Consider the following 144179-nt stretch of genomic DNA (forward strand, 5'->3'; position numbering starts at 1 on the left):
TTTCTTTGCTGGACAGACCTACCATCCTTCCATTCCCTTCTCATCAGGCACTAGGTGTTTGTGAATTCTGATAACTAGAAAAATTGGGATGATCCTAATCCCCGAGCTAGAATTCGAGAAGCAGATAAGAAAGGTAATAAAATCAAATCACGCTCAACTGAGTGCTTAGAAAAAAAAGACACCTTTGTTGCAGGATTCTAAAAATAGTTCCCAATGCTGTCCTTCACCTTCACAATTATTTTCGTCTTCCGTTCTAAATCTGAATGGCACAGAGCAGCAGAATTTATACATTAAGTTCATAAGGGAACAGACAGCTCATTAATTCTTAACATTGGTGGGATTTGACTGTTCGCTGTCATATGCTCCATTCCGAAATATATCCGGCCCGCTTTTCTGAGATGATTAAGATGCCGTATTGATAACCTGAGGGCTATTAACAACACAGTGCCCTTCTTGTGTGAGACAAGGTTGCAGCCCCCACCACGGGAGGGTGTGGGCGACATCCACACTAATCATCTCAGCTTCATTCGTTCACAAGTTCGTTTATTCAAACATGTAAGACTTTCCTAGGTGCCTGGCAAGAGGAAAAGTCTTTGCCTTCCAGGAGAGAGACAAATAAATATTTAATATAATGACAATATTACAAAGCAAAATAAAGCCAAGTAAGAGAATAGAGTGTGTGTGTGTGTTGCTGGCGGGGGTGGGGAGACGGGGGGGGGGTGGTGATAATTTAGGTCTGGTAGTTAGAGAAGGTGTCTTGGGGAAGTGGCATTTAGGTGTGGGAAGCAGCCATGGAAATAACTACATGGGGCTGAGCAGCAAGGACAAAGACCTCAAGACGGGAGAGAATCCACCGGAGAGCCAGCAAAGCCTTGAGGTCAGCTGAATGCATTGCTAGGGGCGGGGGGAGATCTGAGGAGGCTGGGGGCCAGCTCAGGGAGGGCCCGTGGGTCATTGGGAAGACTTAGCATTTTATTCACTGTGAAGCTATTGTCAAGGTGGCCCTAAGGCAGGGGGAAGCTAGTGAGGCTTCTGCTCTACCGCTCTTTCCCCCGTGCCAATTCACTACAGACCCTCCCGGTCCCCGAGCCCAGCAGTGACCACTTCAGTTCCCAGCAGACTGGGAGCAGTGAGGGATTCCGGGGAGAGTCACTGGGTCCTGGTCACTATGGTGGTCAGGTCCACTGTCTTGGAGGTTTTATAATTCAGATGCGCTGCTCTGGCATCCTGGGTCTATTGGAAACATATGAGATTTTTTAGAATTTAAATTCAATTAATTAACCTATAATGTATTATTGGTTTCAGAGGTAGAGGTCAGTGATTCATCAGTCTTATATAACACCCAGTGCTCATTACATCACGTGCCTTCCTTGATGCCCATCCCCCAGTTACCCCATCCCCCCCCACGTCCCCTCCAGCAACCCTCAGTTTGTTTCCCATGGTTACGAGTCTCTTATGGTTTATCTCCCTCTCTGATTTCATCTTATTTTTTTCTCTCTTCCCCTATGATCCTCTGTTTTGTTTCTTAAATTCCACGTATGAGTGAGATCATATGATAATCGTCTTTCTTTGATTGACTTATTTTGCTTAGTGTAATACCCTGTAGTTCCACTCACGTCATTGCAAATGGCAAGATTTCATTTTCTTGATGGCTGAGTAGTATTCCATCGTATATATACCATATCATCTTTCTCCATTCATCTGTTATGGACATCTGGGCTCTTTCCATAGTTGGGCCACTGTGGACATTGCTGCTATAAACACTGAGGGGCAGGTGCCCCTTTGGTTCACTACATTTGTGTCTTTGGGGTAAATACCCAGTAGTGCAATTGCTGGGTCATAGGGTAGCTCCATTTTCAACTCTTTGAGGCACCTCCATACTGTTTTCCAGAGTGGCTGCACCAGTTTGCATTCCCACCAACAGTTTAAGAGGGTTCTCCTTTCTCTGCATCCTCGATAACTTCTGTTGTTTCCTGACTTGTTAATTTTAGCCATTCTGACTGGTGTGAGGTGGTGTCTCACTGTGGTTTGGATTTGTATTTCCCTGATGCCAAGTGACGTTGAGCACTTGTTCATGCTTTGGCCATTTGGGTGTCTTCTTTGGAGAAACGTCTGTTCGTGTCTTCTACCTATTGATGATTGGATTATTTGTTCTTTGGGTGTTGAATTTGATAACTTCTTTATAGATTTTGGATACCAGTCCTTTATCTGAGAGGACATTCGCAAATATCTTCTCCCATTCTGTCGGTTGCTTATCAGTTTTGTCGACTGTGGAAACAGATGAGACTTTTAGGGAAAGCAGACTTTATTTCTGCTACACCACCACCTCACATAACCCTCAACTATTATGTGGTGATAATTCCTTCTGAGGCCCCCTGTAGACCATGTGAACAATACATATTCTGTCCAACCCTAGAGAACCATGCTGAGTTTTAGAGGCGGTTAGATAACTTGACAAGGTCACATCGTGTCTTAATTCAGGCTGTTCTACCAAAGTACCATCCACTAGGTGGCTTACAGACAGACATTTCTTTCTTATAGTTCTGGAGGCTGGAAGTCTGGGACCAGAGTGCCAGCAGGGTCAGGTTCTGGTGAGACCCTCTTCTGGGTTGCAGACTGCCAACTTCCCATTGTGTCCTCATGGGGCAGATATCAGAGAAGCAAACTCTCTCTGACTCTTATAAGGACACTAATCCCATTCATGAGGGCCCCACTGGTGACCTCCTCTACTCCTAATTACCTTCCGAAGCCCATCTCCTGGTACCATCATATTGAGGGGCAGGATTTCAACATGAATTTGGGGGGGATGCAAACATTCAATCAATGGCACATGATTATTGAGTGGTGGTAGGATTTAAATTCAGATCCAGTTGGCTGGAAGGGCTGTTTTTACTATCTATCACACTGGCTAATGCTTCCTGAGTACTTCATTCATCACAACATTAAACATCTGCTGTGTTTGGAGCTGTACTGGGCACGCACTAGGGATGTAGACACAGATAAGGGGCGGTTCCTGCCCTCAAGCGTCTTAGAAACGAGTGGGGTGGCTGGAACCTATACTGCGCCTCCAAGAATGGAGTGAGATCACACAGACACCTCCGCCGCGAACACGCACACCATTTTGGACTTTCTGAGATGGAGATTTGTCTTCTTCTTCTCATTAAAGAAACTTGCCAGCTGCCAGGCAGGCTGTGCCAGACATGAATAGCACCTGTTGACCCATTTATCATGGGTTGACATTGGCACTACCTGTTCACACTTGGACTTCACTTTAATTTGGATCCTAAATTGACACTTTAAAAAGTCTTCAGAGAGTGGGGCGCCTGGGTGGCTCAGTCGAATAAGCGTCTGGCTCTTGATTTCGGCTCAGGTTGTGAGATCGAGCCCCGTGCTGGGCTCTGCACTCAGCGGGCAGTCTGCTTGAGAGTCTCTCTCCCTCTCCCTCTGCTTCTCCCTGCCACTGAAATAAATAAATAAATCTTAAAAAAAAAAAAATCCTCAGACAGATCCCGGCCTGTGATGCAGGGCTCACTGACACATGGTCAGTGTAGAAGCCCGCCTGCCACGCAGCGGCAACGCACCTGAGAGCAGCAGGAATCGCCGAGTCTTGGAGTGAGTGCTCACAGACTCATCAGAGCCTGGCGTGGGACTCACGCAGGCGCGGGGAACGACTACCGCTCAGGTGAACAGGGAGTGCTGTCAAAAACTTCCAGAGGACTTTCTAGAGAAGGCGTGAAACTTCCAGTGATATCTTAATTCAGCTCAGGAAAATAAGAATTGTCGATTTAAACACATAGGTAAGTACATCAATATTCTTCATATGCCTCAAAATGATCTCAGTTATAACAGAGCCTAAGAGAATATTCTCAACAACAGTTCCTTGGCTGTTTTCCTTTGGAAGAGTCATCACAATTTGTAATTATTTTGTCTTTGTCTTTCTTCCAGAATGAGGTGATCTTTTCATTGTGGTTTCCCCAGCAACGGGCAAAATGCCTAAGGCACGTGCAGAGGAAGAATCTGGAGGGGCCGGAGGAAGCAGTCCATGGCTAGGATGCTGTGGCCAAAATGATTTGGAACTGTCTTTCTTCAGTGTCTGGGAGAAGCTTAGACTCAAAAGCTTTACTGTGATGCTGAAAAAGATAAATGCTATGTAGTTGTCTAAGTAAATATATGTTACTGTTGGTTTTTTAAAGAAGTTTTATGAACAGGGGATGCCTGGACAGTGCAGTTGGTTAAGTGGCTGACTCTCGATTTCAGCTCAGGTCATGATATCTGGGTTGTGGGTTCAAGCCCCATATTGGGCTCCATGCTCAGGAGGAGTCAGCTTATCCCTCTTCCTCCCCTTTTCCCTTCCCCCTGCTCTCTCTCTCTCTCGAAAATAAATAAATAAAATCTTAAAAAAAACTTTTTATGAATATATTTTTTTCTGAAAAAAATTTTATTAAATTTACAGATACTATTTGGTGTTAACTTTTATGACTTGGTGGTGTCTTTACTGAATGGCATCCCCAGAATGAAGGAAATGGTGTAAATAAGTAAAAGCCCTTCAAATATTCCAAAGCTTTAAATCAGACATTTTAATATCTGGGGATCTTTTTGAGTGACTCTCCCAACGTTCTAATCCATTAATGGAAAACCCTCACTAGATAATGGGTATTTTCCAAATAATATAAACCACACGGGTGTCACTTGTGGGCAAATTCTCACCTGGTTGGAAAGGAAGCAGCCGGCGTGATTCGAATACATGCAGCCGCTAATTGCGCTGAGAGGAGCTGGTCTGAGGGGCTGCTGGGGGGGGCTGCATGGAGAGCTCTACGGGCCAGCATCAGCTTGGGGGCAGGAGGGCCCATTCCTACGGAGGCCCGGCTTCCCTCGGGCAGGTCAGGTCACGTACCCTCTCTGGGGTGCAGCTTCAGCTGTAGAACGGGGAGGATGGCTGCCAATATCTAGACATGGGGGGGAAAGCACGTCTGGCCTCGCTCAGGTGTGCTCGGCGCTGGGCACGCGTCCTCGTTCGTGCGGGCCGGGGTTCACACAGCAGACTGGGGCGCTTACAGACCATCAGCACTTACCGCTCGCGGGTCTGGAGGCTGGCGGAGTCCACAGTCGAGGCACCAGCAGATGCGGTGTCTGGTGAGCGTCTGCTTCCTGACAGACGGCCGTCTTCTCGCGGTCTACGTGCCAGAACGGAAGAGCTAGCCCCCTGGGGTGTCTTGCACGGGGCGGTCATCTTGATCACAGGGGCTGTCCCTCCTGACGGCATCAGCTCCCAAAGGCCCGACCTCCACGTACCATCTCACTGGGCATTAGGCTTCAACCTAGGAGTCTGGCAGGGGTGGGGGTGGGGAGAGGAGGACACGCACATTGAGACCATGGCCCTGTCCGCACCTGACTCCCTTCCAGGACACCTGAACCAACGGCAAACGGCTTCGGGGATTTGGAAGGCTGGTGAGAGCACCACTTCTATAACTCAGATCAGAAGAAACACTGCTGTCTCTGGAAAGTGCCTTTCCTCTGGTGCTTTTCTTGCCCCATGGTTCACTTCTAATCCTTTTATCCGAACTTCGTGCTTTTTCCTAATCTTTCCCTGCCTCTGCTTCTTCAGAAACCTCATTGCAAATCCCACCACAGGTCCAGGGACACAGTCGGTGCTCACTTGGGTGTGGGGCAGAGAGGTTGCTGAATTCCTTGACCCCATTTCATAAAAAGCCACACTTAAATCATGCATTAATTTCGGTATCGTGGTAAATTTAAACCATGCTGTTAAAGGGGCGCCTGGCTGGCGCAGTTGGTTGAGCATCTGACTCAGGGGTGTGAGATCGAGCCCCACATCAGGCTTCCACTCAGCAGGGAGTCTGGTTGAGATTCTCTCTCCCTCTGCCCCTCCCCCACTGTGCGCACACGTGTGTGCACATGCTCTTTCTGTCAAATAAACATTCAAAAAAAAAAACACTCTGTAAAAAATATAAAGTTCTTTCTCAAACAAATCTCCAAACACTGGGGACCCATCTAGAAGACCCAAAATAATATTTTGCTGTATTAAATCCAGATAAGGAAGGTCTCGATTTCACACTTTTAAGTATTCATCTTCGGGGCTTCTTTTCTCAAGAAGTGTTGAGATATACAGGGAAGGTCTTACAGAGCCAAACACTATTCTTTGTATTATATCCTGTGTGTTCAAAGCCTCACGTGAGAGGTGTATAGCAGGTCCATTCTGCCTTATGTCAATGTCCTGGGAAGGCAAAGGAGCTATAAGCAAATTTGGCTGTCGGAATCCTACTTTGGAATCACACAATGTTCAAGATGGAAGGGACTAGAACTCTCCTACAACCCCCTCATTTATAGATGAGAGACCCAGCAAATCGTGACGTGTCCTACCAGAATCACATGCCAGCTAGTGCTCTAACAGATAATATTTGTTTTTGAGTGACTACTTAGGATTAGACAATTTTCCTATATAATATCATTTTGTGACTCCACTAAATTTAAATGTCCAACTCATCCACTTTTTAAAGAAATTTGAGTTCCCTTCCCATTAACTAAGCTTCAACCAAGGATAACTTAGTGCAAATAATTTGTGTTGAATAGACTTAAAATCTGATACAAAATCAGTCAACATGCACCTTCTTCCTTGTTTACTTACCCGCGTGGTCTTTCACCCTGGATAATACGTGACTATTCCTGTAAGCTCTGCGTCAGACGCCTCGTATCTCATCTCTGCATTTCATCTCAGCCAGCTGTGCTAAGCAGCTCTCTTCACAGCGCGGGAAACGGGAGTTCAGGAGAGTGAGGTAACTTGCTTGCAATCCCGCACTACATGGCAAAGCCGGGACTCTAACGCAGCTGCCCTGCTGCTTCCAAACATACACAGACCCTTCTAGCACAGGCAAGAGTGCCTCCCGCGCTCTAAGACATGTGTCCTACTGCACCCAGTTCCAAAAAACGAGTGGGATTTGGGGTGAAGCTTGGGGCCACCACATTTCCCTCTTCCCAATCCCTCAGGAAAGGTTAAGATTTGGATCCTGTCTGCTCTCTTGTAAGGCATCGCATGACTTCTGGCCTTGGTCTTCTCATCTGTTTTACCCAGTGGCCCAAGAGTAGATGGCCAGAGCTCCAAATGAACCCATGAGCAGGCAGGAGGGGCTCTGACAACGCCTGGTCACGTAGCCTTACAAAGGACTGCCAACCAGAGCACTTCATGAGGGGTAACAGGAGGGCATGAGGTTGTGGGAACCTGGTTTTGATGATTTCCTGCAAATAGGTACCTGTTGCACTGGGAACACTGTCCAGGGGAGGGTGTACGAATTGCTGGAAAGTGCTAGCTTGGCTGAAACATCATCATATTCTTCAGTCACGGGAAACCCACATTCTGCTTATTTGAACATAGAACGACAGTGTAATATGTGTTGACATAATCACTTCAGAAATTGTTGACAAGCCAACATGCATCCCGCCTGTGATCCGTTCCTTTAGATGTCCCAAGTTTTCAGACTTCAAATGCTAGTTCTTTGGCTAGATGGAATTTTCACAGGGGTGAAGTCCCCCTTTGAATCTGGCCAACAGCCTGCCATCGGTTTCTAACTAACAGGTGAGTCCCAAGTTTCCTTACAAGCACTTGGGTCCCTCCTCGGTGCTGCTGGTAAGGGAGAGCAGGAGGAGGGCATGTGGGCAGGAGGCATAGCTAGGGATAATCCTTAAAAGGCATAATTACTACCTCCCCCTGGGAACTCTCAGCCACATTCTACACATTTCATCAATGGGAAAACCCAAATTTCACCCTCTTCCCACTTCACCTTTTTTAAAAAATAAGCACTTTCTCACACACAGCCAACGGTTCGGTGAGACATGTCATCTCACCGATGTCAGCCACGGGCTCCTGCAGTTTCTTACAGCTGCAACAGTCTCCCCGACGACCCTCAGTTACCACCTCCCGAAATCTCGATGGTCTGCGAAGGCTCAGATGAAGCCCTCACCCTCACAGGGCTCTTTTCGGTCACCCTGCTAGAAGAATTCTCTTTCTGTAGCCTGCTACCGTAGTTGGATACGCCCACCTCATGGAACTCACCAGAGCACCCTAAGAAATCATCTGTGTGTGTGTTTGATCCCAATCTAATAAAGGCTCCTTTAGGAACTGAAGCCTTATCACACAGATCCCTGTATACCAAGCACTCTCCCAGTGAGCCAGCTAACATTCTACAGAGGTCTGGTCAACCCACAAGCAAGAATGGGCAACGGGGGGGTAGTAAGTACTGTTCACGAGAGTCCAGATGATCTGAGAAAGGGGACAACCCCGACAACCATGTGATTGGTTCTCTGTCATCACTACATCGTCAGGTAGTGCGTTCTACCCTGCTTGTTCCTACAAAGTCCCCCACAGAGCCTCGGCCATCTGCCAAAACCTCAGACCACAGGCCGAGTCAGGACAGCATACAAAAATGATAGCAAAAAGTGGTCCCGGGGAAACTTTCTCCCTTTGGGTGAGTGCCATCCCTATGCTGGAAAACAGAGGAAATGAAGCTTGTAAAAATGTCAAAGATGACAAAAAAAGAGCTTTAAATTGGTGTCTAGAATGAGAACTAGTGGCTGATGGTGCAGTGCTATGAAAACAGAGAGCATACAATTAAGGCACTACCATCTTGGTCCTATTTTCTCCAAAGAGGACAGGATCTTCCAAATTAAGTGTGCGGAGAAACGTCTGCTTAGTACTTCAGGTCTAAGACTGATGTGGGGATAGTGGGAGACACCGGTTTCAAAGAAGTTCCCATGGCAGAACTGTGGAGAAACCATGAACAGAGGACCAGATCCTGAGAAGCACTGCCCTACCTTCCCAAGGGAAAATAAACTAGCTTCTAGAAATTCCAGAATGGCGAACTTAATATAAAATGCTGGCAAAATCTGGAAAGATATAGATGATAAACATTCTGACTCCTAACAATTGCTGGTCTCTTTCCAGCTCTTGATTCAACACAGTGTCATACCAAACTAACTTCCTTTTTTGATTTGATAGGATTACTACAGCAGCCAACTCAGGAAATAGCAAAACAATAGTTGAGAGTTTTAAGAGACCGGTGGGGTGAACTGTACAGAACACAATCTTGAACGTAATAGCTAACACCGAGAGTCTACTCTGGGCTCGATGTGGCTCCAAGGGCTTCTGTATCGTATTTGCCTAAAAGTCACACGGGTGGAAGTCCAACCAGGCAATCAGGCCCCCAAGTTGTGCTTCTCACATTAGGCTACACCGCCTTTCCATATGCATGGCAAGGCTGCTAAAAAGAGGGGAGATGTGAATCCTCCCCTTTCCACACAGGTGGGCTAACCTGCCCTTCCGCTTCCCGGTAAGAGGAAGCAAAGGATAGGCACACATCTGCCCTTGCTCTGCCCTCTGACCCACTTACTTCTCTGAGAGGAGGAGGGTGACCTTCTGGTTGCCAAGATGGGGAGATGCAATGAGCATATTTTCTTGGCATGGCAAAGTCATCAGGACGGAATCCACACTGCAAGGGGGAGCCTGTAGTTTACGGTGGGTCCATTAGTGGGCTGATACTCAAAATATTTTAATAACCAGTTCATCACCAGACCAACAAACACCACAAACCACTGGTGTGCGAGGGCCAGCCCTGGTAAGTTTGCGTCAGTAGGGTTATCGGTCAGGGTAATAAGCTCTGTTGTGGTTTTAGCATCACCAATCCAGTCTTTCCAGTAAGAGATGAACTATTTTGATTCTCATTTATCTGATTTCTAGGTCCCGTTTTTTCTTTTTTTTTAGGTCCTGTTTTTTCAATATGTTCTGAACCTAGAGGGGAAGGGCAACGATATCACTATCACCACCAAAACCCCAGGAGTCCTCTGTACTTTTCAGACAGTATCCCCAGAATTAAATGCAGTTTCACATGACATTTTTAAGGTGATACTGACAAATTAGAAGGCACACAAAAGCTAAGATCCAGCCTACACTGGGGGCTCTGTGTTATGCAGGAGATGGAAGGATGGGGGCCATTCAGACCATGGTTCCATGCGTCCATGGCTGGACCTGTAAGTCAGACTGTGGCAGGCTGGGGGGTGGGGACAGAGAACGGTCTTCAGCAAAGAAAGTGGTAGAGCTTTGGGAATAAGGTAGGCTTCCATTACTCTAGAGAAGGGTCAGCAAAATGGCTGCAGGCCTTCTGTTTTGAGAGGAAAGCTTTACTGGAACACAGCCATGCCCATCCATACACGTATGGTCTATGGCTGCTTTTGCACTCGACAATGGCATAATCCAAAGTTGGGGCAGAGACTGTATGGATTGTAAAGCCTAAAACATGTACTATCTGGCTCTTTACAGAAAAAAATGTACAGACCTCTGATCTAGACCTAGGAAAGGAAAGTAACTAACAGCCTGAAGGTGTGGGGAGGGGAGAAAAGAGGAAGAAGGGGTATATTTGGAAAGCTGGGACCTTTGGTTGGGGTACCAGAAAAAGGCAGAGAGGAAACCAATAGGGTTGAACTACCACCATGTCTTACTATGTGGGGACCCCCCTCATGTGAGCTGAGCTACAGAATACCCTTTCCAACTGAATTATCTACATCTATTGGGGTGAGTTCCTAGAAGGTGCACAGAGTGGACTTCTCTCCAGTGTCCGAATTGGCAGCATATCAACAATGTAACACGTGAGCATAGGTAATCAAAAAAGTTTTACTGATTAATGTTTAGACATTACTTAACAGTGTGGGTATATCCAGATGGGCTAAAGCATACTTTGACAGCACACTATCGAATGTTACAGTTTCTGTATTGAAATATGTCAAGACATTTGCACACTAGTACCTAGGAAGACATACATTTACAAATATACACATTCTAGATTTGATAAGGTAAATGTAAACAGATGCTGTGACTCCTTCCAAACAGAAAACCCACAAGACTAATAAGAGAACCAATCGGCTCCCTATAATATGAATGTGCAAAATTAAAGCATGATAAACTGATATTTACATAAATATCAAAGCAACAATTAGTTTATACATTGTCGATGACCTTCTAAGATGTGTCACGAGTGGTTCAATGACTGTTTTTTCTCCCAATGGAGAAGGAATTCAGAGACGAAATTTCAACACTTTAAAATGACACGCACAATAGTCCTTTTCTGTTCGACCACTGCCTCAAGGGTGACAGACGTGATTTTATGATAAGCAGTCTCATTTTTAAATAAGCAGTTCTACACAAATCTTTAGAGTCTAAGCAGAAAAAGAAAATTACAGGTACTATTACACTAAACAAATTATCTCTATCCAATTTCCCAGTTCTCTTATGTTGTAGCTATCTGTTTAACTTTACCTTAAATTTTTTTTAAGGTCCCTTCCCCCCCTTTATCCATTTTTATAAGCTAGGCACATTGTAAAAGAAGTTTGTGTCAAAACAGACAGCAGTACAGAAACCAATCCAAATTTGGACCCTGGCAACCAGTTCCCCATCGCTCGTCTATGGGATTCTGTCAAATGGCAAATATTCAATTATCTCTTTTGAAAAGTATACATTCTCTCTCTCAGAGTGGAAAGCAAAGTGGACATTATTTCCTGTATAAAAACACTTAGCACTTCAGAAATTTTAAATGTCCTACCCATCCTACATACTTTCTAAAATCTTGAAGACAAAGAATATATATTTAGGTTTCATCAAGACTGCTTTAGAGCCCCCCCTTTTTACATTATCAATAGTGGCACTCAAAATAAAAAAATAAGATCTGTTAAAAAGTTAAACTGACCTCCCACTAGATTTGAGCCTGCCTGATTTAAAGCCAGTATTATAAAACTGAAGGAGCCGTTTCTGATTTCACATGTACAAGTCACTTGAAATTATGTGTCGCACGCTAGTTTCGTAAATCACGGTCTTTGATTTTTTTTTCTAAACAGAGCTATTAAAAATGAATAAAAACTTGAAACATATCCTAATTTAAATTAATAAGCTTTGGGCCCTGCTTTTTAAATTTTAAGGCATGTGTGTTTCTCTACCGTAACAACATTGTACAAAGTTACAATCACATGCATGATCTACGGTAAAAAAAAAAAAAAAAAAAAGAGTCTGGATTACAGTGTTTTTAAATTGTGAATCACAATTCAGCACCTATCATGTTATAACTAATAAGGCAACAGCAGTGTCGTATACTACAATAATACGCCCTCCACAGTCTAGCGCAGGGGTCGGTGAGAGCCCAGAAATGTTAAAAATCTTATGCCTACGTGTATAATCTTATACATTTTCTAGGGGTTTTGAACTGATGCAAGAGGTCCTACATGAATCACGCTATTGTAGGCCGGACTAGTTACAGCAGCTGTTAACGAGCATCGGGCACAACTCATACTGTGCTTACAATCAGACGACGGGTTCTGGAGGTTTTCAACTCTTCGGCTTCAATCCTTCCGTTGCTTCCTCGGCTTCACATTATTTTCCAGGGGAGAAAAGCTGTTGGTGTGTCCGTTCACAGCAGCCACGGACCCGTTCTGGTGGTCCTTCAGGTACTCTTTCCTCCGCGAGGCCCCCTTCTTATTGTACGTCTGAAATGCATCAGGGCAGACGGACCGTGTGAGCGGGGGCTCTGCTGGCGGGTGGGGGGCCCCGCTTCCCTAGCTCTAAGCCTAGACTCCTGTCAGCACCCAATGCCACCTGCGGTCGAGCAGCCCTGGGGACGGTTTTTGCCACTGGCTTCAATCACTGCTCCTTTTCTGAGGCGTAGCCTGAGGGAAGCTCACGGGGGCGTGGGCTGCAGTGTAAATGCTGTTCTAGAAATGAAGTAGAAAATTCAAACTATACTTCACGTGGCTGTGCCTTCTCTGTGTCTGGACGGCAGAGGATCGGGGCTCCGCGGCCGCGCCGGCTTCCCCCCCGGGGTACCTCTCCCATCACTCCCATCTCCCATCTCCGGAATTTGCTTGTGACTTCAGCAACTGCTTTGGCCCGTGCGCACAAAGTGCTACGCTGCCGTAAGCAGTTAAAATACTGTGATTTCAGTTTTGTCAGGTTATCCTTCATCCTCCCTCACGCCTGATAAGTGTCCCAAAGTGGGGCACACACCGCTCTCGAGGCAGGCCGCGAGCTCACGGGAACAGGCCGCCCCGTCCCGGGGTGTGGGATGAAAGGTGCAGGTGCGCACGGACGGCAATGCGGCGACACCCCCAGGGAGCTGCTCAACCAACTGGACTTCACTGCCACCACATCCGTGGCCTCTGCCCTGGCCCCTGACCTCCGGTGCTGCCCGGGACTGGACACTGCCCACGGAGCAGGCACACCTCATCCAGGCGTAATGCTGAGACGCCAAGTGATCCACTGGAGACCATCCGCCCTAACTGGACCCTTCTGTGAGTGAAACTGACCTCACGTCATGCTCTTGGGAACGAATGGGGCCCACAAACATGAGCAATGGAGGTGTGAGGAAACTGGGACAAACTACACAGCTGAGGGCTGTGATGGACATTTTATTTTTTTAATTTTTTTAAGGATTTTATTTGTCAGAGAGAGAGCGCGTGCACAAGCAGGGGAAGCAGCAGGCAAAGCAGGCAGGGGGAGTGGCAGGCTCCCCGCTGAGCAAGGAGCCCAATGCGGGCCTCAATGTCAGGACCCTGGGATCATGACCTGAGCTGAAGGCAGATGCTTAACCGACTGAGCCACCCAGGTGTCCCTGGACATTTCTTCAGACATTTAATGCAGTCCCAGAGCTCAGGGCAGCAGGGCTGGGAGACTGCTGACTGAACTCACCCATCACGTCTGCAGTAGGCTGTGAGCAAAGCAACACAGAGCCTGCCGAACAGCTCTGCTTTCCCACATGAATCCCAAGCTCCCCTGCCGGAGATCTAGAACTCTGGAGGTTTTGGACAGATTTCAGCATCTCCTATGTTGGCAGTAGTCCCCCTCCCAAAGGCAGGGGCTGCCCTGTCACTGTGACTAAAGCCCACCGCCTGGCACGCAGCAGGGGTTCTACAGGTCGTCCCCCTTAAAAGAACAGAGGAGGGCCTTTGCTGAAAAGGCCACAAGTCCCAACTGCTCTGGAAGAGTGAGACTTACCTGAATGTAGAAGTTTGTGAAAAGAGCAATCAGAGAGATCATGTATCCAATCTGGAAGTACAGCCACCCGAGAGGGAACGTACACGGCCAGATGACCCCGCAGCTGGTCTGGATGATTGTCAGCACAAACTGCAGCTGGTGGGAGAGAGGGGACCCAGCTGAGCGGCGCAGCCGCAGCCCACGGACAAGGGGCCACGCCAGATGGGCTCTCCATCCAGCACGCCGAGTCCATGAACGAACGCTTACAGGCCTTTCTGGAGGCCAAGTCCCTTCATAAACACCAAGCATTCATTTATGCATAAATTTCCCCTAAACTACATATGTGCCTTTGTCATATATACTCTTCTCTCCTTCCTCCTACTTAAACCACCTTCTCTAAAATTCAGAGAATAGTTAACAATTCTATACGGTATACGTGAAAGTGCGAAGAGTAGATCTTAAAAGTTCTCATCGAAAGAAAAAACCCTATAGCTACGTAGAGTGACAGTGGATGTGAGCTGAGCTTTACTGTCACAGTGCACACATGGGCCTGATCGGTACGCCGCACACTTCGCACAACGTTACAGGTCCAGCACAGCTCAATGAAGCTGGGGAACAAGGGAAAACTTAACCCCCCCAACACACAAACTTTAGGGACCCTGTACAGAGAGATGCAAAATATTTTTTTTTGTTTGCTTTACATTTTTAAGGGAGAAAGGAAAGGTGTGGGATGTATGCTTAAAGAGAACCAGTGAGGTCGCTGTGGGATGTACAATTCTTATTTCTCTCTCTCTCTTTTTTTACAAGATTTATTTACCTGAGAGAGAGAGTGTGAGAAGGGGGAGGCAGATGATGAGGGAGAGTCCTCAAGCAGACTCCCCACTGAGCATGGAGCAGGGCTGGATCCCACAACCCTAAGGTCATGACCTGAGCTGAAGCCAAGAGCTGGATACTTAACTGACTGAGCCACCCAGGTGCCCCAACTTTTCCTATTTCTTATCCATGGACCCTTTTGGTTTGAAGAAGGCTGGTCAACAGATTTAAACTTCTATCAAGATATAATGCTAAGTCCAGATTATTTCTGAGGAATAAATCTTTTTTTTTTTTTTTTGATGAATAAATCTTGAAAAGTAGGTGCAACTGCTTGGAGAAACGGGAAAGGTGTTAAAACGAGGTGTGGCTACTGAAGGGCGAGTCTTCAAGAGGAGTAACAACAGTAGGGGGCAGCGTTCTGCCCACTGATTTCCGGCCCAGCCCCCAGGGTTTCTCTGTAGAACTGTTTTGTTTTTTTCTCCTTTCTCCTCTTTTTTAAGGTAAGTGTTCTAGGCTAAGGAATAACTAGGAGTGGTGCTTAAAATAAATCTAGGCAAACTGGGTGCAATCTTCTACCTCGAAGGGCACAGCTTAATGGGAAACCAACTTCCCCAGTCTGTTCTTTTAAAGTCTGCTTTTGCAGGACCATGGCTGTGTGGTATAAATCAATCTCCCCATCACTTCTCAAGTGTAACAAGAAGGTTAGAGAACAATTATCCTTCCTCACAGGTGGGTGAAAAAAAATTAACAAGGACTAGAGAACAGCTGGCAAAGAGGTGATAATGAAACGTCAAACACATAAGTAGCTCAGACTATCTTCTCAGATTTTTTTTTCCAGACTGTTATTTTTAAATATTGAAAAATCACAACTGACTTGGAAAGGTTGGAATTAGCTTGGTTTCTTCAGAAAAATATGTTTTTAAGGCAAGGCTAGGGCTAAGGCTTCAATGTCTAAACCCCTCCGTCAGCTGGCTTGGGACTACTGCCTCAGTGTCCTCATCCACAGAATGGGGATAACAACATGAAATCAGGCTACTGGAATAGTCCGCGTAAACCTGCTTACTTAGCATGAGGGCCTGACACGGAATACACTCAACAAATGTCAGTGTTTTACATCAGTAGTAATAATAATTAGTTCATGAAAGAATTCACAAGGGGACAAAAACAGGTGTCTGTCATACCCTGACAAGTCAAGGAAGCTTCAGAAAGGAAGGGAGGACATAATCACCAAGTGCCAACAGCTGCTGGGTGGCCCTGGCGAGGTAAACCTCGGGAAGGAGGCTGTCATCTGAAGCATAGTGGATGCCATCCTCGCCAACAGGGGCTTGGCTGCATGGGGGCTGAGAGGTCACCGGCCCCTCTCACTGACATCCTCGCTGCCTAATAGCTACAAGCACCTGGGACTCCTGCTACCCCACGGCTCCTTCTAAAACTCCCGGGAACACAGGACACAGTGGTCACTTTGGATTCTGGATTATAATTAGAAAACACACACAGGGAACACATGCTTTGTGCACAAACTAAGGGCAAAGGACTGAACTTGAAGTCAGGAAATTAGATTCTTGTCCCCATTCTACAGCCCAACTAGCTGTGTGCCCACAGGCATAGTTTCCTCATCGATTAACAGTAAGAAAATCCTCTGTTCCGCCTGTTGCAAGTAGTTTAATCGGATCAAAAGAGACAGGGTGGGAAAGGCCCATTCTAGATACTATGAGATAACAATAAGTCCAGCCAGGAAGAGCGGTCCGCCAGGCAGCAAGTCCCGGCGCGAGAGGCCGCGTTACTCACCAGCTGCCCCTGAGTGATGTACTTCTTCCACCAGAGGTACGGACGCATGGAGGGGACGGAAGACAGGCCGTAGTACGAGTACATGAGGACATGGATGAAGCTGTTAAGTGTGGCACCAAAGTAAGCTGAAGAACAGAGGGGATTTGGGAAGGAGGGCGCATCAGTGTTTTACACATGACAAGGCTCTTTTCAAATGTGAAAAACACATGCATTCAATTGGGGGCTGGCAAGCACCGTGTGGACCGGGACTCCGAATTCCGTTTCCATGGGGGCAGGCAGCCACTGGGATGCTTTAAGGCCAGGGTCAGCTGGAACTGCCAGGCAGGCATCTAACACAAGAGTCAGGAGACCACCTCACGGCTTTGTTGCCAGACCCCATTAACTCCCGGAGCGAGCTGCTTTTCCTTCCGTGCCCGAGTGCTTCCGGCTGCTGTGCTGAAGGCCTGAGGAAGATACTGACGGGCAGTAGGGTCAAAGCTGGCTGCCTCACACATCTGCTGAAGTTGGAAGAGGCCTTGGCCTCCTTAGTATTCCCCAGGACTGCAGTGCTGAGACCATATATGTTTTTCAATAATACAATCCAGAGTCCAGTTCCTTAGAGATAAACCAGTTCTTGTTTTAGACTCTCTGTCCCTCTCCCCCACAGCGGGCAACCCAACAGAGCTCGCCAGCGTTCCCACGCACAGTCGGAGGTGCACAAGGTTAGGGAGGGAGTTTCTACTTCTGGCTATCACAGTAACTGGCTGTGTGACCTTGGACAAGTCACATCCAGGTCCTGGTTGTTTCTTTTGGGCCCAGTGGGGCTAGTTACATCTGCCATCCTACGAATTCTTTGAAAATGTAAAGAGACACTGTTTCTATTAGAAAGTTAAGTCGTATAATCCAGAGCCATGAGGTGTGATGGCGGGGAAAAAACATGAGGGGGGGGCCTGGAACCCGAGCTCTACAGACCTTCTACTATTCTCAGTTTCCTCCCAAACCACAGGGAGCTGGGTTTGGCGAGTCACCTTTCTAGCTCTAAAATTCTATGACTGCGTGAATCTTGGTGGGCCAGGTTAATCTAGGACAGTGCTACCCTAGTGAAAAAGAACACGTGAACAGACCCAAAATTTCTCAAATTCATCAGTGCTAGATGACAGAAATTCTGATCAGGACATTTGTTAGAATTCCCAAGCTAAACCTAAAGGAAACAACTTAATCTCTGAAAATTATGAGAGACCTCTAAAAACGACATACATCTGTCTTTGGGAATTTACTTCCAATCTTGGTGCTTGCCGTTGAAGATGCCCTGTTAACCGTGCTTCACGGAACATGGCAGGCCCATTATATTAGCATACGTGCAGACTTCCTCCTGTGCTCTTCAGCTAAAGCTGTACTTCATCATTAGTCTTGTTCCCTGGGACTCCCTAAGTGGTGTGGTTCCACCTTTCTGGCCTGCCCCTCTCAGTCAAACATCTTCCAAATTGTCGAGAAACAGGACTAGAAATAACCTGGAACAGCCGTCCTCTATGACAGAGGACACGATCCCTATTTCCCTAGATGCCCCAGGCTGGGAATCTGGTATTTCCCTCACCTTGCCAAGTCAGACAGAAAAAGGGTTTGTCAGCTTACTGAGTACACAGGCCGCACAAACTATCATTAGAGCAACTCGGACACAGAGTTCTTGACCTAGAAATCCATAGAAATAGCACCTTCTCCAAAAGCCTCGGTTTCAGTTCTGCCTCTCCGCTCACACCTGTTCCCAGGCCCCCCAGTCGGTGTAAGACTTACAGTGGCCGCAGGGGACCCAGTTCATCACAAACCACCAGATGTTCAGCATGGAGACGTGGTGGTAGACGTGTAGGACCGTGATCTGGTGGTTGTTCTTCCGTAAGATGAAGAAGAAGGTGTCCATGAACTCAATGAGCTTGGAGAAATAGTACCACCAGAGGACGCGGATAATCTAAGAGGAAGAGATCATCAATGTCTCTCTGGAATACCACCCCTGGCGTGTTTTACTAACATCCCAGAATCCCAGGCTCACTTGAAGCCTGAGCACCCCACTGGCTCCTAAAGTCCTTCAGCAGCTGGGAGCTCTGGTCATGCTGAGAGTGTCTCTAACTGAAGAATACTGGGGGGGGGAGTCGGAGGAGGTTTGCAATCACGACAGGGAAAATTTTAAAAGCTGCGCTGACATCTTTCAAGACTAACAAAAACAGGAGGATCAAAGTTCCAAAAACCCTGAAGCCTGCCTATTCCCTCTGGAAGGGCCTGCGGAGCCATGAGCACAGAAAAACCTTCTGAGAGACACTTCTGATTTCAGGGACTGGTGTGGGGGCAGGTGCCAGGATAAGAGGCAAAGAAGAAAAGGAATCAGAACTTTTCGTGTCAGGTCCCTGCCCAGTTAAATATGTCACACAGTTCTAAGGAAATGACTGCCCGTCTGAACTTAAAGCAGCAGCTTTTATTTAAAACAAAACGCTCAGAGTGGAGGTCAGAATCTAAAGACCACTGTCAGAGAGCACTCTGAGGAATGATTACAGCGTTAAGACGTTATTCTTACGATCCTGTTTATAGAAATGCTGACAAATGCATGTAGTTTTTTCCCCATGAAAACTTAAAAAAAAATTTTTTTTCCCAAGATTTTATTTTTAAGTAATCTCTACACCCACTGTGGGGATCAAACTCACAACCCCAAGATTAAGAGTCGCACACTCCACTGACTGAGCCAGCCAGGCGCCTCTTCCTGGAAACTTAACAGGACTTAACTTTTATTAAATGAAACTTTAGTTTTCATCTTACATGTCTCATGTTGTTCAAATTTTCACACCATGTGGATACATAGGTTTTTAAAAAATGTCAACAGGAATTACCTTGGGCAGTGAGGATATGAACCATTTTGTCTTTTGTAAAATTTATTAAAAAAAAAACAACACTATTTAAAAAAGAGTGTGACCATACCTTCATATCTGCTTCTCCTGCGCTGCGTGTGCCTTGACAGAAGAAGTTGTATCTGCCTTCCCATACTCCTGTCACTAACTAAAAAAAAAAAAAGAAAATGCCAATCACCAACAGTATCAGAAATACGGAAAGCCCTATTCAATAAGACTTCATTAGTTTCAGAATCTATGACAATTGACCTTGGGCTGGCTGAGGCAAGTTTGATCTTTGCTCCTCAGCAAAAAATCACGATGACAGGGAGTGTGAATACCGGGCAGTCTCCATTTCACAAGGGGTGGACGGGGAGTTACCCCAGGGCGCTGCCTTACCAAGCTGGCTCTCTCCAGAATTCTCAATTCCCTAGGCTGTCACAAGCCCCCGACCAACCTGATGGCAGCCTCGGGTCCCACAAGCAGTCTCAGGGAAGATCGCACCTTCACAAATTCAGCCCTTCCCTAAACCAGCCCTTCTCAACCTTGAGCATGGGGTCCCAGAATCCCCTCAAGGGCATGTGGAAACAGGATTGCTGGGGAGTGTTTCTGAGTGGGGTCCAAGAATTCATATTTCTTTTTTTTTTTTTTAAGATTTTATTTATTTATTTGACAGGGATAGAGACAGCCAGCGAGAGAGGGACCACAAGCAGGGGGAGTGGGAGAGGAAGAAGCAGGCTCATAGCGGAGGAGCCTGATGTGGGGCTCGATCCCAGAACGCCGGGATCACGCCCTGAGCCGAAGGCAGACGCTTAACCGCTGTGCCACCCAGGCGCCCCAAGAATTCATATTTCTAACAAATTTCCAGGTGATTCCGATGCTGCTGGTCCAGAGACCACACTTCAAGAACCACTGCTGTACAACCTAGGATAACTTAATCAGCCTCGCCTTCATTATCTCCTGTTGCCATGTCATCCGCTGGGTGGCAGAACTCTGCAGTGGCACAGAAAGGACCCCAGAATCCGGGGGCATGCAAGCTCTAGGTGAGAGACCTGCAGTATCACCAGCTCTCTCTGGTTTCCTTTGTCCACAGTGAGGACACCTGGCCTAGATGAGACTTAAGGACCCACTGTTTCAGTCCAGAGAGAAGGTTTAATTTGAACACCTGTGCACATCGACACTCTGTCCTAGACAAACACCTAGGACAGCGTGCTATTACTTGTCCATGTACACTGTAGCTTCCTGCTTCCTCCCAAAGCCTACGGTGATCTTGAGTTTTCCTGGTGACTTTCTCTCTGGGGGCCAACTGGCACTCTATAGACGGGGAGAAACCTGAGGCGGCCTGCCTTGTGCCTGATCTCACTTGGTATCCAACATAAAAAGCTGGCCCTGGGTCTCAAAGTGTGTTCCCCAGTCCAGCTGCATTAACATCACATGGGAACTTCTAAGACACGGAAATTCTTCAGCCTACCCCAGAATCAAAACTCTGGGGGCAGACCTTAAGGTAGGGCCTCAGAGTCATGATCACAGAGCCTCTGAGAACTGAATACTGTGGTTTACGGGGGTGGTTCCCAATCCAGCAGCATCAGTATCACCCATGAATTTGTTAGAAACACAAAATCTCAAGCCCTACCCTAGACCTTCTGAATCAGAAATTTCTGGATGTAGGGGTGCCTGGGTGGCTCAGTCGTTAAGCGTCTGCCTTCAGCCCAGGGCGTGATCCCAGGGTCCTGGGATCGAGACCCACATCCGGCTCCCTGCTCAGCAGGAAGCCTGCTTCTTCCTCTCCTACTCCCCCTGCTTGTGCTCCCTCTCTCGTTGGCCGTCTCTCTCTCTAATAAATAAATAAAATCTTAAAAAAAAATTTTTTTTTTCCTGGATGCAAAGCCCAGCAGCGTGGCAACAGGCTGTTTTAGAGGTGACTTCGATGCAGCTGAAGTTTGTAAACCACTGGCTGAAAGCTGTGGTTCCCACTCTAGTTGCATAACAGAATCACCTGGGGAGCTTCCGAAACCTGCTCACGCCTGGCCTCGCCCCAGATCATTAAACCAGAATCTTGAGGGGCCTTTCACAAAGCTCTCAAGGTACTTCCAATCTGCAACTAGGAGTGGGTTTCATGCTGGCTAAGCAGCAAAGGGATTAGCAGGGCCTGAAGACAAACAGTTAAACTTCCAGTCTGACCTCAGAAATGCCACAGCGGGTGTGGCCGTTGCACTCTCACTGAACGCCCTTCTTAGAAACTGCTTTTTCTTCTATTAACTTCCTTTCTGTGGTTTGCCTTCTGGCTTTGTCATCTTCTATACATAAAAAAGCATTAAGCGTCGACATGGTTTTCAAGGCAAAGACCAGCACAGGGGTTTGGAGTACACGTGAGGGAGGCATCGTTTTGTGATGACGAGTTCGCATTAGCAAGCAGAAGGCCAGGGAGCTGGGGAGAGTCAGGCTGCTGTCGTCCACGGAGGCCCAAGACCTGAGGCCAAGCCCGCTAACTTCCCCAGGTCTTGGGTGTTTTCATGTAAAAAGATGAGGTTGGACTAAATGATCTCTAAAGGTTCTAGGTTTCTACAATTTCTAAGTTAAGACTTTTAAAAAAGACCACACACAAACTACGCTATACTTCACTATCTTTGAAACACCCTCAGGTCATTCATTAGAAGGTACGTCGTCCTTTTGGACAATGTTGTACTCCCAAGTCAGGTTAGGCACCCCATATGCAGACCCATCCCGAGTCCCAAAAATCGAGATAAAAAGCCTGAACCCAAAGTGGGGTTGGGAGTGGGGGGTCCTAGCATGTGTGCCCTCAGAAGACCTGAGGTGGAGAGAAGAGAGTGTAGTCTCCCCCGCCCTTCCTTCTACCCCAATGAGAGAACCAGTGAATTATCTTCTGTGGCTAGAGGATATGGACAGGGAACGAATGGTTCTTGGGGAAATTTTCATACGACTACTGCAAATGATAAAAAGTAAGGACAATATAGCAAAGTACTTCATGAAGATAAATTTAGCAATTTAAAAGATACCTTTATTTAAAATGATAGCCTTACGTGGCAAAATTAAAAACTTATTAACCATGATTTTCCTCATTAGACGTGCTTTTTGAAATTTTAGCATCTTAACGAATTTAAAATTCTAGGACCTACCATCATGGTTTTCCAGCTATTTTAGTTTATTGTGTCCTGAGACACTCTGGGTCGGTTTGCTTTGCCAGTTTTAGGATGGGACGGCTGGTTGTGTGTGCAGAAGTACAGATGACTGCAGTCACGAACTCCTACCTTGGTGGGAGAGGGGCAAGGGAGCTGAGGAAGGATCTGCTAACTCTAGCAGAACGGACTAACACAGGCCTTTCTTTTAAAATGTCTTTCAGAAGGCATCCAGGTTGGATTGCTTTGCTCCTTAAGCTAATTACCTTAAAATTCCATCTGTCCCTCTTCCTATAAATGGGGAAAAAAAAGACATTTGTATCTAAAACACCCAGGACTTCTGGAGGCTAAAGAGCTCCAGGTCTTGGGGGGTGAATGTCCCCAATACTTGAAGCATAAAGCAGGTACACAAGCGAGAAGCTTTCATCCAGCCCCACTTCAGGGCCGTGAGCCCACCACCCTCTTCTCCTAGGAGAGGCTTGCTGCAGCCCCCAGGGCAACCCACCCTCCCTCACCACTGCCACTCGGCACTTGCACTGGGGCAAACCTCTGAGTTCTATGTTTCAGACCCTTCAGGGACTCCCAGTGCCTTCAAGCCAATCCTAAACCCTAGGCGCAGCATTCACATTCCTCCACTGCTCCCTGACCTACAGTGAGATGGGCCCCCTTTCATTCCTCACCCACCTCACAGTGGCCAAGTGCAAAGAGCCGTTTGGGCTAGTTTGGGCACTAGCCAGAATGACTAATTCCTAGCATCCTGCATTTAGCTCGGTGACCTTAGACAAAGGTCTGTACACCTCTCTATACATCTCAGTTTCTTCACTCCCCAAATAAGATAAAAATTGCAGTCCTGCCTCTTCAGGCTGCCGTGAGAAGTAAATGAGATGGAGGAGTGTACAAATGCTTATCCTACCCAACCTAGAACATAGGATAAACACAACAAGTGTTAACAATGACCATTAGCTTATTTTTTTCAACTGGAATGCTGTCTACACCCAGATACCACCATCTCTAGCTCTTAAAATCCTATCCTTCAAAGTTTGCTTAAATCTCTCTTTTCCTTTTTTTAAAAAAAGATTTTAGAGAGAGAGAGAGCAGAGAGAGAGAGAAAATCCTCAAGCAGACTCCTCACTGAGCATGGAGCCCAACATGGGACTCGATCTCACAACCCTGAGATTATGACCTGAGCCAAAACCAAGAGTCGGATACTTCACCGAATGAGCCACCCAGGTGCCCCTAAAATCCTTTTCTTCATGGCTGCTTGCTTGGGCACTCCAGCCTGGAGTCTGTCCTCCTTCCTCTAAGCTCAGCCTGCCATGGCTTGTACCTATCTGCTCATATGCTGCCTCTCAGCCCTTTGTTAAAGGGTCTGTTTTAAGCTCTTCAGAAGCTCCTATTGGTGGGGCCTGTGGCTCCTGCATCCACAGAACCCAGCACGGGGACCTGTACACAAGAGGTGCTGAATATTTGCCAAACTAATGACAAAGAGTTTGAGGCCCTGCTTTTTGCACCCCCGCCCCCCCCCCCCGCAAATAGAGGCCTAATATATTATTCATAGCCAAAAAACCCCCTAAAACAAAAAACAAACCCCAAACCAAAAAGATATCATTTCTGCTTTGCAAATGGAGAACCTGAAAAAACACAAAGTATTTTAATGAAACTTGAATTTGACAATATTCATCTGAATTCTGTTCACAAGATGGAAAAACCAGTCTCCATCAAATGTCATACTGGGGGGACTTGGAAAGTTGAATTCTCAAAGAGCCTCAGCTTCAGAAGGGACAGAATAATTTAACAGGACCAAGCCCCTGAGTTAAAGTTTATTCATCAAGACTCTCATCAATTCTCTATAAAATGGGCCAGTAGCAGAAGGTTCTGCTCCCTTCATCCCCCATAAGAGGGAAACAGCATAGGTTCTGCAAGGCTCTTCCTTTCAACACCCCTAGGAACACATCAGTGGAGACAACGCTCTAGTCACAGTCACCTTGGCTACCATTTCCCTTCAGGGCTTGGGCCTGGCTTCCTTCCAGAAAGCAGCTCTGGTCAGTTCCCCACAAATTCAACATTCTGCTGCAGACATTGCAAAGCAAGAGGGCCCAGGAGGCTGGACAAAGGTGAGGTACTGAAAGTAAGGATAGGTCTCTCCACCTTGGGCTCCTGGGAATCAGCTCAAGAGTGCACAGGACTGTACCTCAATGAAACTGGAGGCCACGACAGAAGCTTGACACCACCTACACAATTCTGCACACCACCAGCGACTCCAAGAGCAACAAAGCGTGCATTATTTACTCTACCTGGCTATTCCCAAGTAATCAAAATACAAACAGCACCCTGCAAAACATATGCGCTTTCTCCTTCCTGGAGTAAAGCAAACTTTAATTAGGCCAGGAGCACGGAAAGCGCTAGAATTAAAGCCGACCTAGAAGCTTTCCCTTCTTATGGGACAAATTCAATAACCAAAGGTTGCTTCATGCATCTTTTCATTTAAAGAAAAGAAGTTAGGCGACTATCACAGCTAGGTCTGCATGACGCAGCTCAGCGAGTGAATCATTTCTAATGGTGAGAGATGACTTCTCATCTAACACCACATTTAGCCACAAACGAGGTAGAACCTTTAGTGTGATAACCATTTCCAGGGCACTTTCTGGAATTCAAGAAACAAGGTCATTTAACATTTAAAGAACAAGCAGAAGAATGTCATGTTGGGTGGCCATTATCAGCCTTTCACCCCCATATCTCAAGATGTCAGAGCCACAGGATAACCCTTTTCCAAAAGGGCTGGCTGCTTTTAGTGAAAAGGGCCTGGTGAGCTGTGTGGTTATTACCCCCACGCAGACATCCATCCAATAAAAGATAATGAGAAGAGACTGTCCATACTGGAATTCAAATTGTATCTAGAAGAGGACCCCAGGGACATTTCCAAATAACACCAAGTATGTGGGGGGTTGACATTTTCACAGCTTTTACTGTTTCTATGTGAATGCCCAAGTGTGAATTTTTAAGACTTGATACAAGCCCATGTTTTTAAAAAGAAAACAGAGATGAGAAGTGATACGGATGCCCCAAAGGCACCGCTGGGACCAGAACCCAAGAATTCTGGCTCTCAGTTTAACTGCATTCTCAAACAGGAGTACCATGCTCCTCTGCCCTTCTTTGCTTGTTTCTGAACCCTCATAATTCAAGAGCACACTGGGGGTACTCTATCCATGAAGAAATCCGAGGAAAAGTAGACTTCTACCTGCATCGTTACTTCGGCAGATGGTGGGTTTAAAACTCACCATCAGCTGCTCCAAAACTGAAATTATCTAGTTCTTCCAGGGTGTAGCTAGCTGCTCTTGGCTGTGCTAGTATGGAACAGGGTCAGGTCAAAGCACGCGGTTTTGCATTTCAGATCTTTCATGTCCAGACCCTCAGGACGCCCATTAAATTAATTTCACACGCACAACCTCCAGAAGTGTTTTGTTTTGTTTTCCTTATGACCAGGAACACCCCTGGGCTCCTGCTGAGTAGAATACTCTTGGTTAAGTCATAAGGACAGGCTCTGTACACTAGAGAAGTCTTTAGAACAAAGCACAAAGGAACAGCTTGTCCTCAGCCCAAGCTGAAACAGGGATGTCTGGCATTTTCCCCTGAACCCTGAACCCTCTTATGCTGGCAGTCCTTTTCTCTCACTTCTCAGGCCTCCTGAGGAGTGGCTTCTGCTAAGTAGCTGCCACACATCCAGCAAGAAATGCTCATTTTATACTTCATGGGGTGTCAGTGGCTAAGGAGAGGAAAACCTCAAGCCAAGACTCAGCATCTCGATGCCGTACTGTACAATGGTTTGAGGCACAGACCCAAATCCCAGGCCGACCCGGGAACTCTCCCTTGGCAGAAAGGGCGGCGACAGTCCAAGGAATAAAGGAGTTAGCTCAGTACCCGGCATAAGGAGGCACTATATAAGTCTTTGCTGTGATTGTAGCCGGATGTTTGCTATTTCTGCTGCTCACGCATGAAGGCCCATGATTAGGCCTGAAGTGGTGTTGCTCCTGCTGTGTACCGAGGCCCCGGCCAGGGCATCCTTTGCATAATTTAAAGAGATTTCTCCAGGACACCTGGGTGGCTCAGTTGGTTAAGCATCTGCCTTTGGCTCAGATCATGATCCTAGAGACCCAGGATCAAGTCCTGCACCAGGCTCCCTGCTCAGCAGGCAGTCTGCTTCCCCCTCTGACCCGCCCCCTCTCATGCTCTCTCTTTCTCATTCTTTCTCAAATAAATAAATAAAATCTTAAAAAAATAAAATAAAAAGACCTCTCCAGCCTACCTACTGACTCTTGTTTTGCAGATTAAGTCTGCTTTGGTTCAGGGACATGTTCCTTGTTATACCAGCTGCAAGGCCAAGTTACCAAAAGTTTGCAGAGTCAGTTTAGAGAAGTCAGGCCTGGCTTTGGAGTAACTCTGAAGCTTGCGCTCTATTGGAAGGTAATCCTCCCTCTTCTGCTGGGGAAGAGAGGGGAAGGCTGTCTGGGCTGCACCCTTTCTCCATTTGCCCAATATAAGGCATTCTCTCAGGGCAGTGTCAGATAAACTGAGAGGAACATAACTGAGTGGGGTGCTTCCACTCCCTGAGAAAAGTTTCCTTCTGAGCAAGGAATCTCAGTTGCAAGGGAACTAAGAGTGAGAAGTACTTTAAGGCAACGATCACGTCTTTCTGAGAAGTATTAATCTCACCAGATGTTTCAATTTCTCTGTACCTCTGTTAAATGAGAAAAAGCAGAATTCTAGTAAATATTTTTTTAAGTACTTTGGTAAACAATTAAAAAAAAAAATAAAGTTCAATATTCAACTGCCAGGTCTTTTAAGTGTTTTTCCAAATCCTATTTCCCCACAATAACATTTCTATTTTAGGAAAGCCTGAAGGGAAAGAAAAACAAGACAGTTTAGAATATAATGTTTCCAAAGCAACTGCTCTGTGGTTCTGTCAGGACCTTCAAAGCCAGAGCCCAGGGAGGAACAGACTGTCTGCACCGGGGGGGGATGCTTCAACTGTATCACCCCACAATTACAGAGGGGTTAGAAGGCACAAGCAAAACACCCATCTCAGCACATTTCTTTCATCTTTTCAATAAAGCAGCATCAGAAAGCTTCAAAAAAAGATTCAAAGAAAAAAAGGACTGACGTCTGGTTCTGGCAACGCAGCAAACTAAACAAAAGCAGAACCAGCCCCCCCACAATAAAGACACACAGAAATGCTACATGGAACCGAGTCCATCGCCACTGATGCCTCACTATAAGGTGAGGCCTCCTCCCCAAAACATTACTCAGAAAAGAGGATGTTATGAGAAACAAACTGAGGGCCTCAGAGGGGAGGGGGGTGGGGGAATGGGATAGACTGGTGATGGGTAGTAAGGAGGGCACGTATTGCATGGTGCACTGGGTGTTATATGCAAGTAATGAATCATGGAACTTTACATCAAAAACTAGGGATGTACTGTACGGTGACTAACATAATATAATAAAAAAACATTAAAAATAAATAAAATAAAATAAAAGCTAACAAAAAAAAAGAGGATGTTAGCTTACACTTAAGTCCTTTTAGAATCTTCCTTTTACTTGAGGAAGACACATCACCTGAGATGACCCCACCCAGCAATACTAGTTCGGATGCTTACCTAGAACACCAAACAAACCATTTTGTTTTTAAAGAAGAGATTTAACGTAGATTTAATAATTATTCCCAGAGGTATGACCTCACAGATGTGGCTGAAAGTAAATGGTTAAGTTTGGAGGTAACGGTCATATCTAGATCATGGAGGAAAAAAAACCCCATAATGTTCCTATGCTATGTAATGAGGAAAAAAAAGACAAGCAGTAAACCTTCAGAAATAAATGCCATACAGTCCTTTACACTAAAAACTCAATAGATGGATGGAACAGCAGAGTAGAGACAAATGAAAGGGAGAGTGAATCAGAGGAATGCAGAGGATCGAGAGAAAGAGGCACAAATCCGGAAGAGAGGCTAGTGGAGACGGGGACTGTCTAACACGTGTCTACCAGTAGAGGGAGGAAGAGAGGACAGAGTCGAGCAGATGATGGCCCAGTACTTTCCTGAACTAATGAAATATGTAAACTCTCAGACTAAAGGCTTGCAAGTCCTGAATGAGATCACTAAAAATAGATGACTACCCAGGCACACAACTCTTTTATTTTTAAATGCAACTTAAAAATTACCCGGAACAAAAATGATTACCTACAAATCAGCAAAAACTGGACTGCAGCGGACTTCTCTGGAATGAACCTTCAAAGTGCTGAAGAAAAAGAACTTAATCTAGAAATCTATGCCCCACTTAAATACTATTCAAGCTTAAAGACCAATTAAATGATTCTCAAACAGAGACTAAAAGTTGAGCCTTCACAGCAAAAAACTGCTCCAGGAGAAGGCAACAGAGCCTCAAAGGGAAGACGGGATTTCACAGATCAGAAGTGAGCACAGCAAAGAGCAAGGCCTGACGGTAAAGATGACGCTGGCACGAAACAAGATGGAGACACAGGGAAGACAGGGATCAGCACGCAAACTTCCAAGGTCCTGCGTGACTGCGGAGGGTGGAAATAAGAATTCACTGTGGACTTTGTCAAGTCGAGGAGGCATATTAAAAACTTACGGGCAACACTAAAATGCAGAATTACAATGAATGACTATTCAATCATTAAAATGAAAAACTATGAAGATTCAACAGAAAACAGGAAAGAAGGGGAAAAAGGACAAAGAAAACACATACACACACCAAAAAAGGCGACAGAAATTATTCCAAAATAATCACTATGCTAAATGAAAATAGGTTACATTTCCCTACTAAAAGACAAGAAGACTATCAGATTCAGGCATTAAAGTCCCAGGTGTATACATCTAGTTAAAAAAAAAAAAAAATCACATTTGCACAAGGAGACCAAGAGTACTCCGTACAACACTATCAACTGGAAACCTGTATGCCCGTGCAAAGAAAACTGCATAAAATGGTATAATAAATTCTAACACTGAAATAATACAGAAATGCATGAAATTAACTAAATCTCTATGATTCAACATGGATTCATCTCAAAATGCAATACTGACTAAAAGAAAGCTATCTGAAAGACTATAAAGAGTAAACAACATAAATTTTAAAAAATTTCCCAAAATATACTATAATATTGTCATGTATAGATACACATATATTGAAAGTATAAAAACACATGCAGAGAAGAAACATATGAACTTCAGAAGAAAGTTGTATCTGGGAAGGGGCTGTACTTCAGATGCATATTTATAATCTTTTTTTAAATTTAAATTCAATTAGCCAACATATAGTACATCATTAGTTTCAGATGTAGCGTTCAATAATGTATCAGTTGCATATAATGCCCAGTGCTCATCACATGCATTTTTATAATATTTTCTCTTTTTTTTTTAAAAGATTCTGCTTATTTATGAGAGAGAGAGAAAGCGTGAGCAGGGGGAGGGGCAGAGGGAGAAGCGAACCTCCCACTGAGCAGGGAGCCCGATGTGGAGGTTTAACCAACTGAGCCACCCAGGCACCCCTAATATTTTCTTTTTAAGTTCAAACCAATAATAAAAGTCAAGGTTTGTGAAGTACATAGATATCACTTATGTGATTTTACTTTCCATATTTTGAAGTAGTTCTAAAATTACAATTTAAAATAAGAAATGCGAAGGGGAAGAAAGAGGAAGTTTTGGATCTATGTCAATCCAGAGCCATCTATCCAGGAAGCTATCAATCACGGTTTTAAAACTGCATTTTAAATGTTCTGAATATTTGAGACTGTTCTCTCATCCTATTCACAACAGACAGTTCTAACTGCAAGGGAATAAACATAAACAGGTACTCAAAAAAACAATTTTATTTGTAATCTGTGGTTTTGTTAAATAAAGTAAAAAGGTGGTTCAGGCATTTGCTTTCTTCTTTTTTTCTTTTGGCATTTTCTTTTTTCTACCCTAGTACTCACGATCCATTTGGTGGAACCATATTCACAGGGGGGAGAAATGCTGAGGTCACAGCCATCTTCTAAGCCAGTGACCGGTGTGTGAGGGACAGGGTGCTGCGGCCACACCCCGCGGAATACCTGAGTGGAAAGCAATGTGTCATGTTTCTTGGGAACAGTAGGAAGGCAAGAGAGGCTTAGAATCACTGCTCGGTACAGCTCAAGTCCTGACTCCATATGCTCCTGGCTTCACAGGGGAATTGATCCTCACGGACAGTCCTTAAGAAGGAGATGGAGACTCAAACAGATGTGGCCTTAGGTCTGAAAGAAGAGGGAGTTTCTTGGGAGTAGAGACCAGAAGAATGAAAGAAATTGGTGTTGGGGGGTTTGAGTACAACTATGCATAACTCGCAGGCTGAGAGCTCAAAGTGTCTCCTCCTTAAAGTTCAAAGCCTGGTGTCCTGTACAATACTGACCCTGCCTCCCCTGCAGCTACCGCGGAGTCCCAGGATCAGTGCACAAGATGCAGGCCGATCAACAGAGATGCTCCCTTTTGGACTGTAACAAACCAAGCAATTAGATCCTCTCAGCTGAGGGGGCACAAGAAGCCTAAGGCAGGAGGAGAGCAGAGACACCAAAATGGTTCCACGTCAGGATACAGCAGCTGCCTCAATGGTCCACGTCTGACACATTAACAAAGGAGTTAGAAGTATCCCAGAGAGCTTGCTGGGGGGGCCAGTGGAAACGAGTCCAGCGTGGACATAGACCGCATCACGAGCAAAAGCCACATCTGGCGTTGTGTGGTTGGGGCTTCTCAATCTGGAGCTCGGGGACTTACAGGTAGCTTGGGGAAACAGGGAGGCTTCGATAAAGACGAAATTTGCCCTGAATCTCAGAGGGTAGAAAAGCACACAAGAATTTTACATTTGCTACGAAGGGCACAGAATTACAGTGCTGAGTAACTAACACAAACTAACCTGTTTCTCTTCTATTAACAGAAATTTTATTTGAGCCTTCACCACTGACTGTGATTTAATTTTTTTTAAAGATTGCATTTATTTATTTGACAGAGAGAGCAAGCCCAAGGAGGGAGCAGCAGGGAAAGGGAGAAGAAGGCTCCCTACTGAGCAAGGAGCCCAATGCAGGACTTGATCCCAGGACCCCGGGATCTTGACCTGAGCCAAAGGCAGACGCTTAACCGACTGAGCCACCCAGCCATCCCCGGACAGTGATTTTGGATAATACCTCATTCAGTAAGTAAAAGCCAAAAGGCTTGCCATAAAGTCCTGTATTTTCAATCTAAAACACACCACTGTTCAAATACACTTCTACTCAGGGATCTACGATCATTTTCCTGAAAATAAACACTAAGCTCATGAGAGAACTACAAGTAATGCCAAGCCTCTCCTTTTAATCTTCTTACTATCAAATGCAATAACTATGAACAAGTCTAAACTCCTTCTAGATTTTAAACTCTGTTTCGGTTTTCAAACTGTCGTTTAGTTGTTTTCCTTCTTCTGGTAATTTTAATGTTATAGTGCCTCTCCCCCTTTTACTTCCTTGCTATCTCCCTTCTTTCAAGATTTCTCATTGTCTCCTTTAAGTGACAGTTAATTGTATTTGTATTAGCCTAGAACTTGCCAAGGCAGCTGTGAATTCACAACGGATAAAATAAACACAACTATCAATGACTACATATTTATTTTTTAAATTCCTTACAGACCCAGATATGTAGATAAGCAGAAGGGTAAATAAAGACATAGTCAAGATTCTGCCAACTGTGTGACCACAGGCAAATGGCTCCAGCTCTGGGGACATTTTGCTGAAACGAGGGGCCCAACTGGGACCTATGACCTCCTCAGTCTGTTCGGTCACAGAACTCCATGACTGCCCTCCCAGGTTTTAATAGTCAATGGAATATAAATGCTAATTAAAAGAAAAACACAGTAGCTAAGATGAAATGAAAAACTTGACAAAGGATATGTTATAACCGTATTACTGAATTACCGATGGGTTTACGTAAACACAGGGAAAAAAAAAATCACAAACATCGAATGTAAATACCCTGTAACAAGTAGTCAAATGTAGGGCTTATTTTCAACTCAGTAACACTGATTTGGGCGTATTTTTAGAAACGGGATTTAATTTAAGGAATTACTGCCTCCTTATGATTACTGCTGTATGTACGCTAAGTCGTGAGTTAAAAATGTTTTCCTCTGCTGTGTATTTCTTAAGTCTCTTCACCCAGTGCTTAGAGGGCTCAACGTCACCTCTGGTTTACCGAACTGTCAGAGGAAAATCTGCATTTCCTACTATGGTGCTTCTGGAACCCTCCAAATTCAGTCCTACACACACAGCAGCAATTTATACAGCACCGTTCTTCCCCTCTTTACCCAAGAATGACCTGTTTAAAAGGTTAAATTATGAAGTTCTAGCCGTAGCTCCAGGGCTTGAGAAACCTATAAGGCAGACCCATAAGTTCTAAGAAGATTTAATAGTCTTAAATGTTTTTTCTTTAGAATACTGCTATGCATAACAACAAACTCTATAAAAGCTTTCTTAAGGAAATAGCTGTATCATCTATCAATTATGGGAAAGTAAACCATTCACTCTGAACAACCTGACACCTTGCTGCAGTTCTGTCCCTTGAACACAGAGCGATGTGCACAGTGCTGGGCCCAGGAGTCACTCCTGTGCACAGCCCCTGCCTCCAGTCCTGCAATATCCATCTGGGAGGCTAATTAAACTGCCTTCATTCTAGAATAGGACAGAAAAAGGTGGAAAAAAGGGGTTGTAAGCATTTCACAGAGTATTAAGCATAAAAGTAGTGATAGTAGCATCTACCATGCTAATCATAAACTCTTTAGCTGGCTTATGAAACATACATGGGAGAATAAGGCACAGACCTCCCACAGGAGCAGTCAATACCTCTCACTATCAAACAGAGCGTTCTGCACGGGTGTAACCACCCAGACACGCTCTCACGCACAACCACATGCAGACAGATAGGGACGCAGGATGGAGAGGCCTGGGGCTGATGGAGAATTCGATCTTCCCTCAAAACACCCATTTTAAGATTCATTTTGATTTCTCCCCTCCTCCCCTTTTCTTCTTTACTACTCCTTGGAGAATAACACCACAATAAAGAGTTAAAAATCTAAATGGGAGTGCTTGCAAATGTTTATTTATGGCTTAATACTCCACCCAGGATTTAACAATAGTTAGTGTTGTGAGACATTTTTATTGTAAGCCTGAAAGGTGGAGCTCCTCCCCTAAAAACATATACAAACCATGCTTACCCCTAAAGGGCAGCTTTCCTCCCCGTTAGCTTTAAAGCGTGTATTACATAATAGTGAAAATAGGGAGGACATAAGTTTTGATTCCAATTTCTTTCATTTTTATTTCAGCTACAATGTTTGCCTTTGAGATCATCAAATATGGTTTTCAACATCCCAGTTATACAGAAAAAATAATTTGGCCAGACTTACAGACCATTCAAATCTTAAACGCAGATCTCACCATCCACTCTCCTTAGCTTTTAAAAACGAACTTGTCAAATCTCAAAGCTGTTTACAGTTATCAGATCAGGCAAGAGGCTGACTTACAAAAAACACACCAAACACAACAGCTACCCACTTCCTTCCTCTCCCACCTCCAAACGAGAATCTTGCATCTATTAACTGCTTAATAATAAAATGTTCACAGATCTGTTTTTCACGTTTTGTTCATTTTCCACCCTGTACTCTGCTTGCGTAAACTTATTTCTGGAAATATTTAATTCTGAATATAATATGGAACATCACAAAAGAATCAATAGCAAAGGCTTCTATTTTAGATATTCTAGAAGGCATATTTATACGAACAACTCTGGCATTTTTGAAAATCAATTTTAAAACATACTCGAAATGGATTAATATATTTGCTCTCCCAGTCTACTCATCCCACCCCGCAATGCAGCTGCCCTTCTTCATTTAGGAACACAATTCAGGACAGTGATCAGAGCACGTTTAGGGGGACACCTACCTCACAGAACATATAGAGAGACAGCAATGTGAGGCCAAGGTTATACACCACTAAAATTCCCCGGCAAGAGAACGGCTGCCTATTCCTCATGTATTTTGGTCCCAGCCATACAATTAGTAAGTATATGACAGAGCAGATAAAAGTAGGTATATAGTTGTCCAGAAGAAACCATCCTTTTACTCTGGTATCTGGAAAATAATAAAAGAAAAATATTTAGTGATTAATAAGGCAGATATAAAAACAACCACAACTTTTCCCCCCAACATTAAAAATCTTCTTTCCCCATAATTTTATAATAGTCATCTAAAACTCAAGTTCCTAATGCCAACAAAGCAACTGGAAGAGGAAGCAGTTTTCAATATTTGTCATAAAGGTGAAGCTCCTTGTTACACATTCTGAATAACATATATATCATACATGGTTTTTGCTGAGTAAAAAAAAAATACATATCTATATATATACCTCTTAAAGGAAGCAGGGAGATAGCTAAATTTTCCACTAACTGTATTTACTGACCAGATCTGCTGAATGGTGCACAGGATAATGAAACTCCAGAAATGACAGTCTTTTTGAACTCCAGAGTCCTCACCTCAAGTGTCTGCCAGCCCGCCCAGCATGCGCAGACTCAAAGAACACGGGCTATTCATTCAGCTTACCGACAATCACTGATGAGAAAGGCAGCATCTGCTATGAGTGCAATGGTCAACAGCAGAGTGGAGAATGATTTTTAAGGAAAAATAAAAAGGGGTGAAGTAGCAATGGTCAGTGACCTGCCTATTTAAGGAACCACGGGAGCGGCAGCTTGAGAGAGAAGACCTACACTGATTCAAGGGAGCTACAGGGGAGGAGAGCTCTCCCCGGCGCTCCCATCCTCTTTCCCCTGCACGGATGAGGAAAATTAGTTCCAAGCAGCTGCCGGGAGCAATCTGACAGCCCCCTCCTTGGATGGGGGTAACCTTCTGGGAAGGCAACCTCCCCTCCCCCCAGGTGTTAACCTCAAGTCAACTTCATCCTGTGACCGAATCCCAGGAAGCCACCTCTGCAGCACATTCCCCTGGGCATGCTGCGTTGATGAACCCCCCAAACCTATCGCTCCTCAGTCTTTTCTACCCTCCAAGGTCACCTACTGTGGAGCTCAGAGGCACATGCAGGTTTCGCCTCCTCCACCTTCAGAGAAGGAGCAGCTAGTAGGGACAGTCTCTGTCCCCTCTTCGACCTCCTAACTGGGCCATCCTGCTACTTTCTCCAAGGCTTTTTCTCTTGAGCTTGCAGGAAAAGCAACCATCCATTTGGGGAACAGGTCGTCAGTCTCCTTTCTTGCAGACCTTCTAAACTCTCCCGGTGTTTCTCTGTAGTGTTCCTCCCTTGGCTACAGAGGGAGATGCCCTCCACCCTCTCCCCACTACTTACGCTAAGGTGGCCCCAGGGGACTTAAGGATGCCTTGTGTTCTCAACTCTGGGCCCTGGCTATCAACTGTGAGAAAACAAGTTCCCATTTAACAATTAACATTAGATTGCTACATATGTTTGTGTGCGCATAATAAATGCACACACAGAAACCTCCCATCTCCTTTCACTTAATATTCTATTTTACACCTTGCTTTTTAAATTTTATAAGGCCATATGTGCAACCTCCTTCCGTACTGCCAAGTACTTCCAGTACTGCCAGCCCAACTGTGGCTCCAGGCAGTAAATCCTCCGGGCTCGAGCCAACCCTGGTCGTCCTCGCCTACCCTATGCTGACTTGTTCAGACACGAGCATGTGAAGCAATTGTGGCCACGGAGCTCTGAGGAAATGACAGTTGGGCGAAAGGCGCTGGGGAAGTTTCCTTGTCCTTAAATCCATGCAAATGAACAGATTTTTTCCTCCTCTTCTGCAGGTGCTGTCTAGGGCTTCTGCAGCCATGAAAGGTGGAGGGACTTTTCTGAGGACAGAACTGCTGATATACTGAGAATACAACGTAGGAAATGACAAGAACAAGTGTCCTTGGTCCCTGAAATAACTCAGGAGTTGCTCAATTTTGGTGATGTAAGCTGATCATTTTTATTATTGTTTCAGCCATTTAAAATTGGACTCTTTTGTCCCATAAGGTTGAAATAAGGCATCATCTCAACACAAGTAAATACAAGATGATCTAACTTGTTTTTCTCATTTGGCTGTGCACTAATTTATTTAACCTGAACCCTCTTGATGGGCACCTAGATTATTCCCAGTCTTGTCAAGCAATGCTGTAGGGAACATCTTTATTCCTATCTTTGCATAAATGATCAAGAAAAGCTATAGGATAAAGGCTGAGGAGTCAAACTGCTGAGTCAAAGGGCATATGCTTTTTTATTTCAATGGAAGAACAATTACCCTCCAAAGAGGTCATACCAATTAGACTCTTTCTCCACATCATCTCTGTTATCAAACACATTTCATTTCTACCACACTAAGAGATGAATTCCTTTTGCTGTTTTCTTTTGTACCTTAACAATCATAAGTGAAACCGAAAATCTTTTCATCTGTTTAAAACTCTGTGAACTTAAGCAGCTCCTTCTTTATAGATACATCAGGAGACATTACAGGTGACATTCAAAGAGAGCAATATGGAGCTGATTTACTTCCGAAAAGGAAACAAACGATGAAGTATAAAAAAGGGAGATCAGGTGTATATATTTACGCACTGATGTGACACAACATGAAAGGACATTAATAAGCCCTTAAAATTGTAAAAGGGGAAAAGTTTAAACTACTCCAGCAGTGCATTTTGGAAACCAGCCTCAGCTGCAGACTCGTAAGAACTGAGGAAAACATACCACCCATGATGGTGAAATCTGCAGCATTCTCAGGCGGCAAGCTTTCTAGCATAATCTGAACCCCAGCTACAGTCAGCAGAGGGTCACAGCAGCTGTGTCTCTGCTCCGATAGCCAGGAACACTGCACCACTTCAAGACCGTCGTCACAGGACTTCTCCAAGCCCCTTGTTATCCAGGACAAAGCGTTAGTCTTATCATAGAAGATGCTAATGTTTTCTAGAATCTCTTCATGCAATATTTATAAGTGTCTATAAGGGGAGGGGAGCAAAACCAAAACCACCTTACCTCGGGGGCCTAGCAATGCCTTGAAATAGGTACTAAGTGATGCATCAAAATTTTCCATTTTAAAACCTATTAAGAAAAACAGACATTGATTAATCTCTACTCAAAATGCTTTTTATACAGTACTTTTTCATAAAAGAACAAGAACAAATCCGTTTCAGAGAATACGCTATGGACAAGGTTATGTTGAAATTTTTTTTTTTTAATTCCCAAAGTAACTTGTGTGCTAGGTCTAATTTGAAAATCAAAAGGAAAGACAGAATCCCGTGAATTCACTTTATAAATGAAGTGCCAGTTTTATGAACTTCTTTTCGCAGTTCCGTAAAAATGCTTTCTGCGAAGCTGGAATCTCAGTGGGGAGAAGAGTGGAACTGGACTGAAAAAGGTGGCAGACGGGAGAAGATCCCATCTGGGCAAGAACCAAGGCTTGAGGTAAGCCTGTAGCCAAGACAGGAAGAGCCATGTTGGAGAAAGGAAGGCCACCGTGAATGGATGGTTTCCTCTGCTTGCTATTTTCATTAATTATTATTTGAAAATATTTCATGTCCATGGTAAAAAAAAACCTAAGTATTAAAAATGAAAAGAGGTCCTAAAAAAAAAATCTCATCATTTTGCTCCAACCACAATCCCAAAGCCCCACTGTCAGAAGGAACCTATGGTAACATTTCTTGGACATACCTTCAGACTTCTCTTCTGAGCACAAAAGGGGTCATGCCATTGGGTGTTTTTATAGTTGTGGATTTAACCCATTAATAGATGATTAGGTCAACTTAGCATTAAAAACTAATTACCATAATATTAATCAGAGTGCTTTGCCCCTAGTGAGAATATTTTCATAAATCTTTAGTGTTACTGTATCACATCAGTAGGATGATATTTACGTAAGTACCATGTACTGTGTTGTGATATAAAATACATTCTTACTGTGGCAGTTACAGTAAACAGAAAACAATGTTATATCAAGAAGAGTACATATTACTTGCTTTCACTTAAAACACCCTGGAAATACAGTCTCCTATCAGTAATTACAGATTTACCTTCATCTTCTAAGGTTTTATAGCTCCCCACCTTCCCCCCCATTTAAGATTTACATTTACAGTATAGCTAAGCATCTTTTCATATGCAATATTGACTAGATTTTCTATATTAAAGTTAGAAGGCATACATTTTCAATTTTCCTGGTCATTACTCTTCACAGAAATAATCACAAATATTTTACTTTCCCAGGGCAAAGAAAGGCAAAATTGGTTTTATTAACTAAGTAAGCTATTAATCATTGAATGATACTTCTCTTCCTTGGCTTACCACACTGAAGTATATGTATTCTTTGGCTAATTTCACGGATAAACTTTGCTGCATCCATGGACTCTAGCAGTTACAAGTGTGTCAATCCAGCCAGCAGTGAGACAGAGACAGGTGGAATGCTTAGAAAGAAGGAGTTACCAGGGTTCTGTTCTGACATCTGCCCCCTCCCTGGGGCGGGGTGGGGGGAGGGAGTGGGGTACGCAGGGAAAGTAATGACTCCCTCAACTCATGGCTGGAAACCAGGAAGCCACCAACTTCCCACATCAAGTGCCAACAATTATACACCATCACAGTACTAGGTCACTTCTGAAATTCCAAAATTAAACAGCTCTTTAACATACCGTACTCCTAAGACCATTCTGGTCCTGATCCATTTTCCTGCCCTAGACTGCACCTCTTCAGAGGGCAGAAATTCTAGAAAATCTTGAGAATTGGTTAAGCTTTACGTTTCCGAAGCATAATTCCTCTTAAAAAGGATGCCATCCATTTAAGGATGCTTTATCTATTCAAAGTCCAGCAGTTAAAAAATCATTTAACTGTATCTAATTATTTTTTCATCATCTACTGAAAATCACCTAGAATACATAAGTTTTACAAGACAAACATCATGTTTTTGTGAAATCGAAATCATTCTAATACAATTTATCTGTGATGGATGGTGGGCCATGTATATGGAAGTCACGGGGTCCCCTTCATCCCTAATCAAAAGCAAACAGGCACAAGGAGGAACAAGGTTGTAAACACCCTGACTACTGGACTGAATTACTGATGGACAAGCTGCCAGGGACAAATCCACCTTCTTCTAGAACATTTTAAATCTAGATCCTGCTTTTACTTAATGGATATATAGCTTACTAACGGATCATATTACACATACAAAAATCAGGTATTAAGCACAAAAGGGCTGAGAGCAGGTATATGGCATTAACAGCTGGCAGGTGATTAGGTGGCTAAGTGCTGGGTTCTTTATCAGGACACCTGGGTTTGTTTTTTTTTTTTAAGATTTTATTTATTTATTTGAGAGAGAGAGAAAGAGGAAGAGAGAATATGTGCTCACGCATGAGCCAGGGAGAATGGCAGAGGGAGAGAGAGCAGCAGACTCCCTGCTGAGCAGAAAGCCCACTGTGGGGCTCAATCCCACGACCCCAGGATCATGACCAGAGTCGAAGGCAGTCGCTTAACTGACTGAGCCACCCCAGCTCCCCAAGACCACTTGGGTTTGAAATCTATTTTGTCCACTTACTAGCAATGTGACTTTGGAAGAGTTATTTAACCTCTAATCTGTAAAATGGTGGCAAATGTAAAGTAATTGTTTCAAAGCTTAAGACGATCAAATGATTTAATATACATAAGATCCCCATAGCAGTGCCAGGCATGCAGTTAGCCCTCAATAAAGGTTTCCCACTGTATGTCTGCAACAGGTTCAACTCTATGAGGAATAATGTCTGTGGCCGCTCGTGCTTCTCAGCAGGGGCACTGCTGGCCTTCTGTGCCTGGCCCCTGTGTACTCAATGCCAGCAGTGAGCCCCCAGTCATCAGGACAACCCACCACAATGTCCCCTTCAAGTCCTAACGCCCCCAGGGGGACAGCAATGGAAGGTGGGTGAGTTGATAGCATCACATGCGAGAGGAGCTGTTAATATGATGTATTCGTTAAACACGGAAGATAAGGCTAAAATGAGCGTAGTAATTAGATACACAGATATCAAGCACCTACTGTGTACAAAGGATTGCTGAGCAGGGATAAACACAAAGGAGCATACCTAGACACCTAAAACAAACTAGACATTCACAGTGCGCAAAGAAGCCAGATGGTTATAAACCAAAAACAAAACCAAACTCATCACCGAAAGAGTAGATGTTAGAATGACGCATACTACAACAAGCTGTATATGTAATACGAAGCTGTCAAGATACCATTCAGTTAACAGTATTCTGGGATCTATCATTAGGGAAACCCCTGACAAAGTAATAAGGGGATCATCCTAAATTTTAATCAAGACGCCTTCCAGAGGGGCTGTAACCAGTTTTGTTTTGTTCTTTAAATGTAAGGAGGATATAGAAAAGATGGAAACAAGTAAAAAAAAAAAAATGTCAAAAATGACAGGGAACAGACCTGTGGGAGAGAGTTGGGAGGTGGGGAGAACATGAGTGGTCTTGGGAAAAATGAGGCCCAGGAACTGGTAGAACAACCTGTCATTCTAAGAACAACACCGAAGACATAGTTCTCAATTTGAGAATCCAGGCTAACATCACAGCAACAGAAAAGCAGCTTGATTAAACATAAGGTAAAATTTCAGTCCAAGAATCCTGAAGCCAGCAGCAGGTTACCAGAAGAAACTGTGAGATTTAGTATTTGGAGATATTAAAGAATTCTGTTAGAAGCCATCTGTCCGGAGCAATCCCAGTCTCCATCCGTCCTGCACAGAGGCCCCTTGGAAGCCGGCAGGCACAGGAGCACTCCCGTGACTCTCTAAGACGGACCTTCTCTACAAAAGCACACACAACCCGTGATCTCCTCAGCAACAGCACGTCTGTTCTTAGACTGCACTTCTTCATGTGAGAATTCTTGTCTCGGGTTGGCGGAACTTCTCACAGCCCAACTTAGGAACACATGAAACAGCTAGCAAAACATTCTCTGAAAGTACATACGTGCAGAATAACAAGAGAGTGGCGTGTTATCCTGAAGTGTCTCCGGGGAAGGGGGAGAAAGGATAGGCAGAGGTGGCCCTGGCACCCAGGTCCTTACTCAGGGGAGCCCTGGTCTGTGAACCTGGGCCTGACTCTGGGCTGGGCTCGGCCACGTGAAACGTCTCCCCCAAACTCTCCCTCTGCCACGCCCCTAGCTGGACGTGCGCGGTAACCCTGTCGGACGCTGGTGTTTGGTTTTACACAGGTTACCAAGAGACTGTCGCCGAAGGCTGACTTTCATCCTTTACTCAGCATAAGCTCACGGTTCTGTCTGGCCAGCCACGTAGCCGGCATCCCTCCGTGCCGTGTACGCACTTTCTCACTCTCGCCATACGCTTCCCAAGTGCCCACCACGGGCCAGGGGCACGGGCCCCGAGGGATGCGGCAGGGGATGCGACAAAATTCCAGGTTGGCGGACAAACACACACGTACAGAATCTGTTACGCAGAGAGTGTAATACAGCAGGGGAAAGGCGGTGGGATCGCGGAGCACGGTCTACTTTGGAAAATGTACTTAGAGACGGCTGCCCCGGGAAGGTGACAAGACAGCAGACACCTGAATGGACAGAGCAAAAGGCATTCCAGTTAGAGGGACAGGTGAATGCAAGGGCCCCAAGGCCGGCACGTGCATGGCATGTTCCAAGGCCACAGGCTAGGCCGGGGGTAACGGATGGCAGCAACGTGGGAGGCCTTCTGTCCCCCACTCCCTGCCTGGCACCCAGAGCTCACTTGGTGGTGGTCCACAGAAAGCAACCACATGGTACAGCTTGCAGAGAGCACGTGGCCAAAAGGCTGGGAACGGAAGATGCCAAACCTTAATTGCTCTCACTGCCCCGTCCCCTCATCCTCTTGGCTGCAGGCTGCTGGCCAGCACCATGCCCTTTTCCTCCTCTTCTCCCTTGCTGAGCCGCAGGAACAGTACAAAAGGTCTCAGCAAATGAATTCTTCAAGGCCAGGCGGGGCTGGCCCACCCTGCTGGGTGAATCAGGCACTTGCTGAGTGGCCTGTGGGCCCAGCTCTACTCTTTTGTACTTTTCTGAAGGAACAGGAGAGGCAAAGGGCCCTGGAAAAACCCTTGACACTTTGCCTAGCAATCTGCAATCCTGGGAATGATATGACCCACTTTGCACAAGACACTGAACTGTACTGCCAGGTCTGTGGGCAGCCTGACGGTTGCAGTTCCCCCTCTTCCTGGCTGCCCACGGGCCAGAGACATCCCTTCTCAGTAATCCGAGTCACCCGACTGGCAGCTTGGGCAAGCTGGGCCAAGTGGGAACACAGCTGCTCCGTACAATTGTACTAGCAGGGACCAAGCCCAGGCACTGGGCCCATGGTAGAGGAGCTTTGGTCCTAAACGAAGCAAAAGAATAAGCCATTCTTTGATCTGGCTGGTTCCCCACACAGACAGGAAAAGGGGGTGGTCGGCACCTCCCAGAAACCAGATCACACTGACACCAGGCCAAGCATTGCTTCCCCATTCTCTGTACCCCAAATCTCGGATGCACACTCAACCTACAGGGCTTCCCAGAATTACAGGTCATGGTGGGAGGCAACAGGATTCATAGGCCACATAGAAAAAATAATGACAATAAAAATGGGATATGGGTAGAAATCAGAAGCAAGTAAATTAGAACAGATTATAAGGGCACCTGGGTGGCTCAGTCGGTTAAGCGTCCCACTCTTGATTTCAGCTCAGGTCATGATCTCAGGGTTGTGACATCGAGCCCTGTGTTGGGCTCTGTGTTGAGCGCAGAGTCTGCTTAAGATTCTCTCTCTCCCTCTGCCTATCTACCCCCACTAAAAAAGGAAAATGAATAGATTTTAAAGAATTCCTCTTTTATGCACATTTCCTAAAAGATAGTGGGAAGTGGCTTGCAACTAAACCTATCAAACTCTGGAGAGTTTGTGGTAACCGTGCGACTGTGTTCTAATTGTGTCTCACTGTAAGTATCTCACTAAGAAAATTAATGGGGGCTGGTCACTCTCTTATAAACTACCCTAGATTGTAAGAGGCTATGAGAGAGTTCAGCATACTCGTACCTGAATCAAATATTTTTTTAAAAGATTTTATTTATTCACTTGAAAGAGCACACACACACAAGCAGGGGGAAGGGGAAGAGGGAGAAGCAGACTCCCCACTGAGCTGTGAGCCCCACGATGAGGGCCTCGAGCCCAGAACCCTGAGATCATGACCTGAGCAGAAGACTGAGCCACCCAGACACCCCAAATCAAATATTAATTCTGGGTCCTGGGGCAAGTTCCTGCCCCATATACTAAGAGTTATAGGACTAAGGTGCACCTCAGGCCTGAATACAAGGTAACATCGGGACTACCACAGCACGAAATGCAGAAACCCGAACGTACTGATGCAAGCAGAACACAAAGGGCAAAAGCAGCATCCTCCAAAGAGAGCCCTGCTCATGGGGAAAATCCATCTGTCAGCTCCCTCCAGGAGGGGTATGCCCAGGTGAATCATCTGCGTGAGGTTAGATCAGCATTAGTGTGCTTTCTGATCTATTATCAAAAAGAGTTTGCTGGAGGCTTGTCTGAAAAAAGACACCACGCTAAGCTTTAAGCAAACCAGTTGTATCGCCCTCCTTTCCATCTGGCTCCCAAGACGGACCACAAAATGTGGGAGAATGGTGGGCAGTAGTGACAACAGAAGGGTGCTGGGGTTAATGAGAGATGGCGTAGAAAGTTCTTCCATCATAGCTCTCAAGATGAGTTTTCAGGCTCACTGAGAATGCAAACGCTATCATCTTGGCTGTTTGTATCTGCAGCAGGAGGAAGCTGGGAGGCTGCTCAGCAACTGAAAAGTATTAAGATCTTAGGGCAAATCTGTTTTAAAAGACATCAAGATTTTTAAAAATTTACTAGAGTAGAGAAAGTTAATTTCCTAAACTCACAGTAAGTAGTAAAGATCTCTAGGATCACGTCTTGGCTCTTCTTGCTGCTCAGGTGAGGGTGCTGGGCAGCAGTCAGCTTGCTGTGAAAACTCCCTCTCCTGTAAAATCAGTTGAGTCAGACATGGCTTTTGGCTTACAGATGGGTTGACTCCAGACATTTAACTACTGTTTAGCACAACTTCCTCATCACATCCAGTTTTATTCATTCTCTGAATTGTCACAGTTCACCTAAAACTGAGTCAATGGAGCTGACAAGCCGCAAGGGGTCAGGACGAAATCTCTCTCCACTTTCTCCTCTCCTGCCCGTTCACCTCTTTAACAGTCAACTTGTGTTAGGCAGGCACGGGAACATTCTTCAAGCTGACTGCCAATAACACGAAAAATTAAATAGTGCTTTAATTTGGTAGTCACAACATTCTTGGCTGAATTGAAAAGGGTTTTTCTAGGTTGGAAAAAATCAGCTCCACAATGAGAGGAGGAACATAAACCATACCTTGCTCAGAAATGTTAAAATATAAAATATGAAAACCCTGTCATAAAGACCATAAGGGGAAGAATATCTAAGTATTAGCAAGCTTTCAGATATGAAAGCAAACTGACAAAAGAATTCCTTTAGAATGCTGGCATTTATATAAATGACATCTCCGGATTAAATCTCGGCTCAAGAGGAATGATCTGCCACATCCACAGTGGTACTGTCACTCTGCCAACCCACGAATCTATGCTTATTCTTTTCCTCCTGTAGAATTCCCATCCTTTCTAACCTCCATTCTAACGGCATAACAAACTCCTGTTAATACTCTGACACAATCATGTTGCTTACCATACATACACATGTAGAGAGAGAACACAGTCCTACTGGGGGCTTTGGATAAACAACTGCAAAATTAGGGCGCTGGTATGCACTACAAAGGATGGCTTCAGGTTAGCTCCACGGTTAAAGAAAGCTGAACAGCCTCACTCTGGTATAATCTTCAGTGTGTGGGGGGGTGGATTTTAAATGTTGCAATAGTCAATTTTCCTTACTACAAAGATTAGATAGATTAAAAGAGAAGTGCCAATCTCCCACTCCTTGGTTGCCACCAGTTAATTAAGAAGTACTATTTTTTTTTTAAGATTTTATTTATTTATTTGACAGAGACAGCCAGCAAGAGAGGGAACACAAGCAGGGGGAGTGGGAGAGGAAGAAGCAGGCTCCCAGTGGAGGAGCCTGATGTGGGGCTCGATCCCAGGACTCTGGGATCACGCCCTGAGCCGAAGGCAGACGCTTAACGACTGCGCCACCCAGGCGCCCCTAAGAAGTACTATTTTAACCACTGCTGGAGAAGGACAGTCTTCCAAACCAGTAGAATCACCCCTGTGGTTTTGTTTTTAAGTGAATCATCTGTGGGTCTTTCCACCCTGCTCTCCCTTAGTCTTCACTTCCAACCCCTTCTCCCAGGCCCAGATTAGATGTTACAAAGACTCTCCGTTGGCCTCTTATAACTTTGTGGTCTTGACAACTCGTTTAGCACATATCCACTTCAACTTTGATAGGACTTGGATACTTACGTTTTCAGGTGTTATGGGAACACACTCTGCACCTCCTTAGGTAAAGCCCAAATCCCTCAAAGGGCAAGTACTCCAATTTATTCTATGCATGCAACAATTATCTATTGGTGATACCATAAATGAGGAGATACACCTCCTTTTACATACTCAGTGGGGAGTCTGCTGGAAGATTCTCTCCTTCTGTCCCTCCACCTACTTGCGTGAGTGCTCTCTTGCTCTCTAAAATAAATAAATCTTTAAAAAACAAAAACAAAAAAAACCAAATCCATGCAAACTTCCACAGAAGCATCTTCATATGCTTATTAAAAGGATGGTGACAATATGTATCAACATTGAGTTCCTATCCATGAGAATGAGATAATTTTATTTTAAATAACATTATCAAAAAATAAATAACATTATCAAGTTAAAAAACCAAAAACCAGTTGTATTTACCCATGCTGCTTAGTAATAGAGGCCTCAGAAATCTATTACCTTAGTAATAGAGGGGAAGATGATGGAAAAAGGGGCAGCAAAATCCTCCTTGCCTCCTTTTCATATGCCCGTCACCACTTCCACTGTATCTCAATCAGTGATAAAATTATAGGCTTATTTTTTAAATGATGTGATTATCAGCTATACTATAATTATCTGCTCATTTGTTCACAATCCCAATTAAGCTCTAAGCTCTTCAAGGGCAAATCTCTGATGTTCCCATTTGTATCTCCAGAGAGCCCGGATCAATGCCTGACAGGTGGCTGATTACTGGTTGAAACTATGAATGAATGAGTGAAAGAATGAACGCCTCCATGCCTTTTAGAGTTTCCTATCAAAGAGTTCTCAAATTTGTCTGCATCGAGAATCACCCAGAAGCTTGAAAAAACACAGACACTGTGATCCCATGCCTAGAAATTTCTGGGACCCACTCCTAGAAATTCCAATTCAGCAGTCCAGAGGCTGAGAAATTCATCTTTTTGAAACATTACGTAGGTAACCTAGATGAACAGCCTTCTCTGGGAACCACTGCCATATATATACATACATATATATTACATACATTGGGCTTTTGGATGCTAATAAATCCCCTGCAGTTCTTGAACTTCTGTCACCCAGACCGTATCCATATATTGCATTACACGGACAGAGTCTAGACAAGGGCTGTGGTCTCAAGGACAAACTATTTTTCATTCTAACAAATTTTATAACAATTCCCTGTTTGCTCTACCTCCACCAGCGAGGAAAATATAACAAAAAAAATCATTTCCTTTCAACCCATCTCTCAAGCTGAATGAAACAAAACTCCATTAGGTTAGAGACCAGTTCTTCTATCTTTCAAACAGCGTGTTACGTAGGACACATCACATATAAACAGCACGCATGAAAGGAGCGTAAACTCTATCCCCACCTGGAACGTCTGTCCGTAAGAGGGAACCCGAATCCCTAGTGCCACCTCCTGAGCCCAGCGGCAGTGGTAGCGACGCCAGTAAAGCTCAGCGAGGGCAGGGAACTTCTCTCTTTTGCTCCCTGTCATCCCCAACGGCTGTTCTGGGCACCCAGAAGGAACTGAGTAACTACTTGTTCAATCGTCCTGAATGGGCAGCTGGGATGCCACCGACAGGCTGCCACCAGCAGAAACCAGTGCACATACTAGGCCACAGGCAACTGTGTATATTCCTTAGAAGGAGACCAAGCGGGTATTGGGAAGAATGTGAACACTGGCTGACATGGGGGTGCCGGCTTGGGCCTTGTTATCATTAGTCCTAACCTGAGCCATTTCTTAGCGGCTCCATTACCTGGATTAGACGGTCAAGACTCCTTTCAGTGAATCTGGTGTCTGTGAAAGGCAGCCTCTAAGATGCCCGCCGCCGAACAATCCACTCCCACACTGAACCAGGGCTGTGTGTATGACCAAAACAGCAAAAGGGATGGCAAGTCACTCCTCGGATCAGGTCCTAAAAACCACGGTGACTTCCAACTTGGTCAGTCCCTGTGTTTCTGCCTGTTTTTCAGATGGCGGGCCCTGGAGAACGCCAGCTGCCATGCTGTGAGCAGTCCTATGGGGGAGGCCAGCGATCACCTGAGCGAGCCTGGCAGCGGGCCTGTGGCCCCAGTCAGCCGCAGACGGTGGCAGCACCACGGCGGCTGCATCAGCCCCAGAGCCAGACCCACGGGGCTAACCCTGCAGGATCCCTGGACCTCAGAGACTGGAGGGACAGGAACGATTGCTGTCTGAAGCTGTTAAATCTTGCAGGAATTTGTTCCAGGAACAGAGGCAAGGCTTAGAAACTAACAAGTCAGTGAGGCTGAGAGGGGAGGTTCTTCCAAGTCAACTCTCCTTTCTCTTTCTGGCTTTCTGTTTGGTTAGGACACATGACCAAGGCACCAAGTGGCAGCTCGGCCCTAAAGGGTAAATGCAGCCCTCTACCTTGATTAAATTGGAACTGGGAAGGAAATGAAAAGGTCTGTTGTCTAAAGTACAGAATTTGGTTATGAAAACAATATGGCACTGTTATTACTAGAGTGAGGCTTAACCAACAAGGAAGCTAACATTTATTGATTACTGCAAATCCAGCTTTTCAAAGACTCAATAAGGAATTATCCTCATTTTTAGATGAGGAAACAAAAGTTCAGAGAGTTCAGATAACTTGGTCAAACAACAAACAGAGCCATTTACTTATTCTGCAGGTTATAGACTTGGGGTGGCCAACTGTCCCGGTTTACTGGAACTCAAGGGTTACAAAATAAGTGGGGGAGGGGGGGAGGACCAAGCACAGGAAAGCCCCAGGCATACTAAGAAAAGCTGATTACTCTGTCCACATCTTGGGCTCTTTGCAATTCACCACGCAGCTGATTTTTTTTTTAAAGTACATTTTAAGGCTATCATTTTGTCAGTTTATGTATTTCAAAATGCCACCTATGAAAATGAAAACCACAAACCTTTCTGTATCTCACAGTACCCAAGATGGTTTTTTTTTCCCTGTAAAAAAGTACAACTGCTGTTCTTATGATACGATATAGCAAGGAAATTTTTCTACATCAGAGTTTCTCCAAACTTTTGTTTCAAAATAGCAACCGAGGCCAGGAATGATGGGTAGGCACTCCCCCAGGGCCTCTGCAGGCCCTCGAGCCTGCCAGCAGGGCTCAAAGGGCTGCCAGCCAGATGGGTTCCTCCCAGAGCTGCACACCAGGTCAAGTGCTCTGGCCAGAGGGGAAGGCAGGTTGACCATTTCACAATTTCCTCCTCTTCAACAGAAGCCTAGAGGCAGCCAGCGGGCACCACTGAGAAGTAGTGCACAAGGGGTTTTTGTATGTCAGGAGGGCCACCTAGCAGCAAGTTAGCATTGCTCAAATAGCCCTGGCCCTGTCTCTTAACAAGATCCATGGAATACTCACTAGGATGGCTATAAACATAATGACAATGACAAATGTTGGCGAGGATATGGAGAAATTGGAACACGCAGACATTGCTGGTAGGACTGTCACCTGATACATCTGCTGTAGAAAAGTTTGGCAGGTCCTCAAAAAGTGAAACACAGAGCCACCTTAACGTCAGCAATTCTAGGTAGATACCCAAGAGAAATGAAAATATATGTCCATATAAAAACCTGCACACAAATATTCACAGTGGCATCATTTACAACAGCCAAAAATGGAAACAACCCAAAAGTGCATCGACTGATGAACAAAATGTAGTACGCATCCACACAATGGAATGTTCTTCAACCATGAAAGGAAGGAAGTATTGATACACACATGCTACGTGAATTAACCTTGAAAACATTATGCTAAGTAAAAGAATCCAGACACAAAAGGTCACATATTGTAGGACTCCATTTATATGAAACGTCCACAGCTGGCAAATCCATACAAAGAACACTAGTGGTTTCCTGGGGCTGGGGGAAGGGTGGGGAGGGAGTGTAAAGTGCTGACCTGTATGGTGTTTTTGAGGTAATAAAAATGCTTTGCAATTAAATGCACTTAAAATAAAAAGTTTAAAAAAAGGAGAAGTACTTTTTAAAAAAGCTTAGAAATTCTGCATACTCAAGCCCCCTTCTAGAAATCCTTATACTAAGGAAATAAAAGCAGATGTGCATTACAACTTATCTATAGGACTGTCGTCAGTGATGTAATAGCAGGGATGGGGGTGCTTTAAATACCCATCTAGAAGTACCAGTTAAATACACTGTGGTATAAGCATACAGTTAAATATTAAGCTACCATTAAAACAAAATTATTGGTTATTTAGAGAAATGAAAACCTATGCTCACACAAAAACCTGTACCTGGTTCACAGCAGCTTTATTCAAAATAGCCAAAAACTGGAAATAATCATACCATGAAACATTACTCAGCAATAAAAAGGAGCACTCTATTGATAGATATTAACAACCTGGAGGAAGTTCCAGAGAATTATGCTGAGTGAAAAAAGCCAACCCATTTATATAGCAATTTTGAAATGACAAACTCACAGAGGTGAAGAGAGGAGTGGCTGCCTGGGGTTAGAGATGATGCGAAGGCAGGAGGGGCGAGATGTAGCTAGAAAAGTCTGCAGCTTGATGGTACCAATGTAAGTATCCTCTTATGACACAGAACTACAGTTCTGCAGGGGGAAACTGGGAAAAAGATACTTGGGATCTCTATTATTTCTTGTAACTGCCTAGGAATCCAGAATAATCTCAAAATAAAAAGTTTAATTAAAAAAACAAAAACAAAAACAAGGATCCATATTGGGGTGCCTGGGTAGCTCAATTTGTTAAGCGTCTGCCTTTGGCTCAGGTCATGATCCCCGGGTTCTGGGATCGAGCCGTGAGTCGGGCTCCCTGCTTAGAGGGGAATCTGCTTCTCCCTCTCCCTGTGCCCCTCCCCCCAGCACCCCTGCTCACTCTCTCAAATAAAATTTTTTAAAAAAAATCCACAAAAGTGAGGAAAACAAACCAATAAACAAGACTAACCATTTGATTTTTTTAAAGCATTTGATTTTTTAAAAATTCAAATACCATCCCCTATACCCCCACCCCAATCCAATGACACGTGGCTGTAACTTTCCGGCACGCGTAACCATAAAGGAAGATTTATGCTGGAAAGGGAGCTTCTGAACTACGACTCCATTCGTGAAACTTTAACCCCTGACCAAAGTGCTGGTATTCTAAGTCTAATTTTTGTCTACTGTAGCTTCTTGCTAAATGCTTGTTTATATCCAGACTACTCGGGCTACGCGGAATACTGTTTTGATTAGTGTCGTGTTCTGATTCACTTCAAGGGATCACAGAGCTCACATGGACCAGTTTTCACAGAAGAAAATCACTAAATATGTCAAATAAAATCTTCCTTGGGGCACCTGGCTGGCTCAGTCGATAGGGCATGTGAGCCTTGATCTCAGGGTTGTGAGTTCAAGCCCCACACTGGGTATAGAGCTTACTTAACAACAACAACAACAACAACAACAACCAACCCAACAACCAAACACTAATAAAATCTTCCTAAATAAAATTTATGATTCAGAGACATTCTGTGATGTCCGAGTGTTTCAGAGTCAGAATTATGAATGCTAAATCCCATTTTTCAGGACTGCAGATTGAGCAGGCATAGATAATTTGGATAAATCTGTAAATACACTACGCCTCTAGGGTTTAAATAAGTCCCTGCCATCAGTCATTTCCTTGCCACTTTCCATTCTCATAAATGGAATGTAGAAAACTTTAGATAGCAGTCGTTGAGAGCTGTCAGATCCTAGATGTTTTCTGATAAGACATTAAGAAAAGCTTATTGCACTATGAAAAATAAAAACTGTGCTTTCTTCTATTTTTTGGATCATGTTCTTGTCAATCCACTGAGAAACACAGTGGTTCAGAAGCACTTTTATAATGTGGAAGAGTCCCATCACCGTGCTTTCGCGGTTCACTGGGGTGAGCGCTGTGCATCCATCCCACGTGCGCTCAGCAGTGACTCTTCTTGCCGCCAACAGAGGGAGTTGTTCAACTCCCACAGCTCTCCAGAGGACAGGGGCACTCCAGAAAAGGCTGAGATGACTTCTCCTGTAACCCTCTCTGGAAATTCTCCGGCAAGATTAGATCTCTTCCTAGCAATGCTTTTCTTCTTTTCACCAAGTGCTACTTTCAACAAATGTGCCACTGTGTTTAAAACCCCCTTGACAACCATTAAAGGTGAAATGCTGAGAATCAGGCCCTACGGTGATTACATTTTAGTGGAACTGCAAGTATTTTAGCAAGTCATACTAATGTAACTGAATATTCTGACTGGCTAATAACAAGATTTTCCCTTCATTTCAATTCTCCCCAAGTACCAATATTCAACTCTGAGCTGTCATAAAAGCCATATTGCTGTAACAAAATGAAAAAAGGGAAGTCAGTGATCAAATTAACATGGAGTCAATTAGGTGCCCACCTACAGCCAGAACACCAAGGGAGAAACGCTAACAAGTTCCAAAATGAAAATTAAGAACATAGTTAAGGAGGAAAAAACAAACACCTATTTGTGTATAGAACTTGTAAAAATTCTTTCCTGGAGAAGTGTATCAGGTGAAAATTTTAGGAAAAGAATTTAGGTTGCAAAATGGCTTGTATCATTGTTCAGCAACATGCCTTTACCGAGCACCAAATGTGTTTATGGCCTTGGGGTAGCTGGTAGAGATAAGAGAACATGGCCCTTTCCCTGAAGCTCAGAGATCTACCTGTCATCCAGTCAGAATCAGCATCTTTTAGTTCATTTCAAAACACAAATTTAGCACAAATCAACAACAGCTCCACACCTCCACCACCACCTCTGAAAGGCAAGAATATTTAATCGGTGGTGGGGGGAACACATATAAAATGATATATCCCACTTTGATCTGGGAAAGCTATTACATTTTCCTACAAGGAACCAAATGAAAACAATCACTTGAAGAGAATTAATGTGATTACATGTTTAAAATGTACGATGGTTTTTTCCACTGATTTTTTTTCACAGACAGGAACAATTTAATATGTGCCACCAGGAAGAAGAGGTGACAGGAGAGGGTCCTAGCCCAGGCTGGTATAACAAAACACCACAGCCAGGCGGTTTAAAAAACAGACGTCTATTTCTCCCAGTTCTGGAGGCTGAGACATCCAAACTGAGATGCCAGCAGATTGAGTTCCTGGTGAGTGCACTCATCCTGGCTTGCCGACAGCCACCTTCTGGCCGTATCCTCACAAGCTAGGGGCAGGCTGCACTTTGGTCTCTTCTCAGAAGGGTACTAATCCTGTCGTGGGCATCCTCATGACCTCATCTAAACCTAATTACTTCCCAAAGGCCTCACCTCCAAATACCAATATACTGGGGTGTGCGTGTGTGTGTGTGGTGTGTGTGTGTGGTGTGTGGGTGTGTGGGTGTGGTGTGTGTTAGAATTTCAATATATGAATTTGGTGGGCGGGGGGGGGCATACACAAACATTCAGTCTATAACAAAGAGGCAGTTTTCCATTTAAGACCTAACAGGAATGATTATAATTACAGTGTCTAAAGAAAACTGCTACCTTTTAAAAACCTGGTTTCCAAGGTGAATCATTTTCATTCATTCAAATTATCAAAACACATAATCTCTACTTGACAAAAGGGCTGTGTTCCAGATGTTAGCTTATAAACTTATCTTCTGGTCCTTGGAAAATTCTATTTTCTATAGAAATGTTATATTAGTAGGCTAATAAGTCTTTTGCAGATCCCACACCAACTGTAAAAATCTGATTTAAGCAAAAGAGACCTTTTCTCTATTCACAAAAGATAAAACTGACATTTAGAGTCTTCCAAACCTTAGGGATCCCAGTCCCCAAATTAGGAACTCTACGTGTAAGTGGTTGATAGATCTCTAGATGGGCCCTATGCCACTTAACTCAGAATGAAGTGGCCCCTACAGGACTATAGATTCTCACTATTTCTAGGAGAAAATATAATCTGTAATATATATAATTTGAGTTACAATCCTGTGCTCTGACACAACACTGTAACGTGATGCTTGGAAAGCTGCCCACCTGTACAGACCTCCGTTTCCTGATCTCTAAACACGTGCAAAGTAATGCCTAATACTCATGGGGTTGTTGTGAGGATTAAGTGAGGTTATCCAAAACACCCGGCACAGTGCATCAGCACCTTCATTCCTGGCAGCTACTTTTACTATCAGCACCAAACATCCATCAAACATGCATCTAATGCATTGTGACAGAGAAATCCACAAGACAATAAACCTGCCTCCAGAGAGGCCAGAGTCTAGCAAAGGGAGAGAGAGGTGATAAATAACTGTAATAAAGTGATAGAGGTGCCTTGACGAAGGTTGTACAGGGGAAATGGGAGGATAAAAAAAGAACAGTCAATTTTACATAGGGACAAGAGGGTCAGGTGAGGCTTCAGTGTCATGTTTGGGTTAAGGCTTGCCAGTGGAGAATGGGATCGAGGGGAGGGGAGAGCAAAGTGAAAGACGATGCAGGAGAAGTAGGTAAGGGCTCTAGTGTTTATTTTAAACTGGGGAGGTGGAATGAGAATGGGGGTGTGCAGGAGGCTGGAAAGAAGGTGAGGTGAAGGTCATGTCACTTAGAAGACCACTGCCGTAGCCCGCATCAGAGGCAGAGGACATCGTCAGGCCAAGCTGGGGAGGGAATGCAGGGGACAGAGAGAAGAGCTGTTCAGAGGTGGGCCAGGTGAGGGACAGGTAGGAGTCCAAGCTTCTGGCTTCCCACTCTGCACCCTGGATGGTGTGCTACTCAAGGAGTCAGGGAGCACAAGGGCAAGCAGGCCATGAGAAGGAACAGGGAAAGTTCTGACTACCTAGAAATGTACTTGTCCACTACGAATCTTATTAATCACAGATCGATTATACAGTTTCATATGTGCCTGCTGAGTTAGGAGGTTCACCATACAATCCAAACGCATGGAGTGCAAGTTAGTGAAAATTCACTGTACTGATATGTTCTCTTATAGGGAACCATTTGGAAGGTGAGCTGTGCATTGAGTTCATGATGTTAAGCGTAAGAAAGTTCAAGCTATGGTGCCTGGGTGGCTCAGATGGTTGGGTGTTTACCTTTGGCTTAGGTCATGATCTCCAGGTCCTGGGATCAAGCCCCAAGTGGGGCTCCCAACTCAGTGGGAAGTCTGCTCCTCCCTCTGCCTCTCCCCCGCTTGTGCTCTCTATCTCTCAAATGAATAAAATCTTAAAAAAATAAAAATAAAAATAATAAAAAGAAAGAAAGTTCAAGCTTACGCTGGGACCTATGCCACACATTTGTTTAGGGACTTACATACTCGTGTCCTAAGAAAAAAAAAATTAGGCCATCTATGCTCTAAGATGAATTACAACACACTTCCTAAGGCTGAATTATTTAGCGAACTGCTAGCTCCCTTTACTCAATGGCTTGCTAAGGACTGCTCCAAGGGAGTTTCTCAAGTTACTTTCCGATCACATCAACATCCAAGAGGAGCTAACAATCGTGGAGAACCTAACAAGCCCACCATTTCAAATGATTTTTTGCTCATTTTCAAGTCCATTCCTTTGAAGATCATAATGATTATAACAATAGCAACTAACACTCAGTCCCTACTATGTGCCAGAAGTGTTTCAGCTCTAAATTTACAGGCTAATCTTGATTCTATTATTCTTTCACACATCTCCGCTGCACAGAGCAGTACACTGAGGCAGAGGGCAGTTGCGTCATTTATCCAAGGTCACACTAACAGCAGACAGAGGGACCCCAGAGCCTGCTCTTTTAAGAACCACACCTACTCCCTCCCCAATGTTACAGTGGAAAAAAAAAAAAAAAAAGAAAAAAAAAAGATGTTTACTGCAGGAAATCTGTAAAGTTCTTTGTATCATTTTAAAGTAAAAACAAAAAGCAACCAAGAATGTGGCAGAATCCATGTTCCCTTTCTACCGTTTATTAGCAGAGTGATGGTGGACAAGTTGACCTCTGACAGCCTCAGTCTCCTCACCTGGCATACTCCCTTCAAATGCGACTAAAAATAATACCGTCAGATGAGATGGTTCATGTAGAGCGTTTAGCATGGAGCTATGCTAATATTATAAGAAATCTATTTTTTTCTATGCTTTAAAAAAGCACATACTTGCGATCCTGCATTTCGACACTATAGCAATCATTTCCTTCAGAAATCTGAGTTCTAAAACGATATTTATATAAATGTTTTAATTATTCCCCTATTATCATTTAATCTGTTTCAAATTTTTACTATTCTTAAATGATATTGCAATGAACATCTTTGCACATAAAACTTTAGCTGTATGTTACTTCCTTGGGTGAGATTCCCAGAAATTGGCCAACTAGGTTGAAGGGTCAACATATACTGCAAAATTTCTTTCCAAAACATTTTTACATATGACATTCCCACCAGCATCGTCTACAGGAACAGCCTATATAACTGCATCCTGGCCAGGACTAGGTAATCAATCTCAAGGAAAAAAGATTTTTTTTCACTAATTTAGTCTGGTATAAAATGCTCTGTGTATATATCAAAAATATAAATCCTACAGAAATTCCAATGGCTGAATAAACAAACACTGAATTATACACTGAAAATCTGGATAAAGAGCCATTTCTGGATAACGCTCAAAACAGAAAAAGGAATAATAAATACTGTGTATCCTCCACTTCCTAAAGGGTCAACCTGTGAATATAATAAGCTGGTATTTGTTAGGTGGTCACTTATGTTAGGAATCTTTATTTCTCTCAGGTTGTTAGTAAGTGGAATTGTCTGCATTCCACAAAAATTCCCCCTCAAACCAAGGAACTAAGTCTAGTTACCAATCTGTAAAACCTCTAGGAGAAGCATTACATCTTACATCCAACGACAGTGGCCCACGAGGACAAGCAAGAAGTTTAGAAAGCATAGTTAAAGCATTTAAGTATCTATTTTGTCTAGGGACAAAGACCTTTAAAAAAAACCAAAACACAAAAAACTGAATCTACTAACCCAACCATAAGGGAACCCTTAAAACAGTAAATTTGATTCTAGTAAGACAGGCTCATAAAACTAGCTTTAAAATAACTAAATGTTTAAAAAACCGAAACCCAAAAACACCCCAAATGTTTTATGTATTTAACAACTTCAAGTACGAAGACTCCCAGTTGGTTTGTTTTTTTTTTTTTAACTGTGAATACAACATTTTGCAGAAGATAGGCCATTTTTGCTGATCAGCAGCAAGAGTCAGCCAAATTCAGTTTACGTCGTTACTAGTTTTATCAATAAAGCATCATAAAACAGTCTGATTTTTCTAACCCCATGTCGCGGCACTGAGTGAGCAGCCAGAAAAATATTCTGACTTGCTCACAGAGAAATTTCATACGCATTTCACAGGACACAAATGAGAAACCTCAAAGAGTCCTCTTGCTTGCACTTTTCAGCTCAATCACCACATCCAGAATAAATAAGTGGCACAGGACCCAACAGCTTCAATTTAGAATGAATCAACTCCTACATGGGTCACAAAAATCCTCATGATGACAAATGTCATACTATCCAAGAATTCAGTCACAGTGAAAGGAAAACTTGATCAGCAAAATGTCGGGCAGCCACTAGGATAAGCTATCCAAGGTCTAATAGGATGAAATGGCATTAACTCTGGCCTAATTTGTTCCAGCATCAAACAAATCTCCCATCATTATAGACTGTAACGCCTCACTAATGAGTTAAGAGGATTTCATTATGAAACCATAATATTTTTCCTTTAGAGAGTCCCTGGCTTCAGGATGGTAATATTATTAAAAACACAAAACACAATGATAATCACAAGTGTAACTAACAATGAACACTTGGTACTGCTAAGCAAGATACCATGCACTTCACATGCACCACTTAATCTTCTCATTAACCTTGTAAAGGGTTATTTTTCTCACTTTACAGAAAAGGAAATGGAGGCTCACATACCAGACCTTCTCTGCACACTATCACTGAGCCTATGCTGCTCTAGGGGCATCAAAACCTGGTCCTGTTTCTACATCTTGAGCTCTTAACTGCCTCTCGTAGTGACATTACACTAAGTTTAACTTTGCCAGGAAATAAAGCGAGTGCATCAAAATAGCAACCCACAAACACCTGTAACAGACTGCTGGGTTCTAAGTAATAATGTATTGTGAGGAACAATTTATGTCCAAGGCAATCTAACACCAAGACAATGGTGTCCAATAGTGTCAGTGAGCCGATGGTTACAACAGATGGCAGTGCTTCTGTGACACACATTTGATTTGGGGTTTCTTTCCCCATATAAATGAATCATCATAAAGACTTTGGTGTCCTGCAAACAGCATAAATGAGGTCATATTAATCTCAGGTAGCAGGCCTGCTTAGAAATGACATAAAAGCAAATAATAATGATAATGTGATTTCAGGGATGCTAAGACTAAAAAAAAAAGTAAGTGAAAACTTCTGGTAAGGGTGTTCTGGAGGAAAACATGATAGGGAATGAGAAATGTGTCCATCATGTTTAGCACTTGTCAGTTTCCAGAGCCAGGAAGAATAATGAGCTTTTCACAGATCCCTTTAAAATATGGATGTGCAGGCATATAAAAAGATTATAGATATATCTAATCTCTAGATATTAATTACACACATTTATGTTATTAAAATACACATTAAAAAAACATACATATGTACAGCTCAAAGATTTTTTAAAAAAAGGAAAAACCAGGCCTATGGCAATGAGTTTGAAATAACTAGCGTTTGGCAAGACAAAAAGTTGAGGGATGAGTTATCATAAAACAAAACAAAACATCAAAATTTATCTCCAAAGAGGATAAGAAAGAAGTATTAGCTTGAGGTTTGATAGATGGAAGAACTTCCAGAGATGTGCAAACACTAGAAAAGGCCTGCATAAATAACCCCCCACCCCTCTGGGGGTACAAATTAACCTGAGGCCAAGGACTTTTTCCAGACACCGATAACCCTACTTCACATACATTGAGAAAAGGTAGGAAAACACTGTGCTAAGGATCGCCTAAGTCTCCCGACTCTGCCCCACCCTCCAGGCCCACTTTCTAACGTGAAAAGCCCATCCCATGGTTAAGTTCTTTCAGGAAGGTTGGTGAATAACTTCTCTTCCAAAATGCCATTTGTTTGCCCACTCAATTTATTACTGACCAACTTCTCACGTGTTTAGATGTCCTATCCAAGCACAAAACAATTGATGGAGAGATACAGCAAAGTACAATCTAGGCATTATTCTTCAATCTGAAACACAAATTCTAGGCTGCTACCCCTTACTGTGTGTGTCATAAGCCAAATGTATGATATTTATATCCAATGCTGTTTTTTTTTTTCTTTTTAGAGTACCCATATCTTATCTATCACTTGTGGAAATTTACAAAGATTATAAGCTGTGCGTAGATACTTATGCATGCCAACTATTTCCAGGCACTCTCTAGGATGGAGTGGACCTTAAGAGTCTAGAATTGTCTAATGTAACTAGAATCGCATACACATGGAAAGTTAACACCACAAAAGCACCAGGTTAAGAGGAGAGCCAAAGGGGTGAGGGCTACAGTGAGGAAGCAGAGATCTGGGGCTGGGACACTGAGAGGCCTCCCCAGAGCAGTGGCTTGGCCTGACACGAGATTAGTAGGTGTGGGTAGGCCGAGGAATGAGGGAAGGGTATTCCAAATACAAAGGTGCGGAGAGAGAAGTGGGGTGCCCTACCCTGGGAAGAACTATGATACTGGGTGAGCCTGAGGAATGCCTCTCATTTTACCTCAACTACATTAAGCCGCCCCACAGCTGACCTGCAGGTGATAACACTACCTTCACTAGAAAATCAAGTCAGCAATGAGTTAAAGCACTTTAAAACAGGTGAGAGCCCCACAAATAAAGTGGATTGTTTTTGAGCAGGACACCGGGGAAGCCTTCACACAGGTGGCATGTGACCGGGTTATTAAGGAGTTTTCAAGGCAGGAGGCCCAGGAGGGAGAGCATGGATGGGTATTTCATGCTGAAGGCAGAGCACAGAGAGGCATGGAGGCATGAAACGGTACAGGAGAAAGAAGGCTCAGGGCACCAGAGCACTTCAGTCACCTCCTTACCTGTTGATGCCATCTGCCACATTCCTTATCAACATCCTCTTCCCATCTGTACCACAATTCCAGACCAGGGCACCGTTTTCTTTCACATGGACCCCCCAGGGGACTTCCAGGTATCCACTCCCGTCCCCTCCCATCCATCCCCACACTGCACCAGAGTATTTTTAAGCCACCAAACTTGAGCAGGCCACTCCTGCCTGAAGCGTCTCAACTGTGTCCCTTGATCTTGGATATAATCTACAATCCCTCACTCTGCTTAGTGCTCTCTTCACGCACTAGCTGACACCAGCTTCTAGCTCAGCTTCTGCTTTCCCCTCCAGGGCTCTGCCCCCCCACCCACACCCGCTTCCTTCCCCCTTCTCCACCGCAACCTTTACTCTGGCAGATCCTATGCAAGGAAGCGCCCTTGCTCACCTGTTCCACTTCCTGCTTCCTTTTATTTATGTTGCAACCTTCCTCTAACAGATGGGTCACTCCAGAGAAATCTTCCCTGACTCCTCCCCAAAAGCCCAAGTCTAGGTCAGGACTTCCAGTTTACTCTTGAATCATACCCCAAATACAAATTAACATTTAGTTAGTAAGTCCTTGAGGGCTGTGCCTGGTGTGGCACAGCAGGCACCATCAGCTCAGTGTGTGGCACACAGGGGGTACCCATGATCTATCTGTGGAATGGGTGCTCCGCTGGGTTGTGAGGCTGGAGAGCAGACTGGGGACACAAAATGGGGAAGACTTTGAAAGTCAGTAAGTCCTTAAAACTTTATTCTGCGTAAGCGGGCGGCTCAGTGGGTTAAGAGTCGGCCTTTGGCTCACGTCATGGTCCTGGGGTCCTGGGATGGAGTCCCGATTCAGGCTCCCTGCTAGGTGGGGAGGCTGCTTCTCCCTCTGCCTGCTGCTCCCCCCTGCTTGTGCTCTCTGTCCCCTTCCCTCTCTCTGACAAATAAATAAATAAAATCTTTAAAAAAAAAATCTTAAAACAAACAAACTGTATTCTGGAGACAGTCAGGAGAAGATAGCTGGGCCCTGCGGTGGCCTTGCTGTCGACACCGCTGGACTCCATCACTAATCTCAGCACCAACCAGAACTGCTGACTCAACTTCAAAGAAGCAGAAAGAAACTCCAGATCTGCTTCCCACCTTACCATGCTTCCAGCTGAGTGAGCAGCCCTCAGAGCAGCAGCGCTGCATCATTACCCAGCAGGCCACAATCATAGAGCCTTCCACCTCACTTGCCTCCTTAGAAACTTGGGTCTGCTCACCTGCTCACTGCAGCGAATGGTTCTGGGTGACCCTGACTTATGAACACAAGAGATTACCCCCACTTTAGATGGGCTCCTGTTTCCACATCTACTCTCTAACTTGGGACCTCAAATTTACCCCACTTTGAAATAGGACATTCCTCCCCCTCTTAAAAGCTAGTTCCTTCCCATCCACTCCTCTACTCCATTTCCCCCATGGCAGTCATTTTGCTCCTGGTGATTACCACCACCAGATTCAGACCTCTGATCCCCACCCTCCCAGCTCTGGCCAGAATGGACCTCACAGTCAGCCATTCCACAAATACTCTTGATGCTGCCCCCGCCTCTGTGGAGCCTTAATCCTAGGGAACGCCAAGTGGACGAACTGTTGATTTTGCTGAGACTCGGGACGTCAAGAAGAATTCCTAAAAACTCCCTCTCCTTCAGTCATGTCACTTTTTACATGCTGCTACCTGGATGAACCTCGAAAACATTATACTAAATGAGAGAAGCCAGATACAAAAGGTGACATATGTTGCATAATTCTACTTATATGAAATATGCAAAATGGGCAAAGGCATCAAGATAGAAAGATTAGTGGTTGCCTAGAGGCTGTGGGGGCAGGGAGAATAGAGTGACCCTTAATGGGCCCCGGGTCTCCTTAGGAGGTGATAACAATGTTCTGGAATTAGAAGTGATGGGAGCACAACACTGTGGTTGAATTAAACGCCACTGAATTGTCCACTTTAAAATGGGTATTTTTCACCTCAAAAAGCCTCAAATATTTAAAAAAAATCATTCTTTTCCCTTCGATTTCAAGAAGAGTGGCTTTCCATCTTCCTACCTGCACTCTGGACCCTTTCTTACCTCTTCAAGAATTTATTTAACTCCCATTTCCTTTTACCTTCAATTTCCTCGTCTATAAGATTCTTTTTTCTGCTGACAAATCTGTTCAAGCCTCCCCAACCTAAAAATCCTTCCCTTAACCTTGTTTTCCCCTTAAATCTCATCTAGAAGCATCTCGAAATCTCATAAAAAGCAGGCAACATCAACAGCCTCTTCTTCAGCTCCAACATTCCCTCTAGTTCCCTCCCCAGTGATAAGGCAGTCTACATACAGTGAAACCTACCTCCTACAACACTTCCAAAACTGATAAAATACACCAAAAAAACTCTTCTAAAAATGAACAGACAAGCTTGCAAAAAACTGAGGTCAAGAATGAGCCAGGCATGAGTCATTAAAAAGAAGCTGCTGGACACCTTTGGAGTCACACTGCCTGATAAGAGGTATATGCGCCCCCATGTAGCTATTTAAAAGTAAATTAATTAAAATTAAACTAAAAACTCAGCTTCTCAGTTGCACTAGTGATCTTTCTTTCTTTTTTCTTTTTTTTTAAAGATTTTATTTATTTCTTTGACAGAGAAAGAACACAAGCAGGGGCAGCAGCAGACAGAGGGAGAAGCAGGCTCCCTGCTGAGCAGGGAGCCCGATGTGGGACTCCATCCCAGGACCCCGGGATCATGACCCCAGCTGTCTGAGCCACCCAGGCGCCCCACACTAGTGATATTTCAAGTGCTCAATAACTACCTGTGGCTACTACTATGATATTGGACAGTGCAAAATATTATCTCCTGGAAAAATCTTGGTATGTAGAAGTAGTGCAATTCAATATGTGCCTCACGTAGACATCACAGGACGAGAGGTTAGGAACATTCTGAAAGAATCCTCTGGAGTAAAATCAAGGAGAGGTGTATGCAGTGCTTACTAAACCCCAAACTAGAGTTCTATGTGATCAGACATTATGCAAAAAAGGTCAGAGGAACCTTTCTTTAACACATGAAATTGTAAAGGTTAAATGGAGTAAACAGAAAAAGATGGAGAAATGGGACAGGATGCAGCCAATTTTTATTAAGGCAAAAGCAATGTCCAAAAATCAACAGTTTAAAAAAAAAGTCAAGTGGTATCAAATAGGCATGAACAAAAAAATAAATTAGCTATTTTAAAAACTATTCCAAAAACCAGTCAATCTAAAGGCCCAAATATTAATGCATAAATAGCAAACAGAATGGGATAAATAAAAAAATAAAATGGTAATGAATCATCGAATCTTGCATCAGAAACTAGGGATGTACTGTATGGTGACTAACATAATGTAATAAAAAAAATTAAAAAAAAAAGGACATCTAAAAAGGTATTTATGCTATTGAGACCTTAATCTCTTAGTCTTTTCTGCTTTGGATTTTTAAAAAACTGACCACTACAGTCTTCCATGAGCATCCACACATGCAACCAGCATTGTTAGAGAGCATGGATTTACTTTTAAATATTATTTTTTATTTTAGCTTAATTTAGCTTAAATTATTTTAACTAATATTTAATTAGTACCCCACACATTTGATAAAATGACCCAAACTAGCCTACCTAGTGATGTTCAAATATGAAGGTGACATTCAGGAGGTAATAGTTGTTGACAGAAGAAAAAAAAAGGTGTTTTCGTGGCTAAGTAAAAAGGCAGTCCCTTAGGTAAAAATTAAATAAATAGGATCTGATTAGAACAGCATTTCTCAAAGTATAGCCCAGACACCCATATGGGTTCTTGAGCCCTTTTCAGGGGTTTCACAGGACCCAAACTAATTGTGTTACATTATTAAGAGATTACGTGCTTAATCTCATCTTTCTCATCATTGTAGTAAAAGTGTCTCAGAGACTGCATGATGTGCAATATGCCAAAAAATCGAATACAGAAGCAGATTAAAGAACCCAGCTGTCTTTCATTAAGTCAGATGCATAATGTGTTGGCAAAAATATCAAAACAACGCTTGTTTGCTCTAATTTCTTTTGTGTTGGAAAATATAGGTCATTTATGTTATCATGTAATGGACTCACTATTATTTTTAGATGTATTACCACTTAAATTGTTATTTAAAAATAATTTTTAAAATAATTTCTAATAGAGTAAATATCAAGATATAAGCCACATAAACGAAAGCTCTCTGAAGTTCTTAGTAATTTTTTAAAGTGTAGTTCCTAAGACCAAAAGTTTGAGAGCTCATGTAGTAACAATTCTGTGTTGAATCTTTCCCTCTCTACAAGGTTTTATTGGTAAAAAGATATTATAAATTTAGCTTCCCAATTTAACAGGGAATATCCCAAATACACTTCGAAAAGAATGTGTCTTTATACTTCAGTGGGAGTTAAATTTAACTTGGGGCACAGAGTTTAAAAACTAAACCCTCGAATACTTGGAGCTCATTTGAATGTAGTCATTTTGAAAGCAAGCTAACAATTATGAATGAAACTTTCAATCAATGTATTTTAAAGCACCCCATGAGATAAGAGACTCTGAACTACAGGAAACAAACTGAGGATTGTTGGGGGGGAGGCAGATGCGGGGGATGGGGTAACCGGGGGATGGGCATTAAGGAGGGCACGTGATGTGATGAGCACTGGGTGTTATATAAGACTGATGAATCACTGACCTCTACCTCTGAAACCAATAATACTCTATATGTTAATGAACTGAATTTAAATAAAAAAAAATAAAGTACCCCATGAGATAATTAAGTTCTTACTGATTCCCCACCAACTCATCAAATTATACAGAGTGTGGTGTGATGAGAAACTCAACACTGATCAGACAGGATGAGCTGATTTTCACATTACTATATGGGCATAGAAACTCTGAAAGTTTCTTTAGTCAAAGAATAATAATACTAACTCCCCTTCCAAATCAGGCTACCTCTCGTGGACACTCTTACTCACCAAAAACTAAAATTTTAAGTCATAAATAACGAGAGGAGCACGTTTCCCGTGGCTCAAACACATTAGACAGTTCTGCAAGAATATGTCCACTCATCAACCATGACACAAAAGCTGAAGTACTTAAATATCCTTTTTATAGAAAGAGAAAGGCTAGCTTATAAAGTAAAAAATTCATTTTCCTGACTTCAGTTTGCCACAACAAAACACCTTTTAAAAAACCACACTTTCCATTGGTCCCATTTTCATTAGGTCCTCATTTCTTTGACTCATTTTGAAATTCAGCTCAAGCTAGCATCGTGCAGGTTTTTCAAAACTTCAAAATGCAGCCTCCTCAGACAAAAAGCTTCCCCCCTCCCCCAAAGGCTGCAGCATGGCCACTATCTACGCCCAGCATCACTGGCTGGCCTGTGCGCTCACCTCCTCTCTTCCTCACCTCCTCTCTTCCTCTAAATGCGGTGTCAGGTGCAGGGATGGCCCTGACATTGTATGGAAATCTAATTACCAGAAGGAAAGCAGAGTCCCAGCCTAAGGAAGAAAAAGCAGGTCAGCAGAGAGATATAGAGAATGAATATGAATTAGAAAAGGGAGAAAACTGCATGACACTCCCTTCTCCTCCAAAATAAGAATCTAAGAGTGACATTTCACCTCTCCAAGCATGACTCTTTTCACTGCTTGAAGTGTATTTGTCTGGAATAGAGCAGTGTCAATGAGAGAACAAATCTTGTGCAGAGAACATACTTGTTCTAAAGGTACATTACCTACTCCCATCTGTTACGAAGAAACTCCATACTTTTCACTCAGAGCTCAGAGCATTCACCTTTAGGTCATAGTCACAGAGCAGGTATCTTTGTAGGTGTCTCTCTACAAAATGTTTCCTCAATTTGCTTTCTTAGTTTGGAAAACATTAGAGAAATGCCTATAAGCCAAGTAGACTGTTTCGCTAGGGGGAAACAAGAATTCAGTTCAAGGAAAAAGTTGACATGTTAATGGGCACCGAACAGGACCAACACTTTCTCCTTCCTCTCCTTTTCAACAGGGCTTCAAACCACCTTGAACTCAGTTTCTGCTTTCTGGATGTTTGGGGGGCTTTGTCATATAGGGATACTGATTAAAGTAGATGACAACCTACAATTTAGTACATATAAATTTTAATCAAGGGGCAAAGGGAAGGGAGAACAGAAAGTTTAGCTGGTCAAGTCAGAATGAATGAGATTTCTTGTTTCAATCTTATTTCCTTTTTTGAAACTTCTTTTTTTCTTTTTTAGATTTTATCTATTTGTTTGACAGAGAGAGAAAGACACCACAAGCAGGGGAGCAACAGAGGGACAGGGAGAAGCAGACTCCCTGGAAGCCCAACACACGGCCTATCCCAGGACCCCTGGATCATGAGCTGCGCCGAAGATAGACCCCTAACCAACTGAGCCACCAAGGCGTTCCATATTTCCTTTTTTGGAGAATGAAACATAAGTAACTCATTGAAATCAAAGTGAATTCATGTGTGGTTTATGGAAGCCGTTACTTTATTAGTCATACATCCTATCTTTACAGGCTTTTAAAAAAATTTAATTATATTCAGTACAGTCTTCACCGAAACGTCTTCCTTTTTTTCTTTTAAGCTCCAATTACATGGTGCAAATGCCACCAAGTAAAGGACAGTGATCAAACAGATAAGACAGCATCAACAGACAGGTGGGAAGGCGATGTGGTGCACAGAAAAAAAAAAAAAAAAATCTGTCATCTCAATACGTTCTACACAGTTGCCCTGAAATGGTTTCTTTCCCATTTCCCAGGAAATAGGCTGTAATTTCAATCATTACAACCAAGCTCATTATGAAGAGCAAAGGAATTTGGAAACCAAGAACTTTCAGGATGTAACCATGTCTAAAATAGGTGTATACATAGTTCAACGGAAAACTGATATTTCTAAAGCAGCTGTGGAAATGATATAGCAAGAAGCATCCACGTCTCTTTTTCCAGCACAAGCCAAGTTTTGTTTAGGGCTCCATCCTACCTGACTCAGTAAGGGAGATCTGACAGTTTCAGGATCTGGAAATAGGGCCCCGAGTGACTGGCAAGGTGACAGAGACCAACCTGAACCAGAGGGGCTTCTGGGAAGGTAACCTGCAGCACAGAACAAAATATGCAAGAGAGGGTCACAGAATTACGTTATTTTTATTTTACTTAAATGTACTAGTTATTTATTTAGTATTAATTGTATCTATTAAGAAATTTAAGGGTATATAGAATTCAAATGGCAGCAGAAATAATTTTGGTATAGCACCGGGAAAAACTTCTTAATTTTAAGGAATATACCATAACTGGATTTTTTAGAAGGGTCACTGAGTCTCTACCTTGGAGAAATTTAAAGGAACAGTATAGACATAAATCCTAACCAATGACATCCAATCCTGCATCCCAATCCTGGACATGAAGGGCCAGTTTGCATCTGATTTCTCTCCACCTACACACGTGTGATGCTTCTGAACCTCCAACTCAGTAAGTCAGAAACCAAATCATCGTACTTCTCTTCCAAGCTTCTCTTCCTTCTGATTCTCGTATTTCTGTTACCTTCCTTGGAGTCCAGCCCTGAAAGTACACTCCATCCCTCGCCCGCCCTGGCTACCTGGCTACCTCGGTTTCCAGTCCTGTAGCAATTCTGCAATTTTAGCCTCCACTCCCCCACCCCCTCCTCCTCCAGTCTCACCCTATCACTTCTCTACCTGAATAGTCTTCTAATAACTCCAGAACTTCCTCCTCGCCAAGCCCTGTCACAAATGAATCTGTCTCATGATTCTTCTTAAAGCATAGCTCTCCTTCACTAGGCAAACAAACACTGAACACTGTTGTAGTTTTCTATGGCTACTGTAACAAACTGCCACAAACTAAAGAGCTTAAAACGACACAAACTTCTCTTACATTTCAGGAGCCCAGAAGGCTCAAATGAGTCTCAGACTAAAATCAAAGGTGGCAGCAGGGCTGTGCTTCTTTCTGGAGGCTCTACAGGAGAATCCTCTTCCCGCTTCCATTTCTTGGTTCAGGGTTTCTTCATCCATCTTCAAAGCAAGCAACCTTGGGCCAAGTCTCCCTGCATCACCACTGTTCTAGTTCTCTTCTGCCTCCCTCTTCCACAACTTATGACACCTGTGATTACACTGCGCTCACCCGGATAATCTCCCTTTTAGTTAGCTGATCAACTAAATTCCAACCTTAATTAAGGCTGCACCCTTAATTCCCCTTTGCCCCTAACCTAACATCTTCACAGGTGTTCGGAATTAGGACACAGCCATCTTTGGGGTGCTGCTATTCTGCTGACCACAATGACCTGATACAAAGCACCAAGACAGGCAAAAGTTAAAAGAAAATAAATGCAGACTTTGCTGTCAAGAAAATCACACGAAGTCCTTTGATACCAAGTGTTAATTGGCTCCCTGTTGCTTAAAGAATTAAGCCTAATCCACTTAGTCTTACATTAAAGACTTCCATGATTTCAAAATACTTCTGCAGCATTATCTTCTACTACTTCCTTGTAGTACTCTAGGACTGGACTCAAACTGCAGAACTCAGGAGCACCAAACATACCAGGGATTCTCCAGTCTCATGTAATTTGCTCTATCCAGGGGCCCTCTCCATTCTCAGATCCAAAGCCACTTAGCTTCTCTTTATCTCTGCCTTCTCAGAAGCCCACACTGCCCTGTTCCACAGAACTGGCAGATCCATCAGTGACACAGGGGAACGAGTTTAGGCAGAGAAAGTTTCAGGTGCTGTTCTATAGCTAGCTGGGTGACCTTGGGCAAGCTATTTCAACTTCCAACCTTGCTTTCAACATTTATCAAGTGAAAAGGCAGACCAAGTTATTTCTAAATTCTTAATCAGTTCTTTTTTCTTTGCCCCTTAAGATTTATTTCTTTATTTTAGAGAGAGACAATGTGTGGGTAGGGGCAGAATCTTTTGAGCAGACTCCCGCCGAGCGTGGAGCCTGCCCCGAGGGCTTGCTCCTGTGACTCATGAGATCACGACCTGAGCTAAAACCGATAACTGGACGCTCAGCTGACGGAGCCACCCAGGTGCCCCTCTTTCCCAGTTCTTAAGCTCCATGAAATTGATAGGACTTGTAGCCACTTTGTCTATCCCCAAAGCCACTGTTCTGATCATCTTGACTGGATGAATGCACTGCGTCCCGATGGATCATCTCTGCCTCTGGTCTGGTACCGCTCCTCACCCCCCAAAAGCATCTTTCTGGGTGACTTACCTCCTCACAACCAGTTAAAGGCTTGCAGGAAAATGTCCAAATTCCTCAGTGTGGCCTCCAGGGCCCATGTGATCAGGCCTCTGCTTCCTCCTTTGGTTTTCTTCACTGACTTTTTCAGTTCCTCACATGTTCCTCCAGCCCCCAGCGCCCTGCCCCTCTTTCCTCAGAGCCTCTGCTATAATACTCTGCCTATTTCCTCTTTCCATCAGAGAGATTCCTGCTTATTCTCCAGACAACTTTCCTGACCCTCCCCGTATGAGTCAGGTATCCTTCCTGTTTCTTCTCATGGCACCCTGCACTGAACTGACACAGTTCCCATCACTGTAGTATTGATACCGTTCACTCGTCAGTATCCTCCCTCTGAATCTAAATTCCACATGGGCAGGACTGTCAATCTCCTCTACCACCTGTGGTACAGAGGTCATTGCCTAACTTCTGTATAGAGTAGCAGGACTTTTGGCTGCTTATAGCCAGAATCAACTGAGACTTTTCCAGCTTCTCTTGCTGCTTAATGTAGCCACATCTTTAAGTTCTGGCCAAGGAGACAAGCAAAATTATCTAGGGGCAGTTTCTGGGAACTTCCCCTGAGAGAAGGCATGGATGACCCGTCTGCCCCTTCGTTGTCTCTCCAGCCTACTGGCTGGAAGACAGGGATAGCACACTCAAAGCCTGATGCACAGTGAGCTAGCAGTGAGCCTATGGAGGCTTAAACCGGCCCCAGACCACCTCTGCAACCTTTTATGGGCGATACAAACTTCTACCTTATTTCGAGATCCCCCCGCTGGAGCCACTACTATTTTGAAATCTCCATCACTTACGGCCAAACCTTACTGTAAAAGACATGGCCACTTCCACAATAATTATGTTGACTCAAGTACATACCTCACCTCTTCCACTGGATTATAATCTCTTTGCCAGTGGGTGTACGGTCATGTGTCACAGCAGGATCTATGCTCCTTAGCAGAGGGTAGCATACAAGAATCTTCAATGGTGAGTGAGTCTGAATGATCAATGAATGAATGACCATGTGGCTACTGACACAGACAGGCTCTGTCCAACCTATACAGTCTACTTCAACCTGGAATCAATGTTGTGGCCAACCAAAATAAGGTTAAAAAAGTGTGTCAGCTCCCACTACTGTTTTATCATTAAATAGCTGGATGTCAAGCTACCAGAGTTTACTCTATTCCTTCCCTGGGCACAGTGCACAGCTGTGGCCTATCACTGGCATATTCTTCATGAATGCTTTACAAGGTAATATGCAAACAAGCAAGGTTTTTAAAAATAATAGCATGTGTCACCTTTGCTCCTGGCTAAGTGGAATGTCTGGCAATTTGTATGGTCTGAGGGCTACCGCTGCCCTTCTCCCTCAGCTTGGAGTAGGAAATGGTAACACGGCAGGCAGGGAAGCCGGTCCTCCACAGTCCCCTGCTAGGCGGGCTCCTCATTCCTGGAATATTATGCATTCTCAGACTACCAGGGTACACTCATCTTCTACACAGTCCTTAGCACAGATTACTGAACTGATACTTGAAAGCCACGTCTTTAGAGACACATTCATGCAAACAACTGCTAGATAGCTACCACATGCCTGATGGTATACAGGTACCAAGGACGCAGACATATATGTGCCAGACACTGAGCAGAGAGAAAAGAAAAGTCATTCTTACATTAAGAATGAAGAAACTGAGGCACACAAAGGTTAGGTATTGGAATCAAGGTTATACAAGCAGGAAGGCGTGGGAACATCTGATTCAATCACAAGGATCAAAGGCTCTAAGGTATAAGGATTTGACTCATGAAGAACAGGGCTTTTTCTGCTACTAGATTTGCTTTACTTTTGTGGGTTTTTTTTTTTGTTTTTTTGTTTTTTGTTTTGCTGGGGAGCAACAGATGAGGAAGCATTCAAATATCAGCCTGTGCAGAGTAGAGATGGGAACAGACAGGCACATTTGGAGAAATGAAGTCGGTGTGCTCCGAGTGGGAAGGGCAGGCAGGGAAGTGGCAGGAAATAAAGCTGGATCAAGAATGGCCCTGCAGAGAGAGAAAATGAAGCTTTTAGGATGGAGTGAAAGGATCCTATTAACATGTCAAGATACCACTGTGACAAGAGAGTAGAGACCAGACCACAGGGGAGACAGGAAGGAGCCGGAGAAACTGTAGTTGTCCAGTTAGGAACCAAAGTGCTGCAAGGGCTGGACGATGGGAGGGGAAGGGGCCACGGAGAGGGACAGAGAGGAGCCTGAAAGGACAATACCTGGTGACTGACAGCTAGAGTGGGGGAAGGAAGAAGATGGCTGATGAGAGAGAAGGACCTAGACACTACTGCCAGCTCAAAGGCCTGGGCAAACTGGTGGATGGTGGTGCTCCTGACCATGCTGGCCAACAGGACAGAGAGGTTTGTAGGGCATAAGGTGAACCTAGCTGAGGAGAAGTTGAGTCTGGAGCTCAGAAGAGGTGGGTTAGAAATAAATGAGATGGAAATTGGGTGGACAGTCAAACCTATGGTCACCTACATAGCCCACTGAGATTGGTCTTCCAACAATACTTTGCAATTACTCACCTAAATCCTGAATTTTGGGAAGCCCTTTAAAACATGCCAGTCCCATTTCTCAAAATGATGATAAACTCAAGCATGAAGCTCTGTACCAAGGCTCAGTGAAAAGCACCTCTCTCACTGTGTACTGCATCCATAGTCATCTTCCTTTGGGGTTACTGAGCCTATTCCAAACCTACCAGTCCAGGCCAAGAAAGCAAAAAGGAGCTGCTCTGAAGAGGAAGCAAGCATAGTATTTATAGCGTTCTCCTGGGGATATGGAAGTCCTGAGATACTGTGTTTAAGGGGCTCTTTGGAGAAGCTCTGGCCTGGTTCACAGGGCAACCACTGTCTCCTCTACAAGCATGCTTCAAGAAAATCAATGGCCAAAGCCCATCACGGACATCAAGATCTTCTGCATGCCTCTAACACTTGTCTTAAGGACTAAGCTTTAAGAGGCTAAGAAATGCTTCATATTCCTAACCCTCTAAGTCAGACTGCCAATTGCAAAGAGCTGGGAGACAAATATTTAAGGGGCTTTTAAGCTTTTCTGCTATGGGCAGCTACTTATAATTCTTATCTGATTGCAGTCTCTTAACTGATGTGATTACTTGAATATTCAAAGTAAATTATCATGTTCCTCAAGCTAATTCATACGAATACACAAAGGCAGCATCATAGCCTCGGCTGAAATTAAAAGAGGGTGGAAAAACATAATTAACAAAGATAGGTTATGCAACCCCCAGGAGACGTCTTGAAGGATTTAAATTCAAACCTGCATAACATAAATAAGGCACGTGACATGAGAACACATTTCTTTGTTTAAACTGAATTCAAACACCCACATTTTACAAATGTTACTTGGGTATGGAGGTGAATGAGAGGGAGAGGCAGGTTCAAATGTATTAAAAAAACAAAACAAAACAAAACAACAACAACCAGTTTGGGGCACCTGGGTGTATCAGTGGGTTAAACGTCTGCCTTCAGCTCAGGTCGTGATCTCTGGATCCTGGAATCGAGTCCCATGTGAGCTCCCTGCTTAGTGGAGAGTCTGCTTGTCCCTCTCCCTTTGTCCCTCCCCCTGCTCGTGCTCACTCTCTCTCTAATTAAAAAAAAAAAAAATCTTAAAAAATTTTTTGCTACAATGTGGCTTTTTTTTTTTTAAAGATTTTATTTATTCATGTGACAGAGACAGCCAGCGAGAGGGAACACAGCAGGGGGGAGTGGGAGAGGAAGAAGCAGGCTCCCAGCGGAGGAGCCCGATGTGGGACTCGATCCTGGAACGCCGGGATCACGCCCTGAGCTGAAGGCAGATGCTTAAGGACTGCGCTACCCAGGCGCCCCACAATGTGGCATTTTTAAAAGCAAACACAATCTAGTACTCATTTAATCATCTCTTCTACAGAGTGTGTCCAAAGCCAACAGTTACCATGTGGTCACAGTCCATGTTTTTATGTAGTCCACTCTGAATTTTGTGATTCTCTTATTTTAGGAATTGTGGTACCCATAACCATCATAATGGTGTCATATCTACTGACCCACAGCCAGAAAGAAAATGAAAAAGTTCTGAGACAGTCTAATAATCCCAAGAGAACTAAGGGTGGTGATAAACGTGTCTATCTTGAGCCTGAAAGGTGGCCCTTAACGGGGCCTGTGTCAGAATGACCTAGTAGAGGTTTTCAAAATGCACATGACTTACACCTCTGTCCGAAAGAAATCAGACAAGCTGGAGACAGAGGCTCCCTAGAGGATTTGGGTGCCCTTCCCTCCCAGCCCACACCCTTCAGGTCTTATACACCTTGTAAACCAAACCAGCTGCAGCTGAGGCCAGGTTAGGAAATTGATGCTGGATGCCCACGGCCAGTCACACCAGTCCAGCCCACTGGAAACTGAACTTTGGAGCACAGATTTCTTATACCAATCATTCTAGAGCTCTTCTACGTCTATGCTTCTGATTACACCAAAAGAGAATGCTTAAATGGTGCAGAATTCTGAAAAAAGGATTCGAGAAGAAACAAAAGGTTACCCTTTCAAGGACTGATCACAAATGTTATTCTATTAGCTTTCTTTATCTAAACCTTTGTTTAGTTATTGTCAAAAGTTCTATATTGGTTATACTGTCAACCTCTCAGAATGTAATGAGGAATAAGAAACTCAACTTTGTTTCCTCTAGTTCTACGTCTAGAGCTGCAAATGCAAAGACAGCTACCCAGTCGCACAGGCTTACAGTGTAGCAGGTTGGCTGAGAGCTGAATACAACTCTGCTGACTAGTGGCTGTCGAGCCTTGCACAAGTCACTTCACCTTTCTGTGACTTAGTTTCCTCATCTGTAAAATTGGGGTACCTACCTTGTGGGGTTTTGTGAGGCCAAAATAAATTAATATAGGTAGAGCACTTTAGAAAAGTGCCTAGTATGTGCTACTGAACAGCTATATTTAGCATCCACAGAATAGGCTCATTCTTTTTATAAGCTGCAAAGTATTCCATTGCCCAGCTGCAATTTATTCTTCTAAAGGACATTTACTCTATTGTATCTTGCAATCTTTTGTTATTATAAACAATGCTTCAATGGACATCTATACAATGGAGAGATCTTTTCACCATGATCATCACATTCAGTCCCCTACTTAACTTTCATGGTTAATACTGATGGTTTGAGCCCCCTTCCAGAGTAGGCACAGGTATTACCACCTCCAAGTTCTACCCAGTCATAAGTGGCAGCGTTGGAACCCCATGCAGATGTGTGGCTGCTAACCTGAAAGGCAGCTTCTTTAATCCACTTCCCACAGCTTTGCTTACTTAAGAAAAGCACACTAGATGCTCTTATAAATGTATCTCAGATTCACAGTTAAATATTTAGAAGTTCTGTAAGAAGTAAAACTCAAATTCTCAGACGTACGTATCAGCTCACAAACATGGCAGATGGAGGTAACAACTTCTGTAAATATTAATTTATTTCTTCTGCCAAAGACTGAAGCAGAAGTACCCTGGACACTACCCCCTAGGGATACGCACCACACTGCTAAACTCCCAGAGAAGTAAATGAATAATTATCAAATTTGGTATCATGAGAACTATTCTTTGGGGAAAGAGAAATTCATAACAATTACTCTGTAGTAGCATTTGCTGTGCCAAGACAAGAGGAGAACAGGTACTCTGGGGTTCAGCATAACAGATACAATAAAGACCTGAATGGCCAATTCTCCAGCATGGCTTTAATTAGGTCTTTTTAGTATGGGCTTATAAAGATTGTTCTGACAGGCTGAAACTGTTGACAATGAGGACAGGAAAGGGCAAAGGTAGAACTTCACAGAGATGGAAACTGTAACCAGCATATGCTAGCATAGTAGAAGGATTATACTTAGAAATCCAGGTGTTTCAAGAAAATGGTTATTCTCCTAATGAGAGAAAGCCTAACAGTACCAGCACTAAACACATTAAAAAAAAAAAGATTTCCTAAATCCCTGTCAGCAAAGACATCAAACAAAAGTACAAATGTCTAATTTAAGAAAGAAGATCACACACCACTGTACTTCAAACACAAATGCACAGGGTGCTGGGGGGGAGGAAGGGTGGGAATTTAGTCTTTCTGAACACTCACCAAGTACCAGTACTTTACATCCAGGGACCACACAAATCTGAAAGGAAATACATGAGTCAAAAAAAAAAAAAAAAAAAAATGTTCCCATTGAGGAAATATGCCAGCAGGAGCCCAGTGGGAACCAAACAATTTGCTAATGATAACATTTATGGGTTCAAAGGAGGATAAGGATATGTGTGGGTGAGTGGGGGGGGGGGTTTCTATTACAAATTCTCAAAATTAGGTCAGGTTATCTTCCTAAACAATTCACTTTGCTAGGCCAGAACATGTCCAGCAGGGGCGCCTGGGTAGCTCAGATGGTTAAGCCTCTGGCTTCCGCTCAGGTCATGATCCTAGGGTCCTGGGATCAAGTCTGACATCAGGCTCCCTGCTCAGCAGGGAGTCTGCCTCTCCCTCTGCCTTTCCCCAGGCTTGTGCTCTCTCTCTCACTCTCTCTCTCTCCCTCAAATAAATAAATAAAATCTTAAAAAAAAAATGTCCAGCAGTTAAGCTTAACCTCTTGAAGAAATAACTGTAAATTCCATCATTGATTTTGACATCACCTTTCTAAGACCTAAATGATTTCAACTTTCACTCTCTATCCCTAGTCAAATAGAAACAAGGGATTTGTTCTTGGCGCAAGTGAAAGTAAAAAATTTTAGTTCTTAGAAATCACCTTAATCTTTTAAAGAAAAAGAGATCAATACCCAGAGTCAATCTTCTCATGGTTGGTGGCAAGTTAGGATAGGAAGCCATGGCAGCCAGGTTCTTTTTTTTTTTAATGTTTTTTTTATTATATTATGTTAGTCACCATACAGAGCCAGGTTCTATACGAGGGTTAGGCCCCCTACTTAAACAACTATTCCTTCCCATCTTCGCAAATTACTTCAGTTGTAATAAAGAACTATGCATATGCTTCACTATAATCCTATATCATGAGGCATCACTGATTTTTTCTTTTTTTTTTTTAAGATTTTATTTATTTATTTGACAGAGAGACGAGAGAACACAAGCAGGGGAAGGGGAGTGGGAGAGGGAGAAGCAGGCTCCTGCCTGGGATCACGGACTGAGCCGAAGGCAGACGCTTACCAACTGAGCCACCCAAGCGCCCCGGCGTCACTGATTTTCCTATCGGTTACACAAGCTGAGGTAAGTCAGCTGGTGGAGGAAGCCCAGAAGCCTTGGTTCTTACTCCTGGCTCTGCCAGCAACCAGCTGCATGAGCTTTACCAATACTGGATTTTCGTACTCTCACCAGTGATATATCATTAAAAGTTGGAAAGCAACCCGATTTCAGTAATATTAAAATGTGAAGTGCCTGCAGTGATTTTAAGAGGCCACTGATTATAAGCTGCATCTCTCCCAAGATATGTTAAAATACGAACACTGAAAATGGATGAATTGTGGAAACACATAGTTGTGAAAGAGCGACAAAAAGAAAGTGGCCAACAGAGATGGGTACGGGGGTGTGTATGTGTGTGTGTGGGGGGGTGAAGCAGCTTCTCCAGATACATATGTGGGCTGTTTGGGTGTTCCACCTGATTGCAAAGCTTCTTCTTCTTCCTCTATAACACCACATTTCTTCGACCACTCAGTCTTAGGAATGCTCTTTGTCTTGCTGGCCCCTCACAATCCATTGGTCTCCGAGTCTCATAGATCTTATCCTAGAAATAATCTCATACAATTAATTAGCCCTCTCCAGCCTGTGCTCATGGCTGTAGTTTCATGTGGGGCTTTCTCACTGCCCTGGCCACCTCTCATAGCCTCCCAAGCCATCTCCACAGTCCTGGCCTCTGTCCAAGCCAATCCCTCTTACACATTCTGATAAGAGTCCTACTCCTGGAGCACCGCCTTCATAATGCACTCCTAGTTCAAAAGCTTCAATGCTACTACATAACCTCAGGAGAGAGGGCAGGCTAGGAGCTCAAGATGACCTGGGCTGGAATGTTTTGTGACCCTGGCCAAGTGTCTAAACTTCTCTAAGTCTCCAATTCTTCATCTGTAAAGTGGGAAGGCTCACAGTACCAACTAATAGAAACTGAAATAAATCCATATAAAGTGTTCACTGCAGGGTTTGACACATAGTAAGAGTTCAGTAATAAACAGCCATTACTAACATCAACAACTTGCCTTTCTAACCTTTTCTTCTACTTCTGCACTATTGGATTCAGCCAAACTGGGCTACTTGCTTTTTGCCCAATGATTCCACAGATGTTTGCTCTCCAAACTCCCTCTTTCCCAGAATGCTTGTCCTATATCTCTTCAAATCAGTAAGAATCCTCTATGAAATTTAAGGCTACATTCGAATGTTGACTCAATTCTACCTACTTTAATCCAGTCATCGCCTTAGTACTGACATCCGTGGAGGCCCTTACAGTTCACCATGTGGCTGACTTCCCCCATGTCCACACTGGCCCTCACTGAAGGTATGGTAGCAGCCCAACAGGTGAGGTTAGATTTAAATCCACTTCCTCAGTTCTGGGATGGGCCCACCAGGTTGTCAGATTTCCATTGTTCTAGTTTTTACTTCAAGTAACCAGGCTTAAATTAATCACCTCAAAGCCAAGGACCCTCTTTGGAAGGTGATGGGAAGTGAAGTTCCTCCATGAAAGTATGTTAACGGGGGTCCATATTGTTGCTGGTAGTTATCTTGCAAAATCAGCCTATGGACATAACTATCACCTGAAAGGACTGCAGAGACACTGATAGAAGTTTTACCCTCAGGACTTTTCAGGTGAGGTGGTCATTTAAGTCCCTTGGAGTCAGGTTTTCTGTTTCCGGTACTGAAAGCATCCTAACCAATCTTACAGTGGTAAGCACTGATATGGCTAATACAGATAGCTCTGCCACATAAAGTTTTCCCAGACCTAGTTACACAAGTCCTCCAGAAATCTGAGTTGGACCCCTTTTTTTAGTCCAAGGCATAGATTTGGTATGGGTATGAAAGGATTTTCATGAAAACTAAATCAGGAAGACCTTTGGAATCAGAACTGTGTCATTCAACTTTGTATATAACCTCTCCCAAAACAAACTACACATAACTGACAAGTCAATGAATAAAAAAGGCATCTAGAAAAAAAAAGGAAGGGAATAGATTTTAGGTAGATCTGAAAGATGACAAACTGTTACGTGAGGTTGACTAGGTTAGATTTTTAAGTTACAGAATAATAGAGTTACAGAGATGGCACAGAGATGACTGAACCAATCGTAGCAGTGCAATGATAGAAGGAGCGAGTATGACACTGGAAACAAGGCTATGTGAATTTGGAAAAGTCACTTGGCACCTCTAAGCCTTAGGTCTCAATTCTTAAAAGAAAAAAAAAAAAGAGGTAGGGGATAACGCTTCTCAAATGGATGTGTTATCACACAAAGGAACTCATACAACAAACAATTAACCGGAAGGTGCTCCCATTAAGGTGCTTAAACTGAATGCCCCCCCAAAAATATGTATTTCCCATCAGTAACAGAAGAGTTAGTAGCACAGATGAGGAATTCAAAATCAAAACGTCCTAGGGGAGAAGGATGTGGCCAAGTGAAAAAGAAGTAAAACTATCACTCGCATTCTCTACTTGGGCAAGTTACCTGAAAGGAAGGTAAAGAGTTCTACCTTGATTTGTATAAATCATGTTGGAAATAAGACACCCAAGGATTGAGATTCACCTCGAGAAGCAGGCCAATCAATAATTATGCTGAGAGCAAAAGAAAAGGTAATGGTGGGGGGGAGATTCTTGCACACAGATTAAGGTCTCTAATCAGGGCAAACAGAAAACACGAGGCTCTGCTAGTCCCAGGGAATGAGATAATTTACCTCATTTTCAAAAGTGACTTCATAGAGATACTGAAATTTGTATCCGTGAAACCCTAAAGTTCTGGATATTTTCCCAGTTATTTGAGATTCTTGAGCTTTATTCTCGGCTACATTCTCTAAATCTCACTACCCCTTCCTCAGGAAGAAAAATAAGGAAGCATTTATTAAACCACTATTTGGTGGACCCCAAGCCAGGCTTTCATTTGTAGCTCCTGAAATCCATAAAAATTCTGCAACAGAACACACCCATTTATACATAAGAAAATTGAGTAAAGGGAATGAGGACAGTGTTTGAAGTCATAAGGCACTTTTCTTGAAAAATCCAACAAATTTTAATATGCTTTCTACTTTCACTTTTCAGCGAAGCTCCATATTCTGTAAAATTAGCCATCTGTAGCCATCAATAACATTTTCCTTCTTGTCTTCAGTTAGAAATGGAAGAGAAAAGAAAATGCAAAAAGGGAAACAGTACAAGAAAAGCTCCCAGCAATGAGAAGTTACAGTCTGGGCTTAAGAACCTAAAAGGGACATGAGCGACATTTCTCCTTCAAGCGCGGAGCTTTCCGGGAGAATCCCAGGCAGCATCTGAGAAGACTACAAAAGTGATTCACTCGTGTCCTAACCAAAGACGTAAAGTTAAAGCATCGCCCACAACCATCGAATGCAAAACCGGCTAGGTCGGTATCTGCATATTCTGCACCAAATGCTGTTGGCTCAGCTGTGCATACAAAACAAGTGCAAACCAACAGGTTATCTACCAAGCAGTTAGGGGAACAAGTTAACAAATCTAACAAGCAATATTAGCTCTTCCGTACAACCCTAAAAAGCACTTCCTGCCACGGGTCCGTTATTACAGAATTAAGGCTGCTCGCTCGCCACAATTTCCCTGCCCCCGATCCCCACCGCTGGCACCTCTCGGTTCCCCAGCCCCGCTAATAAGTCAGGCACCGGATTCTTCCATACCGGACCCCCACAAATGGAAGAGTCACATTCTGGAGCACCAAAGTTGGCCTAATGCATTCTCCAAATCTGCAATAAAGAAACGGGAGATGAGCTTAACTACAGTCTTGAGAAGGGGAAACCACCACCGTTAAAGTGCAAGAGCACTGAATGGTTGCAAGAGACAGTTTGAAAGAACAACTGTCGCTCCAGGCACGACTCCCCCTCCCCCACCCCCGGACGCGGGGCAGGCAGACGCTGCAGAGAGGAGCGAGTCTTACAAGCGTGGAAACTGTAAATGGGCACTTTTCCTTGCAAGTCCCAGCAGCCACGACCCTAGGGCTTCGCCGGCCCAGAGCCGCTCCCGCGCCGCGCGCCTCCCTCCCGGTCCGCCGCTCCCGCGCGGGTACTCCCCAGAGGGCCGCCCTGGTAGCCCTCAAGTCCCCGCCCCCCCTCCCCGCTTCCCCGCCGGCCTCATCCCTCCCCGAGTACCGCCGGGCTGCAGTTCTCTGGTTTTAATAAAACCCGAGTGGCCCTGAGCTAGCGGGCTTCCCTCCGGGAGCCAGAGGCGGGGAGAGGAAGGGGAAAAAGGAAAGGCCGGAGGGTCCCTTCACTGCCCGCTCCGCGAGCTCCGCGCGGGGCGAGGGCGGGCGGGCCTGGCTCTCGGTGCCGACCCGACCCGCGACCCGGCAGAGGCTCTCCAAACTCACTGAGGCTTCGTTCTGCCCCGAGAGCACTCGCTCTCCCGGAGGGCGCTTCCCTGGACCTCCCATCCGCGAGTTCATCCCGACAGGGCGGGCGGACTCAAGCTCTGAGAGCCATCCCTCCCGCCTGCGGTCTGGGCACAGCGTGTGTCCCCGCGGCGCCTGTCAGCGTGCAGACCTGCCCGCCGGCTGCTTCCCCTCGCCGAACAGGTGAGACTGCAGCACGGTGGGAACTCCCGAGGCGCCCAGCCTCACCCCAGCGGCCGGCGAGCCGCCTCGCGCCGGCACCCCCCTCCCGCGCGCGCCGTCCGTGCCCGGGCAGCCGGGCTGCGGCCCGCCGGAGCCGCCGGGCTTCTCCGCCACGCGGATGGAGCGCGGGGCCGCGCCGGCAGCCGCAACTCTGCACTGGGTCCGGTCCTAACGGCGGTTCGCAGCCCTAGCGTCCCGGCCGCGCGCTCGCGCGGGTGTCATGGCCGAGCGGCGGCCCCAGGCGAAGTTTCCAGGAGCTGACGGCTTACCTCGTAGTCCAAGGGGCAGCGGCAGCTTTGGGAAGCGGCGCGGCGCCTGCAGGAGCGCCCGTGGCCAGTGGAGCCGAGGAGGATGTGAGAGGGAGGCACCGGTAGCGAGGAACCGCCGCGATGGGAAGAGGAAGGCGCCGGGTATCTACAATCAGAACGTGGGCTGACCGTGACGTCACAATGGCGCGGCCAGCCAATCGGGGCCCGAAGGCTGAATCAAGCGCTATGATGTCATGCGGCCCTGGAGCCAATAGCGAGACAATAGAACTTTCGTGATTGTAAATTCCAGAATCCGATGCAGTAGGGAGCCAAGGCCCGGGTTGATGCTACCGAGTTCACGTGTCTCCGGGCAATTTTTTACCCTTTCTTCCTAATAAGCCTGCGTGGAACGCAGAGCCTGCGCAATAGCAGCGGTGAAGTTCCTGATGCCCTGAACTCTGAATCTCTGAAAGCCCGGCAGGGCAAGGTTGTGTGGCCGCGTTTGGACGACAGAAGCCCACTCTTGGAGCCGTCTCCTTTACGATTCTGGAAGGGATCCAGTTCTTGGTTTTAGCTGAAAGGGTTAAATACCTACGGAGACCACCGGAACGAAGGTCTGCAGTTGAACAAGATAAGCGAAAGGCACTCAAAATTGAGGTTATAGGTTAGCTCCCTTATGATAGATTTAGAATGGTTTTTCTTAGGGATTCTTATTTTTCCTCAGAGGTCACTACCAACTTCATTTCTACTCTAGATATTATTCCAGAGGCTTTTAGGGGCGCCTGAGTGGCTCAGTCGTTAAGCGTCTGCCTTCGGCTCAGGGCGTGATCCCAGCGTTCTGGGATCGAGCCCAACATCAGGCTCCTCCGCTGGGAGCCTGCTTGTTCCTCTCCCACTCCTCCTGCTTGTGTTCCCTTTCTCGCTGGCTGTCTCTATCTCTGTCAAATAAATAAATAAAATCTTAAAAAGAAAAGAAATTATTCCAGAGGCTTTTAAAAGGAGGAAAGATGGTGAAGTAAGTGACGCCTTTTCAGCGAGACAAATGTAAGCACTTAAGGCAGAGTGCTTTGTGCTAAGGTACGAATAGATCCTCGCTGTTTTTCACTGGTGTTGAATAACTTCAGGCCTTTGTCATCCTAGTATTCCACAGTTTCCCCATATCAAGACCCATAGATTAAGCCTTTCTCCTTGTGTCGCCTTACTACTCCTTGTCCATTGACCCAGCATAGTCAACCATATAGTGTAAGCAAATTCTTTTGCATAATTACAATGTAGTGTTTATCATGTACCAGCTGTGTTCCAGGCACTGGGCCATTGCAGTAAGAATACAGGTGTACAAACTGTATACAGATTAGGTTATTTAAACATATACAAATAATTGAGACTTTTAATAGTCAATTGTCATTCAACTCCACAAACACTGAATGGCTTCAGTTTGTCAAATATGATGCTATGTGTTAGGAATAAAAAACTTCAAGGAACCCCTCTGCCTGTAAAGTGATACAGTCAGGAAACAACCACCATGCAGTGGTAAATACTACAATGGAAACCGAGATACACAGATTAACTAAGATTTCTGATAAAGGGCATGTGAAAAACATGTGCTAGAACCATAGAAGACTTTGGCAAAGGTATTTTATTTATTCTTTACTCTTCTGCTAACAACCCAAGGCCAGAGTTGGTTCAGCTCTCTGTTGCCCTAAGTTCTCTTTCCCGGTTTTAAAAGTTTCAAATTTAACTTGGTATTCCAAAAATCTCAAGTTTTACAACAACTCAATTGTTTTTTATTGTGCTCACATATCAGTAAAATGTTTTAAGAGTGTACTACTAAAATATTTGTGTTTATTTTAAATTATGGACTTATATAACTGTCAAGTCATACATTAAGTATTTTTTCTATGTTAAGGCAAAAGTAACTACAAAGTTCTAATATTTTATGCATGTTGTTTTCTGACTGTACCATCTGGCTCAATCCATGGGATGCTTGTACCCCCACTTTAAAGACCACTGCTTTAGGTTGTAAACTTCATTGGAAGGGGAAACATGTTGAATTTTGCTGTTTAGCCACAGATCTTAGTACAGTCCCTGGTATATACTAAGTGCTTAGTAAATATGTTTTGAATGAGTGAATGAGTGAATTTTTATTCCTCATCATCACCATCATCCCTCTGGTGCTTCCATTTTCTGGTCTAGATTTCCAACCCTCTATCAGATAGTGTCACAGGACTATTGATTCTTCTTAAACCTAAGGTAGTAAAGTCATGTTCTCTTTCTTCCTCCAGCCAGAGACTTAGGGTTCTGAGTACATATATGATTTAGGAGAATTCCCGCCTCCCCCCGGCCTGCAGCTCATCTTACACCCTACAGTGTAAACTATCATGACCACAGTATGAATTATTGTAGATTGCAGAACTATCACATTCATGGATAAAGCTTTAAGGAAAGCAGTAGAATTGAAATGACTCCCCAACTTATATGTGGGTTTTTTTTCCAAAATAAATCAAAAGAATGCCTAGGATTCAATGCCAAGGTTCAAGAAAAGTATTTTAGTGAGTGTCAGAATCAGATACTTGGTCAACCAGGTTCTAGACACTGTGCTGGAGCCATCGCAGTCCTTATAACTAACCTATTAAGACTAAACCCAGGTAGGGTGCAGTAAAAAAAACAAAAAACAAAAAAACAACCCTGTAACTCTTGCCTTTTTCTTTACAACATCCATACGATAGTCCCCAAGAAGTGATTGTTGAATTGTTTTCATTAAATAGTTAACTATTTTATTCCTTTTTGTCTTCCTCCTCCTGCTTTTCTTTATTTTTAAATTCTGGTAGCATTTTTCCTTCTGCTCTTAGTTTTCATCAATGGTCTGAAATCTCCTCCAGCCACACACTTCCGAGCATATTAGCAAGTTATTTCAATATTGCTCTTGAGAAAGAAAGTATTTAACATCCTGGGAAATATGTTTCATTGTTATAGCATCTGTAGTTGAATTAAGAAATACAATTTGGGGGTGCCTGGCTGGCTCAGTCAGTAGAGCATGCGACTCTTGATCTCAGGGTTGTGAGTTCGAGCCCCACATTGGGTGTAGAGATTACTTAAAAATAAAATCTTAAAAAAAAAAGAAGAAATACAATTGAAAGTTCATCAGAATGCAATTCTGATTAATGAGACTTGTTTCACTTCAGGATGAAATACTGTATGTGCTTAGGGGGTATTTACATAACATAATGAAACCTGTCTTTTGAGATAAGACATAAGTCTATGTTTGCCTCTAGGCATTTGAAAGTTGACCAACATATAGTTTACGCTAAGGATATCACTATGAAGTCTCTGTTGGCTCCTACTCTGCCCTCCCCTTCTCTATGATCTTACTTTTTTCTTATCTCTTAATTTGTATTTTCTGTTATCTTGTTGCCAGGGTTTCCCATTGGCCCGGCTTGTCTTTGTTAGGAGATAGATTAAAGGCAGTTTCCTTGCCTCCCCAGAACAAGAAGTCATTTCTGCACTTCCATTGTTACTCTGCTGCTACTCCTCTTCATTGTACTGGGCTTTATCTCTATTCCCGTCCTTGAGTGTTCATCCTGATGGATGTGAACTACTTGAAGGCACTGCCCACGTCTGGTCTACCATGTTTTCCCAATGGCTGGTAGAACCTCTGGCAAATAGCAGATGCTCATAAATATCTATTGAATGAATGAACAGTTTGAACTATTTCTGGATTCTCTAGCTTTTCTCCTCCACTTCCTTTTATATACTCTTTAGTACTCTATCCAGGAGCGACTGAACAATGAAAGGGCTCTGTGTCCTCAGTCCTCTCTCTATACATTTACTTCCTAGTTGTTATTATCACCCTCTTTCATGGCTTTGGGTTCTATCTATACTCTACTCACTCCCAAATGTATTTTCCCCTGAAGTCTAGACTTATATACATAACTGCCTATTAATGACTTCTCCTCTCGAATGTCTAAAAGGCATCTCAAACTGAAAATAATAAAAAATGAACTCTTGATTTTCCCTCAAATCCTTGGTATTCCCCAGCTTTGTAAATGACAACTCTATTCGTTCAGTTTCTCAGGCCAAATACCTCGGTTATGTTTAGCTTCTGTCTTCCTCTGACATTCTACATACATGCATCAGCTAAATTCTGTCTACTTGATCTTCAAAATATATCCAGAATCTTATTCCTTTTCCCCAACTTTACCAGAACCACTGGTTTAAGTTACCGTAAACTGTTGTCCAGAATTTTCCAATAGCCTGGACTGCTACTGCTTTTGCCTCCTACAGTCTATTCTCAACCCAGCAGCCTGAGTGATCTTCTTAAAACCAAAGCCAGATGGTGTCACTTGTGTACTTAAACCATTGATCAACCTCTCATCTCAGTTAAGAGCAAAAATCAAAACTCTTACAATGGCTTATAAGGTGCTTCATGACTTAGCACCTGTGCCATTTCTCTGACCCTCTAAAGTTACTTTGTCTTCTACACACAGTCACCTCCTTAGACTTGCCTCAGGGCCTTTATCCTTACTCTTCCACCACGCCTAGTATAATCTCGCCCAGAAATCTTCAAGACTTACACTTTTGCTCCATTTTGATCTCTCTAAATGTCATCTTCTATAGAGTTGTCCTTAAACTCTCTAAATTTGCAACTTCTCCCTCCCTGCCTCCCATATTCTGGAACCTTTTTACACTGCTTAATTTTTCCGCTTAGCTCTTAACACTGACATACTATAGATTTACTTTCAATATTAGGATTGAATTCAGATCTCAGTTCTCAACTTCTTCAAATGCTTAGCTATGTTCAAGATCACATTTTAAATCAGGACAGATTCTCAATGTGTCTTTTACTTTGCTGGTTATTTCATAACTTTCATAACTTGATTTTTAAAAATTTTGTAACATATTAAAGAGCTAAAGATTCCCAGGGAGTAGACAAAAGCAGACAATAACCAAACTTCTAGCCCAAACTCATGTGCAACATGGCAAGAGTAGCCATGTGGTGTGTATTGTTGAGGAATACATTCTGGTTAAGCAGTGTGTTCTGCAATTGCTCCTTATGATTTTGGTACCAGTGACATAGTATGGAATATGCTTTGTCCTTATTCTGTCATACACAAAACAGGTTCTCCAATCATTAGTCATATATGATTTCGTCATGCTAAAGATCATGTGATATTTTGGTTATATGTATTATAAAAGGCCTTGCTTTTGTGCACACAGTATCAGACATGCCCTTACATGTCAAAAACTAGTAGTACAATTTCTTTTCATAATCTCAAGTTCACGGTTTGCCAGGAGTGAACGCAACATGAGACTCAGCCGAAAATCTACAAGTGTGCGTTGCAGTTCAATTATTTTTGCAAACTATTGCTTGGCATCTGACTGTGAAGCACATTTTTTTTTCAAGTTTAAGTGTATTCCCTACGATTACTTTCACCAAGTCCATTCTCTTTCAGCTAAAGAGCATTACAGTATTGTCTTCTAATCTGAATGATTAAACGACACGCTGCACTCTGTCAGATGTATCTCAATAAAATGAACTCAGGTATAAAACGTAAAAAGCTGTCAGATACCCTCTATGCATAAAATTGAGGCAATTTTAGGCTATTTAAGGTCTAGAAATAAAAGGTACAAAAGTATTTCATTACTTTCGCATTTTGCTGATCAATAAGATTAACTTCTACATAGTCTTAAACTATATGTAATCTTTTCTTGATTTTTTTTGTCTCCACCTCTCCCACCCTTTTGCTTCCTTGAATGTGACCTAGAACAGAATGTTTCTTTCCTATTCTCCTCATAATCTGAGCACTCTGTGCAGGCCTTTTTTTCTTTTATCACTTATAATATTAATATTAAAATTATTTGCTTACATCTTCTCAAGGCCAGGAAATGTGTCATGTATCATCTTTGTTCTTCTAGGTTTATGCTATGCCAGATATTTAGTGTGCGTAAAAGTTTACTGAACTAGACTCTCAAAGGACCATTTACTTTCTTCATGATAAAGACAGCAAATAAGACATAGGAAGCTGTTTCACGGTATGCAAGAAAGACTTTTAGAGCCCCAAATTCATTTCATCCTCTTAATGTGCTCTGATAATATGATTAGAACTTTTATTTTATTTTATTTTATTTGTCAGAGAGAGAGATCACAAGCAGAGGGAGCTGTAGGCAGAAAGAGAAGCAGGCTCCCAGCGGAGAAGGAGCTGGATGCAGGACTCGACCTCAGGACCCTGGGATCATGACCTGAGCTGAAGGCAAAGGCTTAACCAACTGAGCCACCCAGGTGTTCTGTGATTGGCAACTTCTGCAAGTGCTCCCAGTGATCTCTGGCATCTGATCTTCACGCCCAAGGGCTGGACCAAATAACTTGTTCCTAACAGAAAGAACAAGGCAAAAATAATGGGATGACCTTCTAAGATTAGGTTAGGAAAGATCTGACTGCTATCTTACTGACACTCTCTGTCCAACTTTTGGGATTGCATACTTTGATGAAGCAAAAGTGCCATGTTGGAGATGCTCACAAAACAAAAAACTAAGTATGGCCTTCTACCATTAGACAGCTAGGAGCTGAGGTCCTCAGTATGACAGTCCACAAGGACCTGAATCTTGCCAGTGACCACATGCGTGAACTTGGAAGCGCCTCCTTCCTTAGCAAAGCCTTGAGATGACTCCGGGTTCAATCAATATCTTAATTGTAGACTGTGAGATACCCTGAAACGTAAAACCCAGCTAAGCAAGCAATGCCCTAATTATCACCTATAGAAACTTTGAGAGAAAAAATGTCATTTGAAGCCACTGTTTTGGGGTAGTTACAAAGCAATAGACAACTGATACAGATAAATCAATAGTTTTACTTTTTCAAACAGAATCAGAGAATAATCGAAATAAAGTTTATTTACTTGCCGGAACAATCAACGTATGCCTAGTATTTTGATAACTATGTCAATATTTTAGTTATAAGAAGTTGCCTTTCACAATATGCTTTTCTTATATCACAGGAAAACATTTACACATATGGGGTAGGTTGTGAAATTTCGAAAGGAGGAGGTGGAGACCAAGGCAGGCCACTTTGTAAACAAAGCAAGGTAGTGCTCCATGGAATGAGGGCTTACTGAGAAGGAACCTACATTCTCAGCCCAACATCAATAAACATTTTTCAACTCAGGGGCTAGTCAAGTCCTTCAAATCTTCATTTCATTTATTGCTTTGAATTAAGGCATTGCAGGTTAGTTACTAATAAAACACAAACAGAAGAACAGACACAAACATGTAAGAAGAATAACACGCCGTACTTTCATTTGCTAATAGGTAGGCCCAATTAGTTTAATGGATCAATTAAGCTCTGAAAGCATGAAAGGCTGGAAAATTTCCTTGTGGTCAAGAAAAATTCCCAAAGACCAGGGGTAAGTGGTGTCACAGTGGATGTACAGGACAAGCATAAAAATACAAAATTCATATTCAGGAAACACGAATGCTCAATTCCCTTTTAAAATTATCCTGGGCACCTAGTAGCATATCTGGAAATCAGTGGATGCTAAGTATATACTTACTGAATATTCTTTGGGGACCTGGTATGTGCCAGGAACTGAGATAATAAAACTACAATACTTGGTAAAAAGTGACATACGTTAAGAAGTGCATAAAAAGTGCTATAAAAATTCAGATGTTACAGAGGATGAGAAAAGGAGATTGAAGCAGCAGGGCTTTTGCAAAATCTATACTCTTTCCTTAAAACTGCTCACCTCCCCCTTTTTTAGGTTTCAACTTAGAAGTCACCTTTTCAGGTAGGTCTTTCCTATTATTCTGGGTAAAATCAGTCTCTCGTCTTTGCATTTTCCCTTCCTCAGTCGCTAGTTCATACTGAGTTCACAGCACTTTGCATAATCTGTAATTGTTTTGGTTGCTTATTTGTATTCCTACCTGCCTAATTAGCCTTTAAACTTCAGGATGTTAGAAACAAATCTGCCTTGGCACCGAAGTGTGCCAGGCATTAAGTAGGTACACAATAGATATTTGTTGAATGACCGAACGTGAAATACAAAGTCACAAAATGGTACTGGTGTAAGAATGGAAAAAAGCTGCGCGTCCAGACAGGGATGTCCAGGCAAGGATTCCAACCATCGCTCTTACTCCGGAGAGCAAGGCCCTCTTTGCACAAAACGTTCGGAGTACCCAAGAGGGATTCTCAGGAAGCGGGGACGCCCTTTGCCTGTGGCCTGAGGGACAAGCGCAGCTTCCCCCTTCCCCACCCCCCACGTCCCTGGTCTGGATTGCAGCCCTCTGGGGCCCCTATCACTTCCGGGCCCCCACACGCGCGCCTCTCCCGGGGAACCAGAGCCCACCCACGGGGCCCCCCTCCTCCACTAGCTGGGCGTGGGGACCGTTGGCCGCCCGCCGCACAGGGCGGTGCCGCCGCCGCCCGGTGCCCCTCCACCGCTCTCCCCCGCCCGGCGCTCTCTGCGTCCCCGCCCCCTCCCCCGCCGCGGTCACCCCATTCATCCCGCGGCCGCACCCGCCAATCACCGCGCACCAACAGCGCCGCATCTGGCGATGGGGCGGGGCCTCGCGAGGCGCGCGCTCGCTCCTTCCCTGCCCCGAGCTCGCGCCCAGGCCGGGTCATTCCCGGGCATTGACCGGCCTCGTCCCGGCGCTGACCCGGCCGGGGACTTGGGGTGGGGGAAGCTCTGAACCAGGGAGCGGACAGTTGTACCGTCCGGACAACGGAGTCCTGGGATAAGAGGATGGCCGGGGGCCTTGGGGGAAGAATGGAAAGTGGCCTTGACTCCGGGGGTCCCCACGCCCCTCACATTCAGCCCCAAGCATCCAGATGGGCGTGTATTACGTTCCCCATCCCGAAACGCGCGACGGGGTGCGACTGTGTGGGGTAGGAGAAAAGGGGGAGATGAGGCAGGAAGCAAATGTGTCTGTGAGCAGCTCAGCCCAAGTCTGGTGCTGGGGAAAAGCCTCTGGAGAAAAGCTTTAAATCGTTACTCATCTTTTGGTCTTTTTTTCTTTTTTAAATAATCCGTAAATTCGGCTTGTTGTGTAGACTTTGTTAACGTGTGTCCACTGCCGAGAGTGAAGTATAACAAAACACTGTTCCTGTTGAGGTTAAAATTATACTTACTTGTTGTATCTTCATAAATTGTGATATTGAAAATATTTCTTTTGGAGTATTTCATAAATGGGCGCCCCCCTATCCCCGTCGTCTGCTTTATCTTCCATAATGTCTTATTCACCAGGAAAGATCAGAGGATACCTAATGGCTTTTCTATTGGTGGCAAAAGTCACTCCCTCACCCCCTCCAACCCCCCCCACCCCGCCCCCAAAACACTTAAAGGCACAGAGAGCAGTTGGATCGCAAACTGCTGCGAGATGTTTTCACTTCTCGTTTAATTCTCCTAAGCAGTCTGTAGGGATACTATTATCACTCCTTTCAGATGTCAAAACAGGGTCCAGATTAATCTGGACAAGGTCACAGGTTTGTAAGTTACGAAGTTTGGGCCCTTTCCACATTTCTTTCCCTGAGATCATGAAATTTCAATCCACAGTAAGTGGAAGGTGGAAAGGAATCTGACGCTTTTGGAGTCCTTAAAGACAGTGCATCTAGCCAAGTGCAAGCACCTCTTGGAGATGGGTTTGTGTTTCTGGAGAACTCTGTTAAGAGCATACTTTTCATGCCAGAACTTTGAAGGTTTCTGGAAGGAGAGTTCCTTGAAGTTCTGAAATGCTAGGTCACATGTGGGCTGATGTTTTTCTAACCCTTGTTTGACCTGAAACAAAACCCCTCTTCGTAATTAAGTATCGCCAGTAGGGATGCTGGAAGGCTGCCCGGGTCTTGTTCAGGAACTTCGGTCTTTGCGGCAAACAGAGTACAGAAAAGTTGGATTAAAGACAGAGTTAATTAGGTCACAGAATACTTTTTGCTGGTAGAAAGTAGCAAGCTATGATCAGACTTTTAACTCAATCCGATTTAACAGATTGGCTGAGTATACCTGCTCCATGCTCCATTCCGTGGGTACACAAAGATGAGGAAGAAGCTTCTCCTGCCTACTGGAAAAGATCACAGTTGGGTTAAGGTGCCTTAGTGAGGTAGTGTATGAATAACAGTAAAGGAAGGCAGCGCATAAAGTGACAATAGGTAAATACAAGGCAAGAATTATGGATGAGATCTTACCAAGCATGTAGGTCAAAATGCAGAAGAAGGAAACGAGTTCTCTTTAGGCTCCAAGCTGAAGAGTCAGGACTTTTCTTCACCAAGCAGCCAGAATGGCCTAAAAAAAAAAGCTAACCCAATACCCCTCGACATCCTTTAACATCCCGTTGCACTTGATCCTAAATCCTAAATCCTTCCTATGATGTGAAGCCTTGCATGAAACAGGTTCTGCTTACCTGCCATCCTGCCGGGGCCCCACTGTCTATATAAGCGCTGTACTCTTCATCTCTCTGTTTCTCAGAGATGAAACTTTTTCTCACCCCAGGCCTTTTACACATGCTGTTCCCTCTGCCCCGTCACTTCACTACCCTGTCCCCTTTCTGTACCCCTTTTCCTAGCTCATTTGTTCTTCTGTCTCAGCTCTGAGTTGCTTCTTTTGAGAAGCTCCCCTTCTCAATAACACCCATTGTTATAACTCTCATCAGATCCTATTGTTTCCCCAGGCACTTATCACAATTTTCTAAGATCTTGTTATTTGTGTGATTATCTCTTTGATATCTGCCTGTCCTGGCATTGCACCATTTTTTCTCACAGGGCTTATAACAATTATAAGATATAGTTATTTCTGAAATTACTTGTTTTTATATCTTCTGGCCCCACCTATTTTAGGCTCCATGCAAACATGGTTTTGTTTCCTGTTGTATCCAGTGGTTAGCACAATGGCTGGCATGTTGTCCGTGCTCAATAAATATTTCTTGAACTAATGCTCAGAATCTGTCCATTTAGAACCATGTTGGGTAGTAGTGGGAAGCGGGCTGAGAAGGTAGCCTGGAGCAGATGCAGGGGACAGAGAGAAGCATTTCTACCCTGTCGGTTAAAGCCTCCCTGTTCGGTATGGAAGCCACTGGCCATGTGGGGGGATTGAGCATTTGCAATGTGACTGAGGAACTGAATTTTAAATTCTGTTTAATTTTAATTAATTTACATGTCCTAAAGTATATCTGGGACAACATGGCTATGGGATTCTACTTTTTTTAAAATAAATTTTATGAAATCCGAATATAGATGAATTTTGGTGAAAATGTATCATCTCAACTGGATTCTGACCTCATACAAAAGAAGATTATAAAAGATCTCATTTTTCTCTAAGGATTACATGTTGAAATGCTACTATTTGGGTTATATTGGGTTAAGTAAAATATATTTTTAGAGTGATTCTAGGTAATACCTAAAGAATCGAAAGCAGGGACTCAAATGCGTACTTGTACACCAAGTTCATAGCAGCAAATAGCCAAATGATGTCACACCCAAAGGTCCACCAACAGATGAATTCATAAGCAAAATGGGATATATATTTGAATATTATTCAGCCTTAAAAAGGAATGAAATTTTGATACTTGCCACAACATAGATGAACCTCGAAAGTGAAGTAAATGAAATAAGCCTGTGGCAAAAGGACAAACATTGCTTGAGTTCACGTATATGTGGTGCCTAAGGCAAATTCCTAGAGACAGAAGAATGAAGGTTACCTGGGGCCAGAGGAATTGGGGAAAGACTATTTAATGGGTATATAGTTTCTGTTTGGGATAATGAAAATGTTCTGGAGATGGATAGCGGTGATGTTTGCACAGCATTGTGAATACACTAAATGCCTCTGAATTGTACACCTGAAAATAGCTAAAATGTGAATTTTATGTGCGTTTTACTGTACTAAAAATTAATTTCACTTCTTCCTTTTTACTTTTAAAAAATGTGGCTACTAGAAACTTTTAAATTACAAATGTGGCTTCCTCATTTATGTTTTGTCAGACAGCACTGGGTTAGACAATGGAGGACCCTGGGAGAGGATGAATAAATTTCTGCGGTGAAGGGTTCACTCATGTCTGTGGCACCAGGAGGCTGCTGGCAAGGAGGGCAAGAAGGTAGCACATTATGATGAATCCAAGAATGTAAGATTTGCCTGAATAGGTATGTATAAAAAGATGCATAAGGAAAAGCCTGGAGGGGCAGGGAGAGGGGATGCACAGTAGGACTTAATGCAGGAAGGGTTTTCTTCGTGGCTAAAGTGGGAACCTTCTAGAGATGGTGTTTCCTCTGCAGTAACAGGATAACTTGGCAGTTATCCCAGCATGCTGTTTTTTAATTGTCGTGGAATCAAATGAATACCATGTGTGAAAGAGCTTTTTAACCTGAGGTGAGAGGTACAGGTGAGGTGAGAGACAAGGGTGAGGCACAGGTAAGGTTAATCACAAGAACGGGATTTCTTCGGCGTGTTCGAGGTAATGCTCTCCATCTGCTCCAGCTTCTGTAAAGAAGCCCTGGCCTGGGAGGTTTTCTGCTACTGCCACGGGATCTTTTGTTTAAAACCGCGAGAAGCCTCCTCCATCTTGACTCCCTCAGTGATAGAAACCCACTCCTCTAAAATTTCACCTGCACTATCTTCAGAATATTGCTCTTGGGGAACGATTATCGTCACACGTTCGACTTTGTCCTGTTACTTGTGAAGTTTTCAATCATGCAGAAGCCAGGTAAGTGCTGACACCAACTCAGGAATGCGTCCCGGGCTCAAGGACAAGATGTATAGGAGAAAGTGAGAGGACAACAGTGGGAGACAAACCTGTTCAACTTAGTCTGCGGCTCAGGGAAGCCAGTGGGAGATGTAGGATCCAAACCGCTGGAGAGCTGATCTTGTGGGTTCTCAGGAGTTTGAGCTAAACTGGGCCCCTGGACCTGACCCCAGCACATGCTTACAGCCCTCCCACAGTTTAGGAAACAGTTCAGTTCTTTGGGCTTGCCCCAGGTTAAGAATGGCCATCGCTGGGGCCACGACACCAGGTCCACCCAGGGTAGACGGATGTGTGCCTCTCCAGAATTAAAATTTCACTGGAGTTGGGCTGAAAATGACTCCAACACTGGGACTAGATGGGGGAGAAAGCCAAGTTCCCTGAAGAAAAATCCATATGCTCGGAATATGACTTTAATACTCTACAAAACAATTGATGGACACTCTCTGCCCAAGTGATATCAGAAGTGTGGTAGAACTGCTAAAAAGTTTGCACCAAATAAGCTTTTTATCTCTGTATATTTATAATTAATAAGCTTTTTATCTCTCTGTATATTTATATTTATTGCAGTTTTTAGACTTAGTGTGGCTTCATTTTTTTGAAAGATCCCTGTAAGGCCTAAGATTATGTCCTGGTCTGACCAGTCCAATAGTTCTCAAAAGTCAGTTCCTGGACCAACTGTGTATAGCATTGTTGCTGGTATGGGGTGAAGGAGTAGGTTTTTAATATCATCCAAATTTCTACAGCCTAGCTCTGGTGTTAAGTAGCGCCTTTGGTGGGAGTTTACCCTTAGGTCTGATTGTGTGGGCCAGATGGTGGCTACGAATTTGCATTATGTTTCTAGATACCACAGTAATTGAGTTACTAGAGTAAATTGTTTCTTTCTGTCCGTTCTGAGAAGGAAGCGGTTTCTGTGCTCTGCATTTCATGGCTAGGTTTACTCTTCACGAAGTAGGAATTAGAGGTAGTTACCTGAAAACAGGGAAGATCTACTTTGGCTTCAATCTTTTTAAGTCACAGCTGTTTTAACTCAACCTGGTAACGATTCTAGTATCCACCACCTCCCACTTCAATGGGACATGGGAGCGTTACACAGATTCCCAGGGAAATGAAGAGGCAGGGGGAAAAGGTACTCATCTATTAAATGCTTAAATTATCAGAAATTAACTATTACGATTGGGATCCAAAGAAGAGACTCAGAGATCCTGAGCTGAAGGCAGACGCTTAACCAGTTGAGCAAGTGCCCCATAATTTCACATTTATTATCTGATTCGTTTCTCCTAATCCTGTGAGGTTGGGATGGTTATTCATACAGCATGCATATAAGGAAGCCAAGGCTTAAGGTTGTTAAGAAATTGCCTGAAGCATGGGTCACTGTCTGAACGTGGAAGCTTTCCTGCCTGTTCTTTTCTGTGTTGCCTCACACCATAGGATTTATTTATCGGGGGTACCCTTTTCTTAATAGAATTTTCAGAGAAGTCTTGTTCTTTACCTCTACTTTTATTTCGGTTTTAAGAAATTAGACAATCGAAGCCCAGTCAGTGTAATGACTAAAGCAGGTAATAACAATTAGTTGCAAGATACCGCACCAGGTACTCCAGGGAGTAGAAGGCACAGCCCAGGCTGCTAGGGGCTTTCACCTGGGAAATATACACAGCGTGTTTAAGACAAGAAGGGGCCTGGGACCATAGAAGATTCAGCTGATTTCTTCCTTGACAATTGAGCAAACAGAGGCCTAACATCAAAGATTCCTCACTGGAGTTATTCCAAATAATCCTTCCATGCCAGCCTCCTTTCATGACCTCTAACCTCCTCAAGAGTGGGACATGGTTTCCTGATGCCTATTTTTGTCCCCAAGGTTCACGCACTGCCAGGTTTCGAGTGGGCACACATGAAATGCATCTTGACCCCAATTTCTCCCATATACAATATGCCTCACGATGTTTTCCCCCATTTAACAGGTATTTATTTAGTTTCTGCTATGGGAACTGTTCTAAGAACTTCGGAGATCGGGAACAGAACAGACAAAAATCCCTGGCCTTGCAGAGTCAAAATGTATATTCATTGCTTTGCTCTCGAGGAGTTTAGTCCCTGCGTGGTCTATAGCATAGGAGAGATGTTGAGTGTCTTGGCTCCCAGCTTTAGTTCTTCTGTACTCTCACAGCTAAAGAAATGCATGACTGCTAATAGCTTAAGAAGTTCCAGGTACACCCCTGTCACTCTTTCTGTTAAACTTGACTCTACATAAATCTGAATTTTATTTGAAATTTTAGGGAACTGTCTGGGCAAAGACCTAGAATGGTGAAGGGCCTGCCTGAAGGTGGGGCTGGGGGAGCTGATTAGCTGGAAATTAGGCCTGGCTGAGATCAGAATAGAGGGCCTTGGAGAAGCCATATAGCTTTTGGGTAGCTGAGATCATGATTTGAAGTTTTTGAGGAAGAGAAATAAAGGGTTAACTGTATGAGGGAGGTTTCCCTAGTGGTAGTGAGAAGGGTTCACCAGAGAGGACCAAGACAAATTAGGAGGGTCTGCCACAGAGCCTGTTAGGAAATACTAGAAATAGCAGGACAGAGGAAAGGAGAAGAGGGAAGAGAAGCTGCAGAAGGAAAGACAATACAACTAGATAGCTAACGGGGAGACCTGGTGAGGGCAATAGGTATCTGGGAGAATGTTAGTGACATTAGCCATTAAAAATGGCAATGAACAGGCTTTTGATTGCTGGATGTGAATGATCTAATGAATGCAATTGTGGATACTTTGTACCTATTATGTAGGACATCATCGCTCCTATTGCTGATGCCAAATTTTGACATTTAATTCATCTCAACACATATATCCAGAGTTCTTATCCCTTGCTAAGTGTTAGAGACCATACAAAGATGAGTAAGACAAGAAAAAAAAAAAGATGAGTAAGACAAATCTTGCCTCAAATAGCTTTCAGCTTGATGCAGGAAATACAAAAGCAATAATAGATTTTATGAAATACAATATTTCATAAGAGAGATATAGGAACCATCAAGACCTAAGAAGAGAAAGATTATAGTCCTTTAGGGGCAAGCTGTGATGGTTAGGATACATTTTTTTAAAAAGCAGTTTTCAGCATGTTTCCAAAGGCTGTGGTGGGCTATGGCCATGGGATCTCCAACTGCATGCGAGAGCAACCCCGAGAGAATTTGACAGCACAGGTCCGCGTAATACGTACCCACAGCTGCTAGAGCAAAGGTCAAAAATATTCATGGAAATGATCAAGTTCAGAAATAGCTAATGTTGACTCTGTGCACTGAAGTGTAGTGATTAGACTATGAAAATCTCGGTGAATTCCTTCCAGGGGGATGGCATGAGATGCTGTTGGTTCACCAACCTCCTGGAGTTTCCCTGGTGAAATCTGAAATCCGCCTCTGTGCTCAGAGGGCAGGGAGAGACAGAAAAAGCAGGAGGCCACTCCAGGTTGGGAGGTGGCAGATTTAACAAGCAAAGAGAACTTGCATACAAGGCTTATCTTGGACCGTAGGAAGATGAGAAAAAAAAATTTTTTTGCAACAGAAACCTGTTTTATTTTTTCCAAATAAAGATACAGAGTGTGCATGTTTTGCAAATATTGCCTCAAAGCAACATTTCCGTACACAGCACCGTCTGTTCTATTAGGCTTGTAAGCACAGATCTGTATCCACAGTGCAGTGTTGGCTCATCGAGTGTCCACCTTGCATAAAACTCCTCATTTAAAGAGCGAAAATGATGAGTCAAACCAGGACTGTTTTTGTCAGGGCAATTTTTTATAGGTGGATAGTTTTTTTCTAAAGGAAATTTAGGGAGTGTACCTATTTCTAAATAGTAACAGTAATCTTTGCAAATAACAGTTTCCAGTGCCCCAGCTTGGGGTTAATTCAGCTTAACCCAGAAACTGGGAATAGAGCCTCCCAACATGGCTTTAAGTTAGGCATACTAAGGTTATCGGAACTGGGAATCATTCCTGCTTCCTTAATGACAACAGTCACGACGAGTGAAATGGGATTATTTCCTTGACAAAATTTAAACAACACACCCAACCAATAATGGCCACTTGGTACAATGAGGGTAATTCAGTTTCTGTTTCCATCTTTGGAAAATAAATGAGATTGACTCCCTTAAAGTTGTAGTTTCCCCAGATGTGATGCTCAAATGTATTTTCAGAAAAGAAAAATCCGTAATCTAATAATACAACAGTCTTCATACCTCACAGTTGTGGCTCACACCCACCGGCCAAATCTTAAAAGTTTATAAGGTGGCCGTACCTGGGTTCAGTCATGTGTACAGTGTCAGTGTTCTCAATAGCCACGTCACTATCTCAGGGCTGTGTCCTTGGAGCTGCCTCTGGAGGCAGGAAAGGCAAGCAGAACCCACATTCCAAGGACAGGACCTCTCCCCCCCCCCGCCCCCCAACTCGGGGGCTCTCTCACTCTCTCAAATAAATAAATAAAAAATCTTAAACACAAAACCAAAAACAACCAAAACACTGCAGTGGACATTGTAGGCACTGGGACAAACCTCTTTTGAAACTCCTAGGTTTTTTAGTACTATTTTCCTGAGTTTATTTGATAAAAACAAAGACATTTTCTTCCAACTGTCAGTGGTAAATTCTTCAGTAAGTGGTATGTGATAGCCAGGTTGTGTGGTAAACTGGCTGCTATTTCTTTCCACATACATAGGTGTCTCTGGAAGTTCATGCCTGCTTGAGCCTGATACAGGTAGTTTATTTTTAATTTTTCCTTAAAATATTCAGCCATTGCCTCAGAGTAGACACTCCAGCAGGTGTCAAGCTCTTTCTGACCAAGAATGCTTCAATCCCTGGACCTTCTCTTCCTTCCCTCGTTTTTTGTTTTTTGTTTTTTGGTTTTTTTTTTTTTTTTTAGTTGACTTTTTTCTTTGCAAAATAACAAGATGCTTCTTGTCTTCCAGCTTGGCAATATTTTTTCACATCTCTAGGATCAGAAGAATTAAGAGTCTCGTCCATGGTTCTCTTGGCTCTTTTTCTTCGTTGGAGATGATAACCTGTCTTATTTTCAGCATCTTGGCTTTATTTAATAATTGTGAGGCTGGCTTCTAATGACATGTGGACTACCAGTTGCAGACTGAGATTAGGAGGTGTACTTCTGTGTCCTCCAATAGAGCTGATAAGTCATTGATTTCAATTGGATCATTATTTAACCATCAAGCAGGAGCACCTGTCCTCTCCTGCCTTTCCTGGTCTCAGGATGAGGAGAGTTATTGGAAACAAGAGCCAAACCAAATTTCCCACAACCTCTCAGCCAAAGCCTCTGCCCCATCCCAGCCAGGATACTGGAGTAAGCTTTGGCTAAGAATCGTGATAGGATTTCCATAGCAGCGAGTGTTGAATTTAAATCTACTTTTATTTATTTTTTAATCTTTCAAAATTTACTTATTTTTTCTTTTAAATGTGCACTGATTCCAGCTGTTTGGGTCAAACATCTGTTTAGTTAAAAACAAAATTCCTTTTTGTATGTGTTTTGGTATATAAAAATAATATAGATTCATTGTAGAAAACTTGTACAGAATGCTAAAGTTTGAAGAAAATGACCCAAATTACCCATCATAACTCACTAGTGATGTTTTATTTCCTTCCTGTCATTTTTCTCATAAAAACACAATTTATACATATATACCTTAGCTAGAAATACATATACATATTCCTAGTTTTTAAAATTTTGCTTAGCAAATTTTGTGTGTTTTACATTTGAACAACCAATCCTTTGCACCCTGGTCACCTTTGGAATTCTCTGTTTCCCTCCTGTTACACATTTACTCAATATCTGGACCTTTGTGTCTAGTCGGCATGGACCTTTAGCCACATTTCATTAATAAGGCAAATGCCCAAGACGAGGGAATCACACCACTTTTCCAGTTCTGATTCAAGAATCCTGCATAAGCTTTCATTTTAACAGCTTAATGTATAATTTGATTACTCTTCTGCAGGATGGATTGTGTCAGGAGCTGTGAATTTTGTAAGACTTTGACTCGACCAGAGGCTATCCCATTAAATATACCCATACAAGGCAGGCTTTAAAAATGACTTTCAGAGAATTTATCATCATTTGGTCAGATGCTCAGAATCCCCAGTTGCTGCAATCCTATTTATTTAAACCCAACAGTCTCGTGGCTGATGATTGGCTACACTGTGGGTGGAGACTACTGCATTCAGGGAGTATGAAATTAAGGTAATCACCTACCATCTCTTCCATGTTTTTTCTTTTTTGAAACTTCGCTCATGGCCACTTTGGCGGAGCCCAGCCTAGAACTTCAGTTGTGTGATTGTGTTTCCAGAAACCACAGATTTAAGTGGTCGCTGTGATCGGTTCTTATCAGGTTCAGCTGGAAAGATGGAAATAACATTTCTGAACTTTATTGGTGCCTGGAATTTTCTACGCAAGGCAAATCGATAAAGACAAGTATCTGAGAATTCAGAGAAGACTCCATTTTTGCCTTACTCCCTTGAGGAACATCCTGCTTAACTGAAACTGGTTCTCATGTCAGTTACCGCCCTTGCCAAGTCTGTGCCCCATGTCCACTCAATTGCCAACTGTAAGCATTATGTACTCCCATAGTTAATTTAGATAAAAAAGCTTATGTTGTAAAAATTTCTTGTTTTAGTCACTTTTGTTTTCCTGGGCAGCATTGGCTCAAAAATGCTTCATGTCCTGACAGAGAGAGAGGCCATAACAGAGCATGGCAAATATCAATATTCTCCAATATTGTACCCGGTGCAAACTAGAAGAGATCACACCACAGGTGTATGTGTTGCTCATGAGAGCAGCAGACACAGTGGCCCATCTCAGAAACGGCTCTAGAGCTGAAGGCCTCAGAGAAATCACCTTACCCTAGAAATTAGTGGCGAAGCCAGATGTGTGAGGACACCATCAGTCCAAGGGTATTCAGCCTTAGCGAAGTCAGGGCAGCACACAGGTGCTGAGCTGGTCTTCTCACATGCCTTGAACATCAATCAGATAACTGCTGGCCAGAGAAACCTTGAACTGCAGGCAGCTGTTGTCTGCAGCCCTCTCTGCAATGGCGAAAAGTTGGAAAAAATCCGCTGAGATAAATTATAGAACAAGAGAACAAACAAGAGAATTCTACCCGGTTGCTGAAAAAGAACGAGGCATCTCTTTATGTTCTGACATGGGAATGTATTTAAGTTAAAAAAAAATTTGAAAAAGAATAGATTACATAAAGGCATATATATCATGATTCCATGGTGGGGAGAATAATGCTATATATGCCTATGCCTGTGTATAAAAGTTCTCTAAGAGCACAGAAACACCTGTTGACAGATAATGGGTATGAAAGCTCTAAGGAGAAAAGTGGGGGTGTGTAAGGGCAATAGAGATTATTACTTTTTACCTCATGCACATCTGTACTACTTGAATTATTTTAATACATATTTATTTTATTTAAATGAAATTTTAATAATTTTCATTAAAATATTTAAATGAATTTAAACATTTAAGTTTAAATATTTAAATATAAATATTTAAATGAAATTTTACTTTTTAAATGAAAATTAAAAAGGAGATGAGACATCGTATCTATAATTAACAATATTTACCATACACTTTAATTCAAGAGGGTAGATCCCTGTGTTCCTACCACAATAAAATAAAGTATAAGTGAGACACGCTTGAGGTAGAAACTTAAAAATATAAAAAAAGCATAAGAAAAATGGAATTCACCTGTGAGTCTTTCAACTAGAGGTAACCACTATTAATATTTTGTGATGTCCCTCATAGTGTACTTTCTGCGGACATACATACATAATTACATCTTGGATGAGAGCATACATATGTATAGTTTATTACGCCACATTTTTTTTGAGCCTGTTTTTCCAGATTAAAAAAAAAATCTCTAAAACGCCGTTTAGGATTATATAATGTTCTGTTTTGTGGTTCTATAATTTGTTTACCCATTCATCATTTCCTCACTAAAATCTGAAGCTCTTTCCCTTTATCACGTAAGCAATCCCATGTGCCTGTTCTTGGCAAAGCTCTGGGCTCTGAACACGCGGCAGTGACTTGCTCCTCAGACTGGGGTGAGGGTGGCCTTGGGGACCTCCTGGCAGCATTTCCTGGACATGTTTGCATTCCCTAAAGAGTGCTACCTACTTGACTGCCATTTGCAAATATCATTGTGCTTCCTCACTCTCTGGCTCCTTACCCCGCTTTATACTATTGTTAATAGTGGTGTAGTGGGATAAATGGGGGGGGGTAATCAGAAGGGGGAATGAAGCATGAGAGACTATGGACTCTGAGAAACAAACTGAGGGCTTCAGAGGGGAGGGGGTGGGGGAATGGAATAGGCTGGTGATGGGTAGTAAGGAGGGCACGTATTGCATGGTGCACTGGGTGTTATCTGCAAGTAATGAATCATCGAACTTTACGTAAAAAAAAATTTAAAAAAATTAGAACATCAAGCATAAAAAAAAAATAGTGGTGTAGTGGGTTCCTAGCATTGTCGCTGCCTGGCCATGCCATATAGGCCTTTGTTGATTGTCTGTCTCCCCACCTGGACTGGAGGCTCCACAGATGGCAGGGCCTTGGGGTGGTTTTGTTCTCTGCTATGCCCCCTGTGCCTAAATCAGTGTCGAGCACATAGTAGGCTGTTAATAAACATGAGCATACAGAAGGAGGCTCTTCATTGCTCCTATTTCTCTTTTCTACTTAAAAAGGGTACTTATCGTTCAGGTCCTGAGTAGGTCAGTAAGATGTATTTCTTGGGTTCCCAGAGTTTGCTCTTAGAATTACCAAATGTTAGATCTAATCTACCTTTCAAAGATAAAAGGATAACCTAGGTTCATCACAATAGTAAGCGTTGACGTGAACGAGGAAAGGAACAAAATGATTTAACTCTTCAGGAAATTTACAATCTAGATGGAAAGATTGAGACCTAAACATTTTGTGGCAATAGATCATTATGTGTCAAATTGTGTGCGTCACTCCATTTCTACCTTCCAAGATTTTATAATCTGGTAAGTGACCATTTAAATAAATGATATATTTACAGTGTTAAATAAAGGGAGATGCACTAAGAATGGCGATGGAGAGCTACGTTTTGGGGGCCGACTGAAAGGAAGAATTCCTTTCGCCTGGAGAAGTCGAGCCAGTTTCAGCCGGTTTCATGGAGGGAGGAGGGAGTACTTGAGCTTGTGTCGAAGGCTCTGTAAAGAGTGCTGCTCAGAGGTGGGGTGCGGGGAGGAAGGCGTCAGAGGCAGAGCGCACCGTGCATGCAAACGCGCGCGGAGAAATGAAAATGCTTGGCAGAGCTGAAAAATGGCAACTCTCCCGCACTGAGAAGACAGGAGGAGAGGGATCGAGGTGGTGAGGGCTGGCCTGAGAAGGAAGGAGTGATGGATTGTGAGACAGAAAATGCTCTTGGGTCAGTTACCTCTGTGCTGTGGGCTTGGGCTTTATCAGTTAAGTAGTGCAGGGAGACACTGAGGGTTTCTCAGTTGAGATGTGACAAGATCAGATCTGTGTCTTAGATGATTCATAGGGTCTCCGACACACTGGGATCAAGTGGAGAGGAGAGCTAGGAACAGTGGAACAGTGAAGAACCTTGCAGTGGATGGGTACAGTGTCATGGAGATCCAAGCCAGGGAATCGCTGGAAATGAAGCAGACCTGGTTTTAGAGATACTGCGGAAGGAAATTGATTGGAAGGGCTTGGGGACTTCAGAAAGCCATCGGAGTGTTTGTTTATAGGTGACATAAACGTGGGCTGTGCTATCGGGTCAGGAGAATCTCCGGGTTTTCAGATTGTGGCCTTAGCCAATCAAACTAGGGGAGGAGCAAAACAAAACAACACAATAAAACCGTAACAAGAAACCCTGAAAAGTGAAACGAAACAAAGTGAATCTCTGCCTGCATCCCGACCTCAAGTAACTGACTTTAAGTGAGTCTCATCCTTTGTGTTGTGACACGCAGACAAAAGCTGCAGGTTGAAATGCCCAGGGGGTCTGATTCAGCTTTTCTTCTTCCCTGCATCCCTGGCTTCCTCTCAGAATGTGCTCCCAAGGGTCTCTACCTGAGGCTGGAAAGCCTTTCCTGGTTTGCACACTGTCTCGCCGCTGCATTGGGCAGATCCTGTCTTTGGCCACGCTGGGTAAGAGCCCATTGCAGCTCAGGAGGGCGACTATTGTGGGACGCTCTGTGACTAACCAAAAGCAGGTGCTCCCCTAGGTTACAGATTTTCTATCAGCCAGGATTAACTCCCAATACTCCTTTGTTCCTTTATGACCCTCACCCCTCCACTCTTGCTACACTTATCTGTCACTCAAACAATATCCATGCACACCATTGTTTTCCATTTCTGGCAGGGCTGAATTTTGCTTTTTTAAATTTTATTTTTAAAGGATTTATTTATTTGGGGGGGCAGAGGGAGGGTGGGGGAGAGAGAGAGAGAGTCTTAAGCAGATTCCGCACTAAGTGTGGAGTCCAACTTGGGGCTCAATCTCACGACCCTGAGATCAGGACCTGAGCTGAAACCAAGAGTTGGTCGCTTAACGGACTATGCCACCCAGGTGCCCCTGCTCTTTTTTTAAACTATGTGTATCCTCCCATTGCTTTCTCAAAATTCATCCTTTCCAAAAAGGTTTCTTGATCCAATTCCATCATTCTACCCCAAAATCTCCGGGCCACTCTTTTGTCACTGTATTATGGTAGCTGTGTTTATATTTATTGCATGTGTGCCCTGTCTCTGTTACTTGCCTGGGGGCCCCCTGTAGGTTCTACGCTGCTGCACTTGTTTTTGGTGACCTGACTCGTATTAAAGACGGATATAACTTAAAGTGGTGAGGGCAGATTTTCAACAGTAGTAGACGATGCAACAGGGAAAAGAGTCCACTGTGAACTGAACTCGACTTTGATTCGTGTAGAGGTGGTCGGGCGTCTTAAAGAGAGAATGAAGGAATAGGGAGGAGGGTGAGTGAGGGCTCTGTAGAATTAGGGAAGTGAAAACTTACAAAAAGCCAGAGGGGGTGGGCGGGTGTCCATGTGAAACCCATTTGGGTTTGCTAACTGGCCCTTACTAAAGTCAAGCTCCTACCCTCCCATAGATACTGGGAGACAGGGCCTGTTCTATCTTCGGGTGTTGGTTGGAACAAAGAACAAATTCTTTCGGCAGCCTTGGGTTTTCTCAGGCAGACGCTTGAAGAGGGGCCAGGGTCATCCTAAGGATTTGGGTTTGAGCTGTTAGAAACTATGTTAATGTTTGTTCAAGTCTTTATAGGCCAAGGTTGGGGCCTAGTAAGAAAGAGAACTCAGAGAAACCTGGCTAGAGCTTGGGTCGAGGAGAGAATCTTTGTCAAGAGGTCAAGAAAATAAAGAATAAGTGGGAAGATACCTACTGTGATCACAATAGAAAGTCTTGAGACCAGGAGAGGAACATTATAAGGGAACAAGGGATAACTTTAATTACACTGTGCGACAAAAAGACTGCTAAATTTGAATCGTCAAAAAAAACTAGGTTTATTGTCCATACTGTGTGCTGCTAAAATCCAAACAAATAAACTGTTCATCGATCTCTGGTCTCCTAAAAAAATAAAAATATTGGGAGCTGTATTTTAGCTTAAATATCTGGCACATTAATTCCTAATGAAGCACAGAAATAGTGGTGCAAATGGACCTGTTATTGAAGACATTGCTCCCTTAAAACTAAAGGAAAGTGACCTTTGCTTTCAAATATCTAGCTTGACCATTTATTTATTTCATTGTGTTTAGTTAGATGCTGTATCATCATTAGTTTTTGATGTAGTGTCCATGATTCATTAGTTGCATATAACACCCAGTGCTCATCACAACACGTGCCCTCCTTGATCATTTAAAAGTAGTTAAGGGGCATCTGGGGGCTCAGTTGGTTAAACGTCTGCCTTCGGCTCAGGTCCTGATCTCAGGGTCCTGGGATTGAGCCCCATGTCGGGCTCCCCACTCAGTGGGAAGACTGCTTCTTGTTCTCCCTCTGCCCCTCCCCCTGCTTGTGCTCTCTCGGTCTCTCTCAAATAAATAAAATCTTTTTTAAAATAGTAAATATTAGTTCATTAGCCTATATTACGTATATTTTGTTAACGTACAACGTTCCTTTTTATTTTATGCCTCTTTCTATTTGAAATTGGTAATTCACTTTATGTTATCTGACATTCTGGTCAGCTGTGGCTTATAGATAGTGACATAGTGACCCTTATTTTTCCACATGATAATAACTCTTTTCATCGTGGTCCAAAAGGCAAAAAGATAAAGGTGGGAATGTATGGGAACAGACCTCAAATCTTTGTTGTCTTTATTGAAAGTGGAAGTATTAAAGTGCTAGAGAACGCACCATGCAGTTGTTTGCAGGAAATGAGTTGTTTTTTTGATTGTGCATTTCACTGTCTTTAAATTCTACCCCAATCTAAAGCATACGGTTAAACCAGTTTTAACAAATACTTACAGCCATAGAACTCACACCTCTATCAAGATAATCAAGGTATAGATATATTTCCATCAACCAGAAAGGTCCCTCGCACCCTTTCCCAGTCAACACCCACCACTTACAGAGGGAACCACTGTTCTAACACATACCCTGATCATCTACAGAACTTCATGTACCTGGAATTACACATTTTGTACTCTTTTGTGTCTGACTTCTTAAACTTGGTATAATGTTTTTGAGATTCATTCATGTAGTCAGTAGTCTGTTGATTTTTATTATTGAATAATATCGCATTGTATGAATATGCCACAGTTTGCTTACTCTATTGATGGAAACCTGGGCTATTTCCAGTTTTTGGCTATTATGAATAAAACTGCTATGAACATTTTCATATAAGGCTTTTTGTGGGCATGTGTCTTATTTCCTTTGGATAAACACTAGCATTAGCATTGCTGGGTCATAGGATTAGATGTATGTTTTACTATTTAAGAAACTTCCAAACAGTTTTCCAAAGTGGTCGTACCATTTTACATTCCCACCAGCAATGATAAAAGTTCTGTTTGAGAAAAAACATTGTTTGCTCCACACTCTTGTCAATATATGATGTGTCCATTCTTCAAAATTTTAATCATTCTAGTGAATTTGCAATGATATCTTATTAAAGTTAATTTGTACTTCCCTAACAACTAATCCTCTTGAGTACCTCTTTATGTGTTTATTAGACATTCATATGCCTTCTTTTGTGAAGTGTCTGTTCAAGTCTTACAGCCATTTAAAAAATTGGGTTGTTAGGGTGACTGGTGGCTCAGTCAATTGTCTGACTTCAGCTCAGGTCATGATCTTGCGGTCCTGGGATCCAGCCCGGGTGCAGGCTCCCTGCTCAGCAGGGAGGGGAGCTTCTCCCTCCCCTCTGCCTCCCCCACCTCCTGCTCATACTCTTTCTGTCTCTCAAATAAGTAAAATATTTTAAAAATTGAGTTGTTCATCTTCTTATTAATGCATTACAGGGTGCTCTATATATCCTAGTTAAAAGTGCTTTGTCAGATTTATTTATTGTGAATACTTGCTCCTAGTCTTTGGCTTGTCTATTCATTTTCTTAATGGCACTTTTTTTTTTTTTTTAAAGATTTACTTATTTGAGAGCGAGAGAGAGAGAGCGCAGTGGGGAGGGGCAGAGCGAGAGTCTTAAGCAGACTCCATGCTGAGCACAGAGCCCCATGCAGGGCTTGATCTCATGACCCTGAGATCATGACTTGAACAGAAATTAAGAGTTGGGTGCGTCACCAAATGAGCCTCCCAGGTGCCCCTTAATGGTGTCTTTTGATGAACAGCAGCTTTTAGGTTTTTTTTTTATGGTTTTAAAGAAATTTTTTAATGGAAGTATAGTTGACATACAATGATATTAGTTTCAGGTATACAATAGAATATTTGCTAACTCTTCCCATCATGCTCTGCTCACGTAAGTGTAGCTACTATCGATCACCAAGCAATGCTATTACAGTACCATCAATTACATTCCCTATACTTTCACCCTGTGAATTATTCATTAGATAACTGGAAGCCTGTACTGTCCATGTCCCTTCACCCATTTTGCCCATTCCCCACTACCCTTCCTTCCGCAGCCATCAGTTTTTTCTCTTTATCTATGGGTCTGTTTCTGTTTTTTGTTTATTCATTAGTTTTGGTTTTTAGATTCCACATACAAGTAAAATCATATGGTGTTTGTCTTTCTCTGACTTATCTCACTTAGAATCCATCCATGTTGTTGCACATGGCAATATCTCATTCCTTTTTATGGCTAATATATGTATGTATGTATGTGTATATGTATGCATATACACACACACATTACTACTCCTTTATGCAATCATCTATTGATGGACGCTCGGGTTGCCTCCATGTCTGGGCTGTTGTAAATAATGCTACAATAAACAAAGGAGCTCATATATTTTTTTAAGTGTGTTTTTTTTGGGGGGGGGGTGGTAAATACCCAATAGTTGCATTACTGGATCATATTATATTTTTATTTTTAAATTTTGAGGAACCTCCATACTACTTTCCACAGTGGCTGCACCAATTTGCATTACCACCAACAGGGCACAAGGGTTCCTTTTCCTCCACATCCTCACCAACACTTATATTTTTTTAATGTTTTTTTATTATGTTAGTCACCAGTACATCCCTGGTTTCTGATGTAAAGTTCATGATTCATTACTTGCATATAACACCCAGTGCACCACGCAATACGTGCCCTCCTTACTACCCATCACCAGCCTATCCCATTCCCCCACCCCCCTCCCCTCTGAAGCCCTCAGTTTGTTTCTCAGAGTCCATAGTCTTTCATGCTTCATTATTTCTTGTCTTTTTGATTCTAACCATTCTGACGGGTGTGAGTTGATATCTCATTATGGTTTTTTTTTTTAAGATTTTATTTATTTATATGACAGAGAGAGGCAGAGAGCACAAGCCAGGGGGGAGAGGCAGAGGGAAAAGCAGACTCCTTGCTGAGCAGGGAGCCCTACTTGGGGCTCAATCCAGGAACCCCATGATCATGACCTGAGCTGAAGGCAGACACTTAACTGACTGAGCCACCCAGGTGCCCCTCTCATTATGGTTTTGATTTGCATTTCCCTGGTGTTTAGTGATTCTGAGTGTCTTTTCATGTGTCTGTTGGCCATCTACCTATCTTCTTTGGAAAAATATCTGTTCAGGTCCTCTGCCCATCATTTAATCAGATTATTCATTTTTTGGTGTTCAGTTGTACAAGCTCTTATATATCTTGGATATTAACCCCTTATTGGATACACTATTTGCAAATATCTTCTCCTATTCAATAGGCTGCCTTTTTGTTTCATTGATGGTTTCCTTCAGTGTGCAAAAGCGTTTTATTTTGGTGTTATCCTAGTAGTTAATTTCTGCTTTTGTTTCCCTTGCCTGAGGAGACAATAAGACTGATATCAAAGAGATTACTGCCTGTGTTTTGTTCTAGGACTTTTATGGTTTGAGGACTCACCTTTAGGTCTTTAATCCATTTGGAGTTGATTTTTGTGTATGATGTAAGAAAGTGGTTTCATTCTTTTGCCTGTAGCTGTCCAGTTTTCCCTACACCATTTATTGCAGAGATTGTCTTTGCAGTATTTGTATTTGCAATATTCTATTGCAATAGAATACGCTATTCTTGCCTCCTTTGTTGTAGGCTACAGTATAAGTGTGGATTTATTTCTGAGCTCTCTATTCTGTTCCCTTGATCTACATGTCTTTTTTTGCACTAGTGCAATATTGTTTTGATTATTATAGCTTTGTAGTATCTTGAAACCTGGGACTTTGACACCTCTAGTTTTGTTCTTTCTCAAGATTGCTTTAACTATTTGGGGGTTTTGTAATTCCATACAAATTTTAGTCTTATTTGTACTAGTTCTGTGAAAAATGCTGTTGGTATTTTGACAGGGACTGCACTGAGTCTATAGATTGCTTTGAGTGGTATGAACATTTAAACAATCAGTATTAATTCTTCAAACCCATAAACCATAGTATGTCTTTCCATTTGTGTTGCTTTCAATCTCTTTCATCAGTGTGTATAGTTTTCAGAATACAGGTCTTTCACTTGCTTGTTAAAAGTTTATTCCTATGTCGGTTTTGGTGCAATTGTAAATGGAATTGTTTTCTTCTCTTTCTGCTACTTTGTTATTAGTGTATAAAGACACAACAGATTTCTATATAATAGTTTTGTATCCTGCAACTTTACTGAATTCATTAATTCTAATACTGTTTTGGTGGAGATCTCAGGGTTTCTATGTATAGTATCATATCATCTGCAAATAGTGACAGTTTAACTCCTTCGTTACCAATTTGGATACCGTCTATTTTCCTTCTCCTATTGCTGCAGCTAGGATTTCCACTGCTGTGTTGAATAGAGGGTGGACATCCTTGTTCCATCCTAGAGGAAAAGCTCTCAGTTTTTCTCTATTGAGTATGATGTTAGCTGTGTAGTTTTCATATGTAGCCTTTATTATGTTGTGGTATATTCCCTCTAAGCCCACTTTGAGGGTTGAGTTTTTATCATAAATCGATGTTGAATTTTTTTTCTGCATCTAGTAAGCTAATATGATTTATATCATTTGTTTTGTTAATGTGGTGTATCACATTGATTTTGTGAGTATTGGACCAATCTTGCATCCCTGGAGTAAGTCCCACTTGATCGTGGTGAATGATCCTTTTAATGTGTTGTTGAATGTGGTTTGCTAATATTTTATTGAGGATTTTTACATCTATGTTCAATATCGCTGTGCCTTTCCTATTTCTGTTTATATTTTATATAAATCCTCACTCACCCACTCTTCACCCTTCTCCCTGACTTCTATTGTCATTCATATTGTTCTTTTAGCTATTTACTTTTTTCTCCTAGCACACCATTTTCATGCTCTAATTTTCATCCTCCAAATCGTATTGTTTTCTCCCACAATGGACTGCAAGCTCTGTGAGGGAAATAACCATGTGTATTTTATTCATGACCATGTTCCTAGGCTGTAGTAAGTGTCTGGCAAATGGTTGATTCTTAGTAAATCTTGCTAATTGAAGAAACAATAGAAAAAAAGGATCTAATATATGCAAAGCCCTCTCTGCTTTATTTCTTTAAGATTTAAAACCTGCCTCATAAATTGCTATTTTAGCTCCATTAGGTTGGGTCCAGAAGCTATTTTGTTTCAAGTTAAGCATCCTACAGTGTCCAACACACCTATGTGAAAGTGGCTATATATGGTTTTTTTTCATTTTGTAATACTGATTTAGGAATTATAAATAGTTCAAGTCTGTATATATGACTAGTTTGAGCAGAGCAAAGCAGAAAGATGTATAATTATTCCTTAATTCCTTAATGGTAGCCATCTCAGATAGCATCTGTGAAGGACCGACTTCCTCTGCAAACACAAGTTTCTGCCATCTGACCTCATCCCTGATATATTTGGTCTCAGGAGGCATCCCTTTGTCAAACTATTCCTGGGGAATCTGGACAGGCAAATCACACTGTGGATTCTTCTTTCCTCCAGGGCACATCAATTTTGGTACAAAGAAATCAAGTTAAACCAAGTGTCAAGGAGAACATTAAGGGGAGAAGAGAAGCTTTAAAATGAAGATCAAAGACAACAGATAGTCTTTTATGCTCAGTCTTTACACTTTTTCTGGCTTAACTAAACCATGCCATGGTTTCAACACCACGCAGTGTCAACAACTCCCATCTCTCCAACCACTTTGTTCTCTGATACCTCAGATTCAACGTGTTTAAAACAGAACTCACTAATTTGCCTCTCCCCTCACAAAGTATAGCTTTTCCTGCATTTTCATCTCCCTTCTTTTTTTTTTTTTTTTTTAAAGATTTTTTATTTATTTATGTGACAGACAGACAGCCAGCGAGAGAGGGAACACAGCAGGGGGAGTGGAAGAGGAAGAAGCAGGCTCACAGCGGAGGAGCCCGATGTGGGACTCGATCCCGGAACGCCGGGATCACGCCCTGAGCCGAAGGCAGACGCTTTAACGACTGCGCTACCCAGGCGCCCCTCATCTCCCTTCTATCATCAAAGGAAGATGCCACTGAGTCATCCATGATCTCTTCCTCTGCTCTGCTGGTAAAGTTCCATTGAGTTGACCTCTAAAACCCCTCAGTCTTTTCTCCTTGTCCCCTTTCTTGTTTCTCTTGCCTTGATTCAAGATTTCATTAATTTGGTTGCAATACTTTTTTCATTGGCATGCCTACTTTGATCTAATCTGTCACACCTTTGTTCATTCATTCAAAACTAAGATATTTGGTTTTTACTGCATGCCAAGAAGTAGGCCAGGTGCTTGAGAGATCAAAACACTAAGACACAGCTGTGGGTCTCAATGGGCCACAGTCCTTTGCACAAGGTAGATATATGAACAAATGAGTGGAGAATCATTTGATAATTGTAGTGATAGAAAAATACCCAGGGTATTATGGCAGCATCGAGAAGGGCACAGAACCTAGCTTGGGTGGTATGTGTGTATGCATATATGTATGTGTTCAGATTAGTGAAGACTTCCTATAAGGTGATGATTTGGTTGGGACTTAGATGAGGAAGGTATGGGTAAGGTTGTGAAGACTGATGAGAGGATGTGAGGGTTAGAGAGAAGGGACATTCCATGTTGAGGAATAATCCTAGCAAAAGCACAGGAGCAAGAAACAGGATGTGTGGACTTTCAAATACTTTTATGTTGCCAGTACATAAAATGTCCAATGGGAGTGGCGAGAGATGAGACTGTAAGTCTGCAAAAAACACAGAGGGCCTTGTATACCCAGTTAAAAAGTTTAGACTTAATTTAGAAAATGAAGGAGATCCATTGATGGTTCCATGCCTGGGAATAACATGGAATATTATTATTTTAGGTAGATTATTCTGCTTAAGTGGGCAGGTGGATTTGAAGAGACACCTGTTGTAGTAGAAAACCTGAACTACGACACAGAGATAGGCATGGAGCTGGGAAATGTATAGGCCATGTCACTGTCAGGACCCATCAGTTGCCTAGATGTCCAGTTTGAGGAAGAGGGATAGTAAGGTTAACATGGGTTTCTAGGGTAGGTGTATGGAGGTACCATCATTACAACTAGAGCATTATGTGAGGAAGAGAAGGTTTGGTAGAAAAAAATGAAGTTACTTTTGGATGAGTCTGAGGTGTTTATGGAATGTTCAGAAAGCAGCTGGATATAAATAAGTATCTTAAAAGTAAGGGACCATCCCCAGATGTCCTGGGGAGAGGTCATCAATTGCCTGAATTCAGCTGTCCCTCTAAGGTGCCCATCGGCAGGCAGGTACATCTCTCAGTGGATAGGTACAAAGTAAAGGAGATACTGATTCCCTCTAAGCACTTCTATGAGATTTAAATCTGGAAGCATGATCCTTGCTCTCCAGCTGACTCCTACAAAAATGGCAGATCTGCTAGCTAGTTAAGAGTGAATTTTCAGGGTGCCTAGGTGGGTCAGTTGGTTAGGAGTCTGACTCTTGGTTTTGGCTTAGGTCCTGATCTTGCAGTCATGGAACTGAGCCCTACATCGGGCTCTGTGCTCAGAGGGGAGTCTGCTTTAGATTCTCTCTCCCTCTCCTGTGCTCTCTCTCAAAGAAATAAATAAAATCTATTAAAAAAAGTACATTTTCATTGATGATCCTGGTACCTTTGATCCTAGAAAGAGTGTGGGTTAATAACTTTAAAAACCTCTTTTCACATAACAAAGCTGTTTCTGATTTTGTGTGTGTGTGTGTGTCCCTGGGAGACCTATTATAATTTATCTAGACTGTCTGGAGGATAAGTGGAATGGCCCTAAAATGAAGATGACTTTCCCTTTGGTTGGAGGAGGAGGGTGGTAGAGCTGGTGCAGAGGCCGTCAGGCGGCCTGCAGAATCTTAGTTTATTTTATCTGGACTTCATTTGAGGCTTCAATGTTTCTTCAGTCTTTTCCTCATCTTCCCCATGTCAGATAAAAATACAGAGTGATGTTCTTATAATTTCACTAAACATTCAACATTACTGAGATGGTGCTATGTGCCCAGTACTGCTTGGAATATAAAAGAGGACCATGACACAGCTCTTGTCCTTAAGAAACTCAGCCTGTAATGTTAGTTCTCAGTGCTAGCTATACTCTAGAATTATCTGGAGCCTTAAAAACATCCTAGTGCCTCATCCCACAGCAATTGAATAAGAGTCCTTGGCATAAGGTTGGACTATTAGAATTTAAAAAAAAAACTTTATTATGAAGAAGTTAAAGATAGAACTTCATCTACCAAGATAAAGATAGAATTGTATAAAGATGCCCTTCCCCCATACACATAATACCCAGATTCCACAATTATCAACAAATGGCCGATATTACTTCTTCCATAACCTCTCCCACTCCTTATCAATATTCAATTGTTCTGTAGAAAATCACCAAAAGTATGTCCTATTGTCTTTGATTATGTAGGTATGCATATCTAAAATTATATATAAAGCACAATATCTTTATCATAGCTAAAATAATAAATAAAATTCCTAATGTAACAAATATCCAGTCAGTTGTCACATTTCCCTAATTGTCTCATAAACAACTTTTTGAAGTAGGTTTGTTTTAATTAGGGTCCAAGCAGTGTCTACAGATTGCATTTGGTTAATGTACCTCTTACTTTATTTTAATCTAGAGGTTCCTCTGCATTCTTTTTTTTCTTTGTAACTTTTTTTTTTTTTTTAAGAAAACCAGCCATTTGTTTTGTGGAGTTTCCCACGTTTTGGGTTAAAAAAATACATATATATATATATATATATATATATATATATATACACACACAATTTTTTGTCAATTGTAACTCAAAGCTGGGGGAAAAAGAAACCCCTGTGTACAAATGGCTTCTTTTGTGAATTCTATTAAACATTTAAGGAAGATAAAATTCTAGTGATACATAAACTCTTCTGGAAAATTGAAGAGGGTGGAATCTTTCCCAAATCATTGTACGAGACTATCAGATCTTGGTAAAGACCAGATAAAGACATCACAAGGAAACTACAGATCAATGTCCTCCATAAACATAAATGCAAAAATTCTAAATGAAATTTTAGTAAATCAAATTCAACAGTATGCAAAGAGGACGATACCTCATGATAAGTTGGAGTTTCCCAGGAAAGCAAGGTTGTTTTTTCCCCCTCTTTAAAAAAATGGTTTATTTCTTAAAAAAATTCATTCATTCATTCATTTGTTTATTTGATGGGAGAGAGAGAGAGAATGGGAGTGAGCATGAGCAGAGGGAGGGGCAAAGGAGAGGGAGAGAATCTCAAGCAGACTCCCTGTTGAGTGTGGAGCCTGATGCAGGGCTCAATTACAGGACCCTGAGATCATTACCTGAGCCAAAATCAAGAGCTGGATATTTAACCAACTGAGCCACCCAGGTGCCCTGAAAAATTGTTTATTTTTAAATTAAATTATAATTAACATACAGTGTTATATTAGCTGCAAGTGTATGGTACATTGATTTGACAGTTCTATGCATTACTCGGTGCTTGCCAGAACAAGTGCAGTCACCATCTGTGATCATGCAATGTTATTACAGTAGTATTGACAATATTCCCTATGCTGTACTTTTAATCTGTGACTTATTTAATGTAAGTTTGTAATTCTTAATGCCCTTTAACTACACTGCCCACCCCCCCCCCCCACTTCCCCTCCCCTCTGGCAGCCACCAGTTTGTTCCTTGTATTTAGGAGTCTGTTTCTGTTTTGTTGTTGTTGTTTGTTCTTTTTTTTATTTTGTTTTTTAGATTTCACATATAAGTGAAATCATATGGTATTTGTCTTTGTTTGACTTATTTCACTTAGCATTATACACTCTAGGTCCGCCCATGTTATTGCAAATGGCAAGATCTCATTCCTTTTTATGGCTGGATAATATTCCATTACACACGTGCGCACGCACACACACACACATACCACATCTTCTTTATCCATTTATTTATCAATGGACATTTGGGTTGCTTCCATATCTTGGCTATTATAAATAACGCTGCAATAAACATAGGAGTGCCTATATCTTTTCAAATTAGTGTCTTTGTTTTCTTTGGGTAAATACTGAGTAATGGAATTACTGGATCCTATGGTATTTCTATTTTTACTTTTTTGAGGAACCTCCATACTGTTTTCCACAGTAGTTGCACCAGTTTACATTCCCACCAACAGTGCACAAGGGTTCCCTTTTCTCCACATTGTCACCAACACTTGTCATTTCTTGTCTTTTTGATTCTAGCCATCTGACTTGTATGAGGTAAATCCATGTGCTTTAATTTGCATTTCCCTAATGAGTGATGTTGAACATCTTTTCATATGCCTGTTGGCCATCTCTATGTCTTCTTAAGAAGATGTTTATTCAGGTCCTTTGCCCATTTTTTAGTAAGATTGGTTTTTTTTTTTAGGGGGGTGCTGAGTTGCAGAAGTTATTTTTATATTTTGGGTATTAACCCCTCATCAGATATATCACTTACAAATAAATATCTTCGACAATCCCTGGGTTGTCTTTTTCTTTTGTTGATGGTTTCCTTTGCTGTGCAAAAGCTTTTTATTTTAGTGTAGTTCCATAGTTTATTTTTGCTTTTGTCTCCCTTGCCTGAAGAGACATATCCATAAAGTTGTTGCTAAGGATAATGTCCAAGAGATCATGGCCTATGCTTTTTTTCTAGGAGTTTTATGGTTTATGCATTCAGGTTTTTAATGCATGTTGAGTTTATTTTGGTGTATGGTGTAAGAAAGCAGTCCAGTTTCATTTTTTTCAAATGTAGTTGTTCAGTTTGCCCAGCACTATTTATTAAAGAGAGTGTCTTTTCCCTACTGTATATTCTTGTCTTCCTTGTCATAGATTAATTGAACATAAAAGCATGAGTTTATTTCTGGGCTCTCTATTTTTTTTTAAGTTTTTATTTAAATTCTAGTTAACATATAGTGTAATATTGGTTTCAGGAGTAGTATTTACTGATTGATCACTTACATATAACACCCAGTGTTCATCACAAGTGCCCTCCTTAATACCCATCACATATTTATCTCATCCCCCTGCCCTCTTCCCCTCCAGCAGCTCTCAGTTTGTTCTCTATAGTTAAGAGCCTCTTATGATTTGCCTCTCTTTTTTCCCTTCCCCTATGTTCATCTGTTTTGTTTCTTAAATTCCACATATGAGTGAAATCATATGGTATTTGTCTTTTCTGACTGACTTATTTCAGTTACCATAATACATTCTAGTTCCATCCATGTCCTTGCAAATGGCAAGATTTCATTCTTTTTGATGGCTGAGTAATAGGTGGCATGTACATCTTCTTTATCCATTTACCAGTTGATGGACATTTAGGCTCTTTCCATGATTTGGCTATTGTTGATAATGCTGCTATAAACAGGGTGAATGTGCCCCTTCAAATCAGTACTTTTGTATCATTTGGGTAAATACCTAGTAGTGCAATTGCTTGGTAATAGGGTAGTTCTATTTTTAACTTTTTGAGGAACCTTCATACTGTTCTCCTGAGTGGCTGCACCAGTTTGCATTCCCACCAACAGTGTAAGAGGGTCCCCCTTTCTCTGCATCCTTGCCAACATCTGTTGTTTCCTGAGTTGTTATTTTAGCCATTCTGACATGTGTGAGATATTATCTCATTTCTGGTTTTGTTTTGTATTTCCCTGATGATGAGTGATATCATCTTTTCATGTGACTGTTAGCCATCTGGATGTCTTCTTTGGAAAAATGTCTACTCATGCCTTCTTCCCATTTCTTGATTGGATTCTTTGTTTCTTTGGGTGTTGAGTTTGGTAAGTTCTTTATAGATTTTTGGATACTAAAATGTCACTTGCAGATGTCTTCTCCCATTCCATAGGCTGCCTTTTAGTTTTGTTGATTGTTTCCTTTACTGTGCAGAAGTCTTTTATCTTGATGAAGTCCCAACAGCTTATTTTTGCTTTTGTTCCTCTTGTCTCTGGAGACATGTTTAGTAAGAAGTTTCTGCCATTGAGGTCAAAGAGGTTGCTGCCTGTGTTCTCCTCTGGAGTTTGATGGTTTCCTGTTTGGAATTGTGATGTCTTCAGCTTTGCTTTTCTTTTTCAAGGATTTTATTTATTTGAAAAAGAGAGACAGCGAGAGAGGGAACACAAGCCAGGGGAGTGTGAGAGGGAGAAGCAGGCCTCCCACCGAGCAGGGAGTCCGATGCGGGGCTCGATCTCAGGACCCTGGGATCATGACCTGAGCCGAAGGCAGACGCTTAACGACTAAGCCACTCAGGCGCCCCTTGCTTTTATTTTTCAAGGTTGCTTTGACTAATGGGGGTCTTTTGTGGTTCCATACAAATTTTAGGATTTGTTCTAGTTCTATGAAAAATGCTGGTGGTATTTTGATAGGGATTTGCATTAAATGTGTAGATTGCTTTGGGTAGTGTAGACATCTTAACAATATTTGTTCTTCTAATCCACGAGCATGGAATGTTTTCCCATTTCTTCGTGTCCTCTTTAATTTCTTTCATAAGTGTTCTGTAGTTTTCAGAGTATAGATCTTTTACCTCCTTGGTTAGGTTTATTCTTAGGTATCTTGGGATTTTTGATGCAATTGCAAATGGGATCAATTCCTTGATTTCTTTTTCTGCTGCTTCGTTATTGGTATTTAGAAATGCAACAGATTTCTGTACATTGATTTTTGTATCCTGTGACTTTATTGAATTCATGTATCAGTTCTAGGAATTTTTTGGTGAAGTCTAAAAGGTTTTCTACATAGAATATCAGGTCGTCTGCAAATAGTGAAAGTTTGACTTCTTCCTTGTCCATTTGGATTCTTTTGTTTCTTTTTGTTGTCTGATTCCTGAGGCTAGGACTTTCAGTACTATGTTAAGTGTACTATGTTAAAAGCTATGTTAAATAACAGTGTTAAGAGTGGACATCTCTGTTTGCTCCTGACTGTAGAGGAAAAGCTTTCAGTTTTTTTCCCATTGAGGATGATACTAGCTGTGGGTCTTTCATAAATGACCATTATAATGTTAAGGTATATTCTCTCTCTCCCTACCTTGTTGAGGATTTTTATCAGGAATGGATGCTGTACTATGTCGAATGCTTTTTCTGCATCTATTGACAAGATCATATGGTTCTTGTCCTTTCTTTTATTAATGTGGTATATCACATTGATTGATTTGTGAATATTGAAACACATTTGCAACCCAGGAATAAATCCCACTTGATCATGGTAAATAATTCTTTTAATGTATTGTTGGATTCAACTTGCAAGTATTTTGTTGAGAATTTTTACATCCACGTTCATCAGGGATGTTGGTCTCTCATTCTTTTGAGTGGGGTCTTTGGTTTTGGAATCAAGGTAATGCTGACCTTCTAGAATGAGTTTGGAAGTTTTCCTTCCATTTGTATTTTTTGAAACAGTTTGAGAAGAATAGATATTAACTGTTCCTTAAATGTTTGGTAGAATTCCCCTCGGAAGCCATCTGGCCCAGGACTTCTGTTTGTTGGGATATTTTTGATTACTGATTCAATTTCTTTGCTGGTTTGTTGGGACATTTTTGATTACTGATTCAATTTCTTTGCTGGTTTGTTGGGACATTTTTGATTACAGATTCAATTTCTTTGCTGGTTATGGGTCTGTTCAAATTTTCTATTTCTTCCTGTTTTAGTTTGGAAGTATGTTTCTGGGAATTTATCCATTTCTTCCAAATTGCCTGATTTATTTGCATGTAATTTTTCATAATATTCTCTTATCATTTTTTGTATTTCTACAGTATTAGTAGTGCTCTCTCTTTCATTTGTGATTTTATTTATTTGGGTCCTTTCTCTTTTCTTCCTGATAAGTCTGGCTAGGGACTTATCAATTTTATTAATTCCTTCAAAGAACCAAAGCTCCTAGTTTCATTGATCTGTTCTGTGTGTGTGTGTGTGTGTGTGTGTGTGTGTGTGTGTTTCCATATCATTTATTTCTGCTGGCTCAAGGCTTTATTTGATGTTCTGCTTCTATCTCCTTTAGGTGTAAGGTCAGGTTGTGTATTTGAGATTTTTCTTGTTTCTTGAGGTTGGCCTGTATTGCTATGTACTTCCCTCTTATAACTGTCTTGGCTACATCCCAAAGGTTTTGTACTGTCATGTTTTCACTTTCATTTGCTTTATGCATTTTTAAATTTTTTTCTTTAATTTCCTGGTTAACCCATTCACTCTTTAGTAGGGTGTTCTTTAACCTACATGTATTTGTGGTCTTGCCAATTTTTTTCTTGTGGTTGACTTCAAGTTTCATAGTGTTCTGGTCTGAAAATATGCATGGTATGATCTCAATCTTTTTGTACTGGTTGAGGCCTGATTTGTGTGTGACCTGGTACATGTTCTATTCTGGAGAATATTCCATGTGCACTCCAAAAGAAGGTGTATTCTGCTGCTTTAGGATGAAATGTTCTGAATACATCTGGTAAGTCCATCTGGTCCAGTGTGTCATTCAAAGCCATTGTTTCCTTATTGATTTTCTGCTTAGATGATCTGTCCATTGCTGTGAGTGGGGTGTTAAAGTCCCCTATGATTATTGTACTGTTATCAGTGAGTTTATGTTTGTTATTAATTGATTTATATATTTGGTTGCTCCCAAGTTGGGGGCATAAATATTTACAATTGTTAGATCTTCTTGTTGGATGGACCCCTTTATTGTGATATAGTGTCCTTCATCTCTTGTTATGGTCTTTCATTTAAAATCTAGTTTTCTGTTATAAGTATGGCTACTCCAGCTTTCTTTTGATGTCCATTAGCATAATAAATCATTCTTCATTCTCTCACTTTCAATCTGCAGGTGTCTTTAGGTCTAAAATGAGTCTCAGGATGCCTGGGTGCCTCAGTGGGTTAGGCGTCTGCCTTTAGCTCAGGTCATGGTCCCGGGGTCATGGCATTGAGCCCTGTGTAGGGCCCTCTCCTCAGTGGGAGCCTGCTTCTCCCTCTTGATGCTACTTCCCTTGCTTGTACTCTTGGTCAAATAAATAAATAAAATCTTAAAAAAGTAAAATGCATCTCTTGTAGGTAGCATATAGATGAATTTTTTTAATATCCATTTTGATACCCCATGTCTTTTGATTGGAGCATTTAGTCCATTTACATTCAGAGTGATTATTGATATAAATTTAGTGCCATTGTATTACCTATGAAGTTGGTGTCTAAGTTGATGTCTTCTGTGTATTATTATTATTTTTTTAGTCTTTTTTTCTTCTGTGTGTCATAAAAGACTGTTATGTTTCCTGCTCCTGAGACTAATGGAGATACATAGATGTATTTTTTTTAAAGATTTTATTTATCTGTGTGAGAAAAAGAGAGAGAGAAAAAGATGGAGAGCATGAGCAGGGGAAGGGATGGAGCGTGAGGGAGTAGCAGACTCCCCACTGCGCAGGGAGCCTCACACGGGGCTCAATCATGACCTGAGCCAAAGGCAGATGCTTAACTGACTGAGCCACCCAGGCACCCCAATTAATGGCTATATTAAGAGCTCCTATACTGTCTAGGGCCTGGCACTTCAAGAAGTGTTTCTGGTGTATGACATGTGCACTCTGCTGTTGTGTTTTGGCTGCTCTTTCCCTCAGGCCAGTCCTCTGCAGAGTTTCTCCTTGGCTCCAGTGGGGAGTGTTTGGAACTTGTCCAGTATGTGGTGAGTTTTAACTAGGTGTGTTTTGGTCTGTTTGTTAAAAGAGGCTAGATCCTATTTCTCCTAGAGCTTAATCTTTGCCTCACTCTATGATCAGTAGACTTGGTGCATGTGGGGGGTTTGTGTTGGCCTTCTGGGGGAGGGGCCTGCTGCTGCTCTGACTCTCGGGCACACTTGCCCTAGTTCAGAAGCACCTGCAGAGCACAGGAAGGTGGGGCTTGGTGTAAGCAGATTAAAGGGCACTTTGCTGCCCATTGAAGACCTTAGTGCTGACTGGGGCAAAAAATGCCAGGCTCCACTGGGCGATGACTTGGACTTTTGAAACTTTAGTCTTTGAGCCCTGCTGCTTGTAAAAACTTGCAATAATTAGCCCCTCTCATTTTCTCTATTAGTGGTTTTCAGGAATTGTTTTTCTTGTGCAATGTCCTGAACTCTGTTCACTCACTCTATGTATCTCTCTTTTTCCCCTCTCCTCTCTCCCTGATGAGGGCTCCCTCCCTTCTGCAGCACCAGCGATTCTTTTCCCTCCCAAATCACATCTTTGCATCTCCTAGCTTCCAAGATGTGGCCTCTTTTCTCCCTCTGGTTGTGTGGTTTGTTCTCCAAGTCCTCAGGTTGATTTCTTGGGTGTTCAGAATGATTTCATATTTATCTAGCTGTGTTCGAGGGACAAGGAAAGTATAGGTCCTCCTACTACTCTGGCATTTTAACTGCTCTCCCCCGGGCTCTCTATTATGTTCAATTGAGCTATATGTCTATTTTTGTGTCAGTACCATACAGCTTTATTACTGTAGATTTGGAGTATATCTTAAAATCTGGAATTGTGATACCCCAGTTTTGTTCTTCTTTCTCAAGATTGCTTTGGCTATTCGAGGTCTTTTGTGGTTCTATACAAATTTTAGGATCTAATTCTGTGAAAAGTGCTGTTGATATTTTGATAGGTAATGCATTAAATCTGTAGGTTGCTTTGGGTAATATGGACATTTTAATGATATTCTTTTAATCCATAAGCATGGCATAACTTTCCATTTGTGTTATCTTCAATTTCTTTCACTATTATCTTAAAGTTTTTACAGTACAGTTCATTAAGTTTATTTCTGGGTATTTTATTCTTTGTGGTGCAATTTTAAATGAAATTCTTATCTTCTTTTTCTGTGACTTCATTATTAGCGTAGAGAGATGCAAAATATTTTTGTGTATTAATTTTGTATCCCAAGCTTTACTGAATTAACTTTTCAGTTATAATAGTTTTCTGGTGGAGTCTTTAGTGTCTTCCATATGTAATGTCATGTCATCTGCAAATAGTGACGGTTTTGCTTCTTCCTTATCAACTCAGATGCTTTTATTCCTTTTTTTTTTTTTTTTGTCTGGTTGCTGTGGCTAGGACTGCCAGTACATGTTGAATAAAAATAGTGAGAGTGGGCATCCTTGTTAAGATAAGGAACAGTTTTTGCCCATTGAGTATGTTAGTTGTGGGTTTTCATATATGGTCCTTATTCTGTTTAAGGGTATTCCCTCTAAACCCATTTTCTTGAGAGTTTTTATCATGAACAATTGTTGGATTCTGTCAAATGCTTTCTCTGAACATATTGAGATGATTATATGGTTTTTATCCTTCCTCTTGGAAGTATGATATATCACATTTATTGATTTGTGAATATTGAACCACACTTGCAACTCTGGAATGAATCCCACTTGATCATGGCAAATGATCTTTAAAATGTATTGTTGAATTCAGTTTGCTAATATTTTGTTGAGGATTTTTGCATCTTTGTTCATTGGTTATATTGGCTTGTAGTTTTGTTGTTGTTGTGGGGTTTTTTTTGGTTTTCTTGGTTTTTTTTTTTTTTTTTTTTTTTAGTGTCTGCCTGATTTTGGTATCAGGGTAATATTGGCCTTGTAGAATAAATTTGGAAGCTTTCCTTTCTTTCTCTCTCTCTCTCTCTCTTTTGCAATAGTTTGCAAAGAATGGGTATTAATTTTTTTTAAAGATTTTATTTATTTATTTGACAGAGAGAGAGGAGAGAATGAGAGTTCAGTAGAGGGAGAGGGAGAAGCAGACATCCTCCTGAGCAGGGAGCCCGATGCGGGACTCCATCCCAGGACCCTAGGATCATGACCTGATCCAAAGGCAGATGCTTAATGGACTGAGCTGCCCAGATACCCAAGAATAAGTATTAATTCTTTAAGTATTTGGTAGAGTTCATCTGGGAAGTCATCTGGTCTTGGACTCTTATTAATTGGGAGGGTTTTGTTTTTGATTACTGATTCAATTTCATTACATTACAAGAAATCACTCTGTTCATATACTATATTTATTCCTGGTCCAGTTTTGGAAGACTTTGTGTTTCTTGTAATTGATCCATTTCTTCTAGTTGTCCAATTTTTGGCATATAATTTTTCATAATCTTATAATCCTTTGTATTTCTGTGATATCAGTTACTTCCCCTTTTTGTTTCTGATTTCACTTATTCGTGTCATCTTTTTTTTTTGATGAATGTGCCTAAAGGTTTATCAATTTTGTTTATCTTCTCAAAGAACCAACTCTTCATTTGAGAGAGAGAGAGAGAGTGCGCTCACAAGAGCATGAGCAGGGGGCGGGGCAGTGGGAGATGGAGAAGCAGACTCCCCACTGAGCAAGAGCCCAACATGGGGCTTGATCCCAGGACCCTGCGATCATGACCTGAGCTGAGGGCAGATGCTTAACCAATTGAGCCACCCAGGCAGTCCCTCAAAGAACCAACTCTTGATTTCATTGATTTTTTTTTTTTTTGGTCCCTATTTCATTTATTCCTTCTCTGATATTTATTATTTTCTTCCTTTAAATAGCTTGGGCTTTGTTTGCTCTCCTTTTTCTACCTCTTTTTAGATGTAAGCTCAGGTTGTTTATTTGAGAGTTTTCTTATTTCTTGAGGTAGGCCTCTATCTCTATAAACTTCCCTCCTAGAACTGTTCTTACTGCATCCCAAAGATTTTGGACTGTTGGTTTTCATTTCATTTGTCCCCATGTATTTTTTTGATTTCCTATTTGGTTTCTTGGTTGACCCAATGGTTGTTTAGTAGGGAGTTAGCCTCCACATTTTTCTCAGATTTTTTTTCCTTTTGATTGATTTTTTGTTTTGTATTTTTGTGGTCAGCAAAGATGCATAACATGATTTTAATCTTAAATTTATTGAGACTTGTTTTGAGGCCCAACATATGATCTATCCTGGAGAATGTTCCATGTATACTTGCAGAGAATGTCCATATTTTTGTGTTTGGATGGAATGTTCTGTATCTGTTAGATCTGTCTAGTCTAATGTGTCATTCAAAACCACTGTTTCCTTGTTATTTTCTGTCTGGATGATCTATCCATTGCTTTAAGTCGGGTGTTAAAGTCCTTTACTATTATTGTATTACTGTCAGTTGCTCCCTTTCTATCTGTTAATTTTTTCTTTATGTACTTAGGTATCCCTATGTTGAGTGCATAGATATTTATAATTGTTATATCCTCTTGTTGGATTGAGCCCTTTATCATTATGTATTGCCCTTCTTTGTCTCTATTAGTCTTTGTTTTAAGATGTATTTTGTCTAAGTATTGGTACCTCAGCTTGTTTTTTGTTTTTTTTTTAACCACTTCCATCCTTCCCTTTTAGTCTGTATGTGTCTTTAGGTCTACAGTGAGTCTCTTGTATGCAGCATATAGAGGGGTTCTGTTTTTTCATCCATTCCATAACTCTATATCTTTTGAATGGAGCATTTAGTCAATTTATATTTAAAATAATTATTGATGTGCATGTACTTTTTGCCATTTGCTAGTTGTTGATGGTTGCTTTTGTAGTTCTCTTTTCCTTTTTGCCTCTTTTGTTCTCTTCTCTTTAATGTCTTTCTTTAGTGTTATGCTTGGATTTCCTTCTCTTTAATTTTTGTGTATTTATTATAGGTTTCTTTTTTAAGATTTGATTTATTTATTTGAGAGAGAGAGAGAGAACAAGCAGGGAAAAGAGGCAGAGGGAGAGGGAGAAGCGGACTCCCTGCTGAGCAGGAGTCCCAACATGGGGCTTTATCTGATGAGCCTGGGATCATGACTTGCACCGAAGGCAGACACTCAACCCACTGAGCCCCCCAGGTGCCCCTCTATTATAGGTTTTTAATTTATGGCTGTCTTTGGATTCATATACAATATGTTATATGTACAGCAGTCCATATTAAGTTGACGTTCACTTTAACTCAAGCACATTCTAAAAGCTCTAAATTTTTATCCTGTCTCAAATTTTATGTATATAATGTCATTTTTTACATATTTTTATTTTGTGGATCCTTTGACTATTTTGTGTAGATAATTTTACTACATATTTGTTTAACCTCCGTGAATGATTTATAAGTGATTAATCTACTGTCTTTATTACATGTTTGCTTTTACCTGTGAGTTTTTTTTTCTTTCATAATTTCCTTCTGCTTATAACATTTTTTTTTTTTACACTTAAAGAATTCACTCTAACGTTTGCTGCAAGACTGGTTTAGTGGTGATAAACTCCCTTAGTTCTTTTTGTTTGGGAATCTATTTCTCTCTCTTTCAATCATGAATGATAAACTTACTGAGTAGAGTATTCCCAGTTTTAAGTTTTTATCTTTCAGCATTTTGAATGTATCATGCCACTTTCTCTGGTCTGCAAAGTTTCTGCTGACAAATCATCTGATGGCCTTATGTATGTAACTGTTTTCTTTTCTCTTACTGCTTTATAAAATCATCTCCTTATCACTACTTTTTGACATTTTAATTATTAAGTGTCTTCATGTGGACCTTTTTGGGTTCACCTTGTTTGGAGCTCTGTGATTCCTGGACCTGGACGTCTGTTTCCTTCCCCAGATTATGGAAGTTTTCAACTATTCCTTTCTTTTCCTTTCTTTTCTTTTTCTCTTTCCTTCTTTCTTTCTTTCTTTCTTTCTTTCTTTCTTTCTTTCTTTCTTTCTTTCTTTCTCTTTCTTTCCTCCCTTTCTCTCTTCCTCCCTTCTTCCTTTTCTTTCTCCCTTCCTCCCTCCCTCCCTTGCACGATGCGCATGCACACACAAGTGGCGGGGCGGGGGGGAGGAGGAAAGGGAGAGGGAGGATCTTAAGCAGGCTCTATGTGCAGCGTAGAGCCCAATACTGGGCTCAATCTTATGACCCTGAGATCATGACCTGAGCCAAAATCAAGAGTCGATGTTCAGTTGACGGAGTCACCCAGGTGCCCCTTCAGCTGTTATTTCTTTAAATATGCTTTCTGTTCCCTTCTCTCTGTCTTCTTCTGGGATTCCTATAATACAAATGTTATTATGTTTGATGATATTGCTAAGTTCCCTTAACCTATTCTATTTTTATTATTCTTTTTTTCTTTTTTCTGTTCAGCTTGGTTGCTTTCCATTACTCTGTCTTCCAGATCACTAATCTGTTCTTCTGCTCATCTAATCTGTTCTTGATTCCCTCTAGCGTCTTTTTAATTTTAGTTATTGAGTTCTTCATCTGTGACTGGCTCTTTATTTATATTTATTTCTGTTGAAGTTCTCAATGAGCTCATCATTTTTTTTCTCTAGTCCAGTGAATATTTTTATGATCATTACTTTGAATTCTTTATCAGGCATGTTGCTTACCTCCCTTTCATGTAGCTCTATACTGTGGTTTTGTTTTGTTCTTTAATTTGGGACATATTTTTGTGTCTCTTCATTTTGTTTCACCCTCTGTGTTTGTTTCTATGTGTTAGGGATATAGTAGCTACAGCTACATCTTCTAGTCTTGAGAGTAGTGGCCTTATATTGACAAGGTCTTATGATATCCCATAATGCAACCCCCTTCTAGGTCAACAGAACCTGGTACTCCAGGGGTGTCCCCAGTGTGGGCTGCGTGCACCCTCCTGTTGTGGCTTAGCCGCATTTGTCTTTGGCCCACTTGGCTGAAATGAGCTGCTCTGAGTGCACTGTGTGGGGTTTGGTCCTAACACTATTGAAAGGCCTGTCTGAGGTGATCGTGTGATTGTTGGTGGTTGGGGCCAGCAGTCAGCCTAGCTATCTTCAGTGAGCCTTTCTGCCATAGCTGCAGGTGCCCTGGAAGGCAGGGCTTGCTCTCTGCATAGCCAGCTAAGAGGCTGGGCTGCTGGAACTTCAGGCATGCTAGTGTCTGAGGTTATCTCCCCCTCTTCCCAGGGCAGGAGTCACTTTTGAGTAGCATGGCCCTTGAAGGGCCTGCCTACAAGGTGTGACAGGGCAAGAGCAGCTTTGGAGGGATGCTTGCCAAGGTGGGAGTGTTGAGTGGGGCAGTCAGTAGGGAAACAAGGGTAGGTGCTAGCTTGGTAGATGGAAAGTGCAGCTCTGACTCCAGCAAGTTTCCTGCTATCTAGGCTGAGGGAGGGGAAGAGAAGTGGAGTCTGCTACTTTTTTTTTTTTGTCACTGAGATCCAGGAGAAATCTCTTAAAGATCCCTGCCCCTTCAACATTAAGATTAGTCAGTAAATCTCCTTAATGTATACCTCATGCACTCTTCAAAATGCTGCTTCTGTGCTGTGTCTCAGACTGAGTTACTTAGTTTTCAGGCCTTTTAAGGTCAAGGCCTGTTTCCTATCACCCTCTAGCTCTCCTGGAGTTAAGCTTGCTGTTTGTTAAAAGCCACTGGTGTTAAGGCCCACTGATTACTAGAGCTCCTTGGGTTAAGCCCCATTGGTTTTCAAACCCAGGTATTAAAAAGACTTGTCTTTCCAGTGCAAGTCTCCAGTGCCTGGAGTGGGGTCTGATCATATACTTTCCCATGCTTGGGATGTCACTCTTGTTTGTTGTTAATTTCACTGGGGGTTTGCTTCCTGGCTGTGCCTCCACTCCTCCTATTCCTTTCAATGTGGCCTTCTCGCTATGATTAGCTGTGGAAGGTCTGTTCTGATAGTCTTCAGATCATTTTCTGAGTTGGTTGCATAAATGTAGCTGTTATATTGGTGTGTGTGTGTGTGTGTGTGTGTGTGTGTGTGAGAGAGAGAGAGAGAGAGAGAGAGAGAGAGGGAGAAGGTGAGCTCAGGATACTCCTCCACCATCTTCCCCAAACTCCTTACATTTTGAATTTTGCTGACTGCATCCATATGGTCCTATCATATTACTTTATTTCCTGTATTTTGAGAAAGTCAATAACTAGATCTTCTTGATATTCAGGTTGGAATTTTTAGCAAGGATATTTCTTAGGTGATGATATATGTATTTCTTATTGTTTCACATCACTGGGTATGTCAAGTCTGGTTGCCTTTCTCTGTGATCAGAGGATATATCTAGGCAGGTAAGATAGAGCAAATTGATGATGATGCTAATATCATAAAGAACTAAGTTTTCAGGAGACAAAAAACAAATATAAACATAAAACAAGATAGGTATATAAAATCTTTTTAATCCTAAGTTTGAATTGGAAAAGTCAGAATAAAATCCTAATATATTTTCTCCTTTAAAAAAAAATACGTATGTCCTAACTCTGTTTACAAGAAAGGCATATAAAAAATGACCAGCTTAGAAGCAATAAGCACCTGTAATCCCATATTATAGTCTGTAAACATAATTTGTCACCAAAAGTACCAAAACTTTTTTGGGGAAATATGTGGGTTGAATCTGGGACAGGAAATACAGGAAATGAGCCTGGAATTTTCTTGCCTTTCCTGCATGGTACCTCAAGAAGTACAAAAAGTAGATGAAGAAAAATTCTTTATGGAAACATTCTAATAAATGAAAAAGGAATAAAAGAATTAGATTATCACCATTTTGCAATTTCCTGATGGAATAATGGAACCAGGCAAAGTACAAAGTCAGGTTCTTTTGTTTCATTTTGCCTATTTTACTAGTTATTCTAGAAGGGAGGGAGTATAATTTTGGGATCCTCCTGTGCCAATCTTTAGGGCGATCTGTGCCTTTTTCTCACACCCCTCCATCTCAGGTACTAAGTGGTCAGGCATAAGGTAAACGTTCTTTCTTTTTTTTTTTAAGATTTATTTGTTATTTGAGAAAGAGAGCCTGAGAGCACAGGGGGAGGGGAGGGAGAATCCCAAGCTGCCCCTCCTGAGCACAGAGCCTAATGCCAGGCTAGATCCCACGACCCTGGGATCATGACCCAAGCAGAAACCAAGTGTTGGATGCCTAACCGACGAGCCACCGAGGCACCCCAAGGTAAACATTCTTCAGTGATTGTAGAAAGGTACTAGTATCAGGTGCTGGTTCAGCCTTCATTTCAATGGAGCCACTCCTTCCTCAGAAACTCTCTTGCCAGGTTATTACTAACAACAAAGGAGTTTTATTCCAGGAGGTTTTTACCCCCTGGGTTTCTGTTGCTGAGGTTTCATGAGATTTCCACGTGCAATTAGTGACTAACCATCCCAACAGCTGGCCATGCTACCTGAAGGAGATTTGTCCTACCCCCTAGTTGGACTTTGATTCCTGATCTGCTGATTATTTTTCCAGAAAGTTATAGTGACTGCCTGGCCAGATGCCCAGCTCACTGTACCAGCTGAGTGTAAAAATGGGCAAGTGGTCAAGTAGTGTGCATATCAGGCCTGTTAGCACAGTACTCACTAGGAAAAACTTACAGGATTAGTCTCTCCTTGTCTATCTTAGGTGTATCTGAACCCCAGAGTCCCTCTCTTTTTTTTTATGATAATTTTTTGTTATATTAGTCACCATATAGTACATCCCTAGTTTTTGATGTAAAGTTCCATGATTCATTACTTGCGTATAATACCCAGTGCACCATGCAATACGTGCCCTCCTTAATACCCATCACCGGCCCATCCCATTCCCCCACCACCCTTCCCTCTGAAGCCCTCAGTTTGTCCTGTTGTATCTGGGTTATTTCATTTAGTCATTTATTTCATCTATTTCACTGAGAAAGTACATCCATGTTGTAGCATATATCAGAATTTCATTCTTTTTTAAGGCTGGACAACATTCCATTGTACGTATACACATATGATATTTTGCATGTATATTCACATACATGGGATAGAAATAGAATTACTTGATCCAAGGATATATACGTTTATAATTTTTATGTCTATTGCTGAATTGCACATTCCCCCACAATGCAGTGAGGGTTTTGTAGCAATTTATACTCCCATCAACAATCTATGAGAGTATCTAATTCCTATATGCTTGCCAACACAGTATGTTGACTTTTAGATATTTGCCAATTGGATAAATAGAAAAGATAAAAAGATGATATTATAAGTCTCTTATTATAAATTGAGGATTTTATGTTTTAGGCGATAAATGGGGACACTTTCAAGTAATAAATATTTACTAAATATTAAGAAATATTCAAAAGGAATTAGAAGAGGGCAATAAATATTTTTAAAATTCATCTTAGAAAGATCTTATATGTATCATAGCTGCCTGGTACCCGTTTTCAGACTGTCTTGATATTTCTATACTTTAACCCAAAAGGACTAGCACAACTCACAAGGCCATTACTTTGGACCCTGACTATTGGGGTCCTGTCATCAGGTGGCAAGTGCCTTCTTGGGCCACCACAATCGTCCCTCTTTTTGATGACTAGCCCTCCTGAGAGAGAGAGAGAGAGAGAGAGAGAGACTGCTGCTCCTTCCTAAGGTCTTTGATCTTGACTTTGGTTTCTGGTCTGAAAACTACCCCATGACCAGGTAATGGTTACCAGAGCTGACATCAACCTTCAGGTGAGAGAGAGAGAGTGGCAGTAGTATCTGTCGTTCCACTGATCACCAGAGTGATGCTACCTCTCTAGTTGTTACCAGCTTTCCCATGGCTGCTCACCAATCTTTCTGAAGCTGTGCACTCAAAAACATTAACCCAAATGTGAGGACTTAACAGGAGAACCATGTCTTAATGAGAATCACAGGTAACACTGATAGAGCAGTCATGTCATAACTAGTGTTCCCCAAACTTGTTTGATAATAAGAATCATTTGGGGTGTTTGTTAAAAATCCAGTTTGCCAGGCCCCTTCCCTGGAGATTCCATTTCAGTAGGTCATGAAGTGTAAGCAATGTGCCCAGGTCATGTGAATGGTATATGGCAGAGCCAAGACTATTCTTACACACAATCACTAATTATATACATTTGGGCAAGTCACTTAACAACTGCCTTTACAGAGGACTTTACCAGGATTTAAGGGTCCATAATGGTAGTGCTAATGCCTTCCAGGAATTTTTTTAACTGAAGGCCTAATTAGAGATTTACCAAGAAATGGAAGAGCCCAAGTAATTTTCAAATGATATTAGAAATTTGGGGGTATCTATTCTAGATCAGTGTTTCTCAATACTGCCTGTATCTTAGAATCACTAAGAGAACTTTTTAAAAATTCTGATGAAATAATACAACCTCTGAGAAGGGTATAAGTAATTTCTAGAAAATTTGCATGTGGTTTCTGACCCAGGACCCCTACTTCCAAGACTCAATTTCAAAGAGGTGATGGTAAATTTTGAAAAGAATTTGAGCACAAGGCTATTCATTGCTGCACTATATCCAATAGCAAAAGCCTGGAAGCAACCCAAATGCTGAGAGAGAAAGGATTAACATGCTTAAGACTGAACCATTGCAGGCTAGTTTTCCAGAAAAGTAGCGGGCCTCCTGTGAATCTCCTTGGAAATCTTTGTGGCCTTGTGCTTCAGGTGATCCATTCTAGTCGGTTTAAATCTCAGCACCCCCTCCCCCCAATCCCAATGATGTCAGGGTCAGGGCTGGAACTCAATCCTGAACACATCTGTGGAAAATCCTGCCACCAAAAAGCCACCTCAAAGAGGTTTAACTGCAAGGCTTAGACCTCAACGCTCTGATCACTGTGGGAGGGTTGGTGATTTTCCTAACCCGAAAAACTGATGTGGCAGGATCAGACCAGGAACTAGGAGATGCCTCCCTATATTGCAATGGCATCCAGTCCTGATGATGGAGGAGCGGTCAGTGCTTCCTCCATCTTTCAGCTTAAATGCCCCATGGCACAAGAAAGGGATTCTGGATTTTCCATATAGAGTATCATGTCATCTGCGAAGACAGACAGTTTGACTTCTTCTTTGCCGATTTGGATGCAAAGTTTCAGTTCAGGATGATGAAACAGTCTGGAGATGGATGGTGGTAATGGTTGCAGAGTAATGCCAGTGTACCCAATGCCATACTTAAAATGTAAAATTGGTATTTATATCCTATCATAACAAAATATATGTGCAAGTCATTCATTATAACTTATACTATTAATAACAGTATTGTTGACAACAAGACTGGAAACAACCTAAATATCCATGAGCAGAGGACTGTTACACATAACTCCCTGCTATATTCGTACAATGAAATTCTATGCAGTCATTAAAAATTAATGTTTATACATTGACCTATATACTGGATAGTGTTTATTTTCTTCTCCAAATTCACTGTTTACCTTCTTTGCCCTGTTTTGTTCCCTAGAGGGCTACCTTTTCTGGAATGAATCAGCTGGGCTCCATTGCCCTCTGGCTTCCATTGGTAAGGTCAGGAGGAAACACCAACAGGAGTTAGTTCCTTGGCTCTCTCTCCTCTAAGCCTCAGGTTGGCAGTGGCAGTGTTCATCTCCTATTGGACAGAGTTCTGACAATATTGCTCCCACCCAAGCTAGTGGTAAAGGTAGCTGTGGAGAACTTCACTGTGCTGTGTTGGTATGTGGAGATGTTTTACTAAAGTCTGGACTTAGTATTGACATATCATCACTATGAATGATACGTTGTAATTTCCCTGGAGTACTGTACAGAGAGAGGTCCAAAGGTTTAAGGAGAGAGAAATGTTTCAATTAATTTTTTATGTGCAAATTGCTATGCCCCCCTAGAAGGTCTGGAGGAGAGTCATTTCCTAAGGCATTAGAAAGTACATTATTAGTGAAAGGAACACCAGCATCTTTGAAAAGTCCGGGGCAGTTATTCTCTCTGGGTTGGAAGTGAGAGTAGGAGATGCTGCAGTGGAGTTTCAATGGGAATAATGGGATCCTGGAGTGCTCAACCAGGGGCAAGGAGTACATTACTACAATAAGTAATGAGGGTTTCTGAGTGGAAATGAGAGTTTTTGATCTGTAGGGATCTGTGATGGTGGCTAATTGATCACAGAATCCTTAGGAATGAAATAGAAGGGCAGACTTCTAAGGTTGCTTCATCCAGTAGCTTGACCTGAAAGGCAGAAAAACATTCTAGGGAAAGGTGGGCAGAAATCTGACCTGGCGTCTTGTTCAGTTTCCAGATCTAAGACAGTACACAGGCTTGGAGACCATTGATTGAGGACGAATAAGACCTATAGAGGAAGGACTCTGCAGTGTGGCCACAAACCTTCCTTGGAGGAACCTGTATTCATTTAATAGGGTGACTATACAATAGGAAAAATTTATACCCAGACCTCCCTGGAGTTACCAGATACTGGTTCTAATAGGATACTAATTTCTGGAGACCCCCAAATGCCATTGTAGATTCCTCTATTGAGAAAGGGCTTACAGAATTTAGGTAACAGATGAAGTCTTTTTCCAAGCCTATTGCAAAGTGGGTCCAGTGGACCTGTCTGTGCTCATTTCCCTTGTCCCAGATGGTAGCGATAACAGATACGCTCTGCAAACTGATGAATCCTCATACTGGCTCCCTGACCCATGAAGAGGCATTAGGTAGCAAGAAGTCAAATAGAAGCCCCTGGTACTGCCCTCATCTGACCTCCAACCCAGGATAGAAAACAAAAAGCAACACCACATCTCTGGGGGAATTATAGACATTAGTGACTCACTCAAAGACTTAACACAGAATGAGTAATTCCTACTGCATCTCCATTTAACTCACCTGTTTGGACAATGAAAAAACCAGAGTATCTTAGAGAATGTAGATTATTTCAAATTTGTTTGGGAGTAGTGCCAAGCTCAGCTGAGGATCTGGATGTAGCATCTTCACTGGCACAAATTAGCACATCCCCTCACTACCTTCTACTAGTATTCTGCTATTGATTTATCATAGATTTTTTGGTTCATTGCTATCAGCAAAGATAACAAAAGCTGTTTGCCCTCATGAAGCAGGGAGATTAATATCTTTATTATTTTACTTAAGGGCTAAGTCAATTCTGTGTCTGTCACAACATAGTCTAGAGGGAATGCGATCATCTGGGTATCTCACAGAATGTCACATAGTTCTATATTAACAAAGGTGTATTAACTGGACCTTGTGAGTGAGAAGTAACCAGGGCCCACAGTAGAAAGCATGCATGCCAGAGGATGGGAAATAAACCCAGCAAGGCGCTTGGCCACAGTGGGGGATGTTTCTATGGAAATCCAGGGGACTTGGGCATGTTTGGATAGCCCCCTGAAGTGAGAGAAATGTTTCTTCACTTCGTACCTTGTACCATGAAGAAAGAGGCACAATACTTGGTGGGCCTCTTCTGATTTTGGAGGCAACATATATTACATTCGGGCGTGATGCTCTGATCCACATGCTGGGTCAGTGTAGGCGATACCCAAAGAAAAGACTCTAGCAAGTCAAGGCAGTGATACAAAATGGTCTGCCACTTAATGTCTTACAACCCAACAGACCCAGTGGCCTCTGTGGCAGACAGGAATGCTTTGTGGAGCCTCTGGTGAGACCCAGGAAAGGAATCACAACCCAGACTCCTAGGATTTCAGAATAAGGTCATGTTCTCCTCTTCTGACAGCTATTCCCTCTTTGAAAGCAACTCCTGGGTTATTACTGGGTCCTGGTAACAACTGAATGAGTGTCTGATTATGGCGTACAAATCAACTCTGTCCCAAATGACCTATCATGAACTGGATGTTATCTGACCCACAAAATCATAAGATTGGACACAGGCAGCAGCATTCCAATGTTAAATGGGAATGGAATATCCAAGACCAAGCTGAGGAGGTCTGGCAGGCAAAAGTAACTGCACGTCAGGCAGCTTAGACTCTTGTGGTGCCTGTGGCTAATGTGTTGCTATATCTCACTCAACTTCTACTACAGGCCATGTGGGGGTTCTCTACAAACACTTGGGGGAGGAGGAAAAGGCACAGGCCTTCTTTACTTATGGACCTATAACTTAGGGTACGCTGGTACCAGCAAATGCAGACGGCTACGGCTTTTCAGCCTTATTTACAGATGGTCTGGAAACTGTGCTGAAGGGAAGTTTTCCAATAGATAGATCATCAGATGGATTGTTTGTCCACTTTGCATGAAAGGAGAAATGGCCTGATGTATGGATCAGCCCTAATTTATAGGCAGTAACTAATGCTCTGATCTGCTTATTGGGGAGAGAACAAGACTGGAAACTTAAGGACAAAAAAATGGGGGGGTGAAGTATGTAAATTGAATGGCCACAGAATCTGAAAATATTTTTGATCTGTGTGAATGTTCACCAAAGGACATGCATTGCAGAAAAGTTTCTTGGTAATTTGAGGACAAGATGATTAGTCAGCCTCTCTCAACAGATATCTTTGCTCGCTTAATAGGACATAGTTTAATATGTCCTTGGCAGCAGGGGTTTACTCTTACCCAAGTGATCTGGTTGTCAACACAGTTTGAATGCTCAACCTATCGATAGCAGAGACCGAAGGTGATCTCCTAATGTGACACCATTCCCTGGAGGGATCAGCCAGGCACCTGGAAGCAGGTTGATTATATTGAGAACCCTTTTATCATGGAGGGGGCAGTAGTTTTTTCTTAACAGATAAACACATATTCAAGTTATAGATTTGCTTTTCCTTCTCACAATGCTATTTCCAGAATTTGTTGACTTGAAGGTTTTTATCCTTTAGCATGATATCCCATTTGGCATTGACCCTGACCAGAGTCACATTTTATGGCAAAGATGTTGCAACAAAGGGATTTGTGGGTCTAACCACGTGTCCCATCTCACCCAGAAGTAGCAAGCTTGAAAAAATGGTGGAAAAATCTGGTGAAACCTGAAGTGCTTTCCCAGAGAATGTAGTAAATGCCGTCACATGGGGACCACTCTGTTGTGGTATCTGCCTTATAGTCAGGGTCCAGGGGTCCAACAATCAAAGGGTAGAGGTGAGAATGGCCTCTCATTATTCTTTATGACTCGCTTTTGGAATTTTCCTTTTCTATCCCCATAACCTTGAATACAGTGATTTGGAGACCCAGGTTCCCAGAGGAGAAATGCTTTTCCAGGTAAGACAGTCAGGCAATCTGGTTAAATTGAAAACTGAGACCTACTCTCTGGACACTTTTGGCTCCCCCCACTCTCTGCTTTTTTGGGGATAAATAGTTCACTGAGTGAACCATAGACTTTGTTTTTTAAAAAATAGATAACAAAATACTATATAGTAGTTTTATCCATTGCAGAAATAATTACTGGAATTTTCAAAACAGATAAAAACTTTGGATCAATGTTTACAACAATAATTTTCAACCAATATACAGACTTTCATTCAAGGTGTAGGCTTGATTTTTATGTAATGTTGTTCATTTAAATTCTCTATACCTATTTATTACTAAAATGGGGACTCTTGAAAGTTGAGCCTGACTTTGTCTTGTTTTCAGAGAGAACTGTAAACTGTTGACTCCACTGGCAGGAGTGACAAATCTCAATTAATAATGAGAAAATGGGTCACTGCTACACAGTGGAGGCAAGGTAGACTATATTTGAAACCCAGGGGATTCACTTCAACAATCAATCAAGATAAAACCCCCAAAGACTAAAATACTTCAGGAACGAGGTTGAGGTTATATCTTAGTCTGTTTGGGCTGCTATTACAAAAATACCATAAACTCGTGGCTTATAAACAACAAACGTTTATGTCTCACAATTCTGGACGTCAACATATCTGGTGTCTGGTAAGAGACCACTTCTGGTTCATACACGGTGTCTTTTTGCTTTAAGCATCCTTACATTGTGGAAGGGATGAGAAATCTCTCGCCAGGGCTTCCTTTGTATGGGTACTGATTCCATTCACGAGGGCTCATGACCCTAATTCCACTCATGACCTAATCACTTCCTAAAGACTCTACCTCTTAATACTATCACCATGGAGGTTAGAATTTTAACATACGACTTTTGCGAGGGTGGGGGAGAGAGACACAAACATTCAGTCCCAAACCCTATGGGGTAAAGAAACCTACTCACCTGAGGTCCTGGTAGAGGGTCAGGGAAATGAGTAGTAGAAGAAAGAACCCATGATTCTCAAATTAGGCTTTGTAACTGGTTAGAAACAGTAGTAAGGAGGGCACGTATTGCATGGTGCACTGGGTGTTATACGCAAGTAATGAATAATGAATCGTGGAACTTTACATCAAAAACTAGGTACGCACTGTATGGGACTAACATAATATAATAAATTATTATTAAAAAAATAAATAAGGCTTTTGATTTGAAAAAAAAAACAGTAGAAGAAATGTAGCAGCTGTGTTTTGCATTGTCTCCTCCCCCAATAATTTTTAAATAATATTTTAAATAAAATTCCTGTAACATAAAATTCACTATTTTAAAGTATACAATTTAATACATTTTAGTATATTAATTTGTCGTGCAACTATCACCACTAATTCCAGAACATTTTGGTTATCTCAAATAGAAATCCCATATGTATTAGAAATTTTCCTCTACCCCTCCTTTCTCTTATCCACTAGCAATCACTAATCTTTTTGTCTCCATGAATTTGCTTATTTGGGACATCTCATATACATTGAGTCATATAATATGTGGCTTTTATGTCTGCCTTACTTTACTTAGAATAATGTTTTTAAGATTCAACCATATTGTACCATGTATCAGTACTTCATTCCTTTTATGGTTGAATATTCCATTGTGTGGATATACCACATTTTGTTTATTAGGTCATCAATTGATGGACATTAGGATTGTTTCTACCTTTTGGCTATTATGAATAATGCTGCTATGAACATTCATGTATATGTTTTTGTGTGAATGTATGTCTTCTTTTGCTTATATACCTAGGAGAGAAATAGCTAGGATATAGTAATTCTGTGTTTAACTTTTTGATGAACTTCCAAACTGTTTTCCATAGTACACAATTTTACATTTCTACCAGCAATCTATGAGTGTTCAATTTCCTCCACATACTTTTCAGTATTTGTTGTTTGTTTTATCATCGCTATCTTAGCAGGTATGAAGTGCTATCTCATTGTGGCTTTGATTTGCATTTCTTCAGTGACTAATGATGTTGAGCATATTTTTATGTGTTTATTGACCATTTGTGTATCTTCCTTGGAGAACTGTCTATTCAAATCTTTTACCCACTTTTTAATGGGGTTGTCTTTTTACTGTTGCATCACTAGAGCTCTTTATGTATTCTGGGTAGAATCTTATCAGATACACGATTTGCAAATTTTGTCTCCCATTCTCTGTGTTGTCTTTCCACTTTCTTGATGGTGTCGTTTGACACATGAAGATTTTGATAAAGTTCAATTTATCTATTTTTTTCTTTGGTTACTTGTGCTTTTGGTATCATTCTAAGAAACTGTTGCCTATTCCAAAGTCACAGAGACTTATGCCATTTTTCCTTTTAAGAGTTTTATAGCTTTGAGTTCTTATGTTTAGGCCTTTGTCCCATTTTGAGTTAGTTTTCACGTATGGTGTGATGTAGGAGTCCAAATTCATTTTTTTCATGTGGATATCTAGTTGTCTCAGGACCATAAATTGAAAAGGCAATTCTTTCCCTATTGAAGGTCTTGGCACCTTTGTTAAAAATAAGTTGAATATAAATGTGTGGGTTTTTTCTGGACTCTCAGTGTATTCCATTGATCTATATATCTATCCTTATGCTGGTAGCACAGTGTCTTGATTATTGTTGCTTTGTAGTAAGTTTTAAAATCAGGAAATGTGAGCCTTTCAACTTTGCTCTTCATTCTCTGTGTGTGTGAAATTCCCTCCCTGAGGTCCTCTTCATTTCCTTATGAATTTTAGGATCAGTGTGTCCATTTCCACCACAAACACAATTGAAATGTTGATAGGGATTGCACTGAATTTGTAGAACCTGCTGATAATTTAAACGAAGAGCAGTGTAGCGACTAAAGTTTAATGATTTTTGAAATATGACTGAATGATACTCCCCTATGATGGCATGGTAGCTGGTGGGACTTTATGTTCCTTGTTTTGAGGACCCATCTCTCACCTAGACAAAGGACAAAGTAGGTGCTGAGGAGTAACATGAGTGGACAATGCTGGGTATTTTCTTTAGATAAGCTCTCTACCTTTTTCTTTTCTTTTCTTTTCTTTTTTAAGATTTTATTTATTTATTCGACAGAGAGAGAGACAGCCAGCGAGAGAGGGAACACAAGCAGGGGGAGTGGGAGAGGAAGAAGCAGGCTCATAGCGGAGGAGCCTGATGTGGGGCTCGATCCCATAACGCTGGGATCACGCCCTGAGCCAAAGGCAGACGCTTAGCCGCTGTGCCACCCAGGCGCCCCTCCACCTTTTTCTATATTGCTCTGGGCTCCAGGAGGCTGGCATTTATGGATTGTATCAACCAGGCTCTCTTGCTCTATAGCTTTTGGTTGGATTCAGCCAAAAGGAGGCACCAACAGAAGATTGAAGAATGGGAAGAAAGAGATTAGAACATTCCTTGGGCTTCCTCCCTGCGGAGGTAAATGTTGGCAGTGGCTGTGTTTTCTACTGTTGGGTCACCCTGTCGTGCAGCAACAGGTTTTTCTGGGTTCTGATAACAAATCCACCTACTTACCTTTTCAGGCCTGAAGGTACTAGTGGCTTCCTCCTCCCTTAGATTTTTCTCCTAACCCTGCAAAAATCATCATAAATCGTCCTGTTATTTTTGTAAATAGTCTTGTTGTTTTTCTCTTGATCACCTGTTTATAGTGTGCCATCTCCTTCTTCCCATTCCTGACAATACATGATGGAAAGATCTGTAAGATATATTAAGTCAAAGAAGCAAAATACAGAGCTATGTAATAATTTTTTGGGTAAAAGTAGGGGCAGGGAGAATGTATCTACATATTTTCTTAGGTATTGTACAGTTGACCCTTGAACAACACAGGTTTGAATTGTGTAGGTCTACTTACATGTGGATTTTGTTAGAAAAATATAGTACTGTAGATAAATTTTTTCTTATGATTTTTAAGAATTTTATTTATTCAGAGACAGAGTGAGAGAGTGCATGCGTGAGAGCTATTGGGTGGGAGGGGCAGACGGAGAGGGAGAAAGAATGTAAAGCATACTCAGTGCTGAAGGTGGAGCACAACTTGGGGCTTGATCCCATGACCCTGAGACCACGAACTGAGCCAAAATCAAGAGTCGGACACTCAACTGACTGAACCACCCGGGCGTCCCCTTACGATTTTTTCAATAATATTTTCTTTTCTCTAGCTTAATTTATTGTAAGAATATAGTATATAATACATATAACATACAGAATGTGTTAATCAACTGTTTATATTATCAGTAAGGCTTCTGGTTAACAGATTATTAGTAGTTAAATTTTTGGGAAGTCAGATAAGTTATATATGGATTTTCAGTTGCATGGGGGAGGGTGCCCCTAACCCCCAGGATGTTCAAGGGTGAGCTGTACTAGTTACGAATTAGGTTTAGCTTCAAGAGATAATTCCCAAAAAGAACGGTGACTTAAAAAAAAAAAAAAAGATTACCTTTATCCAGACGTTTACAGAGAGAAGTAGTCCAGACCTGAGATAGGCTCTGTTGCATGGCACACCCATGGAACCAGTTTCCTTCTAGTCCACAAGCCTCTTATCCTTAGGGCATGGTCTTGTCCTCAGTCCACGGATGCATCCACCTTCCAGGCAGTGGGATGGAGAATGAGAAGAAGAAGAGGCAAAGGGCCTACACCAGGCAACTTTCCTGGAAACTGCCACATAGTCCTTCTGTTTCTAGTCACACCTAGATGTAAGGGAACCTGGGAAATGTAGTTTTTATTCCTGATAGCCGTATGCCCAAATTAAAATTAAAAATTAAAAAAAATTTTTAAAGCCCAATTTTTTAAATCCCCATTTAAAAAATTGGAAGTAATTAGCAGTCTTTGCCACATATATGCATTTAAAATAACTCAGGAAGAATATCAAGAAACTAAAAGGTATGGTTCCTAAGGAGAGGGTTGACAGGTGAGAATAGGGCCAATGAAAGATAACAGGCAGGAAGAGTTTTCACTATGTGTCTTGTTATATCATTTGATTTGTGAACCATGTCTATATATTCTCTATTTAAAAACTTAAATAGATTAATTAAAAATTCCTCTCTAAAGGTAAGTAAATAGGGGCGCCTGGGTGGCGCAGTCGTTAAGCGTCTGCCTTTGGCTCAGGGTGTGATCCCAGAGCTCTGGCCACGTCAGGCTCCTCTGCTGAGAGCCTGCTTCTTCCTCTCCCACTCCCTCTGCTTGTGTTCCCTCTCTCCCTGGCTGTCTCTCTCTGTCAAATAAATAAATAAAATCTTTTAAAAAAATAAAGGTAAGTAAATAAAAGAAAAATAAACAAATAAAGGAAAAATGTTTTAGCCAATGTCAAACTTGGTGAGGACAAAGCAACCACAGAGTCCAGTGGACAAATGGCCCCAGTAATTAGATGACCTACTTGAAAGAGGAAGGTATAACTTGGGTGCATTAGTTTTCTATTGCTGTGTAACAAATAAATTTAGTAGCTAAAAATCACAAATTTATTATTCACCATTTCTGTGTGTCAGAAGTCTGGCATGTTTTTACTGAGTTCTCTGTTCAGGGTCTCATAAGTCTGCAGTCAAGGTATTGGGTAGCTGTATCATCATCAGGAGGTTCAACTAGGGGAATATCCACTTCAAGCTTATTTAGATTGTTAGCAGATTTTATTTCCTTAGTTGTTAGCTCTCAGGTCCTAGCCACATGTCTTCCTTCATTTCTGCAACCTACCTTTGTCAAATCTTGCTCATGCTACTTTGCCCATGTGGCCAGAGAAAACTCTCTGCTCTTTAACGGTTCAGGTGATTAGGTTAGACACACCCAAATAATTTTTCTTTCTCAAAGTTTACTGTGCCAATATAGACCAATGATAGAGAGCCAGAAATAAATCCTCATGTATGTAGTCACATGATTTTCCCTAAGACCATCCAATGGGGAAAAGACAACGTCCGCAATAAATGGTTTTAATTGGACCCTTATCTTCCACCACGTACAAATATTAACTCAAGATGGATTAAAGGTATAAATGTAAGACCCCAAATTATAGAACTCCTAGAAGAAAACAAGAAAACCTTTATAAGATTGGATTTGGCAATGATTTCTTAGATATGACACCAAATGTACAGGCTGCAAAAGCAAAAAAATATTTATACGGTACTATACCAAGCTTAAAAACTTCTGTGTGTCAAATGAAAAAATCAACAGTGAAAGACAATGTATGGAATTGGAGAAAATACTTGAAAATCATATATCTGATAAGGAGTTAATAGAATAAAGAACTCCTACAACTAAACAGCAAAACCAAATAACCTAATTAAACAATGAGTAAAGAATTTGAGTAGACATTTCTTCAAAGATAATATAAATGGCCAAGAAGCATATGAAAAGATGCTTAACATCATTAATCATTAGAGAAAAGCAAATAGCAACCACAATGAAATATTGTCTCACACCTATAAAACCAGAAAACAACAGAAAATAGAAAACAACAAATACCAGCAAGGATGTGGAAAAATTGGAACCTTTGTGCACTGTTGGTGGGAATGTAAAATGGTGCAGGTGCTATGGGAAATAGTACGATAGTTTCTCAAAAAATTTAAAGACAAATTTTAAATCAGAACTACCTTATCCATCAATCCCACTTCTGGGTATGTATCCAAAATAATTGAAAGCAGAGTCTCAAAGAGATATTTGCACATCCATGTTGATTGCAGCATTATTCACAACAGCCAAGAAATAGAAGCAACCCAAATGTCCATTGGTGGAGAAATGGATGAACAAAATGTGGTCTGTACATACAATGGAATATCACTCAGTCTTAAAAAGGAAGGAAAGCTTGTCCAACGCTACAACACACATGAATCTTGAGGATATTAAGTGAAATAAGCCAGTTACAAAAAGAAAAACACTGTATGATTCTACTTATATGAGTTATCCAAAGCCCTCAAATTCAGAAACAGAAGATAGAATGGAGATTGTCAGGATCTGGGGAGAGGGGGAAATGGAAGTTGCTGTAGAGTTTTAATTTCACAAGATGAAAAAGTCCCAGAGGTCTGTTGTACAGCAATGTGAATATGCTTCACTTGACTGAACTGTACACTTTAAAGTTAAGGTGATAAATTGTATGTAAAATTTTTTTTTTTTTTACTACAGTTTAAAAAAAGTCCACTGTGCTGTGTAATGTAACCTGATTGTGGGAGTGATATCTCATCTATTCATAGATTCTATCCATCTTTCCATACTCCAAGGAAAGGGGATTACAAAATGGTGAATGTTAATTTGGGGGTCACCTTAGAATTCTGCCTATCTCATAGTAGGACTGAAGCCA

General features: G+C 42.3%; 1 protein-coding gene and 1 non-coding gene across 9 annotated transcripts; one reads left to right on the forward strand and one right to left on the reverse strand.

Moving 5' to 3' along the window:
- Window positions 1-10657: 10657 nt before the first annotated feature.
- Window positions 10658-90684, reverse strand: ELOVL5 (ELOVL fatty acid elongase 5). 8 transcript variants are annotated; one of them, XM_048219734.2, is made up of 10 exons: window positions 80533-80665; window positions 68057-80341; window positions 67152-67261; window positions 37671-37736; window positions 34587-34774; window positions 19559-19636; window positions 18389-18560; window positions 16619-16743; window positions 14039-14173; window positions 10658-12534 (listed from the first exon to the last, which is right to left on the reverse strand). In XM_048219734.2, exons 4-10 carry the CDS (start codon window positions 37726-37728, stop codon window positions 12391-12393), a joined length of 900 nt encoding a protein of 299 aa, XP_048075691.1. In that variant the 5' UTR covers window positions 37729-37736; window positions 67152-67261; window positions 68057-80341; window positions 80533-80665; the 3' UTR covers window positions 10658-12390. The 8 variants fall into 8 exon arrangements, with proteins under 8 accessions (XP_048075691.1, XP_057160022.1, XP_057160020.1 ...); XM_057304039.1 differs by lacking the exon at window positions 80533-80665 and having other exon boundaries at window positions 68057-73916; window positions 75527-75558; XM_057304037.1 differs by lacking the exons at window positions 67152-67261; window positions 68057-80341; window positions 80533-80665 and adding exons at window positions 81474-82068; window positions 90574-90684.
- Window positions 90685-97263: 6579 nt separating this feature from the next.
- Window positions 97264-97399, forward strand: LOC113261390 (small nucleolar RNA SNORA44). The gene has a single exon (XR_003318372.2). It is a non-coding gene; the product is annotated as a small nucleolar RNA SNORA44 (small nucleolar RNA).
- Window positions 97400-144179: the final 46780 nt, after the last annotated feature.

The sequence above is a fragment of the Ursus arctos genome, unplaced genomic scaffold (genome assembly GCF_023065955.2).
Source record: "Ursus arctos isolate Adak ecotype North America unplaced genomic scaffold, UrsArc2.0 scaffold_29, whole genome shotgun sequence".
NCBI lineage: Eukaryota > Metazoa > Chordata > Mammalia > Carnivora > Ursidae > Ursus > Ursus arctos.

Excerpts from the sequence above, each read along its gene's own strand:
- ELOVL5 (XM_057304037.1), bottom strand. The coding sequence starts at position 37,728 with ATGGAAAATTTTGATGCATCACTTAGTACCTATTTCAAGGCATTGCTA. Across the intron at positions 34,775-37,670 it reads GGCATTGCTAGGCCCCCGAG|ATACCAGAGTAAAAGGATGG; the intron begins GTAAGGTGGTTT and ends ATTATTTTCCAG. Across the intron at positions 19,637-34,586 it reads CTCTCTATATGTTCTGTGAG|TTAGTGACAGGAGTATGGGA; the intron begins GTAGGTGTCCCC and ends TTTTTTTTTTAG.